General features: G+C 42.3%; 1 protein-coding gene across 1 annotated transcript; it reads right to left on the bottom strand.

Annotated features, from left to right (window-relative positions):
- Positions 1–34,095: 34,095 nt before the first annotated feature.
- Positions 34,096–115,212, bottom strand: col5a3a (collagen, type V, alpha 3a). The gene is made up of 67 exons (XM_058653136.1): positions 114,932–115,212; positions 97,758–97,925; positions 96,838–97,051; positions 95,799–95,961; positions 89,830–89,952; positions 87,815–88,219; positions 86,890–87,003; positions 86,697–86,813; positions 86,546–86,599; positions 86,415–86,456; positions 85,368–85,430; positions 84,493–84,567; positions 84,243–84,326; positions 83,101–83,157; positions 82,245–82,298; positions 82,059–82,112; positions 81,873–81,926; positions 80,153–80,206; positions 79,811–79,864; positions 79,179–79,223; positions 76,418–76,471; positions 75,367–75,411; positions 75,054–75,107; positions 66,703–66,747; positions 66,265–66,318; positions 64,825–64,869; positions 63,871–63,924; positions 63,251–63,295; positions 63,110–63,163; positions 62,913–63,020; positions 61,767–61,820; positions 61,389–61,442; positions 61,262–61,306; positions 60,690–60,743; positions 60,399–60,443; positions 60,200–60,253; positions 59,637–59,690; positions 59,299–59,352; positions 59,084–59,191; positions 58,667–58,756; positions 57,823–57,876; positions 57,515–57,622; positions 57,089–57,196; positions 56,954–57,007; positions 56,422–56,475; positions 56,235–56,342; positions 56,098–56,151; positions 51,735–51,788; positions 46,788–46,841; positions 46,657–46,710; positions 46,452–46,559; positions 46,299–46,352; positions 46,158–46,211; positions 46,008–46,061; positions 45,389–45,442; positions 45,175–45,282; positions 45,042–45,095; positions 44,888–44,941; positions 44,687–44,794; positions 44,540–44,593; positions 43,054–43,089; positions 42,549–42,602; positions 42,143–42,446; positions 41,040–41,152; positions 40,821–40,889; positions 37,302–37,535; positions 34,096–36,367 (listed from the first exon to the last, which is right to left on the bottom strand). The coding sequence occupies exons 1-67, from the start codon at positions 115,197–115,199 to the stop codon at positions 36,221–36,223; spliced, it is 5,793 nt and encodes a 1,930-aa protein (XP_058509119.1). The 5' UTR covers positions 115,200–115,212; the 3' UTR covers positions 34,096–36,220.
- Positions 115,213–115,908: the final 696 nt, after the last annotated feature.

Below are 115,908 nucleotides of genomic sequence, written 5' to 3'. Positions count from 1 at the left end.
TATTATGAAAACGGAAGTGTGTTTATTTTGAATACAAACACATTTCAGTTGCATTCAAACCATTGTCAAAGGTTTATCAGTTCCACACACACACGTTAGCTGTGTCTCAATAGTCAAAGGCTGCGTCCTCCAAGTGTGCATTCGTTGTCCATTTTTGAAGGACACAGCCGTGTACCCTTCAGAATTCTTTGCATGCCAAACTTTCAGCTGTTTCACCAAATAATAACACTATAAAAACCCAAGAAGAAGAGAAAACATGATAAAGTGATCCTTCATTAATAGAACTAATAAAACAAGTAAACTAATCAAATTTGTCCAAAACCAAACTAAAACTGAATAATCTGCAAGTATCAGGACTTCGGTCCGTAGGGGGCAGCATTTAACCACTTGGTTTGCAGCCTGCAGAAATTTATTTGGAGAAGAAGGGGAATTACGTGGTCTGGAGAGTCTCATTTCACACGGCGTCTCATTTCCGTCTCCTTCGGTACACACAGGGTAAACACTTCATGTCCCCGCCGTCCCCGCGCTGCTGCTGTATACACACAAACACTCCCTCCATCCGGTCTGATAGCAAAGCCTGTGTTTCAGATGCAGCATTCAAATATCGCATTATTTTCTTTTGTTCGTCAACACCAAAACTGACGCACAACAACAACAACAACAACAACAACAATAATAATATGTTGCATACTGTAGCTTTAAAATCAAACAAAGATGTCATTCTTCAAACCTAGACCTGCGGCTCCACTCTGCCGTGGCGTTTTAACATCTGAAAACAGTGGCGTTTGCCCGTAATGCATTCGGAAATGATGGCTGTGTCTTCCTTGACATTTTGCACCCTGCTGCTACCTTCACTGACGGGGAGCACACCCTCCTATTTTCCCAGCAGGAGGAGGCCAGATGAGCACTCGAAGGAGGAAAAAGAAAAGGACATGAGGAAAGGAGAAAGTGCTTCCCTGTGCTGTTGTGTTTTTTAACCACAGCTTGTATGTCACTGTACAATCCTTCACAGAGCCTCATACAGTAGAGCAGAGGCTGAGAATAATTGAGGAGCCCACAGCTGCCAGGGCGAGTAAAAATGATGTTGAGTCATTGCACGGGGTCAGAGTGCCAGTGCGTTTAATGGTCACGCTGACGAGATACACTCTCCTAACAGACTCCTCCCTCCTCCTCCTCCTCCCGGCTGCGCGGCTCTCCTCCATCTCTCATCATTGTTTCTGAGGTAAATGCAAACAAAGCGTGACCCATTTGTCAAAGACGACGCATTTTCCCTCTACATCCCCTGAGTCAGAGAGGAGGAAATAGAGCTTGAGGGCGACTGTGCATCCTCGCAGGCTGCCAGACATTATCTCTCCCTCTCTTCTTGTCACCTCACATGTGACTGTGTGGTGCCAGATGTGGCACTAAAACACGTTTTCGTCGTTTTTTTGTTTTTTTAGGCCATTTTCTGCCTCTCTGAAGTCGTCTTCTCCATCTGTGTCTCTGTCGCTCCTCATCTTCTCATGGCCGCCCCAGTGTTTATGTTAGTTATTGACTTGTGTGGCCCGTGTTTGGTCCGTATGTCATGCTCCACGGCTTAATCTAGGATTTTTCTATCTGTCTTTCTCTGTGTTGGTGGTGTGTTGCTCCAATATTTGAGGTGATGCAACATTTGAAGTGGCCCGAGGACTGAATTTAACAACCACCAGCAGTGTGCTTCCCTGCGTGTGTTTGTGTCTGACTGCCTACGGGCACTCTGCTTGTCGAATGAAGGTTTGTAAGTGTAAAAATAAAGTCTGGCAACCCTGTCATTAAATAGATTTCCAGGAGTTGATTTGATTAAAGGGTTTATTGTTACACTTTTCTCCCGTTGGTTTTTAAGGGCAATTTCAATTCCATTTGCACACATACAAAGCGCAAAAAAGGGAAAGAAATACCACAGAGTTCCCTCAGCAGTCTAGGCATATAACAGCATAACTGAGGTATGGTTCAGAGCTCTTCTGGGCCAAATGTAAATTTAATCCTTAGCAAAAAGGAAAGTGGAGTCTTAAATGTGGAGCTGGCGTCTGCTTCACAAACTCAAACTGGGAGCCAGTTCCACGGGGGAGGAGTGATAGCTGAAGGCTCTGCCTTCCCCCCCCATATGACTCTGGAGACTTCACACTGGGTTACTGGCGCATCACATAATAGGGGAATACAGTAAAGTCCTGTCTGGAGGTGTTACATGGACTACAAAAACCCTTCATCCTTGAAGAGGATGTTTCTAATTTTCATAACACAGGTTGCTGAAGAAGGTTGCCGGAGAGACTTGTATTATGTGTGAGTCAGAGGATATGATCTTCCCAAAAATAACTCCAGGGTTCCTTACAATAGGCCTCCAGGCCAAGGTAATGTCAAGTACGATAACTTTTATGACTGGATTTTAAAGTGAATTTCAGCTACTACTTGAAAAACACACTTTTCTTCGACTGGCCACTTTCCAATGTGTGTTCTGGCCTCTGCACTTGCTTTATACCACACTAGATTTGCAAACGTGGACATTGTTGCAGCGTTTTGTCCGAGAGAGTAAACCTTTTAACATATTTGAAGAAAAGCCAAAAAAAACTGGAAAAGCATAATATGGACTCCATTTTAGGACACTTCTGAGGTTTGGCTGCCAGATTAGTTGGATTTGGATTCATGGATGAATTGAGCTGGGTGTCATCTGCATAGCAATGGAACATGACGTGATACTTTATTATAATAATATGTAAAGCAAATGCAGAATTTCTCCTCTTTACACATTATAAATGTGTATTTAATGTTAGAAATTAGACTGATGGATGAAAAACTTAAGTCAAATCTACGTTAACAGTTTTTTGTCAGTGTCAATTTTGCGGTTAGAAACCTAGTTTTAAACACTTTGTGACTTTTTTAATCATTCAGATTTAGCCAGGTTGTTAAGGGGAGACGCAGTCAAGACAAGAAACAGACACACAGGCTTTAAGAAAGCTTACATAAGGTAAACAAGTATCGGTCCTAGTAATCAACCTTGTGGAACTCCAGGACTAAGTTTTCTGTCTGTGGATGAATCATTGTCCACTTGAAAAAGATGGAATCAATCTCATAAATAAAATAGCCTATAGTGTGTGGTTCCTTTAATCAACTAAAGTTAAAAAAAATAAAAAAATATATATATATATATATATATATATGCTAAGACTGGTGGTTTTAAGAAATAAAGGCTCTTTTTTTAAGAGAGTTTAATGACTGTAACTGTGGTACATAGCCTGTTAATTAAGATAAATTGATTAAATCTATGGAAGAGTAGGTTGTTGTAAAGTGGTTTGGTGGGGGGGGGGGGGGGGAGTGTTGACATAAGCACACTCTGTATATAGTTGTGCAATACAGTGGATTACTGCATAAAACTTACACACATACAAGTTTATCTGTATAAATATAGGCATTACAATTGATAGTTTGCAGGAAGAGAGATCTGGCATTACTCATGTATTCTTCTAGATTGGTGATATCTGCTGTAAAGCACGCATACGTGAATTGCACCATGGAGTTTGCCCGCCTCTAATTCACCTCTGTGAGATGACGGACACAGTGAGGCTCAGGAGGATATTTCCAGTGTTGGCACAAAGTGATGCAGTAAATAATAAGTTAGTTCCCCAACTTTGACGACAGCTTTATCAGATTGATACAGTCTGTGATGGAATTCTGCCCCAAACTCTGCGGAGTCCATTACCGTGAATGCAATTGTTACTAAAAAAAATGGTCAGAGCGAAGAGGTTTCTGGGGAAATATTATTACATTTTCAATCCAAGATCGAGGGGCGTGATTGAAACAGTGAGTCGGTTCATTTACATGTCGAGAGAGAGAGAGGCCAGTTGTCAGATTGGTCAGAGGGTGGAAACAGTGTCTGTGGGGTTTTGCACGGTTGACTGCTCTGATAGAAGAAAACTGCAACTCTACCTATCATATTTCTCATAGTTTATGGTCAAGGGACATGTACAATACTTGCTCACGTCTCAGTTTCTGCTTTTTCATCAGCACGTTGTCATGTTGGAAAGTTTCTCTACTGTCAAACATTGAGAAACTAGGAGTCATCTTCTCATTAGGGCCTGGAACACCGACTTGACTCTCAGTTATTTTGTGTTTCCACCAGCAATAGCACCTGGTACCTGGCACTTTGTTTAGTATCTGCTCTGGGGCGATACTATGTGTGATGTTGCCAGTCTGCCGGCCACTGATTGGTCGGAGTGCCGTCACAGGAAGAGACGTCCGACACAAGAATCAAGCCGAACTGTAGATCAGTTAAAAAGACTTAACAATTCTAAAAACGTGGGTTAATCTCCAACAATTACCAGGGAAATGTCTCAAATCTCAGTTTTTAACAGAGGAGTCTGGTGTATTTAGTGACAGCACTGCTGATCGCGAGCGGCATCACAAACCCTGCTGCTGTATTTCAGTCCTGTGACTGTGTGAGTCTGTGCTCCGGTCATGGAGGAAGTACTGAACACATAATTTTAATTAACTCATTCAGTTACACTGAAAACAACTGCTTTACAAGTCACTATTCATAGTGATGACTCCGCCCACGTTGAGGAGGTACTATTTTGTAATGGAAACACAACCTAAACCGTGCCGTGCCGAGGCGAGTCGAGCCGGGACCAGAGGTGGAACAGGGGCTTCACTCTTTCAGTGCACTTTTGAGAACCTTGCCATGCACAAAAATTGACATAGATTTTGCAGCAGTGTCTTCCACAACGTCTCTATTCTGTTTCATCTCATCTTTAGAATCAGAATTTAGCTTTATTGCTCGGGTCAGCGGTGCACATCAAAGGATAGGAGTAGGTCCAGTTGGTCGACGATGATAACCTGCAAAGCCAGTCATTGCACCACCTACTGGCAACTGGAAGTATGCATTTAATAGCAAATATTATTTCATTTACATGAAGCTTTTAGGATACGGTCTACATTTATTTGTTACATATAACTTTAATTCCAGGTCTATGACTGCGTCAGAATCAGACACACTTATACACATTTATGTGCTGCCAGATTCTATCTTCCACTTTTTTCTGTGGCAAAGTTTAATCCTCTGTTCAGTTTCCCTGATCCTCTTCATGGTCGCCATCTGCAGAAACTGCCTTCATGTAATGTTCTCCAAACTGTCAGCGAAACACACATTTCCATAGACGGTGCCTCTGACCTGTGCCAAGGCGGAAACACTTACCGTGTACTCTTTCAATGCAAGGTTGCTTCAATGAAGAACTGTAATATTTCCAAGAAGATTACTGCACCATCAGTTATTGTATTATTATCGTCTTCCTCTGACAACCATGACAGACCTTCTGTTATTGTGCTTTTTCATTCAGTGGTTGTTTGTTTGTTTTTTCCCATGAATTCACTGTAAAACACGCCGGAACTGAAGCTGCAGTGTTCACAGATAGTCTGGAGTTATAGGTAACAGAAGAGGAAGGTGGAGGAAGGAAAGGAAAGAGTAAAAGAGCGGAATTATTGCCGCATAATGGATGCTAAGTGTTGTAAAGCACCAAGCACAGGGTTTGTAAGTCTATAAAAGCGAAAAAGCCGTCGGCCCTCTCATCAAAGCCCCACCCACAAAACACTGAGAAACAAATAAAGAAAAAATACAGATAAGATGAGAGTAGATAAAGTAAATTACAGACCTGAGCTTTTTTTTTCTGCAGGGTGGATTGTCGTGAGCAAATAAATAAAAAAAAGAAAACGCACTGATGAGACCTGAATTTCCAACTTGTCTGCTTTTAAATTATTTAAAAAAAACACAGTTCCTATAAGATGACACCATCTTTCAACCGTGATGTAGCACACGGTGTTTCTTTACACTATAAGCGAGGAGAATTGATATATATGGGGGAGAAAAAAACAACACAGTGATGGAGCAGAGCTGGGAGAGAGGCGAGCTCACCGTTTTCATGGCTACAGTGAATATTAAGCAGGTGCACGGTGAGTGAATGATCATAGATCATCACACAGACAAACCACGGACAGTCTAATTGGATTTCGGGAAGTTGGAGTGAACGAGTTGCTCTATCCGTCTTATCCATCCAGCAAACACCAGAGTCTGTCCTATAGCGGAGCTGGTGGTTTGTTATTGATCGTCATAATGTTGCTCCTGCTGCCGCTGCTGAACTGAAAAGACCATATGCTTCGTGAAATCACCCAGAATGTTGGATCTACATTGGGTCACTCAGAGGGTAAAGCCGCCAGAGCTCGCAGCCTCGGGTTTCAGATGTGATTCTCGCTGATTAATAGACACACAGAAAACCTCTCGCACACTCGAACGCAGTTTACGCCGACATCAACACATCAGCGGGCGCACAGATGGAGACGTGTTAACCCCCCGACACGATGACAAACACAACACAGGCGCCTGAGCCAACACAAACACCTTGTGATACGGCACATGTCTCGCATTTGACAGTCATCCCTCCTAATGAGCGCGTAATCCACTGTTTCTGTGCAAACAAACACATATTTTAGCAGTTTGGTGAAGCGTAATCTCTGCACAGCTACAGCGGATGGCCACAGCTTACATTCCCCCACCTGCTGAGTTTGAGTCTAAAGCCTGTTTCACACCAAAATTAGCAGTTAAACTCCACACGTCATCGTGTTCCACTGGAAATTGCATCGCTAATGAAAAAAAACCCAACAACAACTAAAGAATAAATTAGCATTTTCACGCAGATCATTTGCTTCCACCATTGCCAAACTGAGCCATATCCAATACAAACTCATTGCAGAGTCATTTGACTCAGGAGAACACATGCCCAGTGTTTAAAAAACTCATTTGAAACCTGTTTTAAATTGGTATTTTCACCAGTGGGTGTGGGTTTGGAAGCTGAATGTCACTCATGGAAAAGTGAATTAAGTTTAAACCTGCAGAAATCTTGGACTTTAGGCTAAAAACGTATTGTTCTTGCAGTTAGAATGTCAATTTTTTGGTCAGGTCAGTGTTTAAATGATGAGAGCTCACTGTATTTTCTTAATGTGTCAAAGCCAGTTAGTGTTTCCGTCAGGTCAGACGGTCAAGAGTGCTCTGTTGCCATAGCGATGTATATGCCTAAAAGTCCTCGGCGGGAAACGTGTGAAACCCTTGATGGTCCCCTGACGATGGAATTAAACGTGGCTTTTCACGCCCGCTCTTGTGCCGTCTCACTTTTCTACCTGAGTGTGTAACCACGGCAACTGGGGCAAGGACAGCTCAGGTTTTTTAGTCAGGGTTTCAGAAGAGGAGGCTCCCGCCAGTCGGTGCCTTATCTCCGTGCCTATAGAGCAGTAATTCGGGAAAACATCATCAATCATCATCTGGAATCCTGAATGAAGTGCTCGGGTGTCTGCTCGTTGTTCCTGAATCAAAAGGTGGAGCGGATCGCTGCCCTCCAAAGACTCACAGAGACATAAAGGCTTGTATCGCAAATACGGAGAGACGGCACATCTTGTAAAAGTCCAGTGTGTAGCGTTAAGTAAGTTTATTAGCGGGAATCGTATATGACCCATGAGTATGTCCGTATAAGTGTATGATCACTATAAATTGTTACATTTTGTGGACTTTGGAAGACGTCTTTTACGAGTGCTTGAGACAAGGGGCCTTGGTTTTTATGAAGGACACCGTCTTGTTCTTCTGACATGTTTCTGCAGCAGCCTGTGAACGTATGTGTGTTATACGCTTTGAGGTGGAAGCTCACGTCGCAAATGAAAAAAAAACCTGATACACAGACCAGGGATGAGCTGACTCTATATTGTGGTGGTGCTAGTTCAAAATGAAGGAAGGAAATGAAAAAGTAAAGTCCAATATGATCAGGGTATCCTGGGTATCACATAAGTATATACTTCTATAGGCACAGCCTGTACAGACGGACGTGTCATGTGGTCAAAATGTAAGGGATGCACATGTGACTTCTTTTTATTCATCATAAAAATAGAAATTGGACATGAGGGTTGAAACATGTCAAAAAAAACATAGAATATAGAATACTGTTAAAAAAAGAAAAAAATGTATTTGCTAAATGTGACATAATAATTAAAAATGTGCATTTTATGTGTCAATTATGTGAAAATAAGTCATATTGAAGTGGAAATTCTGTGTAAACTTAATTTTGCTATACAGCTATCAAATTTACTCGAGTCAACTCTACTGGGTTTCTTTTGCTTTTCCATTAGGGATAGTACCTGGTGCTTTTTTTAAAGGTTCCAAATGAGCTGCTTGAGTGCTGAGTAGCCACATGAAGATCCCAGGTTTGTACCAGCATCCCTCACAAAGTTAGTGGTTCGAAAAGTCAAGTTTGAGCTAAAAATGACAAAGTGCGAGTTAGTCAAATCCATCCCGCAGAACCCTGCAACTCTCATCATTAGATGTCACTAATTCTTAGAAAGTGGATCTTTTGAGTGACGCTAGTTTCAGCCGCTTCACCCTCCGTTATTCTTCTCCTTCCTCCCAGAACGTGCAGCACAAAGATCCACCCAGCGCTGAGCTCTGTTTGTGTTTAATTGGATTAAAAGATGATGCATCATTGCACGTGTGTGTGTGGGGGGGACACAAGAGGGAACCAAAGTCTGCGTTGCCTGTGGCGATAGAAACCAGCAGCTATTTGTTGTTGACATTTTTCTCTGCTGTTGTGGTTTTTTTTTGTTGTTTTTTTTTTTGCTCCATTGAAACAGTGACAGCTTCATGTTTTTTCATGCATTCAGGCCTTTTTTTTTTTTACTCTTCCCTGGCATCTTGTCTGTGGTGTAAAGTTCTTGAGCATCACAGGATTTCACTCTCCACTGCCACATTCTCAAGTGTGTGTGTGTGTGTGTGTGGAGTCTAGTCTCTGAAGTGCTGCAGGGAGAGCTTTGATGTGCTGCTCGTCAGTCTAAGGATAGGACCAGGTTGTCTCCATTAGGGACATGCCGGTATATGCTGTCTCCTGCTATATTGTAAACAACCTGCAGCACCACGTATGCATCCTCACTCCCAAAAAAGCTGCGCCAGGACTGCTAAAGGTAAGATTAAAGTGGTCCTGCAGTAATTCAGGAAATGAAGTAAGGAAGGAAAACTACCTCTCTCCATTTGTGTTCCACTGAAGAATAGATGAGAGGCGGCATCCTGTTTGTACCTTTTACTGATGACACGGTCCTGGTACGGGTGTCAAAGTGTCAGTGACCAACTGAAAACATGATTTGCACTTTGACTAAAAGCTGCCGTGTTGCTTTTTCTTTGTTTGTTTTTGTCCATTAAACAGAGAATTAAGCACTTTTACAGTATTTAGGATCATTCAAAGCACTTTACACTACAGTTCTTTCATTCACCCTTTCACACAATGTAATGTAACACTTTTTTTTCCATCACACCAACCTAAACCCCTAAGGTGTCGAAGGTGACTCCTCTACCACTGATCCACATTGATCTTATGAGACTTCTTCATTATACAGTTCTAGTGCTACTCAGCTCAACTCTACTCAGTTCTCTTCTTGGTTTTCCATCAGTGTTAGTACCTCGTACTTGCTCCTTTTATTTTAGTACCTGCTCTGATGAGGTTCCAGAGTCATGAGCGCGACGTCCGACACAAGAATCAAACCCACCATTTTTTAACCCTTAGTGCTCATGCGGCACGGATTTGTGCCGCAGGTGCACCCATGCCAATTTGCAGTGTGAATAACACACACCTCCTTATATGGACATCCGGAGGTCGTGTGTTTATAGGTCTCATATTCAGGCCTTAAAAAATGTTGTAAAAGCTTTTTTTCGTCTTCTTATTTATTGTTGAGTCAAAAGTTATGATTCATTTTATATCACATTTTTGGTAGTGATATAAAGAAGCGATAATTCTGCAGTTTTTTTCTAAATAGAAAACGAGCCAAGTGGACTCCAAATTTCACCAATGCAATCATAATTTAAACCTGTTAAGTACTTTTTGCCCAGGTGTGTTTATATAGTTGGTGAAAATGAAAGAAATTTTCCATCTGGTTGCCTAGGTTGTGCAACCCTTTATTGCACATTCCTGTAGCCTCTGTATATCCTGTACGTTAAAACATAGTAACGTAAAAAAGTAGCAAAAATGACCTGTGTTCTCAGGGTTAAAAACAGGCAAGAGCGTTGCAGCGTTCCTCCATTTGTTTGTGTGTTTGCGTGTTTGCGTGGCGTCTAAAACGACGTCAGGGCCATGCTACGACGACACCGTCGACGCTCAGGAGGCTCTATGAAGTGATGCAGAGTCGAGTAAAGCTGAGTAGTGCTCGCACTATATGATGGAAAAGGCCCACATCCTGTTGAAAAGTGGATGTCGCCTTCAGGTTTGACAATTGAGGCTTCCCTGGAAGTAACAATACATTGAATAGCCACCAGGGGGAGACTCCACTGGTTGTAAAAAGTGAATCGCTACAGCATTTCTCCAAAAGAATATGATGTTAATTTGATGAATTATGTTTCCATTTAGGGGAAAATAGACAATGAAGAGTGGATAGATGATATGAGTGGACATCAGTGTGATTGACAGCCAGTATCGTCCAATAGGAGCCTGGTTGCAGGTGAGGTCTTGGAGGAGGAGCGTGGGATCTTGTAAACAGGCCTGGAAACATGCACCTATCTCTCTGAGGACACAGAATGTGGAAAGTGTGGGGAGGCATTCAAAATTGAGGCTTCAAGAAAGGTACAAAGAAATTACGAAAAGCATAAAGCCTAACATAGCTGCCGCTAATGCAACTCTTTTATTACAACCCACATAAAGCACCTTTTGTTAACACTCAGTTCTGCCAGTACTTTATCTTCCAGCAGCCGTTTGGGCTGAAAATTCCCAGCATAGCTGTCTCAGGTTGATATCTCCCAGCACGTGTGCTTGTTCCGACCGCATTCTTACACTTTTATAGGAGCAGTTTTGTTTTTTTTTTTGCAAAAGATGAGACCGTGATAGAGACAGAGCGGGGAGAGCGGAAGGAGATAAAGCATGGGAGACACTGGTGGGATGAAAAAGAATGCTTTTACATAATTAAGCAGATAGAAGTGATTACAGCAGCTTATCCACAGAGCGCGAACTGTTCACTTTCAGCCTCATTATGAAGTTAAAGACTCCAAACTGTCGCTGATGGCTTAATTACAGTTCCACAGTGGAACAAATGTTTCAGAGCCATTACTGCAGTTCACAAACTTGTTTTTTTTTGCTTCGTGGAAACACATGCAGTCATCATCAGAGAAGGTGCTGCCATTCTTCCTCACTCCCTTCACATTTTTCCTGTTTCCATGCCTTTGTCCTCCTCCAGTGATGATCAGACACCACTTTCTTATTTGCCGCTGAATACCGCAGACTCGTTTTTGTTCTTTCTTCACTGCTCGTCTTCAACCGGCCTCTCTAAATCCTCTCTAAGGCCTCCTCCTGTCCTCTGTGCTGGTAGCTGTGTGGTGTTTGGAGGCTGTGGTTGTCCCTCCAGGCTCCACAGAGGCAGGGCCAGCGGGCAGAAGAGTGTGTACTCAGCATTTTCTCAGGAGTTAGTGTCTGAGGCCAGGCACAGGAGCTTTTATTCTCCACTCTGCTTCTGCATTATTGAATCAGGCGCACCGCCTTAAACCTCCAACTGGACTCAGACGAGGAGACAACATGCAGATTTGATAAAAAACAATAAATTGTATAGTGGAACAGTGGCGGGAAGAAGAGCAAGAGGCAAAATGACACTAGCAGGGGTGGATCCAGCAGAGACACAGCGATGAATATCTTTACCTCAGCCATTTCGCCCACCTGGGCATAGGTGTGTTATACAGATTTCACTTTGGCTGCTTTATTTACAATGCCACAGACTTATATGTATATATATGTATGTATATATATATATATATATATATATGTATATATATATATTTATATACATAAATATATATGTTATATGACTGTAATTTGTCCCAAAGATCAATTCAATTACAAGAGTCCCAAGACTATGCATGCATATAAGTTACATATAATTTAGTTCCATATTAAAAAAAACAGCTTTTCTGACTTGTTTCTAGACATGTATTAGGACCAGGAGAAGACCTGGGACACATACATTTCCTTTCACTCTTATATACGGGACACACACACAGATACCACACACACACAGATACCACACACACACACACACACACACACACACACACACACACACACTCCTTCCCCTGAAGGCCTTCATTAGATAAAAAGGAAAACAGCTCTTTCCAGAACTACAGTGCAATTATTCAGTGTAGTCAAGCATGTCTCTGTGTGACAAAGCAAATTGCTTTTTTTTCGGTTTGCTGTTCCTAATACAGATAGGCCTTTCAAAAATCTGAGGGGAAGCTCCGCGCCACTGCTCCCAACGCTGCAAGAGATACCGCCACTTATTTACCCCCAGTGTGTGAGCTCGTGTTTACAGATGACTCTTTGCATGCCCGTGTGTGCTGTGCATTTGTTTACAGAGAGCAGCGCAGGGCTGTACATTGTGCCGTGTGACAATCAATCTTCTTTTTTTTGTTGTTTTGGTTCCTTAATGCATGGCAGTAAAAAATGCTTTGGCTTGATTGATAGAGGTCCAGCGTGATGCCGCGTGTTTATGGTCCATGTAAAAGAGCTCGACGCCCCTGACTGTGCAGTGCTTGGATAATTGTGCAGGCAGGCACCCAGAGAAACAGCTGAGGAGGCACCATGGACCAGGTCCTCCTCACCTTCAAGGCTCTAAATAATCCAGCACCTACATTCATCTCCACCTTCCTTCATATATATATTCTCCCACCCAGACTCTCTGATCTTCCTCCTTCATCTTCCTCTGTACTCGTCCTGCTTGCTCAACGCCAGTAGGGTCCAGAGCTTGTAGCAGAGAAGCTCCTCATCCCTGGAACCCAACCCTGATCACCAAGATACAATTGATGCAATTACATTGTTGGTTTTATTTGCTATATTTGTAAGGTGACCTTCAGTGTCTTGAAAGGTGTTATTATTAGTAGTAGTTGTTGTTGTTGTTGTTGTTGTTGTTGTAGTAAAGCTGTAAGCAGAAAAACTGGTTGAATCTTATCTGCAGGTCAGGAGGGAGGAGCTCAAGACGGAGATCAGACCACATCAGCAAATGCAATTTAAATTCCATAAATAACCCGAGTCAATCAGCGCATCTTTGACTGCTCCGCCCATATTGATGAGTTCAGTTGCTCCGCCCACAACTGTCTTCTTGGTAAGACAGAAAAATAAGGCTTTTTCTAATTCAATACATGGACATGCTTTAACCACTTCCTGTGGTCTTCCTCGGAAGGTCACGTGATGTTACATGTGAGATCCCTCATCCAGGTCGGTGGTTCTCGGGGCCTGTTTCCAGATCTCGGTCTCCTCCCTGATCCAGCGCTGCTGTTTGTTACTGTCAGAGAGGATGACTTTGACCTTTTGGCCCGGTCCATGATGTGATTTTCTCTTTTTGCAGAGGTCGGATGTGGCTGATTTCACTGCAAAAGGGACCACTTCCTGTGGGTAAGGTAATAAAGTAATCAAAAAAAACCCTATTTTTTATTTCTTAAATTAAGTTCTTAAGTTCAATTGCTGTTGTTGTCCGACTCTCTTTCAGACACATTTCCCTGTTTTGTAGGTGGCTTTGCGGTGTGGGCAGTTGTTACCAAAGCGAGCCTTTCCATTGAAGGCACTTGTACAGAGAGGCGCCCTTTCACTCTGAGCTGCCCTGTGATTGGCTAGGTCTCTCACCACTGGCCTGAAGGCTGGTTCCTGAGGCGCAGGAGTCTTATCATTTTATTTACATCGTCCTGAAAGTTTATGGTGGGGATTATTGGTGGAAAATATGTTGCCTTCTCTTTATGGAAGGAAATTTTATTTACAAAAGCACTTTTCATGTACACACACAAACAGTACAGTGGATCCAAGGTGAAATATTACACAGAGACACAACTGAAAGAAATCAATAAAGTAAAAAAGAAAAAAGGAAAGACAATCCATAACTTAAAGTATTTAAAGAGGTGACTGGAGTAAAAAGAAATGAAAATACTCTTTTTAGTCAGTCCAAAAGGTTTACGTTGAAGAAAGTACCAGCTGTGTTTATTCATAATGTTTTACAGATAGTTTCATATATCAGATTCAAAGATTTTGAAAGTCAAGATAGTTGATCATGTGAGGTGAGGTCATTTGTATAAAAATGGCCACTTTCTCACATCTGGCAGATCATTTTGCCTCCTACATGTGTGAGAGTGAGTGAAGGAGCCGTTCATGGTCACTGACTACCTATTTATCTCGTCCCTGCTTCCTCCAGTTGGGTCCTAATCAATATCCAGGGACTCGGAGACAGAGGACAAGTCATCTGGAGAAGGGAGAGCGAGTCACGCGGGGAACGAGAGCACAAGGACGGAGCGGAGCGCCGAGATTTATTTGTGCCGCCTGTCGCTTTGTGGCCACACATGCGGAGACAAATGCTTATGGGAAGACTCAGGAATCTCCTCTGTGATTTCAGAGCGTCCTCAATTGATTTTGTAATGATTTTCATTTCTGTACAATATTGATTAGCTGTATATTAGTCCGAGGTAATCTTAGTTTATGATGACACATACAGCTTTTCAGAATTGGCAAACAGAGTTATAAATGGCTGGCAGTTATTGGTAAGCATAATGTCGTATTTTCTTCGCCACACATTACTCACTGTGACGTTATCCAGGAAATAACCTGGGGCCCAAAGCAGTGTCATAAAACAGAAGGTCTGAGGTCTGTGTGGCCAGTCGTACTCCATCCTGCACCCACCTTAACAACGTAGCCTCACCACAGAGCTGCAGCTGGATGTGCTTAACAATATCACATAATTCCTAAATATTTAAATTCATAAATCCAAATTTTTAGGTCCAAGCATTTTTTTCCTTTTTTTTTAAAGAGACAGGGAGAACATTTTACCTAAAACTGAGTAACATCCAATGTCTCAAACTAATTTTTCAGTTGAGTTTGAAAAATACATTCACGTTTATTTGTGAATGTATTTTTGTGTGAATATCTTGTTAATTCGGGAAAAACAGCTGAAATTATTATTTTTTGAAAAAACAGATACAGTTCATGCATCATATACTGTACATCTTGTTCATTTAGTTTTTTTAGAGTTTTTTTTAATGAAACAATACAGAAAAATAGAGCAGAAAGTTATTTTTGTAAAAAATTATCTCAATAATACAGAAAAAAAACAGAAGAAAAACAGAAATGTGTTGGTTTCTATGAAACAATATCTTGTTGAGTCAGAAACACATTTTTTTTAAATGTGGTAAATCTGATAAATGCAATATGCATTGTGTACATTATGGCCCATAAATTACAGACTAACACCATGAAATGAAGGTTAAAAGGGAATCGACATAAATCATCAATACATTTTACAATGATAATGACACGTTTAAGCAAAAAAGTACCAGCTTTTTTTATTTATTAGTTTAGTGGGGAGGGCTGCAGCAGGATTAGCTATCAGCTCATTTTCATCATTGTGAACTACGTATTATCGTAAAACTGTCAAGTTGTCAATTGTCAGTGCACTATGGATTTTTGGGGCAGGTCACGTTGGGAAGGTTCCAATCCTTGGAAGCTTCGTTGCTGGGAACTGGAATGTCACATTTGGAGGAGACAGCCGAGTTGTGACCACTAAATTGAGCCACGGCTAAAACTGCCAAAGATGACTGCTGCTCCATGCTCATTGTGGATCATGTCTGAGGGAAGGGGAGAAGGGAGGAGAAGCTTTTAACTCCTCCTGGCTCCGAACACAATATTGATCGTCATCTGCTGTCGTCCCACCATCGAGGGCTCCACAGACGGCTCGAAGCAACACTTCATGTCCTGACACCTATGAATCCGGCTGTTTGCTATGCTGTTGCCATGGCGACGCGTTGTCATGCCGACAAGCTAGTCAATATGTAATGTGAAAACACAGGGGGATAAAACGGGAGGATCAGGCCACAAGTTTGCTGTGGAGGCATGGGTTTGAAAATCAGTCACCTCTCAGGCTGCGGGTCCAGACATGGACGGAAGACACGTTGGTTGGATCAAGATGAAAGGCAGAAAGAGACAGAGGGAGAAAGAGAGAGGGAGAGCGAGAGAGAGACAAAAGTGGGAAATGCTGTAAATGAAGAGGGTGACACTTAATGAGGAAATGTAAGCGAAAGAAAGAGAGAAGAGTGTGATTTCATGCTCTGATTCCACTGAGCATTTTCTGTTTTCTACAACCAGTCTGAAGAACTCTGCATGGCCACTTCAGGAATACTTGTGATTTATGCCCATCAGTGCTGTCCATATGTGTGCAGAATATCTGATCAACTCCACTGATGTAGCCCGACACCTGCTCGGAAAATGATAGCTGGTGGAGGGAGGCAGGGAAAGAGGAATGGAGAGGAGATGATAAAAAAAAAAAAACAAGGCATGGGGAGTATAAATTAGAAAAAAAGAAGAAGCAATGGATGTGATAGAATTAAGATGAATCATGAAGAGGAAGCAGGGGAATAGTATGAATGTAACACTAGCTTGTTCAATGATTACTTACTGTGTCTTGGATCTCACTTAAGTAAACTAATACCACATTCCCACTGGTTTTGGAATGTGTTTAATCGCCATTCACCCTTTAGTCGAACAACTCTTCAACACAGCTTTGGCTGCTATCAGGTTAAGTGGGCGTGTAAGACCATGGATGCCAAATTTAGTGATATAAATATAGCCTAGCAGTTGGGTATTAATGTTTGTAGTGAACTTTGCTTCATAAAACTTGGGACAATTATTTATTTCATCACTTGGATCCTCTGAACGACAAAAGCAAAAGAAGCAAAATGGTAACATTAAGCTCTATGGTGTTGTTGTTGTTTTTCCTATGACTCGTTTTGTTTTATGACTCGTCCGTGACATCACGTCATGCTTGGGTGACGCAGGGGTGAGAGAAAAATACCACAGGGCACAACAACTACCGGCAATCCATCTAGTGCCGGTCACAGGTCTGGATAAATGGAAAGGTTCCGTCAGGAAGAGCATCCAACATAAACAATCTCTGTCAAAATCAAATATGTGGATCATCCGCTGTGGCAACCCCTAAAGAGAGAGAAGCCAAAAGAAAAAACTGAATTTCAGTTGTGTAACTGGAACAGTTGTTCAAGTATGTAAGACATTTAAAAAAAAGTACTGCCAGCAACAGTACTGCTGTTTACAGTACTTGGTTTATATGTCGTCTCCTTGTACTTGAGGATCAAAGACCAGTGAGGAAATTTTGGTGCATGCGCAGAACGCCAAGTCCAACTCCAATCCGCCTAAGCGTATACATGCAGGAAGTAATCAGACTATGAATCGCATTATCCAGGTATGTTAGTCTGACCAAGACTAGCTCGATTTTAGTCGGACTAATGTGTTTACATGACATTAAACAAAACATGTTATTGTATTAGTCCGATTAAATTTGGCTATGTTTTGGTGTCTCGGTTCATTGCACCACCCACAACCACACGTCCATTCACACAGCGCGTAGAACTTGAACCCAGGGGATGCCAAAAGAGGGCAGCTAGATGCTAATGTCAGAAATGCTGAAGCTAAAAAGCCTTGGTTCCCCTCTCAAAATCATCTTGACCAGAGGAGAAGATAAATGAGGCTCTGCAGTGGTGCTATACATTTAAATATAAATGGCAAAGAATGGCAATGCTCCTCCGCATCGAGAGGAGCCAGGTGAGGTGGCTTGGGCATCTGGTTAGGATGCGTCCTGGGTGCCTCCCTGGTGAGGTGTTCTGGGCACCTGCCACCAGTAGGAGGCCCCCAGAAGAGCTTGACAGAGTGGCTGGGGAGAGGGAAGTCTGGGCATCTCTGCTCAAGCTGCTATTCCCATGACCCGATCTCGGATAAGCAGTAGGATGGATGGATGAATGGTAAAAAAGGAAAGGAAGTTGACGCAGGAATGCAACAGAGCTTTCAGTTTGGATACATTTCCTATGGACAGGAAAGTAATGCAGGGGAACTTTAGCCACAGTGAGCTAAGTCCATTATCACTGACTTGTTGTCTTCTTTCATCATGTGATAATATTCCACTGCTGCTCTAAAGCAAAAACACTTTCACTTTCAATCACTGTCCGCTGCTGACTCGCCCAAAACCAACCAAATAACTCGGTTTTCTCACTTCACCAGGAAAAAAGACGAATCCACAAACCTCATTTCAAAGACGATGACAAATAAGAGTCACCCGACATGAACACAGACTGACAACTGAGTAAGAGATGCTCAATAAAAGAAGCCAACAAATGGAGAGTGAGTGAATGAGAGAGTGATAAGGGAAGAGTGCGGGCAAGCTGCATGCGTTGGGCCCAGTGGAAGCTGCTGACCGCTCTAATTATCCTTGATTTTCTTCAAACATGGCTGAGGCATTGTGACTCGGTCGCCGGGGACACAACCCACTCCTCATTTTCTCTGAGATTCAATTCCAGTCCACTCTCACCCCCAATCCGCCCCACTCCGTCTTTTACATATAAAACACTTTCTTCAATTATTTCTCAGACATTCATATCTGTATTATTTGACGCCTTTGCCTATTCAGAGTGACTGCTCATTTCGCCCCACTCGAGTGCGACTAGATCAATCCCAGGATCATTCCGCGATAGGCACTGTGTGTGTGTGTGTGTGTGTGTTTGTGTGTACTTGTTTGTTGAGTAAGATTGAAGACAAGACACAAAGTGAGATTGGAGAGAAAGACATTATAATTTAAAAGGAGTGTGCAAATGAGTGTGTGTGAGCGTAAGTGCAAGAGTAAAGCCACGGAAGTGGATATGCAGGACGGTGTTTGCTGTAATGAAGGTGTCTCCGAGCTTATCTTCCACCCTTCCCCCCCACCCCCCCCCGTGTAGGACAGCACGGTTTATTTGAGATCAAATGAGGCTACAATTACACAGTGGATGCCTTTTTTTCTCCCTCGATCGATTACAAACAAAAGGAGCATTCCATCAGAGGCTTTTAACTAGAAGTGCTGCCGCATGCGGCGTCATCAACAGCTCACAGTTTCATTGTTTCTGGGCTGTTTGAGGAATGAACGTCAGATTTAAGCCGTAGTGTGACAGAGATGATTTTGAGCATTGAAGCATAACTAAACCCTTAAACCACTTTTTTTTCCAGGTGTAAACCAGTGTATATTAATGTCTAGTAATGTTATCTGCTGATCCAGGTGAAAATGTTTTTTGGTACCTGCTCTGGTGAGGTTCCAAGTGAACTTGAGCTACAAGCTGCAATCCTCCAGTTTGTAAAGAGTACACAATGATGCTCACATAGTTTTTTAAAGTGTGTTGTTTACTTAACTCCTCCATTTTGTAATGTAGGGCTTATGTTAGAAGCATGACTAAGCCACTTTGATGCGTGAAAGTACAAACATGGTGTGAAATGTGTTGAGTCACTGTGCTGGTTCCATCTTGAACTTACTTTAATGGCTTTGTCGAGCGAGTTAGTGACAGAAAAAGCTCAATGTTGACTCACAAAAGGAAAATGAAACGCCAGTTTAATTGTTTGTGATTTAACAGTCAGCTTTAACAATGCAATGCCACTTATCATTTTTTTTCTTTTCCATTAGTGATAGTTCCTGGTACCTGGTACTTTTTCAGTACCTGCTCTGGCGAGGTTCCAATACTAAAATGTGACATCAACAGACTGCCGGCCACTGATTGATCAGAGAGTGTCGTCACTGGAAGAGTCATGAGCGCGACGTCCGACACAAGAATCAAAGTGAACAATGTCGAACTGTAGGTCAATTAAAACGACCTAAAAATCCTGAAAACATGCGTTAATCTCCAACATTTAGCAAAGGAAATGTCTAAAATCTCAATATTTAACAGAGGAGTCTGGTGTATTTAGATTGTGAGTCTCACCTTCAGACCACGCCCTTTTCTCCCTTCCTCCCTCGCCTCTCAGCCTGCTTCTTGGCATTTTTCAAACCCCCTAGTTACCCTTAAATGTGACATTAGAATTAGCACTCCTCGGGCAGTGTTCCCTCGCTGTCTGGAGAGAAACTCATTAACTCATCACACTTAGCATTAAAATTCAGCAATGTTTTCTTAACATACAGTATATGGGAATTGTTGTCATCTAAGAGCTGAATTATACACTACTGAATACTGAAGAGCACACGCCTGCACATTTGATTACATGACAAATACATATTTGGAAATCTATCATAGAATCATGTAGCTGATGTTTGTTTGTTGTGGAATTCTCACATGATGAAACTCCCCTTTAATTTAATTTATCATCGCCACATACTATGAGAAAAATAATGTGTCTGGGTCAGGAATAAACCAGCTGTGCGAGCAGCATTTGATCATCATGAAAAAGTGAATTAGCATTAAGACAAACACGCTGTTTGGGCCAGAATAAATTGACTTAAGTTGCCAGATAATCAGAGTTATCTTTGTGCCCCGGGACTTGATTTAAAGACCACGTCAACATGTGTGTGACCTGCAGCTTATCTGTTAATTCCCACTCTCCTGACTCAGCTCCTCCAGCTTGTTAACTTTACCTAACTGCCGCCTGCTGACTTTACAAAAGGTTTGCCACTCTAAATATAAACCTTCCCATTTAACCGCTGAGTCCTTTGTAAGCGTTTGAGTCCAGCATTATGAACTTACTTTAGAAAACAAGCATTATAGGCTGAAAGAGGGCAACCTGGATTTGCCATTGAAATACATTCATCCATCTTCTAACACTTTATCGTCCACATGAGGGTCACAGCTCGCTTGGAACCTCTTAAGAGCAGGTACTGTAAAAAGTACCAGGTACCAGGTACTATCACTAATGGAAAAGACGCAGAGTATAGTGCTAGAACTGTATAGTGAAAAAGCGCCATAAGAGTGAAGATTCTGGCCCAGAATTGTGCCAATGATAAGTGGCATTACATTGTTACAGCTGGCTGTTAAACCACAAGCAAGTAAACAGGAATTTCATTTTCATTTTGTGAGGCAAAATCTAGCTTTTTGTGTCACTAACTCGCTCGACAAAGCCATTAAAGTAAGTTCAAGATGGAACCAGCACAGTGACTCAAAACATTTCACACCATATTTGTACTTTCACGCATCAAGAGGCTTAGTCATGCCTCTAACATAAGCCCTACATCACACAATGGAGGAGTTAAGTAAACAACACACTTTCAAAAACTATGTGAGTGTCATTGTGTACTCTTTACAAACTGGAGGAAGCAAATTTATCCTTTTTTTTTCATGACTGTGTGTGTGTGTGTGTGTGTGCTCTTCCAGTTATGAGTGGTCTTAATTGTAGACAGGAATTTTAGATGCATGAAACAAAGAGAAATGATCATTATTCAGACGCTAAGACTTTGGTTAAATCCCTTCAGACAGTAACACAATTTCCATTCTTGGTTTGTGCAAAACTAACAGAGGCACAACTGTGTCACTTCTCCTGTATGTCTCTTCTTTTTTTTTTTTTTTTTAAATACCAAGCAAGGAGCCTAGATAAAAACAGTAACTTTTACATGCAAAAGCACTGTTTGATTAAAATGTAATTTACATTGTCACAATTATCGTTTTTAAATGTCAATGTAACCACATCGGCAGGAGCGGAAAAAGAAAAGAAAAAAAATAAATTCTGATTGGTCTGTGTAAATTGGAAACTGTCAATGCCAGCAAACAGTTTTGAGGCTTTTTTAAGCCTTTTAAAGGCAAACTCATTCCTCCCAATAATAGCAGAGTCGTTGATGACGAAGTTGAAATCCTCATTGAAATTGAAATAATGCAAACAAACTAACACAATGGAGATGACATACTAAACTATGACTTTTTTGTCACATTTTGAATGACATATAATATACATATAGACGTATAAGTATGACATTTTTGTCAAAATTTGGACGACATAATAAAGTATAACTTTTTTGTCAAAATCTGGACGACATACTATGCTATGACTTTTTGTCAAATTTTGGATGACACACTATACTATGACTTTTTGTCACATTTTGGACGACATACTATACTATGACTTTTTTGTCAAATTTTGGACGACATACTATATTATGATTTTTTGTCAATTTTGGACGACATACTATACTATGACTTTTTTGTCAAATTTTGTACGACATACTATATTATGACTTTTTTGTCAAATTTTGGACGACATACTATACTATGACCTTTTTGGCAATTTTGGACGACATACTATACTATGACTTTGTGTAAAAATTTGGACGACACACTATACTATGACTTTTTGTCAAAATTTGGACGACATACTATACTATGACTTTTTTGTCAATTTTGGACGACATACTATACTATGACTTTTTTGTCAAATTTTGGACGACATACTATATTATGATTTTTTGTCAAATTTTGGAAGACATACTATACTATGACTTTTTTGTCAATTTTGGACGACATACTATACTATGACCTTTTTTTCAATTTTGGACGACATACTATACTATGACTTTTTTGTCAAATTTTGGATGACATACTATACTTTGACTTTTTTCAAAATTTGGAAGACATACTTTACTATGATTTTTTTGTCAATTTTGGACGACATACAATACTATGACTTATTTGTCAAAGTTTGGACGACAAACTAAAGTATGACTTTTTGTCAAAATTTGGACATCATTTGGATAATTGGTATGACATTTTGGAGACTTTTTGGACGACATACCAAACTATGACTTTTTGTCTAATTTTGGACGACATACTAAATTAAAATGTTGTCAAAATTTGAACAACATGCAACTATGACTTTTTGTCACATTTTGGATGACATACTAAACTATGACTTTTTTGGATGACATACTAAACTTTGACTTTTTTCTCTCATTTTGGACGACATACTAAACTATGACTTTTTTGTCAAGTTTTGGACAACATACTAAACTATAAAATTCTGCAGTGAAATTGTTTGATCGTGCCTGCTTGTTGCTGCTGTTTTTGGGTCGATTGAACCTTTAAAACTTGAAGTATTTCGACAAAGTGGTATTTTTGTGGAATGAACCTTTGAAGAGACTGACTCATAAGCCCCTCCCCCTTCCTGAATATTTTAAAACTTGAAGTATTTAGACAAAGTGGTATTTTGGTGTAATGAGAGAGAGAGAGAGACTCACAAGCCCCACACTAATTTTCCTGCTCCCAGTCCTCCCTGAAGCAAGGATTTTAAACATGAACGTCACAAAACATCACATTTGAATTTACCAGTGGAGGCAGCAGTGCGTCGACAACCTCTGTGTGCCGTTATTTTAAATCATTGATTTTCTCTGTGGGCTTTGGTGCAGGAGTGTGAGTTGTATACGAAGTGACAGAAAAGGCAGTCTAATGACGAGAAGAAGAAGCTAAGAATATTCAGTAGACTTTTTTATTTAGTGAGCCTTTTGTTCATTTGCATTATTTGTCTTTAGGGGGCCAAACGTCAGGCTTCCCCAATAGTTTACCAACATTGTGATGGCTATACTGCCTCAGCACTGCCCCTTAGTGTCCATGTAAGTATTGCACCTAACTGCGAACAGTTAACAGGAAGAACACAGGTACAGGAACAGGAAAAAAAGACTATATTGCTGTTGCTATGGCGTCCTCGTTAAGAGCGGTGGCAACTTTGCTGTGAGGCAACAAACAATGCCAACCACTTCAACCATATTTCTAACCTGATTTCAAGGCACATCATTCACAGTCTCACTAAATCGCTGACGTCTTGTTACTAACTCAGTGTGCAATTTATTTTGAAGAAGAACGTGACACCCTGTATGTACAGTTTCTAGGTCACCCAGTTTTTTTTTTGTTTTTTAACTTTCTTATACAAGGTGTCAAAATGAAAGCGAGGCCGTAGACATTTCCCTAACACAGTGGGTTTTTAAAAAAAAAAAAAATCTGCCTCAGCCTTTAGTTTTTTTGTATCTTTTTACTTTGGGCCTCATTGAGAATCTCACACGTGGCAAGTGTTTCCATATTCACAGAGGATGCTGCTCCAGTCACACCGGCACAGTCTCACTGCACTCATGCTGTCAGGGGGGAGAGGTGGAATTGGTCTCTGCTCCGCACAGGGGATCCAGATGAAGGGGAGATGAATTCTATGTGTGTGTTTGTGGGCACATCTGCATGGGCCTGTGCAGATGTGTACGTGTTCTTCCTGTGTTTATGTGTGAAGGGGCAGGGCCGCGGTTCCCCGTCTGCCGGCTGATCGACAGTCTCTTGGTTAATGAGCAGCTGTCGGCCATCACTATTCATGAGTCCCGTCACTCACCTTCCCTCTCAAAGCACCAACACCTGAAACCCTGAAACCCCAAGTCTCTCATTAGTTCTGCAGTGGCATCGGTGGACACACACACACACACACTGGTTTCCATGACTTCAGAGGACATTGCATTGACTTACATTAATTTTCCGGAGACTTACTCCAACCTCAACCATAATTACTAGTGCCCTAACCCTAACCTCAGCCTCACTTTAAAACATGTCTTCACCTTAAGATGTAGTAATTTACGTGAAGTGGACCAGATTTTTGTCCCCATAATGTGACCGTGTAAACAGATTTAGGTCCCCACAACATAAGGAATACCAGGTACACACACACGCACAGGTTAGCGCAGCTATCCTTTTAAGGACTTGCTTTGACTTCCATTCACTTGGACAGCCTAACCAAAGTGTTGTCCCTCATCTAAACCATAACCAGTTAACGCCTAAACCTGACCTTAAAACGCTCTAACACCGAGCGTATCGCAGGCTTTTTTTGAAAGGTGAAAAGTTGCACATCAAAGCCAACGTGTGGTTATTACGGTAATTTCACTCATGCTGTTGATTGTCGCCAGTAAAGGAAAAAGTGGTCAAATTTAAAATTTAACACAATCTGGTGTTCATGTACAACTAGTACATAGTTTTTCTTCATTTTTAAATTGTTAATACACCATTTTAACATGCAGTAAATTGTAAATAACTGCCAGATATTGAAAGTTATTCTTTTATCGTTAAAATAAGCAAAAAAAAAGTCCAGGCAGACAATTTGAGGCTTAGGTGTTAAAGGGATAATCTATTACTAGAATAGAGGTAGTATTTTTGACAAATTGTGCTTCCCAACCTCAGCTTCCCCTGAGTTGAAAAATATCTTAATTCTTTTCCTTGTTACGTGCCCACCAGTGACACTTGGTCCTGTTAGCGTAACTGTTAACAAAGATGACGGACACTGTTTACATTCTGGGAATGAGGTCCTGTCCCCAATTAGCGTTGCAGTTTCAAGGCTTGGACCAAGTGTCACTGGTGAGCACGTAACAAAAAAAGAATGAAGATATTTCTCAACTCAGGGGAAACTGAGGTTGGGAAGCACAATTTGTCAAAAATACTACCCCTATTCTAGTAATACAAAGCTAAATGCACATCGGTGAAGTATTCCTTTAACCAGTTCCTCTGTAATGAGGTTCCGCCTCATTAGGACCAGGTTTTGGCGTCCATGAGGACGACTGGTCCCTGACAAGGTCAGTGTTTATGCCAGAAAAGGTCCCAAAAAGGTAACAAATTCAAGAACACACACACCCACAGTCTCTGTAACCTAAGCCTACGTTCACTCTTCAACACGAGCGTGATGATACTGATACACACATGTAATGATATAACAAATAGCAGAGCGTCAGTGGAGCCTGCATTTTCTATCGAATTGGCACCGAGGCGTTGTGGTTTTCCGGCGGCGAGCGTTGGGATTTATTCAGGCGGCAAAGCAGTCAGTCAGTACATCGCTGCACTTTCATCTGACGCCGAAACGGGCATGCAAATGAGACTCCACGAGAAATGGCTGTTTGATGGACCCGAGAGGAAATGGAACGAAGAAGCGGGGTGCGTTTGAACTAAAAGGCCTTGTGCCGCACAGAGTGGGGCGGTCAAAGGAAGTGGAACAAAGGCACGTTTCCTAATCACTGTGGTTTTTACGTTAACCTCTGTACTGGCCTAATTTTTCTGTCTCTACATGAGAACCCGGGGAATTATTAGTCACAGACACCAATATGTTGGATTTCAATGGTAACTCTGGACCCTGATTGTGAAATGAACATCATTTCAGATTCAAAGAGCCTCTCTGTTGCAGCAATTTTTTCCTTATCCTTATCTGATAAATATTAATTCCACTACGTCAAAGTAGTTTAAGAAGTTGGAACAATTAAGCAACTCAGCGTTACACCCACTCTCACTGTCCTACAGGAAATCTACCTGTTTGGTTTCTGATTTCTTCAGCCTTTTTATGATTTTTGTTGTTGTTGTAATAACTTTTAATGTTTTTTATGATGTCTTGCAACAGGAGAGCCACACAACAAGCCCTCATGGGTTGTTTTGGTGCCTCCTACTCATTTCTTTTTTCTTTTTTTTTAAACCTCGTATTATTCCCTCAAATATCTGTAATATGTGCATACAGTATTTCTTGTTACTTATCCAAGTGTGCATACATGTGCACCTATTGGACTTTACTAGAAGTCAATTACACCGTACAAACTCTACTTTATCTACTTGTGCAGCAACCAACATCAAGACCAATATGCAATTCTCATCTAAACAATTTCAAATTTGGCACGGCACACACCGGTGCCCTTGGTGAGTCACCTGCCAGTTTTGAAGCCTGTGAATTGAATCGTTGGATTTATAACAGATAGATTAATGGAATGTCGTTGCTGGTGCACGACACAGGTTTGGCGCGCCTTAGTAAATGACTTGCCATGTGCCTCGAAAGACCTGAAACTATAAAATCATCAGGTATTTGTTTGCTAAACTCATCAATCAGTTGAGAAGTAGGCTCATTTTCTTACACACTATCATTGGCTTCACTTTCCGAACCCCTGAAACTACATCCATTTTTAATGAAAAATTTGAAATCAAATCATGTCGCAAAAGCAGCGGGGATAATTAATCTATCACACATTTATTTTCAGAACAAGTCTAAACAACTGTGAGTAGTTGTTCTGCATCTGAAAGACATAAAGTGTTTTCAGCTCCACCGCGTGACCATATTATATAACGCTATATGAAGAACGAGGGGGAAACTAGGTTGAAAGAGCAAATCAGTTATCGAGAAAGACGTAGATGGAGGAAAAACTAGTGACTGCAAAAAAAAAAAAAAAATTCCCAACTGCAGATTCAGAATATTGCCTCGTGTTTCAGGTTGGTTGTGAATTATTAAAGAGTAGCCGAGCCCGGGCCTGATTGTGCTCATCAATGTGAAACACACAAAAGCATAATTCAAACGTCGCCAGATTCATTGATAACTGCAGACAGAGGAATGTGCTTTACTCCTTTCAGCAGGCACAGTTATTACTATAGGCCTTATCTAGTTTTGCTGGTGTAAGTACAGAGAGATTTTTTTCCCTGCATTCGCAATTATGTACAAGTGACAGAAAATGCACACTTCCTCCAGACTCTTTATGATTTCCTGCACACTCAACACCCCGAACAAGACAGTTTGCCTGAGCATCTCTCTTAAAATACCAATTTCTACCTGGTCTGACACACAACCGACTCACTGCTACCTCTGCAGTTCAGCTCTGCCCTGCAAGATTTATGAAAAGCGTCCAGCTGTCCATGAAATGCTGCCACGTCTGATTCTTTGTGATGGAATAACAAGCGTGTCAGGAGCTGATACAGGACAGGGCGCATGGATCATTCAGAGAGGGAGAATGGAGGAAATGGAGAGGGAAGGAGCAGGAGAGTGGAAGGAAGGAGAGAGGAGGGGGAGGGAGAGAGCGAGAGAGAGAGGACGAAGATTTCTTTGCATTCAGGACACAGACGAGACGAGAGCAGCCAGACTCATCGGGGTGAGTGGAAACGATTAGTTTCCCTTGCTTCTCGACTGAGGTCTGAGCCAGTGAACTACCACGGCTGAATCACTTGCTCTCTGTGTCTCGCACGCTCTCTGCCTCGCTGCCTCGTCTGATTTATGGGGAAAAATCATCTCTATTGAGCGATGGGGTCATACAGCTACCACTATCTCTCTCTCACACACTCCCTCCTTCACTTACTCTCACTCACTAACAAATCAAATCAAATCATACACAACAAACACACACAGACGCAGAGCCTGTGACTGCGTGTCCAGTTTTCCTGACCGGGGTGAAGTTTCTTCATTATAGCTGTGGATTTATGAACAGCTGTGCCAACCCCCCCCCCACACACACACACACACACACACACACACACTCTGGTAACTGAGACGCCACTACTGACTTGGACTGCCTCCTTTTACATTTCCTTTAGTGTGTAACTTTTAAATGTGAATAAATATCTATTATATCATCACATCAGTGCACACAACGCTGATTAAACCCATGGAGCTCAGGTGGCGGACGTCACGCAATCGCATCATGAACCAAAATGACGCCATTTTGGCAGGAAGCGGCGCTGTGCACATCCACAGTAAATTCCAGGAAATAGGTCCAGGTTTATTCATACGATGACAGAGGTGGATCACCACCATAAAACACACTCAAAGGGAGCATAGAAGACAGCGTGATGGCAACAGATTAGCACAGTGAATCAGCAGTTCAGGATAAACTTACACTGGTTTTCCAGGTTGCGTACACCTTTTGTGTGCGAGAACACTGGACTAAAATACGACACATTACTCTCACTATTTTGAGACACACTATGACATTCAGAAAACCTTTATATCACATAAATATCTTGTTTATTGTACATGTTTTTATTGCTTTGATCGTGTAAAATTGATAGCTGTTTCCATAATATATTTTTTTTTTTACTATTGAAAGGATCCGAGCTTCTCTGATATATATAACTCAGTCTTTGTGGACTTATCTCTTAAATCTTTATATTCTGCACAAAACACTATAGCAAATAGAGATGTTTGTGGACTTTGGTCCCCACTAAAGCCACTATGTAGACCAGTATGTGTGTGTGTGTGTGTGTGTGTGAGAGAGTGTTCAGGTCCTTTAGTGGACACGCCCCACCTCCCCATCGTCTCAGAGCAGAGAATGATGCTGACATTTAGATCATTTGAAACCTAATTTTTCTTTTTCAATCACTCTCATTTACTCAGGCGATTAGTAAGACATTACCCAGTGAAGTCAGATAAGAGAATTGTATCACTTTACAGGGTTACTGTTTGGTTTGGTACAATAGTACCAAAATAACCAGCCCCAAAGTTCCATTCTTTGGCACCCTTCACTTGGGGTAGACCAGGTCTGCCCAGACAGTCGGCTGATTGGGCGACAGAAAAGCGTCACTCTCTTGAGACCGGTGTTTCTTCAACGCCCGCAGTCTATTTCCATAAAAAAGCTTGAAGTCTTTTTGAGACAAACAGCCACAAACCGAGCAGGAAAAAAGAGCTGCTGGACATCCTCCTTTGTTGTCTGTTGTGTTGTCTTCTATGTTGTCCAGTACGGTGTGAAGTATCCGTCTAAGAAGAGCACGATAACACAACGCTAACGAGTTAGTGAGGGGATGCTTAGGTCTGATGGGAGAGAGCTCAGGTGTTTCCTGGAGAGCCAACAAACGTGGCGTCGTTGTCAAATTTGTGATCATGCATCGGAAATGTATGATCCAAAGACAAAAGGATCATGAGAACGTCAGCCTAGGATGTTAAGATCCTCCGGGATTACCAACGTGTGATCAGAGGTTTGGCTTTATATTTTACGGTTACCAAATAGGACAAATAACATGTATGATGAAATTGATGATGTCAAACAGGCTTTAAAAATGTGTGTTGTGGATGCTGTGGTGTGAGGTGTGTATGTGTGTGTGTTTGTCGGATGTGGCGTGGGTGTTTGAGTGCTTGAATCTCGGCTCTCTGTCTGCCAGATTATCATCTGACACTCTGCCAGACACAACGGGGCTTTGAGCTTTGGAACCATCACCAACCTCCACGTCCACCTGCCCGCGGGTTTTCTGTTGCCCTCCCTCGCCTCAAGTCATTCCTTCAAACTGCTTTACTAATGTTAGCTTTGTCGATAAGCGCCTCTGATAGAGGAGGCATCTGCGGAAATGACTCCCTCCACCCTTTTTCCGAGATAAAGGAGCTGTGGATGGGATTTGGCAGGAGAGGTGCTGGCACGCACACTAATGTGCGAGATCAACACAACATTCCAACACAACCTGTGTACAGGCCTGTGAGAATGTACGGCTACATGTCGAACCAAATGATTCCCCCGCCTCCAAACTCGTGCAAGCATCAGTGGTGTGGAAAATAATTTCGTTATCTGTTCCGACACAACATCCAGATTTGGACAGATGTTGCAGAGATCCGGGGAACGTCGATTTTCCTGCTGAATCTCTCTGTCGCTCTTTAATCTGAGCGCCTGTGTTATTTGTCCGTTTCTCACTGTGACTTTGAAGAAGATAGTCCATCACAACACAACACAACATTGAGGGGGGAATTTGCATCTCCAGAGTAACAAAACACAGATAATGGAGGAAAAGTCGGGAAATCTTGTTTCCGACGAGTAAAAAAAATATGTATATATATACTGTATATATATATACGTATATATATATACTTATATATATATATATACATGAGTGACAAATTAATATAAAAATAAAAATACAAAGCGATAAGTTATATAGAGAAATATTACACATGATGGATCTAATCTAAACTAAAACAGAAGAAAAGGGGAAAACGACAAAGGAAAGAATTGTGAATTTATTGTTATATCTTATGACCTTAAAGTCATTGTTACTTATTTGTTTAATGTTCTTAAACATGAATGAACGAGTTATGAAATTTCCACCTAATATCACGAGTTATCAGTATTTAAACTGACCAAGAAATTAACACTAATCTTCAAAGCTAATCTTCCATGTTGTCTTGACTGAACATAAGTTTATAAGTTAATCATTTTAATTTAAACTCAAATGTTGAACGATGTTGCATTATTCTAATAAACTATTCAAACAAATACAAGAAAATCTACTCAGTTTTTTGTTTAAAAGAAAAAAACAAAAACCCAAAAAACACATTACCACCAACCACAAATGTGACAACACGCGTCACGTTTTTCACTTTTACTCGCAAGAGTGAAATATTTAAAACGCTGAAATGAAAACCTAGATTCCTACCAGCAAACGGATAATGGAATATTTTGGGTGAAAACATTAAAACTGTAGCACACAGTTAGAATGTTATTTTTGTCCGTCGTCCTCATTCACAGCACAACAACAGGTAAACCGCGTGCGTCCCAGTTCTCCCTCCAAACAGGAAAAGTGCTGAATATTGTTTACTATATTTAACACACTGAATATGCAGAACCACCACATACAGTAAACTGATAAATGACAGATGTTTGGACATCGACGGACAAAGGTCGCGCTCGCCGTCGATAGCTTGTGTTTCCGCGTATCAGTTTGTTTAAATAATAATTCAGAAAGCAATATTTCCTCTTCAATAAAACTGTCCCTCTGTGCTCTTAATGATCGCGCCCTCGACCTCTTCCGTATCAAATCAAATGGGTTTTATCATCATCATAAAATCATAATATATAACAATAAAAACGGAATCTTTGCAGAGAGCAGTTGATGTAAGCCAAGGGTTCGGGCAAACATTACAGTGATTTAGAAACACGGCGGACAGCAGCCTGTGTGTGTGTGTGTGTGTGTGTGTGCGTTCTTTCTCTTATCTCGAGTTGAATGGAAGGAGATGTCGTTTTTCTGTGTCGTTTTTGTTTTGTTTTTTTTAATTACAGGGTTTTTACACAGGGGGGAAAAAAACAACAACATTTCAAGTCATTTGTTTTTTCCACTCTCTTTCAGCACAGAATACAGAGTTTGTCACAAGCACCGAGATCCACAATCAGCGTCTGTGTCTGTGTGACATTATTTCCCTTTTTCTCCGTTCTTAACTCGGAGAACGGAGAGTGTGTTTTACACCTGTTTAAAGCTCCCCTCTGTAATATGGAGGCAGAAATTTAACACAGTCTCCGTAAGTTTTTTTATATTCATGTGCAATTGCTTTCAAATACACATCTTACAGCTTTGTAGTTAGAACAAGACAATTACATGTCATTTTTGGAGAGGCCTTGCTTTTAGGTTCTACTGAAAGCTGATTTGATGTTTAAAAGAAATTAAGTTTATGAAGAATAGCTCCGCCCACATAAACCAATGTAGAAGCAGGAAGCGTTTCTGTATTGTGAGGGCCACCGTAGTTTTCTGACACCGTCAGTTGTCTCTCACCATTAGATGTCAATTAATAATTCTTACACACTGGACCTAAAATATAATAATAATATTATTATTGTTTTTTGTTTTTTTTTCATTTTCACCAAGTACATAATATCAGATATGCGAAATTTGGAAATATGTCACAGTTTCAAAGTTCGGCTTAAAGTCTCTCTTTTGTGCACAATTATCGCTACTTAATATCACTACTAAATATACAATGTAAAAAATGTTCGTGTTCTTATGTGTTGTCGAGTCAAAGTCAATGATTCATTTTATATCACATTTTTAGTAACGATACAAACTAACAATAATTGTGCAGAAATCACCTATTTCCAAATTTTACAAAGTTAGTCAGATTTTTAAACATTTTGGGTACTTTTTGCTCAGGTGTGTTTGTATAGTTTTTACGTTTGAACATAGAAATGGAAAGAAGCAGCCAAAATGCTCCGTGTTCTAAGGGTTAAACTGAAAAATTAAGATAATTAAGGTAAATCAATTCATTTCCTACCTCCTTTAGACTCTTCTGTGTCCATCTCTGGGGAAAACTTGCCTGTGACAGAGACGTTGGTCAATTAAAAGACAGTTCAGAGAGACGGAGGGGGAGGGAGGGCGCCTCCTGTTGGTTGTTCTCCTCAGCAGCTGCATGTCCACATCCCTTTGGGGAAAAGGTCAAAGGTTTCTAGCTTTGGGAATGACTGCTTTAAGGCCCTGGTTTCAAACCCGACGTGTCCAAGGGAGCTGTAGCATCGTTCTCTTCTTCAGGAATGCGTCATATTTCCCACGTCCAGACTTGTACCACCACCCGATGGTGAAGTGGGATACTACAGGACTCGCGAGTAAACCACTGCCTTTACACTGTAAAAAATCCTAAAGTTTAGAGTCAAACAAAAAAAAGAGAGTCAGACAATGTACATAATAAGTGCACGAGACGCACATGCAGTGTGAACATTGTCATTTGTTCACACTGCATGCGCTCATCTAGTGGGAGGGGCTTAGGCCAGAGAGCTTCCATCACAAAACATTATAATGACCTGAAGATTTACCTACTGCAGCTACTAGTCCAGTCTTGTATCATCAAGATAATCTTCTTCAAAGGTTGAAATCCCACACTGTGTCGCTTTAACAGAGATAACAGTCGTACGTACCTTTGCAGAAATACAGAAATGCTGTTGTTTCACAACGGTGCAGACGCCGTGTCACGGTAATGGGGGGGGGGGGCAGAATACTGTGGAAAAAACCACGTTGACAGTCACACGCACGGCTCTCCCGCTTTATCATTATCATGAGATAGTGGCGACAGATGACCTTTCCTGGTCAAGAGCTTAGTGTGGTTAAAATTCAAATGGTGGAACATAGTAGAAAGGAAGGGGGGGGGGGGGGAGGGGACTAACACGGTAACCTTCATCTATTGATGCTAACCTTGAACAATCGGGCCCCAAAGGGGATGAGTGCCTTGTACTTCAGTATGTATGAGAGAGCAAGCTTTACAGTGTGTGTGTGTGTGTGTGTGTGTGTGTGTGAGCAGAGCAGAGCAGAAAGCAATTACTGTCTGTGTTTGGTAACGACAGAAACGACACAGAGACAGAGTGTATACGGGGATATAATGAAATTATCAGATAAAAAAAAAAAAGAAAGCAAAGAAATTGCCATCGGAGCATTCCGCCATTTCTTTTTGTCTGCCGCGAGCGGATGCGCCGCGCGGCAAACGAGCACCGCTTGCCAAACGGAGCAGCTGCATCTTCTCCCGTCATGCCTCCTCTCTTGTTCTCGCCCTCCATCCATCCTCCCATCCTTCCTTTTCCTCCCCACCTTCCCTCTCGAGGACTGAAACGGGGACTAATTGAAATAAATGAAGTGTGGAGCAAATCAGGGTTGATAACATCAGCTGCGTGGGGGGACGCTGATTGCAGGCTTGTTGAGCGAATGTTGCAGAACTAGTTGGTAATGGGAGATCCTTGTTTGCTCATCACACTCTGGACATCGAGGGAAAAGCACGACGGGACCATTTCTTTTTTCTTTCATTTTTGTTTTATTCGCACAAATACATTTGGGTTTTTTTCCATATTCGGCAACAGGTTATTATTGCTCATAAAGTCCTCAGAATAACTGTACACTATATAAAATTAGTACAACAACAATATACACAGGAGGGGCAGCGCAGGACGGGACAGGAGGAGAAGAGTTTGAATTGCTAATGGAGATCAATGTCAACGTCGTGTTTATGCATCGAGCGAACATTTAACGTCGTCTCTCCATGTTTTACTACAGTTTTACTCATTAAAAACCACATTAAAATTGTTTCTCTAACTTTCACTTTAGAGCGAAGACTTCCGTCTTTACATCGGACCGTTATCGCGATAATTATCTTTTTAAAAAAAACCTCACATTTGAGAAATGTTTGATGGTGGAGTTTGTCATAAGTCGACTTTCTCTCAGGAGCCAAAACATCTATCTTTGTCGGACAATTATCGCAATAATTATCGCCTGGACACAGAAGTATAGATTCATCTGAACATTTTTAACATGATGATTATCGATATTAAATGATTGGATGATTTCTGTTGCGATAACCTTTTCAACAGCTGTCCAACTAGCTATCTAGTGTACGTGTGTATAGCGTATTAGTGGAGATTCTCCTTTACAGGCAGCGATAACATCGCTCTTATGTGCAGAAAAACAAAACACACAGAAGTAAAATGAGGCTCATACTGAAGAAAAAAAGTTGTAATATTACAAGGAAAAGGTTGTAATATTATTTTCTTGCTAAATCTGAGCTTAAGTTACACTTCAGCATATGGATACTTATGGATTAACTCAAGCTGTATGGTGTCAGCGGTGTTTGCCACTAAAGAAAAAAAGGTGTTCATATGACTTTTTTCCTGATATATTATGACTTAAATATGTTTTTACTTCAGTAAGGCCGTAATACTCTTGTCAAACAGAAGACTAGTTTGAAGCTTGTGGCTGTTTTTCATGCTGCTGGAGGAGCAATAACCCTTCTCCCTCTCCTCTCCTCTCCTCTCCTGTCCTGTCATAATTCTGCCCACAGAGACACACACACACAAACACACACAAAAATAACACAATCTTCTTTAGCACCACTGAAGAGCAAATCATGTCAACCGAACAGAGAGTCTGAGCAGGGCAGAAGAGTGGAGAAACCAGGATTTGTCAGCAATTACGAAACGCCTTCTTTTTTTATGTCTCTGTGTAAGTGATGAGCTTGCTCTTAATTCTTGCCCTGAAATGTCCCCAACCTACATGCTGAGGTATGTCACCGCAGGTACGTGCTGCAGTAAAAGAAAAAACACGTGTGAATGTGAAAGTGACACATGGAGAAACTGCAGTGTGTGGAAACACGGAGGACTCGAAAAAAAAGCTTATTATCAAACCCGCGGTGGGAAGCCGTCCAATAAAGGAAACAGCCTTATCCATTCAAGTAAGTGTCGGGTTCAGTAACTAGCTACGCCGATTGAATACTAATCAAGCTAATTCAATGAGAAAACTGCAGTTGAAGGGTAAAAAGGACAATTTATCATTCCTGCACACAGGAAATTAATTACGGCGGGCTTGTGTGGAATTAATATGCCAGACTAGTGCACGACTACTTATGCGATTGTCATTACGGGAGAAATCTGCACATGCAAATGAGCCGATGAGGACGCCTCTGATTCATTCAGTCCAAAGTCTTTGTAAAACATTAGGTAGCAACGAGTTCATCCGTGATCTGAGGAGTCCCACTTTTAACCGACTCGTACCCGCCGGAGGACGGACCGCATCGTGTTCCACGAGCGATCGCCGTCGAGTGGCGCTGGTCCTCGTGAACATTCAAAAAAAGAGTGAGGAAAAAAAAAACAAAAAAAACAAAATAGAGAATTAAATATGTTGAACTGGAACTTTTCCCTTTGGTGAATGTGCTTTGTGGCCACTGCTGCGTGTCCTCCTCCTTCTCCTCGCTGCTGTGAAGCCGATGCCATTGGCTGTCGAAGAGTCTTAAATACCACAAACCCACCACATACATGAACATGAGTGTAATAAATATTGCTCGGGGCGGCAAAAGTGGTCAAAGTCCAGTTTCTTTTCTTTTCTTTCTTTTTTTTTTTTTGATGAAAAACTTGCCGTTCAGGTTCCGCATGAACGTTAACCATTGAAGCAAACTCGTCCGACCTCGAATCCAAACTTCTGCTGGCCGCCGCCAAAGTCGGCCGCGGCCACATCGATGATGGGGAGCAGTTCTGCCGAGGGGGAGTCGATCTGGAGGACGGTCCTTTCCTGACCTTTGCGGAACTAGAGGAGGGGGGAGAGAGAGATTAACGAAAAAAATGTCCGTCATCAACCCTTTTTCACTGACGAAGACGAGATGTTAAGTACATAAAAATAAAGTCGATGTGACAAAGATCTACAGGTGAGGTTAATGTTAAAGTTACGGAAGAAAAAGAAACCACGAGAAACACATACACACATTAACGCTAAGCTAACGCTAGTAACGCTGGATTTAAAATGTAGTTGAAACGGAAACCAACCACTAACGCTGATGATCGTGGATTTGATGTCAAAATGTGATGTTTCACTGTCTCCAAACATGCAATAAAAAAGAAAGGTTGTGTTTTTATTTTATTTAATAATGTTTAATATCTGTGTTGTCAATGCTAGTGTAGGGTTAACTAGTCTAACCCTAAACCTGCCCACAGAGAAATGCACTGACCACAGTAGGTGGGACTTCATTGGTTTTAAAATGTGCGCATTAAAAGGGAAACATAGGTAGTGAGATCTTTGATCTTTCTGTTCTTTTCTTAATCTTCGTCCACGTTCTACATTTATTTTGCACCAACTTGTCGGTCTGTGGACTTTAGCGCCACCTACTGCTTTTTCTTGGTGAACTGACTCCCAATATTCACTTCACATCAGTGGATGGAAGTGGACTTTCTTGCCTCAAAATTGCTGGTTTAGATACAGTTTGCTGTAGATTTTAATAGAAACCTCGCTACTGACTGACTGAACTTTGAATTTATTTAATTAATTAATTAATTAATTAAAATGCTTAAATTTCTGACTGAAATATTAGTTTTCCTTATATATATAAACAAATTAACTTCTAAATACAACAGAAATAACACTATATTCCAGTCAATAATTTGGTAATCAGCCACTACTGAATCACCAAACAAGATAGAGCCATGTCCTGTGTGGCCAGCTCTCGTCTCCATCCCTGGCAACTGACCTGACATCCATCATGCACGGCGGTGATGAACGGGCTCTTGGCGTGCGTCAGCTCCTCGTCGTTGCTGCCCCGGAAGCGGAGGGCGCGCTGATAAGAGCGGGACGTGCTGTCAAACCAACCGGCCGAGTTCTGGCAGGTGTAGGTGAAGCTCTGCGTGGCCGTGGCACTCAGTAGTTTGAGGAAGGTCAGCTGAACTACATGGACAGGGTTTCCATCTCTGTCACTGTAGGAGAACTGGACGACACGGACACACAGAGGCAGACGGAGAATGTTAATGTCCACACAGTGAGGGAGACAATCAACAAATATCTGTCTGTGGAAGAGGAGATGAATCTAGTGATTGAGACATTAACACCGCATATTATCGCAGACAACAATGCAAGTGCACTTTGCATTACCGTAATTACGGGACAGTATGTGCATCGGAAACATTCCAACAGTTTCTGAAAGCCGAGAAGTTGGTTTTTACGGTAATTTTACACGAAAAATACACCGTTTTAACATGGCAGTAAATTGTAAATAACTGCTAGATATTGCAAGTTACTCCGGAAAAATGGGCAAAAGCACTTACTTACAGGACTTTTTCTGGCCCTTTTAAGCTTAAAACTAGGGACAAAAAAAGTCCAGATGGAGATTTTGAGGCTTAGGTGTTAAAGGCTTAACCCTTTAACACCTAACCCAATGTCCAAAATGTCCGTCTGGACATTTTTGGTGCTTATTTTAACGATAAAAGGACCAGAACATGTCCTGTAACTAAGTGATTTAGGCTATTTTTCCAAAATCAGTCATTTACAATTTAAAAATACTGAAAATACTGTTTTAACAATTTAAAATGAAGAAAAACGAAAAGATTTATTTAGAAAAACACTGCAGTTGTACATGCACAACAGATTTTGTATGTTAAATTTGAAATATGAACAGTTTAACACATGGTTAAAATAAAAAGAAATTACTTTTTGTCTCTCTCAGGCCCAAAAATGTAATTATGTACAGAAGCTTTTCCCACTTTTTCCCTTTCTGGTGACAAAGAAGCTGATTCGCCGGCTTCCTGCAACAGCGAGAGTGAAATTACCGTAATAACCACACGTCCGCATTGACGTTGGCAACTTCTCAGCTTTCAGAAATCGTTGGAATTTTTCCGCTAGCACTAACCGTCGCATAATTACGGTCATGCAGAGTGCGCTTGCGCAAACGCGTCATCGGTGTTAAAGGGTTAACTTCTCAGATTAAAGACAAAATACTTCAGTTATTCAAACTGAAGTTAGGAAGTTAAATGAAAACAACTTAGCTTTTAATTAGATAAATTCATTTAGGTGTTACTGAATGTCAGAATTGCATTCAAACAGTCGCCCCCTAGATGTTAGCTGTTACTTCCACCCTACGTTTAATTTTCCCAACTATAGAAGACTACGTCCATTTCTTATTTGCAATTATTCTGATGCTAAAAACAGATTTGGTTAATGGAAGAATGTTTGTAATTATGATTTTTATGATGTGATCAAGCATTACCACATGACATCATCCGGTACATTCTAAACCAAGGCTGCTAACTTACAGAATTGTTTCCATCATGAATGAAAAAAACAACAACAACAGTAACAAAAAAAGGGCCTTAACAATTTTGCCAATTTCATTGTTTGAAATCACAGCTTCATCTCAATTATTCAGCCTCCCCCAGGCAACTTCACAAAACCCAAACTGAATCTAATTACAATTTTGAATAAATATTTGTTGACCCATCAAAGTCTATGAGACACAGACAAAAAAATTTTTATTACTTCACTTTATGTCTGAATATTCAGAAGTTTAATAAAAACTTTTCCGGGATAACATTTAATATGATTTGGAGCCTTTTAGCCTCTTTTTAAAACTACTTATTTAAGACTTTTTTTCAGTGTCTGTATCAGCAAGTGTCTTATTTGCAGGGAGGTCAATAGCAGCACCTAATAAATCAGCGCATTCCTTGTTTCTAATGTATCTATCTAAGTGTTTTAAATCACAAATACCAATCTACCAACGAGTGAGTTTATAGGGGGAATTCTTCTCAGCAGGAATAATACAAAAAGAAAAAAGAAGTCACAGCCACATCTCCGCAGAATCAGAGGGGACAGGGAAAATAAAGTTGACGGCAAGGATATTAGGGGCGAAGAAGAAAAAATCGAAAACATTCTGTGCGAGAAATTCGGTGAATTGTAGTTGTGCTGGCAGCTCTGTGATTATCTGAGAGGGTCGTGAGACCTCTGATCAGGTGCGGCGCTCCGAGCGCTCGCTGCCCTGAATACAAATCGATGCGGCGGAGCTGCCAGTGACTTTGTGAGAGTCGCTCTGACTCCTGAGAGCAACTGCTGACAATATCTGCCTCTCTAATTGCACATTGACTAATGAATTAATACCAAATTACATAGCGAGCAAATCCACAATTAACAATGTTGTCAAGTGCACACACACACACACACAAATGCCTACACATTCTTGTCAATCATGCACACAAACAACACACAGAGGCGTTACGAGGAAGTTTGGGGACCCTGGGTGAAAGAGTGGAAGAGGGGGGGCCTGATACATCAAACTGGAGCAAAGCCACAACACAACAATGTTTATCCTTTAATAGTTTATACAGAGGTTGGTCTAATCACACACTGTTAGCATTTAATATAAGGTGTAGTTTTTCCCTCTTAGGAGTGTTTTTTTTTTTTTTAAATAAAAGTTTGCTTATTTTTCACTTCGTCTCCCGAGTCGTGCAATTGAGTCCATGTTTTTCTTTTTGTGGAATAAAACGTTTTTTTTTCCTTTTATATGAACTTCAGATTCAGTTAATGTTGAGAAAAACCTTTTCCAGTTAAAAAAAATAAGATAGTTGGCAATACCAAAAATGAGTTTAAGTTAGAAAATGGGACCCTTGCGACTTCATGTATACAAATAATACACGTAAAAAGTTACGCAGTCGCTATCTCTTATTTGTTTGTTCTTATAACTTTTATTTTCTTTCCTTAGTCCCCCTGGCTTTGTTCTCTGTTTTTGGTGTATTTGTGTAGTAAACGTGACAGCACCACCTATAGGCCTGGCATACGGACTACAGCGCCTCGTGACATTTCTTGAAACGATGCAACGTTTTTACGGGAAACATTTAAAAAAAAAGACAGATAAAAAGATGGTAAAGGGCCGTTTCTGTTTCCATATGGATAAGGCCTGAATGCAACAGGTGAATGTCTGAAACCATGAAATATAACTTCAGTGCTGAAAAGCCCAGAGCAACTTCTTTTAAACATTTTTTGTGGACATCACATAGTTTCCAGCCCTTTTGGTCAGTTTCAGGAAAATGTCTGGACTTCAGTGCAGATCTGAAAAGAAACTTAAGGTACTCAGGGGGCCCCCGCTCAGTTTGGGGCCCCGGGCATTTGGCAGCTTTGTTTTTGCAAAGTCCCTGTGAAACTGGGTGAATACTTTAGCTGGAAATGATTGCCTGGCATTAGGAGCCATCTAAAATTAATAACAGGAGGTGAGTTGTTTTTTTTGTACCTGTTTGCCTTTCCTGTAGTGGCTGTACCAGCTTCCTGGCTTCTCTTTGTTCCACGCTGCTAATTTCACCTACACACACACACACACACACACAGAGGGAGAGAAGGAGGATGTTGAGTGAAATTTTAGGGCTCAAGGGATTAAGGCAGTTCTGAGCTCTGATGTTGTATGATGAGGTCGGCTTTGTACAGGCTGACAGAAAGACACCGGAGGACTTACTATCTCAATCCTCTTGTCAGGGTACAGACAGGTCTCTCCGTCAGCGGTGAAGTTACAGTAGACCTTGATGGAGTCGCGGTGACAGCCTTGGTTCGGATCTATCCAGTAGTCTCCTACAGAGCGCACAAAAGAGAACACGTGTCAATCCAACACCGGGTGTTAACATGGAACAGCCAGAGACTGTTTATAGAGACGGATGACGACAGGACGGCTTCTTCTTCTTCTCAAACGTGAAACCAGAGCGTCTCAATGGCCCCCTGCTGGCTGCCTGCAGTATGGGTCACAAACTCCGCATCCTTTATGTTTGTGGAAGGCGCTAAGGCTGAATCTACACTATGATGCAGTTTATTGCATTCGTTGCTCGATTATTCTTATTGGCCTCAAGTTTGCAAACAAAAAAACCTTCCAGTCTCATAACTGCTCCTATATTTCACCATTGTTGTTTCTTGTGTGAAAAACGGCACCTAAAGGGTCACGTGACATACGTACAAATGAAAGACGTAGCCTTACAAAAGTCAAAGTCAACACAAAACAAAGCATTTATTTTCCAAAAATGGATTTTGACCTTTTAGCTCATTCTTATATTATCACTGATGTATGTCTAAACTGGCTAAGACTCGGGATTGTTGGCGCAACAACTCAACTTTAAAATCATGTCTCCACAGACACTGATGCACAAAATGGCTGCTGTCATAGCGGGAATATTTTTGGCTTGAAATGCAATGTCTGTCTTTATATACATGTCTGCAATAACATCACTCTGACCAGACCAACATCAGTGATTCCCACAGTCTGTATGACAGCCCCCTGGTGGCCCATGATGGTACTGCACATAGCCTGAGAGGAATTTTTTATGAAAGTTTTGTGATTAGCTTCAAATAAGCATAAAATAATGTATTAAGATGTAATAAAACACATTTAAATTACAGTCTGTGTACTGAATGTAACATTTGTAAATGATGAGGAATCATTAATTGCAGAGTGTGTGTATTAATGATAGTGTTTTGGGAATGTCTGGTGCATATCTGACACAAGTCCAATATTTCCTAGACGAGAGATTTTCTTAGACACAGCTTCTAAAGTGGAATTAGGTGTTCGCTAACCATCTTTGGAGCTGGGCTGAACCATCATGAGCTCCTTGCAGGTGCGAGCGGGGCTCTCGAAGGTCCCCAAAGGCTTCCTCATCAACTCCACGTCATTCTTCATAGACGAGAGAGAAGCAAATACTTCTTCCATTCCCTCTGGGTCCTCGAGAGGCTGATCTCCCTGGAGGAACTCCTCCATGTCCGGATGCACCTCCTCCTCCTGCCCAGATGGGTCTGCTCCTGCTGCCCGCTCGGAGTGCCGTCTTTTCTTTCGCCGGCCGTCCCTGAGAGGCAGTGGCTCAATCATTGTTGCCGGGGGTCCCTGAATGTAGCACAGAGAGTTGAGTGAGAGGTGAGTGAGAGAGGAAGAGGATAAAGTTGGCACATTGAGAAGATCATGATGTGGATCACAAGATGTACTCACCGGGAGTCCTGGGGCTCCAGCAGGGCCTCGATCTCCTTGAGGGCCAACGATACCCTGGAGTACAAAAGAGGACAGAACTTTGTGTGTCAATTTAGCGCTCACCTGGAATCTCCCTCACACCACTTCGTTAAACCCCAGCTTCATCCAGACTGATATGTCTGCTGCTTTATAGGATTATCCAGCTTTGTGCATCAGCACTCTGTGGTCAGAGCCTCAAGACAAACTATAGTGGTTTTCAGTACATCACACACACACACACACACACACACCAGAACCAAATCCTATTAAAAGGACCCAACGGAAAAAAATCACACACACAGGACAAGGAGTGGTTGAACGGCATACTTTTGAGTTCCCAAGACATGTGGCAAACACAATAAAGCATAATGATTAAGCCAACAAACACACTTTTTTTCACTCTTTCACATCAAATGCTCACAAAGCAGAGGCCTGAGTGTAGAAATAGCATAATATATAAAGAACAAAGACATATAACTGGACTCACCATGTCCCCCTTTGATCCTTTCTCACCGATAGACCCCTAAAACGGAAAATAAAATATTTAAACTTGTAAAGTGTGTTATTACACAAGTAAGCAAGTAAAACTCTCAACAGTATGTTTGTTGTTACAACGAATCTTTAATACCAAAATTTGCATTCCCGGTATGAGTGACATTTATATCTGCATAAACAAGATGCAGCAGATAGTAAAATACAATTCAACAAACTAATTTTTTAAACTCTCTTTCAGCATCTTCTTCCAACCTGAATTTCCACAACAACATTGTGAGAAGACAGATGAGTTTCCCTTCCTCTTTATCCAAGATGGCAATCACTTTTCATAATCCCTTATTGCGCTGAACATCAGTCAGCGATAGAGTTTTTCCTCCTGACAGGTTTCTCATTGTACTCATTAAATATTATTGTTTCAATACCACAGTGACCCTGCATTTACGGTTATGGTAATGAATGAATGTGCCGTCGTACGGGTGCTTTTATAGGACAGTAATGGTATATGAATAGATCCGATCATATAGTGGAGGAGTAGAGATGGAAACACTCATCGTATGGCATCTATCGTAGCTGTAAACACTATTATGAATGAGCCAATAAGATATTTAGTAGCAGTATCTCTGAGAAATGATATAGTTCTCAGAGTCAGTATCGATTTGATACTCATTATTGCTATAGATACAATACACAGTATCAGTATTGATATGATACTCAATATCAGAAATGATATAGTTCTCAGAGTCAGTATCGATTTGATACTCATTATTGCTATAGATACAATACTCAGTATCAGTATTGATATGATACTCAATATCAGAAAATCAGTATGGTATCGATACGATACAAGAAGAGTATTGATTCGATACTCAGTATCAGAAACGATATAATTGTCAGAGTCATTATTGATACAATACTCAATATCAGAATCAATATGATACTGATTATCAGAAACAATATTATTCTCAGAATCATTGTCGATACAATACTCAATTTTGGCATCAATGCGATACTCAGTATCAGAAATGTTGATCCTCATCGGTATCGATACGATACTCAGTATCAGAAATGACACTCATCATCGGTATCGATACGATACTCAGTATCAGAAATGACACTCATCATCGGTATCGATACGATACTCAGTACCAGAAACGATATTATTCTCAGAATCATTGTCGATACAATACTCAATATTGGTATTAATATGATATTCAATATCAGAAACAATATAATTGTCAGAGTTATTATTGATACAATACTCAAAATCAGAATCAATACGATACTGATTATCATAATCGATACAATACTTGGTATCAGAAATGATACTCAGTGTCAGTATGAATACCATACACAGCATCAGAAACTATACGATGCTCGGAGTCTGAAAGGTTATGATTCTCAAAATTGATATCAATACAATCCTGGGTATCTGACACCAATAAGTATTAATATTAATCATAGAAGGTTGTGTCACTTACTGACAGTCCAGGTGGTCCTGGTGGACCAGTGGGACCTGCGATTCCTGTCACACCCTACACATGAAAACAAGCAAACCTTATTGGAGAACTAATTTATTTGTAATTGAATGCATGAGATGCGTCATGTTGCTACTACAGTGTAAGTACCACATCTCCTTTAGGCCCATGTCTGCCCTCCATCCCTGGCAGGCCTCTGTCTCCCTTCTCTCCGTGTTCTCCTGGGGGGCCAATTAGACCAATCAAACCACCATGACCCTGCAGACACAGATGTGATTCATCAGCATTGTTTCCAAGGTTTAAAGTATGGCGCAGTAGAATTTTCCTCTGGGCTAAAAGCTAAACACTCACTTTATCTCCCTTCACTCCAGAGTCTCCTTTCAGTCCAAGAAGCCCTGGTGGCCCCTGTTAGCCAACCCAGATGTCTTAGTAAGATAGTCACAATAATGCTGTTTATGAAATACAGATTTATCATCATGAGATGAACTCCAGGTATGAGGCTTACCATTGGTCCTGGTGGTCCAGATTGTCCTGGTGGCCCATTTAACCCTTGTTCACCCTGAAAATAAAGGCAGGAATTGATGACGTTTGTTTTTATTGTACTGTGATCATGTTGAGGGTTCGCAGTGTGCACTAACCGCTGGTCCTGGGATGCCTCGTAGCCCTTCTGGACCATCTCTTCCTGGCTGTCCTTGGGGTCCCACTGGGCCTGTTTTACCTGGAGGACCTTGGCTTCCCATTGTCCCCTGTAGACAAAGAGAGAGAGGGTGATAATGATTAGGAAAAATCTGATCGAAATATTTTGTTTAAAATTCATAAATGTAACCACAGATTGTGAGTCCTCATTCCTACCTTGGCTCCCTTCATGCCTTGCTTCCCTTCTGTTCCCGCAGCACCCACATGACCCTGAGGGTAGGCAAAGAGTGTTGCTGTGATGATAATGGACATTCTCATACACAGGTGCTGCATTTTCCCATTCCCACCAAGCAGTACAATGCACTCCTACAAAATGCCTTAACTAAAAAAGGCTTTGTTTCTCTGAATTAGCAAGATAAATTCCAGTAGATTCCAGAGGAGCCAAACATATTGAAACCGTGTAAACACAGACAAACTGCTGTGTTGTATTTCTTTAAAGTTAAATATGCATGCAATATGCTTCCAAGTAATTGAATGACATGAATCGTGTCACATCATAGCAGTATGACACACTGTTGTCCGCCAATAAATTCAAACAAACATAACACAAATGTGACACAGTAAACACTGGTGTGCGCCGTCATTGCTTCTTAAAAAGGAAACATAAGTGGCCTTAAAGCCTAACAGACGTTTGTTAATCTCCAACCTTTTAGCTACCGCAACAGAAAAGTTATTTGGTATCCTTCACAATTTCAAACAATTACACAATATTATACCAAAGTGAATGAAACTGCACCACTTGGTAGAAATGGGGCTCATAATTCACTACGCTCACCCTTCGTCCAGGAGGTCCTGAAGGACCTGGCTCTCCAGAGGCTCCTGGGGGTCCCTACGAATAAAAAAAGAAAGTAAGAGGTTTGAAGTTAAAACAAAAATACTTTCAATTCAAACTTTCAGAAGATAGCAAAACAAAAACACTGCTTACTGCTTTGCCAAGCTCTCCGCTGTCTCCCTTAGGTCCTGGACCACCATCTATCCCCTGAATAAAGAAATGTCACGAGGCAAACGTTATGCAACATAAATGAATAGTAATTACTCATAAAATAAACATTACAACAATACTCACATTGATGCCAGGCTCTCCAGAGGGTCCTGGGTCTCCTGGGAATCCAATAGGACCCTATGGGCAAAAAAACACCGTACAGTATGTGTGACATTAACAAATTCATCTGACAATCAGAGCGAGAAAATGTCAATAAACCAGAGGGACAGGACTCACGAGATTGCCTTTGGACCCGTCCTCGCCTGGTACTCCTCTGGTTCCCGGAGGCCCGCCCGCACCAGGGGGACCAGAGTCTCCCTTCTCCCCCACGTCACCTTTAGTACCCTGGCACGACAGGAGCGGAGTTCACAAACATTTATAAAGCAAAGAATGGATGATGTTGAGCAGGCTTGGAAAGACGGATGAAGGTTCTGTGACTCACAGGAGGTCCGGTTACTCCCGCTCCTCCAGGGTTACCAGCCTCGCCGTCCTCACCCTGTGGTGGAGAGCTGACATTAGCGAAACACAGCACATGCACACGCGCACGCACAAACTGTTAATGATAATGCTGACCTTCTCTCCGACAAGTCCAGGCTGACCCACTCCACCAGGCGGCCCGGCTGCACCCTGGGGCAGGAGGAGAGACAGAGACAGAGAGAGAGAGACAGAGACAGAGAGAGAGAACAGCTTAAATCAAAATCTCATGAAACAAGAGGGAGTTGAAATATTCATTTGATTCTTGAAAACTCAAGTGCTCTTTATTTTGTTCCTTTGTCTGGGTGTTTCAGCAGTCCTGCAAAGGGAATATCAGTGTTTGGTCTGTGAGTCACACAATAGTCGTGTTCCAGCGCCTGAGGGAGGCACAAACGACTCGTCAAAAATAAAAGACGTTTAAATTAAATCACATGACTGGAAAAAACGACTCCTGCTTTCGCATTTTTGCTCCAATGGGCAACTATTGGATGTGAGGAGGTTTGTGTGGAATGATGAGGAAACCACAACTTTCCTCAATTCACAACAATAGTTGAAAACATCCAATTGGCACTTTTTTTATTGAAATCATCAACGTGTGTTTTCTTTATCCCCTGGAACTACAAAAATACATCTCTATAATCTCTCTATAATCTCTTTTACCAATTTAAAATTTCTTTAAAATAAAAAGTTGTATTGAAATATCACACAAAAGCTTTTACCCTTGAGGGCCATGGTTGGGGCGAGCGAGTGCAATGGAAGTGGTGAATAAAGGATGAGATTTGGAAATCAAGTCACACCAGCTGAAGCTGTAAGCTGTCTTTTTTTTCACATCCTCAAAGATGTGGCTTCTTACTCGTCTTACTCTTCCTCCGTGGAACCACCCGCTGCTGATCTTGATGCGTTTTCTTTTACATTTTCACAAATTCTATTCAAATCTTTCTTGAAATATTGCCTATTCATGTTTTTTAACATTGAAAGAGGTGGAAAAAAAAACGTTTGGATAAGTTGTTAATGCAAATGAGTGCAATGGAATCAGATTAATTAACCCTTCGTAGTCACGCGGCACGGATCTGTGCTGCAGGAGCACCGGTGGTGAATAATACACAACTCCTTATATGGACATCCTGGGTTTTTTTTTTTCGTCTTCTTATGTGTTGTTGAGTCAAAGTTACGATTGCATTTTTAGTAATGATATAAAGTAGCAAAAATTGTGCAGAAGTCACAAAATTAGACAAAGTGAACTTTGAACTGTGACGTATTTCCAAAATTTCACAAATTCAATCAGATTTTAAACATTTTCAGTAGTTTTTTTTTCATCAGAATTCGTAGGTGGTGCTGAAATAAAAGGATATAAGACACTCGGTATTGCACATTCTTATAGCCTCTGTATATACTGTACCTTTTAACATAGTAATGGAAAATAGCAGCCGAAATGCTCTGTGTTCTAAGTGTTAAAAGCTTTTCCATCACTTCTCTTTGTTTAGGCCGTGGAATTGCAGCTTCTTATCATCCTGTGGTGACCCCAAACTTTTGTGCCAACTACTCATTACGTTGGTGAACTAACCGCTCATATTCACTTTACAGCCACAAATGGATTTTTTTCTTTTTACTGGCAATACATTTTAATGGATGAGAGGGATGACATGCACCTCTTCCATCAGTTTCTCCTCTGTGCACGTGTGTCCACCGAGTACACACACACGCCTGTTAGTATGCAGACATGTATGTCAGTATATTGACAAACCCATAATAGAGTTGTTTTTTTTTTAGTCGAATGCAGAAACCCGAGCGCCGAGCACAGTCGCGCACGTCTGCCGAGCCCCAGCTGTCAGCTCCTTCCCTCTCACACGCCAGCCCGCCCCGTTTTCACTCTTTTCTTCTCTTTTATCAGTCCATTAATGGATCCCACCATCTCTGCACCACTGTATGATGAAGCACTGCCGCTTCTGACTCACGTGGCTCTCTGCAACACTGCTGAATAATTGACCGGTGTGAGAGGCTGTGGAGAGGCGGCCATTACCAGAGGTAAATATAACTGCATCTCAGGGATGATAGTCTAATACATCTTAATGATTCATGGTGCAGCAAATATAACTCTCTGTCTCTCTCTCTCTCTGGGATTATATCCTAATACTGTTTAATAATTCAAGTTTCAAACGTGGTGAGAGGAGAGTCTGTGGTGGAGAGCGTTCAAACAAAGACATGGGATTTGTAGAATTGTGTGCACGGATAGATGTGATATAGATTCGCTCTGAACTTCAGGAATTGTCTTGTCTTGCCTTCTTCTTTCCGAGCCCAAGATTCCAAGTTTTGCACACGAGTCGTTATTAAAATACAAAAAGAAAAAAAAAGCCGATATACACGACTTCAGTCTTAATAGCACATTTAAAAACAAACAAACTGCAAACCTAGACTGAAGAATAAGCGCGTAACGAATGTGAGGACATGAGGCTGAATTGTGGGAGACAGACGTTGTGAAAAATTATGCACATTTATTCATTGTGAGTGAGATCATTATAATATTTGGTCATTCTGATTATGCTGATTAGCACATGAAATGGACCGTGCTGGTGCCGTTATTGTTACAACTAATTTAACTCGTATTATTGCAGCCCGCGTGCCTCATTTAAATGTTTCCACGGGATGTAATGTTTCTGTGCAGGTCAGAAAGGAGTATTTACTGCTGCGTAATGAAGATGAATAAATGAGAGAGGTGGTTGATGGGAGTGAGGAAATTCTTTTACTCACTCTACACTAAACGGCATGTTTATGGTGTATTTCCTCATCATTCAGTACATTAGTGCGGCCATGACATTTAAATGTTATGTTATAAAACCTGGGACATCATGAATATTTAGGATGCAGCCGTTATCTTTAATGCGTACAGTATGTTACGCTGGAATGAGAATAGCAGCACTTTGTAATCTCACTTATTATTATTACTGCGACAGTTTATTTTCCACCGGTTTTTGTTTTCATGCCATTTCACTTAATGTCTTATCCACACGGACACAGAACTTTTACTGTGCCACTGTTTGGTTTTCTTTGTTTTTCAGATTCACAGATTTGTAATTTCATGTAGCACCTAAGCCTCCCTTTTTTGCTTATTTTAACCATAAATAAATAAATCAATAAAGCCAGAAAATGCCCTGTGAGTAAGTGCTGTTGCCTATTCTTCCAGAATAACTTTTAATATCTAGCAGTTATTTACTGCAATTTACTGCATGTAAAAATAACTGCTGTTACTGTTTTAACAATTTAAAATGAAGAAAAACTAAAAGTTTTATTCAAAAAACACTGTAGTTGTATGAACACCAGATTTTGTCGTTTTTGTCCCATGTCCAAAAAAAGGCCAAAAAAATTGAAATTATGTACATTTTTCCCAATTTTTCCCTCTCTGGAGGCACTGATTTGCCGGCTTCCTGCAACCGCGTGAGTGAAATTACTGCAATAACCACACGTTGGCTTTGACATGCAACTTCTCAGCTTTCAGCAACTGTTGGAATGTTTCCGAAACGGTCGCGTAATTATGGTAACGCAAAATGTGCTTGCGTGAACTTGTCGTTTTTCGATACGCTCTGTGTTAAAGGGTTAATTAAAAGTTCCTTAAATGTAATCCTGTTTGGTCATGATTTTGGGTGCCAGTCTCTGCCAGTGTGTGCAGTAATTATCAATACTTCTACTAATTCTTAATTATTTTTCTGCTCATATTTGTTATACTGTAAAGGCCTGTACATGCTCCGCAAGAACTGAGAGATGGGTTTGTAACTTCAAAAGTTTCCGCTTTCCCTGCATTAACCACGCCCTCTTCAAATTTCTGACCAATGGCACAAAAGTTGTCGGACACAGGTAGGGCTTATTTTCCTAACCGATTAATCTGTTGGATATATTCTCGATAAATCGAGCAACCGTTTGGTCCATAAAATGTCAGAAAGAAAATAAATGTTTTTTTCAGTTTGAATGATTTCTTTGTTATATGGAGCAAAGAAATTAGACAATATTCACATTTTAGAAGCTGAAAAATCCGAAAACTGAAATGAATCGATTAACAAAATAGTTTTAGTAATCGATTAATAATCAATGAGAAGAAAGAACACATTTCTCTGTTCTTGCAGAGTATGTACAGGCCTTAAGACTATATACTTCTGTCAAAAAAGAGCATTATATTCTGGGCCAGGAGGAAAGAACGACCGAACGATCCTTTGAGGGTGGCTGACACAAGAGCCAGCAGATACAATATAAATTAATGCAATTAACAGTTCCCTTTTTGGAAACTTTGGAAACTCCAGAGTTATGCAGATGTGAGACATAGCTGAAGCAAATTCAGTGTGTTTTACTAAAGGAATGTACGCACATAGCCAAAATATTTCCACATCAAATTGTCTTTTTGATTATTGCAGAAAATCCCGCAGGCAAATGTGACACAGAAACCGCACAAGCCTTCAGCTGTGGGGCATCAGTGGCCAGGGGTGTTTCAAGGGAATGTGGGGACCCAGGGAAACTGGGAAACCATGCCTTTAAAGACAATAACACCTGCTTTTTGTGCATTAAACACATTTTTTTTGGATTATTCAACTGACAAACTAGCTTTTTGTTAACATACAAATGAATAAACCATACAGCAGTGTTTTAGCTGCTCCAAATTAAACCCAGGGTCTTTTATTAAATCCAGTTTTTGCCTCTCATGTGATTCTCTGAAGCATAAATACACTTCATGGTTCAGACGGTGTGTGAGGCACTAAAATTATGAAGCTTTACGTCACAATCTAGTGGCATGGGGCATCATTAGCTGGTTTCACACCATGTTTCTGTTCCAAATCAGAGAGAATTTGACCGGCACAACGCTAAATCACGACATTAATATTCTCAAGGCACAAAGTTGCAATGTGGGGAGTTTCTCAGAAAATCGTTGTCACTGTGGACTAATATAATTAATATAATTAGCCATTCTTGGGGCCGGGGGGGATACCCTACTTTGCAATGACCTTGATTTGTGTTAATAACAAGTTTGAGAGAAACAAAAAAAAAAGGTGTACTGTAGTTTACCTCTGCACCAATGGGCCCTTGAGGGCCTCGTGGACCATGCAGTCCCGGGGGACCCTGTGGAGAAAGAAATGAAAATGTTTTCATTAGCATCTCAGCATCACATAAAAACCACCGCCTCGATAAAACACACACAGCGAAGCAGAGTGAATGTGAGCTAAAGGGTCAGTTGGTGCTTCCTAAATTAAACGAGAGTTGGGAGGCAGTGCACGGTGAATTGCTTATGCAGTGGCCCCAGTATGTATGATCATTATCGCAGGGACATGATGAAGACGTCCAGACAGGTCATTACCCTCGACACGACAGATTCCTCCTCGTTTTCCCTCCCTCCCACTCCGTCTCTTGCTCTTGCTCTTTTTCCCCCAACTTATTAATAAGAAACCTCTCGCCTGTGATGTACAAGACCATTTTCTCTCGACCACGGTGACGCCATGTGATTTGACTCTTCAGCGCAGCTCAAGAGAGCACTGAGCAATTAATCCTAACTGCGCTCGGCTTGAATTCCAGTTGAGTAGATGTTGAGCTGTGCCCTGAATCACTCTGGAGTCTTTGGAGGAGGCCTCGCACTGTAACAACACCGAGAAACAGAAAAGACAGACAATCTGCCCAGAGAGAGAGAGAGAGGGAGAGAGGGAGAGAAGGAGAGAGGATTTTCTGATCCGAGACGCCCACAAATGTATGAAACTTCCCCACCGAGTCCTCAGAATCCCCTCCTCTCTCTCCCTCTTTCACTCTTTCCACCTTTGTTTTGGTTCCATTTTGATGCCTTCCCTCCTCTAATCTGGCGGCGGAGGAGAAGAGGAGCTGTAGAGAATCTTGTTGAGCGCGTGTTCATGGTTGACAGCGCGGCGAGATGACTGTCACAAAGGAGGATGCTCATTAGACAGCCATGGCTGAGGCTAATCTGATTAGCAGCTGTCACACCGTCTTCCTGCTCACAATCAGTGCCCCGCCTCTTCCTTCCACACCACCGCTCCGCTGCCTCCTTTCTGTCACTGTCTTCTTTCTCTTCTCTTTTCTTTTCCTCCACTTCATTCTCGGGTATCGTGTGTCTCGGGTCTTTTTGTGTTACTGATACTTAGCCTCCAAAGATCTGCCACACATTACAAAGATAATTTAATTTGTGTGGCACTTGATGTTGTAGCCGAGGGCCGTTTGTTATCAGGGCAAACGGACATTGCCTTGTGTTCCTGATATTTGGAGCCAATGTGGGAGTGTGTGAAAGTGTATTTTCTTGAAGGGCCATGAGGGGGCAGCACCGAAAAAGTTCAGAGTTCTTTCTATCTATCTATCTGTACATCCATCTATCCATCTGTACATCCATCCATCTATCTATCTGTCTATCTATCTGTACATCCATCCATCCATCCATCTATCCATCTGTACATCTCTCTATCTATCTGTACATCCATCCATCCATCCATCTGTACATCTATATATCTATATATCTATCTATCTATCTATCTATCTATCTATCTATCTATCTATCTATCTATCTATCTATCTATCTATCTATCTATCCATCCATCCATCCATCCATCTATCTATCTATCTATCTATCTATCTATCTATCCATCCATCCGTACATCCATCTATCCATCCATCCATCATCTATCCATCTGTACATCTATCTATCTATCTATCCATACATCTATCTATCTATCTGTATATCCATCTATCTATCTGTCTATCTATCTGTACATCCATCTATCTGTACATCCATCTATCTATCTATCTATCCGTACATCCGTACATCCATCCATCCATCTATCTATCTATCTATCTATCTATCTATCTATCTATCTATCTATCTATCTATCTATCTATCTATCTATCTATCTATCTATCTATCTATCTATCTATCTATCTATCTATCTATCTATCTATCTATCCATCCATCCATCCATCCATCCATCCATCTATCTATCTATCTATCTATCTATCTATCTATCTATCTATCTATCTGTACATCCATCTATCTATCTGTACATCTATCTATCTATCTGTACATCTATCTGTACATCTATCTATCTATCTTTCTATCTATCTGTACATCCATCCATCTATACATCATCCATCTGTACATCCATTTATCTATCTGTACATCTATCTATCTATCCATCCATCCATCCGTACATCCATCCATCCATCTATCTGTACATCTATCTATCTATCTGTACATCCATCTATCTATCTATCTATCTATCCATTTAAAAAAATATCAAAATATAAATCAGACAGAGTTTAAAGCCATGGTTCTCAAACTGTGGTTGCATGGTACTTGAGCTTCCTCTGGTGGTACCACTGTACAGACCAGGGTATGTGATGGGAACGGAGCTGAGGACTTTTGACTATAGGGTGCGTAGAAAATGAGTCAAATAACAAAATTAAATAACAATAATTAGAGTCACCTTATCTCTCGCCCCATCTTAATCTAATTTCACTATATAATGTGAAGTATATGTTAGGAGGAGGATGTTGGTGATAGTGTTGTTACTTGCTCGGTATAAAAAGTTTGAGATCCGCTGATCTGCAGGGAGCAGACTGGCTTAATATCTTCTGTCTAAATGAGTCTGGTCCTGTGCTCTCAGGATCTGTGACCGTCTCTGTACAACTGTGGCATGAACCATACCGATACTAAACCAGGGTCCGGATTAAAGTGACCTCACTCAGCGCCGCTGCCTGCAGTTTGAGGGCAGTAAACATTAATGATTATCGGCAGAGGGAGAAAAATAAAGTTTGGCTCGTGAGTTTGACACAAAGCAGCAGAATCAGCACAGCTGAAGCAGACCGACTGAATAGGTGGCACTAATTAAAAGTTAATGAGCTGTGCTGGGTTGTCTGTGTACCAGCTCCAGTTCATGGGCTGCTGATACTTTGAACCTGCACGATAACGTGATTACAGCAGTTTCTCGAATGAACCTCGACAACATCATTCGTCCTCCTCGTCACTTTTAATTGCAGTCTTTGGATCCCATGATAATATATTCAAGGAATTAATAGTACTCGTCTTCAGATATAATAACTGTGTCTCTAATATGACGACAGTATGAGATCTGTTCTAATGAAATTATGCATTACCTACACACTAATTATGGAATTACATGATTATATGTTATTAGTGAGACATATGCTAATTCTTTAATAGGGGATTCAGGTTAAATTAAAACTTCTTTGACCCTCGCTGTGTTATAATCTAAAACCTGTGCTTCCCAAAATGTGGGCCGTGGCCCACCGGTGGTCCACACAGTTATTACAGGTGGGCCCCATTGACCAAATGTAACGTCTTTGCTGTAATCAAAATAAATTAATTTAATTAATAAATCACAAAAATATTCATTGGTAATTGAGCCAAAAAAAAGACTTAAGTTACTTTAAATCAAGATGTTTGTTTGTTACGTAGTAATTAAGTAATAAAAGAAGACATCTTTTATACTTCTTTTTGCCCACTCGCAGATTTCAGCTCCTACTGCATATTTAAAGGTAATATGTACTTTAAGATGCAATATTTTTTTTAGGCGAGGAAAAAAAAATCCTTTATTTTGATAGCAGGATAATTCACAAAGAGCTTGTAATTGCAGAGATACACTGCATACATACGAGCAGGGTCAAGGAAGAAGAGGTTATAGTCATTATAAAGAATTTGGCGAGGGAGGCACGTGCTTGAGTTTCTTGAGAGGACACTGTTTAATGACTGTTTATTGTGTGTGTGTGTTTGTTGAATTGATTTTTTTTTTTCATTGTTTTCATAATGGATCCATCAATAACGGGCCATCGCCTAACCTCATCAATCTGACTCTCGATGCTGCTGCCGTCACTGTCGACAGGCGGTGAGTCACTGCGACTCACCAGCACCGTAATGGCCGCGCTGCAACAAGAACAAACAAATCGTGCGATTATGTCTGTCAGAATGATCCCGTGCGTTGTCTTCTCTTCTCCAAACGTGTTATTTGGGTTTCACTGACATCCATATCTGAAATGTCCGAAAATACTGCCTCGGTAGTTCTCATAATATAGGTGTACCTTTTTACCCCGCCCCCCCCTTCAAAATCTTTCCATTTAAGAATTTATTTTTTAATCTAATCTAACATGCATTTGGTTCAAGGTCACGGAAGAAGCTGCTTTTAAAACTGGGGCAGGAATGCCAACAAAAAGTGAATGAAGCTGAGAAACCTATTTAAGAAAAAAATAAGTCAATATCCAATATCAGACGAGACCGAGACACGACTGTCATAATAATCACAGAGCAAAAACGCAGGATGTCAGGAAAATGTTGGCCGAAAACAGACTTGGGAGCTGTCACCGCGCCACAGCGGCGCATTCGTGTCGAGTGTCGTATGTGCTGAGATTGCTGAACAGTTCTCACCATCGAGCCAACGTGTCCGCTCTCTCCTTTCTCCCCCGGCGGTCCTGGCATCCCCTGCATATACAGATGTGGTGAGTAAGCACCGTCAGTAATGATTAAATGTGAAATCAAGAGACAAACAACATGCATTTTCTTACCTGAAGTCCAGACGGTCCAGACGCCCCCTTGAAGCCTCTCTGTCCTTCATCACCTTTGGGCCCGATCCTTCCTTGCTCCCCACGAGGGCCGGGCTCGCCGTCTGCACCCTGACACACACACACACACAGGTCAGCACAGCACAAACTGAACCATCTCGTCATACGATGATATGTTTCTATGACATACTGGCAGTCCTGGCTGGCCCACAGGTCCCAGAAGTCCAACAGGTCCTGGAGGTCCCTGGAAACACAAAAGGGCAGGTCATTGTAGGAAAAACATGATTATAAACAGTGAGTTTCCACCTGGTATTAACATCAGTCCTGGCTGATCCAATCAGCTCCCAAGTCCTCCAGTTCAATCACAGGAACCACATTCTGAGGTGGTTTTGAGCCTCAAGGTAAAGAGGACATCCTCTGACAACTGTAGTTTCATGGAGAAGTATTTTTTTAATCTTATTTCCGCTTGTCAGTGGCCAAAACTTAACCCAAGTGCAGCCATCTCACTTTACAAGCGCAATATCCATCTCGACGCGTGAACGAGATCTAGATCTAGTCGCGTGGAGCCAATAAACCTAAATCAGCCTTGTGTGATCTCATTTGACGACAGATTCGAAATCTAGTTACACTCCACTTGGGCTCGGGTCACTCAGGAGGGCCTTTAATGCCAGGAACTGAACGAGATCATTAAGTTGAGCCAAAACAATGACGTAGGGACTCACGCCTTCTCCTTTGTCTCCTTTGCTGCCCTTCTGTCCTGGTCCTCCTATTTCTCCCTGTGGAGACAAATCCAGAAAGGGAGTCAAAAACCATCAGGACACAGTTGACAGTCACATGCTACGTAGTGGTTCATCTACCTTGTCTCCATCCTCTCCTGGAGGCCCAGAAGGCCCTGCAGGTCCCGGCAGTCCTAAAGGTCCAGCATCCCCATCACGACCAGCTGGCCCAGATGGCCCTTTTTCTCCCTGGGGAACAAATGAGGGGAATCACCACTCACACGTTTTACAAAACGCCAAAATCACATGCAGCTGCGCGACATGTTACTGTATCGCACCAGGAAGGAAAGCCACAAAGACAGCAGGCTTGCATCACATCTTCACCCACTCCCTCCTCTTATTCATTCATTTTTTTTAACCTCTCCTCTGCTCCCTGTCTCATAATGAAATCATCTGAAGTGAGAGCACATGTTGTTTATCACTGGATGGTGGGAGGTGATGGTACAGTACGTGTGAGCGGTGCACGGATGCCCGGGATATTAAAGTTAGCAATGTTCCAAATCTTACTGGCTCGCCTTTCTCTCCCGTCGGCCCAGCAGGACCGATGCCGCCCGGCCGCCCCGGCTGCCCGATGGCGCCGGCCGGCCCAGCGGGGCCCCTCTCTCCAGTGGCACCCTGGGAAACAAGAGCAGACAGCGGAGGAGAAGAATTGAGGGCGAGCGTGTCACATGAGTCACTCCTTGATTTAATGTAGTGATCGCGATGGCCGTTCACCATGGAAACAGCCTCCCCGCTCCGCAGGAACTAGACTTTTCTATATCACACAGAAGTGCAGGGGTTGGTGCGGGAGGCAGTTTTCATAAAAACAGACTTACAATAATTCCTGCGATGCCAGGTAGACCCTCTCCTCCCTTCAGGCCTGCAGGTCCCTGCAGATGACACAAGCAGTGACAGGGTTCATCCACGTCCACTGACTTTTCACCTTCTTGACAGTTTTCAGACATAATCATTAAAATAAGGTGACACTCACTGAGGTAATGTACTACAACCATTTTTATGTGATTCAAGGTAGTATTATTAATATATATATTATATATTATATTATTATTTTATTATATTTACAGCAGATTCAAAGTATAATCAGTGCATATTGTTCCACAAATATTGCGGAAAATACCAGAAGTTACAACAACACCTGGAACCTCATTTACAGTACTTTAATTAGGGACACGATCAGGTAGTATTAAAGGTCATTTGAGGAGATTAAAGCAGATTCAAAACTGCAAAATTATCGCAAAAATATCAGATATCGCATTAATACTAGGAATTAGCAATTAGACTAATTTCTTTAGCTAGTATTAAAGGTTTCTTCATGTATCGGTTAGAGTCATTTTAAGAGCAGATTCAAAGCATAATCAATATAGATGTATCGCAAAAAAAAACACCTGTAATCACAATTATATTTCTTTGGTCAGGGTAACCGTCAGGTGGTTAATTTCATATATATGTGTACCTGTCATTTTAACAGATTAAAGCAGATTTAAAGCAAAAAACACCACAATTAATATAAAAAAAATAAATCTGCACATAAATATCTGTCTGATGATGGAGCTCCTGTAAAATCTACACACTTTAAATTCAACATAAGACCTGATTAGAAAATGTGACACAGATGGCGAGGTGAGAATGATGTGAAATATGTGTGGCATCTTGTGTTACCAGGGCACCAGGTGTCCCTCTGCTCCCTCTGAAGCCTTGGTGCCCAGCGGGGCCACTTTTCCCAAGGGCTCCTGGTGGACCTGGGTCTCCCTGGAAACCAAACACACACACACACACACGCTGTGATTAGAAATAAGGCAAGAAGCCAGCAGACAGCAGGCCCTTTAAGCAACCATTAATCACATAAACCAGCAAGTCACACCAAAAAGGAACATTTATCTTTTATGAGCCATAATACACTCAACACCGCAAGGTTTCCTGTGTTATTTATTAGCAAATTAGAGGAGAGGATGAGACCCAGGAGATGAGATATCCAGACAGTGCTGGAAGAGTCCTTGGGCTCTATCTGGGTATAACAGTAATAAGGTGATGCTGAGAAGTGATTATAATCCTGACATTATGAAAAACAATTCTCACCTTGGCGCCCTCCTTCCCAGCAGATCCCGGTAAACCGTGCTCACCAGGTGGTCCTGGTGAACCTGGGTGGCCTCTGTCTCCAGTCGGCCCGGTCTCGCCGGATTTGCCCTGAGGAGAACAACAAATCTCACAGTTTGTCTTGATTTTTAAAAAAACAAACAAACACACTGTTTGCTTTACATTCAAAGGAATCTACCGGGGGCTGAACTGCTTACCTGAGGTCCGACCACTCCTGGGGGGCCGGGGGGCCCGTTCTTGCCTTGGAATCCCTGAAGAAAGAAGACGGGGGGGGTGGGGGGGGGATGAGTGGAGAGGTGAATCAAGGGCATTTGCAGGTAATATCAGAGGAGTGCAGACAGGAGGGGGTGCTTCTCCAGATTTAGTATCGGCCTTTACGCTTGCACTCTGTCTGGAACGGCAGCGATTCAATGCTGAAGTCATAAATTCTGAACGCGGCCGCTTATGTTAACACAGCATGTCGAATTAAGCTTAATGCCGTGGATGATGTGCGCCTAAAGAGTCAAACATGGAGCTGTAAGTAACGGTGACTCACTGGTTCCCCTCTCTGGCCTGGATGACCTGGCAATCCATCCTTTCCAGGTGGACCCTGTGAGGGAGAAAGAGGATGAAAATGTGTGAAATGAATGGTTCCGGTGTAATAAGATAATGAATAGTTAGAAAGAAGCCTTTTCCAGGTACTTTAGGTAACGGCTAAAGTGTAATCCGTGTTTAGAAGCAGAAGCTTAACAGTCAAACTAAGAATGGCTCCACCCACGTAAACTCAATTCCTAAAGTGAAGAAGAAATGGGAGGAAATGGTACAGGAAGCCACCGCAGTTCACCGTCAGATGTCACTTATTCCTACACACTGGACCGTTAAATCACACGGTTCAAGACGTTCAAGTTCCCTTTACTGGCAATTATTAATCATGTACTTCCATGCGTAAAAAACTAAATTGAATTTCCATTAAATGGCATGAAAGAAAAGATTATAGATTATAAGCTGATGCCCCAATAACAAGTTAAATTCATTTAAAATAAGTGCAAACTTCACCTACATTTACACACTGTACCATTACAACATATACGGTATAAACAGATTGGTTTGCTGACTCACATTAGGTCCTCGAGGTCCTGGTTCGCCGTGTCTTCCCTGTGGTCCTTGAGGACCCTGGTAAACAATAACACAGATTGTCAAATCTCTGTCACACACACACACACAAACAAACGGCAAGTTGTATTTTCTGGCGCCTCACTCACACTGAGCGCACAAAATAAGGATGTTTTATATTGGTGCGCTGTAAACAACAGGGTACCTGTTCTCCAGAGGCTCCTGAAGGACCGTCTTGCCCAGCAGAACCCTGTTAGGTAAAAAAAACAAACAAAACATGGTCACAATGTGAAAATATAAACCCTTTTTCTGCCCCAACAACACAATTTGAGCTTTCCCAAGACGGCCTTTGATGATGGGAGTGCAAACTGAAGCCTCTCACTGACTGAACCAGATGGCCTGTCACTGAGAAGTGCTGCTGCAGTGGTTAATATTCAATGAGAAATCCAGGTTTGTGTGTGTGTGTGTGTGTGTGTGTATCAGTGTCTCAGCACACCTTATCTCCAGGCTTTCCAGTCGGTCCCCTTGCTCCTCTTCCTCCTCTGGATCCCTATAGTAAAACAAACAACATAATAAAAACACCCTGAAAATATAACTTTAATGTCCCCACAAAGCAACAAAAAAAATGTAAAAATAATTCACGGAATAAAAAAAATGACAGGATTCCCTGTTGTTTATATTCAGCAAACTCAAAATACGATATGTGAAATGCCGAGTCAGCAATCCAAACTATTGTTTTCCTGTTCCTGGAATGATTTGATTTTTTTGACCGCTAACTTCTCACAGTTCAAATAAAAAAGAAAAAAAATGGCTGAAAAATGAATGGAATATTTCAAAAAGTTTCCAAAAAGTAGTGGAAAAAACTTTAAATGAATGCAGGGATGGTCCTGAACATGAAACCTGAAACTTCAGCATTCCCAAATGCCCTAACAGGTTTCTACCTTCACGTCATGTGGATTTTTTTGAGTCAAAGTGAACTTTTGTGCCAAATTTGAAATTTGAGGAAAACCAAAACCCCTGAATTTCAAGGTCTGACACTTTCACAACTTTCTCTGCAGCTGTACTTACGTTTGAACCTCTTTGACCCCCGGTTCCTGGCTGACCGGCTGGACCCTGCGTTATAGCGATAAACAGTTACAGTGACGTCTGTATAGAAAATGGATTGATACAAAAAACTGTCCGTTTTCGTCCTCACCCTTCGTCCCTTTTCTCCGGCGGCTCCCGCCAATCCAGTGAAGCCCACTGAACCCTGCAGAAACACGTGGAGGTTCATCAGCCCCAAAGTCTCATTACCGTATAATTAACTACTGTATCAAATTAAAGCAAATCTAATCCAGCGGCCCAACACAGCTTTTAAGCGCGCCATTCATCAACACGTAATGAATTGATGTCACAAAATGAACTATTAATAAAATAGCCCCTTCGTCCTGATATAAGACCATTTGTCATCTTTTTTTTATTTTTTAATCAGACGGGAAACGGCTTTACGGTTTAAAGACACACGCGTCCTGCTGGTGAAAAAGAACCACGGGACGCGCTGACTCATCATAACAGCTCATCACTGCGAAATCACCTTAGGACCTTGTCTTCCTGGGTATCCTGGTAATCCTGGCACGCCGAGTTTCCCCTGCAGAGAGAGCAGCAAAATTAGAGAGGAGGAAGAATCCAACCGGGGGAAATATTAAAGCATGAAAAACATTTCATTTTTTTTAATGACATAGTGCTGACTGTGCATGTGGAGGTTCAGCAGGGTATCTCCAAATGAATGCATACAGTGATGACAGAGAGATTAAATGCTTAAACGGGCACTCTGGTTCAGTGGCTTTGCTGCTTCAGGAGTGAGTCGTGTTAAGATGTAATTAATGCGGTTGCCTCCCAATCTATACGTTGAGTGATTTTCATTTCATAAGACAGTTTGTTCCACATCCACACGAGTCAGTTTTCACTTTAAAATGCATCAACTCTGCTCGTGATGCGCCCGAGGTCGACACTACGTCAAGAGTTTCCCAGCACCAAAAACTGAGATGTTCAAAAATGCTGATGGCTCTGTTTTAGGCTAAATTCACACTGTCATGGATCCACATGAGCATTTCAGCGCCGATCCTCATCCACACTACCCGAGCAGCGAGAGCAGCGACCGGTGCGAAGGCTCCTCTTTGTATATGCTCTGATGTTTCTTTTCCATCGTCACCTTTTTCTCCCGCTTGCCTTAAACAGAAACTCACCAAACTTGAAAACTGCGATCTGACCGAGTTTTCGTCGTTAGCATAGTTTCAGAAAGTAGTGGAAGTCCTTTGTTTTCTGTTAAGAGGCTGAGCACAACTACTCAAAGCGATAATTAGGAAATAAATGTAGGAAACTGTGTCACTGTCACTAAAATGCAGTCGGTTTTCAAACAAAAACAGACATTTTCTAGGTTGAAAACACAGGGGTTAGTGTGGACAATAGTCATATCTAGAGAATAATTCATGTTAAGTTCAGTGAATAATCAAATAATACAAAAAAAAAAAACATTGTAGGTGTCGACGCAGATCATTCTTGTTTGAAAACACCATGAGCAAATGAAAATGTGTTTGTGTGGACGCGGCCTAATAATCACAAGTGAAACCCGAGGTGAGGACATTTCTAATGGTTAGAGCAGGATAATGCAGGCGTGGAAAAGATTTCCCCACTCTAGCTCTTACCTCGTCCTTTAATGTAAATGTAACGTGACATTTACCTTCTCTCCAGCTATGCCTGGAGCTCCTAAATCTCCCAGGAGTCCTGCTTGGCCCTTCAGCCCCTCTGGTCCATCCTCTCCACGAGCGCCCGTTACTCCATTATCACCCTAACGTCAACAATGAGAGCAGGAGAGAGGCATTGGTTTTTATTCCTGCTCTAACTAAAGCAGATTTATACCGAGGCGATTGCTCTTACTCTGTCTCCCAGGAGGCCCATGTCACCTTTGGACCCGGGGAAACCGTCTTCTCCCTGAGGAGAGGTGATATCTCGTTATTTGAGTGTAAACTTGCATTTCAGCACCTGTTACCAGGATCCACGGCTTCACTCTGCACTCGCCTTCTCTCCTTTGCTCCCCTTCAGACCCCTCACTCCGTCGGCTCCCTGTGAAATAAAAAAAAAAAAAACTTTAATCCGGCAAACCAACGGGGTGAAGCTTTAACCCATTTCCTGTGATTCCTGACATTCCCGACAACACTAAAATGATTTATAAGTGTGTATTGATTTTCTCTTGACCCAACATTGCTCTGCTATCGAGCAGTTATTGACCTCATATTTATGTCCGACTAACAACAAGGTCAGACCCCCGCCCTCCGCCCCGCCCCCCGAAGGATGCTGAGGCAAAGTATGTGACGAAAACCAAAACACGACGCAGAAATCAAAACCATTTCACAGCTTTTCACTCCTCAGTTTTCAAAAGCACTCTCAGTCAAAGAACGGACTGCCCCGCTCCTGTGCACACAGCGCTACGCCGTCTGACCGACAAATGTTCTTCACGCTGTTGTTAGCACACGCCCCCCCCCCCCCCGCAGAGGACCGTGTTTTGGTTTCACCTGTCAATCATACACAGCAGCTTGTCCATCACAGGTAGACAAAAGCGGCAGAACAAAAACACGAGTGAGGGGAATAAATGTCTGAGTGAACATTACACCTGGGATCGTGATGTGTTTATGGCTTACCTTGACTCCGCGGGTCCCCGGGTACCCGACAGGCCCCTGAGCACCTGGTAAACCCTGCATGAGAAAATGAGAAAACAGCAGGATTCTTCAACACACGAACACACACACACACAAGATGATGCACCAAAACAAACAAGAGTTACTGTGACTCATTTTGTAACATAGTGATTTCAGTCTATGTACAGATTGTGTGATTATGATTATAAATAAAAGGCTTAATGAAACAAAAAGGACAGAAGTTAGTTGCTTTCTTTCTAAACTAACGTCACCATAATGAACATATTTGCATAAGCCAAACATTTTCTTCCACTCCCACATTGATGAGGTCATTCAATTGTTGTAAAAAAATGACACTTTAAGGTGAATTTAGAATGGATAACTGTTGTACTTAAGATGCCGATTTGACCGCTAATAATAAAAATAAAACTAAGGACCTATTTGGACCTAGTGGACGACCCCAGCCATCCATCACACGCTCATATCCACTCATATGTGCAGTGTGTCATTGTCTATTTGGAACCAACTTGTGACGGAGACCTGATGTTACAGTCGCCCCCTGGTGGCTGTTCAATATATATTCTAAGCCCACAGTACATCCACTTTTCACAGACACAGGAAGAGACTGTTGTGCTCGAATCATCACTGGTGATAAAAGAAAATCCTTTAAATGGGAGATTTAAGGTGTGTTGATCTCTTTCCCCTTTGCTTTTATTTAGCGTCATAAAAACACGATTAGAAGACGCATGAGTACGTGCTGTGGACTCTAAAAAAAGAAATAAAAAACGATGGCGATGTAGTGAGACAATGATGGTCATTATGAGGAGAGTTTTTTGTGACCTGGTGTGAGTGACTGCAGAGTTACAAAAAAACAACAACCAAGACACTATACTGTTGCTATTTTAATCGAATTTCTTGCTTTGACACAGAAGAGTCAGAGGCATTCGAGTTACCCACTTGGATTCCTTTCTCTCCCGTGGGGCCTTCTCTTCCTGGGTGACCCTGAAGCAGAAGAAAAACATCAATCAAAAGCCACTTAGCGCGGCTGAATAAGATATAGATCTGGTATCATTCTGTAAGTGAAATAAATGAGTGAACCCAAACAATGAGGAGCTCCCAACAGTCGCTGCTCGTGGCAGACAACAGGAAGGGTGTCGGATGACTGTACGTACATGGAGATTAGCATCTTTATTATAATCTGGCATGTTGACCTCTAGTATTTCAGATGAAACCCTTGATTCCTCACATTTAAGTTGCTTTTGTCAGTTGACATAATGTAAAGTGGACAAATAATATCATTGAGTTTCAATTTAATCATATCAGAGGCAAATTGTGTGATACTGGCACATTTTTCATTTTTGTTTCCCTGCAACACGTCGTGAAAGTGTTTCTTCTTTCATTCTTTGGTGTTTTAATGTAATCTGTAACGCTCAAACTGGTTTTAAAAAAATTAAAAGATATTCAGTTTGCTATCACAGAGCATGTTCACAGGTAATAAGCAGGAATCACTTGTTTTACATGTAAAAGTAACAGAAATTGAAAGAATTACTGTGATAAAACTGTTGATTTACACCATTAAGGAAAAAATTTGTCCACGAAGCAGCTTCTGTAAATAAATGAGAATTAATTAGAATGTAGTGTTAACGTATGTAGACTGATTTAAGGTCGTGTTTCCATCAGCGTGGATTTATCACGACTTTTAGCAACTTCCTGTCTAGAGTTTTTAACGGATCAATCTGATATTTTTGTGACGGGCAGGCGATCAGCCGACTGATGAAGTCACAAAAAATTATCACATTTTGAAGACATCCCTATCTGTTATAATGGGTAAAACATATACAGTGTATTTGTCAGAAAAAACATTGGATTTTAATGAAATTTGGTACGTGTGTGTGCAGGATCAGACACTCGTCTTTCATCTGGATGTGATCCAGATTACAGATGTGTATTGTCATGCTTGTGTAAGACAGTAATTGCTATAAGCTTCTTGAACGCACACGTGACAAAGTGCTGAAGTCTTGGTGTATACTGTACTGTACTGAAAACACCCCCATGAGCACTTTCCTCCTGATAAAATGAATCATAGACTGTATGAAATTAACATGGAAAAAAATCCAATATTCTTATGTTGAAGGTTTTCAACACAGTTTTTCTCATACCTACCATTTCTGACTAGTGTTCTCTGTTTAAGTAATATTACTTGATCAAGCTTATTCTAACATTCCACACTACAAAATAAGTCAATAAAGTATGTATGATTCGTGCTGATATGGTATCGGATCAATATCGGTATCGGCCAATGCTCAAGGCTGCAATATCGGTATCGTATCAGAAGTGATATCCCTAGTACGTTTGCTCTATTGTGTGCGTCCACGTCGTCTTTGTGCGTTTACTTACAGTCGGGCCGTCGATGCCGGGTAGTCCCTGCATGCCTTGCGTCCCTCGAGGACCCTGCAGCAAGACGGGACAGAGAAGAGTGTGAACACGACTGGGGCCACAGAGACGATGGAGGAGATCAACGCCTCTCACTTCTTTAGCAAACATATTCATGTGAGTCCACATTTTTATTTTCTTTGAATCAGCGCAGCCTCGTCCCCAGTGTCTCTTAAACCTGTGTGTGTGTGTGTGTGTGTGTGTGTGTGTGTGTGTCTCGTGCATCGATTTCCCGTCGAGCCTCGTCTCGTCCGAAACAGCAGCCAGAAGTGGCCGGTTTGTACTGTCCCACTCAAACAACCTCACCCCCCCTGTGGGGAGGGTGGGGGATTACACGATGACAGAAGTCACAAGGTCACGGCTTTAATTCTGAAATGAAGTGAGAGCCACGCCGGTGCCTACCTTCTCTCCCGGCAATCCGATGGCACCCTGAGGACCGGGCAAACCCTGGAGCAGAACAAAAGCATCAATCAGATTAAGTGACACAAAGAATAAGAGAGGGTTGACAGTGAGAGAGGGAGTGTGTGTGTGTGTGTGTGTGTGTGTGTGTGTGTGTGTGTGTCCTTGTGTGAGCCGGCCGTGTGTATTATTTCATCGGCATGCGAGGAAACTGGAAACATGATTAAGTACAACGTCGGGACAACGTTTTCAAATTACATTTTTGTTGCAGTGGAGTTAAAACCTTGTACCTCCAAAGGAACATTATTTCCATGAACTCACAATCGGGAGAGCTTCGTGTAGCTCGGTTACATTTTTTGGTGTACGGAGAAAGAGCAAGGCGACCGCGGGTCGTGAGGAACAGATTAGAAGTATCTATACGTTATTTAAAATAAAAAATAAAAAATAAAAATATCATCAATGAGAGCTGGTTTGATGCATCACAGAGTCAAAAAAAAGAAAGTTTGATCTCAGGTCCCTGTTCTGTTATCACTGTGTATTTTAAGACAGTTGAATGGTTAAATGTGGGAAAACTTGTTGAAAAGAAGTCCGTTGCTGCCACCTACTGGCGACTGTGAGAGCTGCCTGAGGATGTGTCGTTCTTTGATGATGTCATCAGTGAGAGCCCTCAGCTGAATCAAGGCATGGTCAGAGCTGCTGCATTTTGTTCTGCTCATGATAAAGTGGGTCTTTAACGGCATTGTCGGTGCGTATTCGCTTGGCAAGTGTTATTATTGTTGTCAGACAGTGTTGCTGAACATTAGACATTTATGTTATTGTTTGAATTATACTGTGAAGTATGTTTAGCATAAGGCTATGCTCACAGCTAATATCCTGTCATGTAATACAGTGTGTTCATTGCTGCTGTTGTCAAGTGCTCATGAGGGCATTGTATTTTACTTTCAGTTTTACCCGACTCCATATGACCTCAATAAAGAGCGTACAAGTTTCAACTCTCTTGTCACGTCGTCTTTTGGAGAGGAGTTTATTCTGACTGTCGACTCTAGCAAGGCGTTAGAGGCAGGGGACAGTACAGTAAAACGACAGCCCTTCTGTGGACCTACAACGTCTGGAAGACTGAGCAGAGCTGCAGGACAGCTATTCTACAGAAGCAAGCCCAACACAGTTGAACAAGTAAGGAAGTATTTCACCTAACGACACAATGTCAGGGAAATCATCATCAGAGAGCTCATTGAGGACACGTTCAAATGCTTCATACTCATCTCGGCATTCTAAATGCTCATCAGCCAGCAGAGTAGCTGCTGCACAAGCACGAGCAGAAGCCGAAGCAGCCAAAGCTGAAGCAGCCTTTGCAGAAAAAGAAAGCCAATTGAAACTACAAAGAGCTGAAGTAGAAGCTACATCACAATTACAGAAAATACGCTTGGAAGCGTCGCTGGATAAGCTGCGTATTGAAAAAAAGGCGGCAGCTGCAACAGCAAAAGCAGAGATTTTGGAGGCAGCAATAATTCAAGATGGTGAACGTGATACTCAGAGCCAATTGAATGTTCCAGCTGATGATGACCCAACAACACGCACAAGGGAATATGTAATGACTCAGTGTACAAACACATCACCTCCTATCGCCTCTCAGCCCGGAATATTCACTGCAGGAAACAACTTACCTCCTCAACAGGATTATATTCCAACACAAAACTCAGTCAATCGAAAGGATATTAAAGAACCTCTCATGTTCCAGGCAAAGTTTATCAGAGACTCAATCCCCAAAATGGAACCAAGTCCTCGTTACACTGAGCAGCAGCCAATATATGATTATAGTGGGTTTGCCCCAAATAGGATGTTTTGTCACACACCACACAGTGCCACCCACAACCAAAATGAGACACGGCAACCCCAGATTGATGAAAATCAAGGTGTTTCTGACCTCGTTAGATTCATCGCTCGTCGAGAACTTGTGTCTACAGGACTCACGCAGTTTAACGACCACCCTGAATGTTATAGAGCCTGGAGAGCATCCTTCATAAATGTGATTAAAGGACTCAACCTCTCGACAAGTGAGGAGCTCGATCTTCTTGTGAAGTGGTTGGGAAAAGAATCATCTGAGCACGCCAAGCGGATAAGAACTGTGCACGTGAATCATCCTGAACGTGGTCTTAAAGCAGTGTGGGACCGGCTAAATGAGTATTACGGGGCACCAGAGGTCGTTGAAAGCTCATTGTTCAGAAGACTGGAAAGTTTTCCCAAAATACAAAGTAAAGAGGTGAAAAAACTAAGAGAACTTGGAGATCTATTGATGGAGATTCAAGCTGCTAAAGAAGATGGAGACTTAGTCGGCCTAAGTTACCTCGACACACCTCGCGGTGTTAATCCTGTGATACAGAAACTGCCATTCTACCTGCAGGAGAGATGGTTAACATTAGGGTTCAAGTACAAAGAAGAGTACGATGTCCCTTATCCACCATTCAGCTTCTTTGTGGACTTTGTGTGTCAACAAGCCAAAATGCGAAATGACCCTGGCTTCACACTCACAGCCCTGAGTAATGAAACTCCTTCCTATCAAAGACAAATGAACAGACATGATGGCCAAAGAGCTGTTGCTGTGCTTAAGACAAGAGTTTCGGCTGAATCATCACCGAGCCCCTACAGTGCGTCACCTATGTTTGTTAAAAGCTCTGGATCATACAAGTCGACTATAACAGAGGATCCAGCCAAACAATGCCCACTGCACAATAAGCCCCACCCTCTACCAAAATGTCGTGGGCTTAGAGAGAAACCAATTGAAGAAAGAAAAGGATTCTTAAAGCAACAAGGGATTTGCTATAAGTGCTGCAAGGCTGTACACCTCGCAAAGAACTGTACAGAGGAAATCCACTGCACAGAGTGTGGAAGCATGACACATGTTTCTCTACTGCATCCCGGCCCTGCACCATGGTCGCACCAACCACAAACCCCTGGTTCAGAGAATGGCGGGGAGAGAGACAGTGATCAAAGGGAGCCTGCAGTTTCAACCACGTGCACCGAGGTCTGTGGAAAGGACACTTCAGGACGCTCCTGCTCTAAAATATCCCTCGTAAAGGTGTATCCAGCTGGTCATCCTGAGGCTGCAGTCAAAATGTACACTATATTGGATGATCAAAGCAACAGATCACTTGCACGTTCAGAGTTCTTCGATCTATTTCACATTTCAAGCTGTCCCACTCCATACTCTCTGAAGACGTGCGCAGGGACAGTGGAAACAGAAGGCAGACAAGTGTGCGGATTTATTGTGGAGTCCATGGACGGCACTGTTGCACTCTCTTTACCAACACTGATTGAATGCAATGAGATACCAGATAACCGCTCAGAAATACCAACGCCCGATGTTGCATTAAATCACGCCCACCTGAGACACATTGCAAAGCATATTCCTTCGCTCGATCCACAAGCACAAATTATGCTCTTATTAGGAAGAGACATCATCAGAGCTCACAAGGTCCGAAGACAGATCAACGGCCCACACGATGCACCCTACGCCCAAAAGTTGGATCTGGGATGGGTGATTGTCGGCAATGTTTGTATGGGAGATGCTCACAAACCAACTTTGGTTAGCTCTTACTACACAAACATACTGAGAAATGGAAGGCCCTCTATCTTCCAGCCATGCCCCAATGGTTTCATCGTGAAAGAGAGATATGGAAAAGAGGAGTCCACACCACGTCCCCTTTCGCACACTCTTTTCAGCGAGGCACGTGATATCATGGACAGTGATGTGTTTCAGACCACAAAAGAAGATGACACAGAGGCCCCTTCGATCGAGGACATGCTGTTCATGAATGTTATGGACAAAGAAGTTTACATGGATGAAGGGAACAGCTGGGTAGCACCTCTCCCCTTCAGAGCTCAGCGGTCACGTCTCCCTGATAACCGCACACAGGCATTCGAACGCCTCTTGTCACTGCAACGGTCCTTCAGGAGGAAACCTGAAATGAAGGAACAATTCATCTCATTTATGAAAAACATCTTTCAGAACGGACATGCTGAGAAGGCTCCGCCACTGCAACCTGATGAAGAGCATTGGTACTTGCCCTGCTTTGGCGTTTATCACCCAAAAAAGCCCTCTCAGATAAGGGTCGTCTTTGACTCTAGCGCGCAGCACAAAGGTGTGTCACTGAACCAAGTATTGTTGACAGGTCCAGACCTCAACAACACTCTGATAGGGGTCCTTCTTCGGTTCCGGAAAGAGCCAATCGCCTTCACTGTGGACATTCAGCAAATGTTTCATTGTTTCCTGGTATGCCCTCAGGATCGGAACTTTCTCAGGTTCCTTTGGTTTCAAGACAATGACCCCGACAAAGAGATTGTGGAGTTCCGAATGAATGTTCATGTCTTCGGTAATAGCCCCTCCCCTGCAGTGGCTATTTACTGCCTCAGGCGTGCAGCAGAGGAAGGCAAGGATGAGTATGGAGAGGATGCAAGGCAGTTTGTGGTCCGTGACTTCTACGTGGATGACGGGCTGAAATCTCTTCCAACACCAGAGGCAGCCATCAGCTTACTCAAGAGGACACAGGACATGTTGGCTTGTTCTAACCTTCGACTACACAAGCTGGCTTCAAACAGTAAGGATGTGATGGATGCTTTTCCATGTGAAGACCGTGCCACTGACTTGAAGGATCTCGACCTTGCCTCTGAAAGTCTGCCCATGCAACGCAGCCTTGGGTTACACTGGGACTTAAACTCAGACAGTTTCACTTATCATGTCCAAAGTGAGAGGAAACCATTTACTCGTAGAGGAGTTCTGTCAACAGTGAACTCTCTCTATGATCCTCTTGGATTTGTGTCTCCTGTGACAATTCAAGGGAAATCACTTCTTCGAGAGCTGACCACAGACACATCAGAATGGGATGCCCCCCTGCCTGTGGAGAAGGAGAAGTTGTGGGACAACTGAAGAGATTCTCTGCATGAGCTACAGAACTTAAACATCCCTCGGCCTTACACGTCTGTATCATTATCTGCAGCAAAGCACACAGAGCTCTGCGTCTTCTCAGATGCTTCAGAGAAAGGAATAGCTGCGGTCGCCTATTTGAGAACCATGGATGAGGAAGGAAAGGTCCATGTTGGTTTGGTCTCAAGCAAAGCCAAGCTCGCGCCACGCCCAGAGCACACCATCCCAAGGTTGGAACTATGTGCAGCAGTTATGGCAGTGAATCTCGCAGAGGGAATCATCTCTGAAATTGACATCACATTTGATGCAGTCAACTACTACACCGACAGCAAGATTGTGCTTGGCTATCTCTACAATGAGAAAAGAAGATTCTACGTCTACGTCAGTAACCGTGTTCAGAGAATCCGACGGAGCACATCACCAAGTCAGTGGCGCTATGTGCATACTGACCACAATCCAGCAGACATCGCAACACGTGCAATTGCAGCAAATCATCTGAGAGAAACAATATGGTTCACTGGACCAAAATTCTTGTCACACCCAGAAGAAATGATGCCGGCTCCAGAAACATTTGAGATGCTGGAGCCAGGACTAGACCCTGAAATCCGTCCTTTCGTGACTACGCTCTTAACCACAGCGCTCGAACACCTTGGGTCTCAGGGTTTCACTTGCTTCTCACGCTGGCGTTCCCTCGTGAGAGCAGTTGGAGCCCTAATTCATGTTGTGCAATGTTTTAAAGACAGGAAGGACAAGGTCAGCAGTTCATGCAAAGGATGGCACCACTGTCACCTCCCACCAACCGTCGAGGTACTTAGACAAAGTACATCAGTCATCATCAAGACTGTGCAACATGAAGCGTATGACAAGGAGTTTAAGTGCCTGGCATCAGAAACCAACATTCCCAAGACCAGTCCACTTTGGTCTCTGGATCCTTTCATCGACACAGATGGATTGTTGAGAGTTGGAGGCCGTCTTTCTGAAGCAGATTTGGGACCCGATGAAAAGAGACCGTTCATCTTACCCGGACGCCACCACGTGGCCTCTCTCTTGGTGCATCACTTTCATGAGCAAACACAGCATCAGGGACGTCACTTCACCGAGGGGGCCATCCGATCAGCTGGATTTTGGATTGTTGGATGGAAGAGATGTGTGAGCAAGTTGATATTCGAATGTGTCACTTGTCGAAAACTCAGAGGAAAGTGTGAGGTTCAAAAGATGTCAAATCTTCCCCAGGACAGACTCAGCATGGAACCACCCTTCACGAACGTTGGCATGGATGTGTTTGGACCCTGGTCCGTGTCAGCACGACGCACAAGAGGAGGCCATGCTGAGAGTAAACGATGGGCAGTCATTTTCACCTGCTTATGCATCAGAGCTATTCACATTGAAGTTATCGAGTCTCTCGACTCCTCAAGCTTCATAAATGCATTCAGAAGATTTCTGGCGATCCGAGGACCTGTGAAGCAGATACGGTCTGACAGGGGGACTAATTTCATCGGAGCCTCCAAAGACTTGGGAATCCCCTCGAATGTGGACGAAAGGCCAGTCGAACAATTCCTTTCCGAACGTGGATGTGTCTGGACTTTCAACACCCCACACTCATCTCACATGGGGGGTGTATGGGAGAGGATGATTGGCATCACACGGCGCATTCTGGATTCTATGCTACTTCAAATGGTGTCTTCCAAGCTGACACATGAAGTGTTGACGACCTTTCTAGCAGAGGTTACTGCTATCGTGAACAACCGCCCTCTGGTACCTGTCTCTACAGATCCTACGGATCCCTTCGTTCTCACGCCTGCTTCACTGCTGAACCAGAAAACAGGCCCTTGCCCCGCTCCTATTGGAGACTTTGGGGACAAAGACTTACTCAAGCAGCAATGGCGCAGAGTCCAAAGTTTGTCCAACACATTCTGGCAAAGATGGCGCCAGCAGTATCTCTCAACGCTGCAGACTCGCAGAAAATGGATATCCGACCAACCAAGTCTGAAGAAAGGAAGTGTGGTGCTTCTCAGAGATGATCAATGCAAGAGGAACGACTGGCCCCTTGGCATTATCACAGATGTGTACCCTAGCAAGGATGGAAGGGTGCGGAAAGTACAAGTGAAAGTCATCAAAAAGAATGGACCGAACTTCTACATTAGACCTGTCAACCAGATGGTTTTGTTGATTCGTCCGGATAACTGAAAATTATGTGTTTTAGTTGTCGTGTCAAGTAGTGAAACCTCCAGGTTTCAGACGGGGAGTGTTCTGTTATCACTGTGTATTTTAAGACAGTTGAATGGTTAAATGTGGGAAAACTTGTTGAAAAGAAGTCCGTTGCTGCCACCTACTGGCGACTGTGAGAGCTGCCTGAGGATGTGTCGTTCTTTGATGATGTCATCAGTGAGAGCCCTCAGCTGAATCAAGGCATGGTCAGAGCTGCTGCATTTTGTTCTGCTCATGATAAAGTGGGTCTTTAACGGCATTGTCGGTGCGTATTCGCTTGGCAAGTGTTATTATTGTTGTCAGACAGTGTTGCTGAACATTAGACATTTATGTTATTGTTTGAATTATACTGTGAAGTATGTTTAGCATAAGGCTATGCTCACAGCTAATATCCTGTCATGTAATACAGTGTGTTCATTGCTGCTGTTGTCAAGTGCTCATGAGGGCATTGTATTTTACTTTCAGTTTTACCCGACTCCATATGACCTCAATAAAGAGCGTACAAGTTTCAACTCTCTTGTCACGTCGTCTTTTGGAGAGGAGTTTATTCTGACTGTCGACTCTAGCAAGGCGTTAGAGGCAGGGGACAGTACAGTCCCTTTTTGCCGGGGGGCAAGTCAAACTGTGGTACGTGTACCACCAGTGGTACACAAGCTTCCTCTGGTGGCACTTGGAGGAGAATCAGAAATACTGTTCTACTGTATATTAAACTAAGGGAATGTGAGTGCGTAGAAAATAATACTAAATAATATTAGGGTCACTTTATCGCTCCATGTTAATCTAATGTCACTATACCAGTGGGTGAAGTACATGTGAGGAAGAGGAGGAGGAGAGAGAAAATGATCTTATTGGGAATCAATCTGCCTCCAAACAGTAAAATAGTGACGTCATACAATAATAAAAAGGGAAAAATCTAGATGGAAGTGTCCTGAAGTGAAGGCCAACGAGGAGGAGTGGGTCTTTTAAGTCATTTTCAAGAGTGGCGGCTCGTTCCAAAGTTAAGAGGCAGCTGCAGAAAAGGCCAGATTGAGTTTTTAAGTCTGGATTTTGGCAACATCTAAAAGCTGTGAGAGCTTAGTATTATCTCAGGTGGCACTTGGCTCCATCTCTATTGAAAGGTTTATTAAAGGAATGACTGATCAATAATAATAATAATAATAATAACAACAAGTCGCCTTTAACAACAAGTCGCCTTTAAACTGTCACAGTGTTTTCGATCCCGTACCTGTTCTCCTGGATTTCCCTGCTGCCCTGGGGGCCCGATCTCTCCAGAGGAGCCCTGAGAAAGAACAAAAAAAAACACACTTAGTCACATGATCGTTGTCATAAACTCATTGTCGCATGACGATGGCGGACAGGTTCATTGTGAGGCCGCACTAAGCTGCCGCTGCTGCTGCTGATGATTCTCCTGCTGCTGCTGCTGCTGCTGATGATGTTACTGTGAGGTTCATCACGTCGTGATAACGTACTCTATATTAGTCACGGGTGTCGTTATATAATGGCATTTATGTGAATGAGATAATGTGTGGATGACTCACCTGGTTGCCCTTTGAACCTTGCACTCCATCAGTTCCAGTAATCCCCTGACAAAAGACGAGCAAACGGGACATTTTAACAACATTTTTTCACCCCTTGTGAAACATTCTTATTCTGGCAATAAGAATGTTTCACTTGCTTCCGCAAATCAAATTTAAAAGCCTTTTAAGAGCTTCTTTTTTTTTAGTACAACTTCGAATAGAATTTAATGCCAAGTGCACTAGCACAGTAGTTTCACACATTAAGACCTGAGGCTCCCTTTAAAAATAAGCTTTTTTTAAACAACGTTCTAAAAACCCGAGGGTTTGTCTGAAAGTGTCTGCAGTCATTTCTCAGTGTGGGAAACAGACTGAGACGAGATTTAAATGAAGCATTTTCAATGACATCAAATCTTTATGCAATAATTATAGAATCATTATGTTACTATTTTAACAGTGTATTAAAATGATTATTTACTATTATTATGTAAATAGATACTTCTAAGGACTTCTGAGGTAAACAGAAGTCAAGTTTAATCTCGACTTCTATTTTCCTCAAAATTCTGATTTAAATTTAAAATTATTTTATCACAACTTCTTTTTTCTTCAAAATTCTGACTTAAATTTATAATTCTTTAATCTCGACTTCTTTTTTCCTCAAAATTCTGACTTAAATTTAGAATTTCTTTAATCTCAACTTCTTTTTTCCTCAAAATTCTGACTTAAATTTAGAATTCTTTAATCTCAACTTCTTTTTTCTTTAGAATTCTTTAATCTCGAATTCTTTTTTCCTCAAAATTCTGACTTTTGACTAATTCTGACTAATTTTTTTAAAAGCCTCTATGTGAATTTCAAGGGCGTTTTGAGATATTTCAGGGGCGTTTTGAGATATTTCAAGGGCGTTTTGAGATATTTCAAGGGCGTTTTGCCCCTCGTCTGCAGTAATCTCACAGCCTCCATCAGTAGCCTCCTTGTTTATCTTCAATGGTACATGCTGTGATTTCACACACCAGACGAGAGGCTCTCTCTGAGACGGAACGGCTCTGATCTCGTAATCGAGGCGATGTTGACTTACGGGTTGTCCAGGTGTACCAGGTGGCCCCCTCGGCCCGACAAGACCCCGAGAACCCTGGAGACAAAACACAGCAAACAGTCAGCGGCTCATGTGGCATCCGCGATGAGACGGAGCGAGTGTGGAATACTAAACCACAAATGTCGAGGAAAAAAAAACAAAGACACAGAGAGTGTGGGAGAGAAACAGGGACACACGCACACACACACATGTGATATGTTACTCTGTGTACATGTGCTTCTGTTACAGCCACAGAGACTGTGCTAGTTTGTGCTTGCGCGCTCTGTTTTTGTCAGCCTCTCTCTTTGTAGGCTGGCCAAGCCACCTGTTCCAACGCCACATCTGTGATCTCCTGGGAAGTGATTGATATGGAAATATAATCATTCGGGCCAGGATTTTTATCTCTTCCCTCTCCGAATCTCTCCGTCTCTCTCTTTCTCTCTCTGTTTCTCCTCAACGCTCTTATCTCGCACGCCGCCGACCACATATCTGTCTGCGTCCCATCGCTTTCCCTCTCTCTCGTCAAAACCGCTCTCTCTCTCTCTCCCTCTCCTTTTTCCTTTCCTTCCCCGTGTTTTTGTCGTCTTACATGTCTTCTCGTACATGACTTCTTCCTGCGGTGGGTGATGCGTTTGCAGGGATGCACCCATGCTGAGCTTCACCCACTGGGAGACGGAGAGAGTGTGAGTCATAACTAATCAACCACTGTGCGCCATAAAGATACATCGCCAAAAAAACAACTGCCTATATATGATCCAAAAGTACACTGTGTGCATAAAAAAGAATGTTAATGTATACAATATAAACACACTCTGCCTACTACTGTATATTTTAGTGTTCCAGCTTTTTTCCCTCTCTCTTCATAATAAACAAGGCGAACATCCGGTGAATTACTGCATTTATAAGTTTATTGAATGCGCATGTGTAATTTTGTCGTTTCTCCTGTTGTGCGTGTACTATATTAGCAGTGGATTCTTGGTGTATTTGCAGAGGCTCTGCTGTAAGAAGCCGGATAAAACTTGTGCTAGAGCTTTAATTCCGGTGATCTCCTACAATCCCCTAAGCATCTGCAGCGAAAAGGAAAAAGAAAAAGAAAAAGAAAAATCACATGTTCCAGTGATTCTGCAGCGACGAAAGGGCATTTCTGTGAAACCAAAGCAAAGACTTTACACATATTATTTTGACTTTAAAGCTATAGAGCGAGGGCACGATTGCTTTTTAAGACACTTTTCATACTTTTTTCGGTTTGACTTGCTCGCGTGTCGTTCACCAATCACCAATCTGCCGCCCTAAGTAAGTAAGTGAGTGAGTTTGTGTATAGTTTAGGTATAGAAATTTAAAACCTTTTTTTTTATACACAAAATCAAGTTCAGGGATCAAAAGCAAATGGAAAGAAAACACAATACACAAGATAAGGAGGTAAACTAGAATAAATGCCTGATGGAATAAATGTGTTATTTTGTTATTTCATAAAATTGCATAAGAAGAGAGCATTCCATCAATCCGTAAAAAAACAGCTTGAAATACTCTGTTATGTATGTGTGCGATTCATAATTCATAATTGAGATACTTTCAAGGTTAGCTCTCGAAGACAAAGCCGCTGTCTTCCAGTAAAAGACGACAATCAGAAACTCAAAAACACAGACAATGATGGAAGAGTTTGTGTCTTCGCTCATTGGACGGATTGTAATACGCGTCATCTGGTCTTCAAAACTGGAGGAGTATATTCAATGATACTATACTTCAACTGAACTCATTACAAACTCCACGAGTTAACCCTTCTGTGACCAGGATTTGGCATGCGTACTTCTCATGACCGCAACTCCTAGAGTGCTTGAAAATTCAAAAACTATGGACTGGAGATCTTCCGCGCAACGACCGTCCAATCACAGACAAAGATTCACCAGCGCGTCACACGTTTGTGACGTCGGCTTCTTCCTGCCGGATATCGAAAGTGAAAGTTTTCTTGGAAAAAGGAGCAGAAGAAGAACTCACTCATTGAACATTTTTTGTGTGTTTAGTGTTTCAGAAACAAATGTACGGGTCCAAGCTTTAAAGCTGCTGTCAGCCATGTTGTCTTTGTTCAGTTTCCCTCACTAATGCTTTCAGTAACGGGGTTAAATTCTCGCAGATTCATGGTTGTTGAAAGATTTACGCCTGCAGTCTACACGACCACATCATTTTAGAACAGTGTTTCCCAAAGACTGGGTCGGGACCCACAGATGGGTCGCAGTCGATTTTTTTGGGGTCCCAAAAACTAATTTGCAGAATTTTCTGGGTGCAGATTTTTTGGATCACATACATAAAACAAACGTCTTGTGGTAATGATTTGTTTACTAATTTAAAATGACATCAGTTGTATAGTGTTATCGTACAGAAAAGGCTGTAAATGAGTCACTTCTCTCTTGTGATTTGGCTCCACGTTCAAAAAGTTGTGGTGAAAGTGATTTAATGTCTCACAAAATGTATAAAAACAGTGTTTAGTTTGAAAAATGAGGACCTACAGTTTGTCAAAGTTACTCACATTCACTCCCCGATTGGTTCCTTTTGCAACAACTCCACAGTTAGATGTGGAAAAATGTCTTCTTTTTTTTTTTTTTTAATTAAAAGCAGTCGTATGGACGTAGCCCGAGAGACTCGGGTCACTGAGCAAACATTCATACATCAGTAATGGCTGCCTGAATAACAATAGACGTGACATATGATTTGAATGGAGTGGTGTGTGTCTGTGTGTGTCTGTGCTCTCTGAGGGAACATTACTCACAGGTTCGCCGGGCTGTCCTCTCGGCCCCACGGGTCCATCGGATCCCTGAAATAAATAAGAAAGAGGGAAAACGCCATGAACACATAAATAAATCTCACACCCGTGCGTCTCTCGGATGTAAACCGCGGGTCGGTTACATTTATATCCCCACAGACATTATCTGCCAAAATAGCTCATTAGGAAAATTCCTCGTCTGACAGATAAGGCTCAGCTCTCATCGAGCAAAGACTAATAGCCCGCGCTCTCAAACTTCACCCGCCCATCTGTGCAGAGTGATAACATCTCGATTGAGCGCCTATCTTTCATATTTTCACTCCTGTGTCAGGGATGCAACGCCCGGCTTTCATGTCTTTCTTTTCTTTCTTTTTTTTGGAAATGTAACCTCGATACCGAGCGAACTCTGGCCAGCGTAGTGGAATTAAAAATTCAGCTGTTTATTCAGCAAAAAAAAAAAAACCCTGCTTTGATCTGCAGTGCTTCAACCATCAAAAGTGTTCCATTTTTGTTGTTGTGGGAAGGATTTTCTCACTTACCTCTGTGAGATTAAAGGACAATTTAGGAGAAACAAAGTACCGTGGTGTGTGTGTGTGTGTGTGTTCTGGGTAAAGTTCTAGACGGTACTGAGCACTCACCTTCTCTCCTGGCTCTCCGGCAGGCCCATACGGACCAGGCTTCCCTCTGTCCCCCTACAAGACAAACGCATTAGCTGCAAGCCTCCAGATATTTGAGTGCAGTGCAGCGTCAGGCAGATGCTGTCTGTCCGTCTGTCTGTCTGTCTGTCTGTCTGTCTGTCTGTGTGTCTGTGTGTCTGTCATCGCAGAAATCCCAGCAATCATCGTGATCATAATATGCAAATAAACATCTGCCCCGGCGAAGGGCGAGGCAAGTCGTCCACAGGCGCCGCTTTAGCGTTGTTGGCGCCCAGAATGGCAGAATAAATGCGGTGACATGTCACATTATCAAATTTGACTTACTCTATGTCCCTTGTTTCCTGGGAGACCTGGCAGGCCGTCAAAACCCCTGTCACCCTGAGAAGTAATAGAGAAGCATTAAACCTTGAAACACACACACACACACACAGTGAGTTAATGTGTAAACATTAGCAGAATTGTCCTGAAAGTCTCCCCTGGCAGAGCCGTCCCATCTGCTCTCAGATTAGCTGTAGGTCTGCTAAAATGCTGTTCTGACTGATAAAGACTGGGCTGTTCTGTCAGAGCGGCATCAGGGGAGCCTGATTTATTTACTAAGCTCTTCCTGCAGCTGTGAGGTATCGAGTTGCCTCATTGTCAATACATATAATAAACCGCGGGGCTGCAGGACGGCTGGAGGCTAACACTCGCGGAGCGGAGACGGTTCGTTATCGCGCAAGACCTCGCCGCGTAAACACGCGTGATGTCGCCGTGTGTGCGCGGCGACGACCGGCATCAGTAATAATGGTGCAAAGTAACTTTCACACAGGAAAAGTCAAACCAAACTAGTCTGGGTGCAGCTTAACACCGGTGTACGGAGTCAAGTTCAAGCAGAAAATGACTCTGGGAGACGTGAAAGTCACTGTTTTAGGGAAAGTCTCGAGTTGATCTATCTGTTGATTATTTTCTCGTTTAATCGAGTTGTTTGGTTCATACAATGTTAGAAAATGTTGATCGTTGTTTCTCAAATGTCTTCTTTTGTCCACAAACCAAAATGATTCAGTTTTGATGATTTCTTTCACACATTTAAGAAGCTGAATAATGTAGAGAACCTTGTATTAATTATTTAAAAAAGTACTGAAGTATTCAAATTAAATGTTTTAGTTCAAGCTGAAGTGCATAACTGTTGGTGGTTTTATTGTCTCTAACTGGTCTTTACGGACAGAAATGATCGTCACATGATTTGTTTGCTGCGTCCTTCGTGTGAAAACAGGCTCTGTCAGGCAAAACTATCAGACCTGACTGAGGGAGAGTTTGTCTCTATGAAGTCTTTTTTCAAGCAGTAGATTTCACTCCTGACACTTTTTGTGGATGCTTCTCTGCGTTTTCATTGAAACGCCGACCTGTTTGAAAGAAAAACCTAAACACAGAATCGAGCTGACCTGGGTTCTCAGCGTGTACCCCCCCCCCCGCCCCCACCAGTTATTACCCAGCAATAACAGAAGACGCTTCGACAAAGAAGTATAAGACAAAAACGACTGTCGTATTTTATGTAAAATAATGTAATACTCTTAAGTTCATCGATGCCAGGAAGATTCATGATTTATGGTGACCGCACAATACCAACAAGCTGAAACAAAGCATATCGCCACCTAGTGTAGCTAAAGCAGAAATACTTCACAATAAATCGAATGACAATAGTTGAATGAGGTTGAAACGATGAACAAATGATCATTATTCATTTAGGAAACAGAGTAAAAGCTGTTGGAAATACAAAAATTAAAGTAAAGAGCTCATTTTTCAGTTATTGTCTCAACTTTTTCCCTCTCTGGCAACAAAGACACTGATTCTCCAGCTTCCTACAACAGCTCAAGTGAAATTACCATAATAACGTCATGTGGGCGTTGACGTGCAACCTCCCATCTTTCAGAAACAGTTTTGCACAAACCGTCGTATAATTACGGTGACGCGAAGTGTGCTTGCGCTAACGTGTCGTCTGCGACACGCTCGGGGTTAAAGGGTTAAAGAGCAGTAACGAGTAATTATTTCATCACTGCTGTTTTACCTTCGAGCCAGTTTCACCCGGAGCTCCACGACCTCCGTCCACTCCTGCTCGACCCTGCGAGAAGTAAAACCCCAGTTACAAATAAAGCCTCACATCAGCAAACATCGGTGTGCTCTCCACACAACATGCAGACACAGAGCTTTTCTTTCCAGCACAGACACCTGCACTGCTCAACACATCCCTCACCCTTTTTCCTGGTTTCCCATCAAATCCAGGAGGGCCTGGAGAACCACGTGGTCCCTGCGAGGGAGGAAGGATAAATGTGGAAAAAACGAGGACAAAAGGAAATCAATTGTATTATAAAAGAGGGGGGGGGGAGAAGGGTGTGATGATGTAAGCCAGTGGTGAGGAGGAAATAATATGTGGTCTTACAGCAGGACCACTGTCTCCACTGTCTCCTTTGAGTCCAGAGGGACCAGGAAGACCCTGGAAAAATGAAAACGAAAAGTGTTTTTCAAGTGCGACAAAGGTGTGCAAAGGATTAAATCACTGTAAAAATGTGGATTAGCGATTTGCACGGTCAATTCCAAATGGATTCATAGAAAATCCTCTTTGCTTTTTTGTCACACTGCACGTTTGAAGTAAATAAAGTGGAGCCCCCTGCCTGACAACGTGAGGACCTGCACCACTTCTATTCTATCTATTAAACCTATTAATATCACTATGTGATTTATCTATCTAAAGCCAAATGTAAATATTTGTAGAAACATAAAATATTCAACATAAAGCACCTGCTGTTAATCCTGTAAATACATGTTAATAATAACTCATGTGACGTAAACTTACCGCCTTAATTCATTTATTAAGTAGCTATTTGTTACATTGTTTTACTATGACTATTATTGGGTTCTTTTTGGTTTTCTTAACGTAGGTACACGTAAAAATATACATGTTCGCACACGTGTAAATATGTGGATGTACGTCTGTAGGTAAAAACATTTTGTATGTTACAGATTTCCAAATATTCCTCTATAAAAAGTTGAAAATGGTGATGAATTATTAAATTATATGGTTTGTGTGTCATTGTTATTGTGACTCCCACAGTGAGAAAAACCGACAGTAATTATTATTCAGAAATAAGATAGGATTCCACAGCTGAGCAGCATATTATATACATATTGAGTCAGAGCTCGTGTCTGGTCGGCCAGAATGTGAAGCATGAGGTCAAAGTTCACACGAGCCCTTGAGCTATGATGCAAATTTGGTCAAGGACGGATGAGTGTCTCACCACTGGGCCCGGTCGTCCTGTGAGACCCATCGGACCTGGAGGTCCCTTCATGGACAGCTGGGGAAAAAAAACACATGCAACACTGGTGTTAAAGATATAATATGTAACATATCTAAAAAAAAATGTATCCAACACTCTTTAAATCCATAGAAATCTGTATTTAGATTGAAGCTAATGGACCATTTCATTGATTTTGTTGCCATCTGCTTTGCAGAGCTGCTGCTATAGTTTCCATAGGGTTTGCCTTTGAAAATGTCCATAAATCATAAACCTTTAACTGCTCAAACGGGTCGCAAACTTGCAGGCTGTGGGCTACATGTGGCCCTCTTAATATCAAGCATGCATTTCTGTATGTTTTAGATTGATTTGGCATGATAAAAACATTTTTAGTGTAAATCATATCAACACAAATACTTTTATTCTACAGAAAGATTGCTGTTATTGCTATATCATGATGGAGAATCGTCATATAATTTGAAGCTCTTTGACTTTTTTTCACTTGACTGACCCCCTCCTGTCCAGACAACGTGGTCATTGGAGTTTGTGACCCCTGCTCTAAATGTACTCAGTAAGTCATCATGACTATTCAGTGTGAAGGTCCCCAGGTCTGCTGGTCCTGCACATATGTTTTAGAATAAAAGCCATTTTTGGGGAAAAACAAACTGAAACAGAAACGTTTCTGAGCGTTTGTGTTTAAAAAAAAAAGCTGATCACTGTGCGGTGTAAGCAACCTTAACACTTGACATTTTAAAAGCTGAAAAACAAAGCGACTTCGGGAAAAAACCACCGAGAGCATGCGTCACATCATCATCCCACGTTACTCCCCGATGTCATCAGACTCGGTCTTTTGTTATTGTTTTCATTGCGAGACAGAGACAGAGACACCTAGAGGCAGTAATTATACACTCTGTAGTTAAAATATGGCTTTTATTTAACCGGTAATCTATTAATTGTATATTATTTAACCGGTAATTAGTAGTTTAAGTAGATTTAATTTACAGAAAAGTAATAATGATGCAAATATTTAGCAGATTAACACAGAGTGACAGCATTACAGATCGCTATTTAGGCGTTGAGGGGGTTAGTATTTAAAAATGTATGTTTCCTGAGCGACTTGCTCATGACAACACAGCGCTGTGTACCTGAGCCTGCTGCAGGATGGCCTGTGCCTGTGCTTCCTGTGGAGACACTGCTGGTCCCTTCTGGGAATCACCTCCATACTGGAACTGGAGGCAGTGGAAGCAAGAAAAAAAAAAAAATCAGTTCCCAGTGTTCCAATGAAGCTCAATCACACAGCCCCCCCTTGTGGTCGTACCGCGACACCACACTGGGGGGAGAAAAAAAAAAAAAGCTATGAGAGTGTTGTGCCCTCAAGTGAGCTTTAAATCTCACCGGCAGCATCAGCAGGGTTCCTGGAGGACCTGGAATCCCATCAGCCCCAGGAATACCAGAACGCCCTGGAGGACCCTGGAAACAGAAGACAGAGGTAAACATAGCATTGATTTTGTCCTGTAACTGTAAGTACAGCACATATACTGTATACACAGAGAGTGTAGATAATATTATACGTTCTTTGACACCTCTGTTTGATCAGTTATGAAATGTAGTCCAATAAATAATAGTTATTCTATAGAACAATAAAAAAGTAAACTCAAAGCTATTATGAAATTGACATGAGTAGAAACAGCAACAGGTACATCACTAAACATGGAGAAGTGAATGTGGACACACGCCACCCTCACCTTCCTCATTGTTCCTTCCTTCCTAAAGCTATATTTAATCAACATATCGGCCCAGATAATACACAGGAGTTACAGACGCCTGAGCCGAAAGGATTATTCAAACTCTAGATAAAGAACTGGACAGAGGAGTGAGAAAGAGGCGGAGTCACAAACCAGCGACCTGCACCTGACTGAAGGTGTGTCCTGTTACACCTATTTTCATTTTTATCTTTAGGAACAAAATGCATCTGGCGAATTTATTGCGTGGGACTAAAAGTATGATGAGCCTGAACGCCACGGAGACCGACAATCATCCCCAACGGAGTGTGTTCCATTGTGATGAATCACACACACACACACAGTATGAGAATCAGTATCAGGTCAAACATGTGTGAGTCAGCTTTGGTCACTGAAGATCAGCAGGTTCAGTTCAGGGAACCAGGACATTGTGTTCACATCACTTAAGAGACATGGGTCAAAAAACTGAAGTCCAACAGAAACCAATGGATGGAAACCAACCAGCTCCTAATCCTAAACAACACTCACCACTTCACCAGGATCTCCCCAGGGTCCTGGAGGTCCTGTTGGTCCAGCTGGGCCATCGAGTCCCTGTGAAGAAGAAGAATGTTTTCAATGACATTCTACATGACATTCTACTTCAGTATCAAGAAAGTCTGAAATCCACAACTGACAATAATCCCTTTGTATTGTCCCTTAATTGTTACAAGCACTTATCCACTGTAGTCTGGACTTAAATCATTCACTGTTGTCACCAAGATTCAGTGTGGACATTGTCTGGTTACCAGACCCCAGATTATCTAATGTAGCAGGAGATCTCGCTCTTAGCCTGCTGTGTCCTAATATGGGCTCACTCGAACATTGTTCAGAACTAGAGCTGCAACTAAAGACTATTTTCATAATCGATTCATCTGTCAATTATTTTCTCGATTAATCGATTAATCGTGTGGGCCATAAAAATATCAGAAAACCTTAAAAAATGTTCGTCAAACTTGGAAATGATGATGTTCTCAAATGTCTTATGTCCACAAACCAAAATGATTCACTTTTTATGATTTCTGTGTTATCCAGAGCAAAGAAATGAAGAAAATATTCACATTTAAGAAGCTTAAACAATCAGAATTCTAATCTCATGAAAAAAGCTTCAAACTGATTATCGATTGATTGTTTCAGCTCTATTCAGAACATATCCAGAGATTTGGTAGCCAGGGAGCCAGGGGTGGTCGCCATCTTGCACCGCCATGTTTCAAACAGACAAACCAGCTAAGTTTCGCCAGGAAGGAAGAACGACGTCTTTTTTATAGATTCCTGCTTCATCTGGGGAAAGGGAGGAGTTTCCTCAAGTGGTTACAATCTGCACTCTCACCAATAGATGTCACTAATTCTAACACACTTGGGCCATGAAGTGTCATTTGTGCGTCATACGCCAGCGTGACCCGGCCCAACTCTCTCAGTTTCCTTGTAAGGAAACACCACGCGATACCACACATGCTCCATTATACTGAATCATGTAAAAATAAGGAATCATTGTTTTCTCTCTCTTTCCCATTATCGACAGGAAGCGTTGACTCTTACCTGTGGCCCTGGTAGACCTGGCGGTCCCTCCACTAACATACCCTGGAGACAAGCAACACACAGAACAGTTAATACCCACAACAAAAGCTACTAGACTATGCATGAAATGTGAAATGCCTCCAGCAACTCACCGGCTCAATAATAGCTGGCTCTCCTTTCTCGCCTTTCTCTCCTCTGGGTCTGGCCTGAGGTGGAGAAACAGATGAGAAGAAGAAGTAAGATTGTGCCTGATATAAATCAACACAGGCAGCTGAAGACGAGGCCACTCAGGATTTACTGTACCTCTCCATCCCAAGTGTCGGCTTCCTCTCGCTCCGCAAAGCCAAATCCGTCTCCGTCCGAGTACGCTTCGTATTCCTCGTAGTCTGACTCGTTCTTGTAATCGTCATATTCAAGAATCTGTGGAATCATCATCACATCAACCTCCCGGCGTTTACACGCCGAGGTGATGACGTTTCCTGTCAAATACACTCACCTCGTAATCTGTCACATTAGGGCCCACGGTTACCATGGAAACTGAGAGGTCATCATACAGAGCATCATCGGTGTACTCCTCCTCCGCCACTGGCTCCTTCGCCGGTTTGTCCACCTGTGAGCCGACACGCGAGCTTCAATAAGTTACGGATGATATGCAACAGGGGACATTAAGTGCTTCTTGGAGCGTTCCGTGATAAATGTTATGTTGGATTTCATGGAAATGTGCTGGTTATCCAGGTCAACAGGTGTGCAGTTAATGACATTGCTGCTGCCGTGTGAGTGCCAGGGCCACAGGAACAGCACGGACGTGGACAATGTTTACTTGGCATATTAGAGAATGACAAACATGAAGGAGAAAACATCCCGTGTTTGTTGACGTGCGAACTTTAGATTGGATTTTTAACGGGTGTGGAATATTAATGGTTTGATTTAAAGGTCCAGTGTGAAAGGTCTATCGAATGAGACGGAACACATCCTCTCCACAAGTACATTTGTACACACACGTGTGAAATAATCACTTTTAATTCAAATTCATTTTGTTTTTTTGTGCGCCAACATAACACCCTCCACTAGATGGTGCACGTGGAGGTGGCGGTAGAGTGGAGAGAGTTGGGATTTTTCCGCCACTGTAGCTCCCTTACACGCTTACACGCAGCGCAATCTGCAGAGTCACCATTAGACGTCACTCATTCTTACACACTGAACCTTTAAATCATTTAGTATACTCTCTGTGGACGGATGCTTTCTCCATGTTTTCTGGGTGGTGGTGATTAGGTTGATGCTGGTTAGTGCTGGTGGTGGAAAGCGACTGGTGAGGGAGAGGAGGTGCTCACTATTGTTAGGAGGTATTAGAAGGGGGGGGGGGGGGGGGATTAGAGCGGTGAGGAGAGGGAGGGAGGGCATCTACAGGCAGGTGTTTCTACCTCCGCAGTTACCACTGATTCGGGCAGCGCACTGAGCGCCACAGTGGGGGCCCCGGTTGTGGTGTCAGGTTGGTGTGTGGGCACCTCCGTGAGCGCCTCTGCGAAGACTTCAGAGGGAAGAGGGACAGATTCTTGGGTGCTCTCGATTTCGGGTACGTCCGTGGGGTGGAAAGGCTCCTGCGACAGAAACTCGGGCAGTGTCGTGGAAACTCGTAGAAATCCATCCTCGAGGACCTCCTCTTCATGCTTCTTCTTCCTGGATCCCTTCTTTTTGCCCTTGCCTTTGCGTTTGCCCTTGTCTCTCTTCTTTTTGTTCTTCTTGCCCTTCCTGTCCTTTTTAGTCCCGTCCTTCGCTTCGCCCGGCTGGGAGCTTTGCATCGAGGCATCAGAACTAAGTGGAGACTTCTTTTTATGCAAATGAGGAGGGGATCATTTGAAGCCACGGGTGTGTGGGGGGGGGAGAGAAAACAGACATGTTGTAAATAAAAGTACAAATTGAGAAAACAGGACGGTGACATTTCTGAAATATTAGGCGTTTGAGAAGCTCAGCAGGAGAGTGTCTGTAAATAATTAAGCTTAATTATTATTGAGCTTCAGCCTTTTCCTTTTTTTTTTGGACATTGATTTTTTTTTTAAATGTATGTTGAACAAAACGAAAATAAACTCATTCATTTACATTCTGCTGAAGAAGACCTGAAACTAGTGGTTTGGGACCATTAACTCCTCGAGGGGAAAATGTTTACTGACGTTATAAATCAAGAGTGAATTAGAAGGTAGTGCTCCCATAAACGTCCATTCAAACAGAGTGAAACAGGGGGCGACCTCTTTCTCCTTATTAACTATTTATAATATACATAGAGAGGTAAACAAATATATATTTAAAACTTTTTGTGTGAATTAGCTAAAGAAACAAACACAGAGTTACTTCCTTTCAGTCAAAGCAGAAAAAGACACGTTTGCTGATAGAGTAAGGAGGTCACACAGTGCACGCTCCTGCACATATTCCCAGTCACATCATCCCCTCGGCCTCCAGAGTGATGACTCTTGTGTCAGAAATGTGAATGTGCGTCCACTTCCCCTGTCTGTGGAAAACATCACTGATGTGATTTAGCTCCACTTGTAAACAAGGTCATGGAGTAAAGGCAGAGTGATGGGAAGTAGGTCAGTGGGGTGACAGATGTCGACGTGTTCTGGAGACGCAGCTCATCGCTCAGCTGTACTTCCCATAAACGCCAGCTGGATGATGATGGAAAACGGCCTCACGCGAACATTAATGGACCGCGCACGGGGGAGCGACGGCAGTGTAGCACCGAACGAGCGCACGATCGGTCAAAGCATCGCAAAATAATTCATACCTGTGATTGATTCCAATATGTCTGTGCATACCTCAGGAGGGGAAGGAGCTCCTTTATCACGTTTGAGTTACGAGTGTGTGTTCGTGTCACGTTTGAAAGAAGACATTCGTGCTCCGACTGCTCTCAGACCTGCAGAGCTACAGTCCCGATAAATTATACGAGCTGGAGTCACTGTGACACTTTATTGATACGCACACTTGTGTTTGGGCTGTGAGTTCATCATTGTGTTTAAAGATGATGAGGAAACAGAGGTAGAGCGACAGATCAGACGAGCGGATTATTCTTTTCAAACATAAAAAGAAAAGATCGCCGCTCAGTGAAACTAATAATATCCCTGTATCCACCACTTTTATTGGAGCTGCTCCAACCTTTGGTCAATTCTTCCTTGTCCAACACCAAACCGAACCATTCAACTAAGAGTGGAGACAATTTGCTCTGTAGTTTTTGAGCAAATCCTGCAAAAACACACACACACACACACAAAAAGACAAACCTACAAACAAAACAGCACAGAAAACATAAACTTCTGAGGTAGCAATAAAAAAATACAACAACACAAGCAATGACTGTGCAGATAATACAGATGACGTATAACACAAATGATCTGTCAGAATGGATTTTTCTTTTGTTGCTGTTGGTCGTCGTCGTCGTCGTACTAACCTCCTGCAGATGGAGTGCTTGGCTGTTGTAGGGCAAAGCAGAGTCACAGTCTGGTATGTAGTTTACACAGTAGTTGGCAGCGTCCTCTGCGTCCCGTGCGATCAGTAGTTGCTGAATTTCCCCCTGGAATAAACCAGACGGAGACAGAGAGACGGATCAAGTGTCAGACACACACACACACACACACACACACACAGGAGGCGCTGAATAATCAACAATGAGGAAGTGACACAAAGATTCAGTAGCAGTGGCGACGAGTAAAAAAAAAACATCGCTTACAAAGGTTCACTGACATCATTGGACTCAAAAATGTCATCACAATCTTTCAGCGAAACGTAAATCGGGGGAAGTGAGCTTTGTTTTCCGCCTCACAACAGAAGTGACGCAACAACACAACTCTGGAAAACTGGAGACCAATTTCTGTGTGACACAGAAACATGAAATAAAAAAAGAAAAAAAGTAGGAAGTTTCTGAAAGAGAAACTGGGAGAATAAATTTAATAATGTCAGTATCGGCAAGGGGTTTAAGAGATTGCCTCGGGTCAGCTGTCGTATATGAAGAAGACCGTGTTTGTCTGCTCATAAAGTGAAAGAAGCTCAGGACACAGAGCTGTCCATCTATCTATCTATCTATCTATCTATCTATCTATCTATCTATCTATCTATCCATCTATCCATCTGAGTAAATAAGCAGCAAATTTGTCTTCAGTGTTATGTAATGTAATAATAATGTAATTAAAAAGCTTTAAATTTAAGGACAATTCATTAAGTCTACCTTCATTGAAATTAAAGCCTTATATTCACCTCCAATTAGGGATTAAAAAGTGGATTTTTGACCCTTTACACTCATTAAAACCTGCCAGTTTCACTCGCCGGGCGTCTCTACTTCATGTCTCCTTACGCTGCTCAACATGAATGAGGGTGAAGTTGGGTGGAGGTTACCTGAAGGTTACATTAAGTGACTTTATACACTTTGTTCTCTATGTTGTGAATAAACTGCCCTGTTTTGTTTTCTTCGGTTAGCCTCGATCAATCCTCTGCCGTTTGACACTGCATTACACAGGTGGTGGGAGGAGATCGGATCCAAAACACTCAAACACTTTTAAATCCAATGCTGTGTGGTTTGAATTTTGAGGGACGCTCGATGTTCCATCTTCGTCCGTTGCCCTGTAGCTGCAGCTGCACAGCGGAGAGACATCTGGCAAGAATATGAACACACCAGCACCAGCAACCGGCAGCCGGCACCGGCGCCATCACTATGACAACAAGGGAAGTTTGCTGCATGCGTGTGCTGCGGATGTAAAGCAAAGTTTCATACAGTGAAACATCAAGACGTCACAGCTGGAACAAGTTTCCTCAGTCGAGGGGAGCTCTGGCTCGGCTGTTTGCACAAAACAGGCAAACAGCTCTTTCTCACATCTTCGTCAGGGCCTTTCCCTTCCCACTGTGCCCTGGAGTCATCGCCGGTGTGTACACACACACACACACAGACAGACAGAGAGTGAGACAGCAGTGCTGCTGAGTCCACAGTCTCTGATCAGTGGCTCCTTCCTTCTGTCCACATTATATTATGACATACTGATCCTCATGGTGCAGAACATCACTTGTTGTTTAAGGGAGAACTGATTAACTGAGGCAAAGATGTAACTTATATACTATAAATACAATAAATATGGATACAATGTGACTATAATCCTGGTCAAAATAGTCACACGCGTGTGTTTATTTGCAGTCCATCTAGGACCTGGACTCAGACTCAGTCTGGATGACTCAGACTTTTAACCTTGAACCCTGTTCTCATGTTTTGTGACCCAGACTCAAGCGAGACTGCGAGACACAGTGATTTCTGTGTGTGATTGAGTCACAATCTTCCTGTGGGGCCGGAAGCAAACGGAAGTTTACAACAAATAAAGTATACAGTTAAACAGAACAGTCCATTGATGCTCCTCATGTGCTTACAGAGAAACACATGCTCACAAGCAAAACCACATGACCGCCGTCAGACACAAATCATGACCACGAAACAAAAATATGACTCCGGCAGAGCCGATGTGTTGAAATGAGTGTCAAAGATATGCTTAATAAGCGCGGTTTCAACATACTTATGACACTGTGCCAAAACCTTTCCTCGATTCACACAGAAAGGTCTGAATTTCCTAACAAATAAACGCTGGGCTGGATCTTATCTGAGCAGCAGCAGCAGCAGCAGCATCATCATCAGCAGCAGCAGCAGCAGCAGCAGCAGCATCATCATCATCAGCAGCAGCAGCAGCAGTCAGCAGCAGCACAATCAGACCACTTGTGGACGGTTTGATGTTTGCTTTGCTGCAGTGCCGAGTTCAAGCACCAAACGTCTGCGGACATTTCGTAGACAATCTGGAAGCAATAAAAGACATTAGTGGCTTGACCACGGTCCCCATGCTCCCACGCTGAGCTCCCACGCTGGGAGAAACTGGGCCGGAACACTGGCCTCCTCCCCGAGAACCAGGGCCTGGGAACAGAGGCCCAGAGGTCAGCCTGCGTGTACTCTCCTCCCCTGGCACCAGCCTCACCCGCTGTATAACCTACACAACTCAACAACGCTAAAATATGCACAGACCGAAATAGAAACCCATGCCTATAAACCAGAGGACGACCACGAGTGAATATTTCATCACTGATTCATCGATGAGTGGTGAAAATGTTGAGAAAGAATGTCCTGTCGGCATTCCCCCAGAAAAAAAACTTGTGTTTTTTGCCCACGCAGCCCCAAAATATTCAGTTTACTGTCATAGTTACTTGTTTATATTTTGAAATAACAAACCAATTTATCCATCATCAAAATAGTTGGCGATGTCAGGGGGGCGACAGACGGATTTAAGGACACAGATGCTTTTCCTTCGAGCTTCTGCTGTGTCCTGCTAAACACTCACACAGTGTGTAGATTTGTGTTCTCTGCAGTGTTTTCACCACAAAATAACACAGTTTGCACTTGTTTGTCCAATCACCATGACACTGCGTCATCACTTTTAACATCATGATGACACTTCAGGTCAAAAACTTGATGCTGATTCACAACTGAATGACTGTTGCACCCCCTGGTATTCATATATATTAAAAGAAACTGCACATTTGAGTGACTGTAAGGAGTACAGCGTGGGGTTAAGTGACCAATTTTCTTGGTAAACCTATTAGTCATCGAAACAACTGCTGAGTCATCGTCATAAGTCTCCACATCGCACGATGGGAGGGATTTTGAAGTGTGGCCAATGAGGCCACAAGAAGACGTGTTTCTTCTCTTAAGTGGAGTGGAGGATAATTTGAAAAATTTAAAAGCTGACCAGTATTTGAGGAGGGGGCGGAGGGCGACGTGGGAGCGGCCACAGATGTTGAGTTAAAGTCAGAACTATACTTTTGCTGCTGTGTTAAAGAATAGTTTCAGTCATCTCCATGGTAACATTACACTATCTCCAGCCAGCTCTAGCTGTATTATCACTTTATCTTACCTTTGTTAATGGACAAAGATGATATCATTTAGGGAGGAAAGGATTTAGAATTGACAGTTTTGTCTCAGTGTGTGAGAAAAAAACCCTGACAATGTCCGTAACACCGCAGGTGTGCAACACGAGAGGAAAGTGTCAAGCAAGTCTTTTATCTGCACTAAAAACATAATTTCACTTGTCAGTCACTTGACACTTTCACTACGGCTAATTGTCACTCGACAGAACTTAACAAGTCGAGAAATGTCTTCAACGTAAGCTGCAGGGAAAAGGTGCAGACGCCTCCGTGTAGCCACGCCCCCTCCAGGAGGCTCTTTCAGGGGCCAAATCCCAGTGCATTGTCCTGATGGATACTGTTGCCTTGTTATTTTCTATTGAAGATATATCAGGGAAAAAAACCAACAACAAAACATGATCCATAAACTGTAAATATGATGCAACCGCTTCAAAGGAGATGTCCACAACCACTGTTGTGTGACTCCTGTTGGATGATACCAGCTGTCAATCACACTGGGGTCCATATCTTTGTCCTCAAAATTTAAAAGAAATTGACCAAAAAGTCTTAATTTCTCAATAAAATGCTTACTGGTGTTGAAATACACCATTTTTGTTCTTTTAGCCAGTGGAGTCGCCCCCTGGTGGAGAGTCAATATATTCTCTCTTTTAACTTTGTGTACACCGTCTTTGATTGGCACAAATGTCCTGTTCGGTTGGTTAATGGTGTAAAAGATTGTATCCTACTGATTTACAGTAGTTATCTGTATTGTATTGGAAATAAAACAGTGCTGTGGAGCCATCCCTAAATGGAAGCAGAGAGAATGGAGTCAGTCAGTGCATCTGTTGGACCAATGGGGGATTGATTGCTCCAGTCTGACAGTTGAAGATCAATCATCTACACGGAGACAGAAAACTACTACACTAACACGTTTGCGCAATCTGACCGCGATCTCAACACGAGGAGAGTCCAGAATACATCACTCCTGAAGTGTCGTGCAATGGAGAACGAATCAGGCTCAAAAGGTCACGGGGAGGAGAAGTTATTGACTAAAATTAGTAGGTGTTCAACTGCGGGGGCCGAGAACATCTGTTTTTCTTCAGGTGAAAGTGGAGCAGGTTGTGGTTTCTGACTATTAGGCAATAGGGAGTGATAACAATCCTCCCTCAGCAGTTTGTCAAAGAATAACTACAGCCTCGTTCCTCCATGTTTCTGCAGACTGTAGAATATTCTTCGGACAGTGAGTGAAAGCAGAATTGGAAAGATCATCTTTTTCCTTAGACCTCTATCTATATTTCATAATCTTTCTTAGCTCCAGTGCTGATGAGGCGCAGAGCCCCCGGGCACAGCACCGAGGACGGGGGCTTGAACTGATCTCCATTTCATGCTGTGGGCGAGAGATTTAGAGTGGAGCCTCATTGGTAATGACAGTGGAGCAGGGGTTGCATACTGTCATGGGAAGCACACAGAATGACTTGTGGCACCAAAAGGTTTCTACACCAAAGCGGGAAAAAAAGAGAAGAATTGGAATGCCTCCCAGAGTTGAGATGAAATCTTACTCCCCCATGTTTTCCCTGGATATTGATACAAGTGTCAACACATTCTCCACAGGCTTTAAAAAGGATCAGAGGATGAAAAGGTTTTCAGGTAGATGCAATTTCATACAGCTAAAACAAGAACTCCATCTGTGTCTCCCGCTACTGTATTCTCTTGAATGAGTTATGACCATCAAGAGACACGGCACTGTCTGACATGTTCTCCCTTTAATAAGCTCACAAAGAAAAGAGAATGTGTCGTACATATATATATATGGACTTAAATGTGAAAGGAAAAGGCGGGGCATGTCCGGACATGCACTTGATTGACAGAGTAGTCCGGTCATCCTCCAGCCTCTTCCACTGAGGTTAAAGTATTTCCCCGAGGAGCCTTCAAAAATTGCAGTTTACATTCTGCTCGTCTCCATGACACGACAGTAAACTCCACAGATCAGATCAGATCACGTGTGTGTTGAGAGTGAGGTGTGAGAACAGAAACCAGCAGAGCGGATTCATTAAAGCGGAATTTAAAGTCAGGACATGAATCGTTCATTCAGATCGATGCGAGTGGTCAAAGTATGACTGGTTTTGTATCCACGACGTTAAAATCAATGACTGATTTGTATCAGATAATTTTTACACTCCTACGGGGAACTGAGTGGAATGAAAAGTGTGACTCTCAACGAAACACTCATTTGTTCCGGATTGAAATCCCAGTTCAGTGAGGCACATGTTCCTCCAGAGTCTGTGTGGGTTTTCTCTGGGTGCTCCAGCTTCCTCCCACAGCTCAAAGACATGAGGGCTGATGTTTGGGTAACTGGAGACTCTGACCCGACCGCAGCTGTGTGTGTGTGTGTGTGTATGCTGCTGCTGTGATGGTCTGCTGACCTGTCCGGGCTCGCCACCCCCCTAGGATCTGGCTTCCGATTTCAAGAGGCACAGATGAAGGAGAACGTCCTACCTCGAACACGTGTTCGTCCAGCAGTCGCGTCCCAAACACCGTGACGCCCTCCGTGCTGACGACAGCATCGTCCCCTCGCAGCAGATCCAGTGTCTCTACCTTGTGACAGTCCAGGTAGAGGGTCACGGACTTGTTCTGCACACTGTAGGCGATCCGGTGCCATCTGAGAGGACACAGTCACAACATACCGTTAGTGAAAGTATACCGTGTCTGAGGGTTAAAATAACAACGCTTCTGACTCGACGTAGACTGATTAATCAAGGCCGATATTTGCCATTATTTCTTTAACTATTAGCATTGGCAAAGTGCTGATAATTTAACGTTGCTTCATTGTATGTGTAAAATGTAGATTTGGGAGACACATCATTGGTGTTGTTCAATCACTGGTTACTGAGTAATACTTTGTGTTGTGGTGGAAAGAAAAGGGCAGAATCTGTCGATTCACTCTTGATGGAGCTCCACTGACTGGAAAGATAAAGTTTTCACAGGTGGTCCAAACACGAACAGCGTCTCACTGATTACTGTGGGAAAGTAGACAACAACCTTCTCCACAAGCCTCTTTATCAGAAGGACATAGAGATCTTCAAGATTTGATGCTAGTACAACGAATTTTACACAACTATAACATGGATGAATGACAATCTAGACAAAGCTGCAACCTAATGTTTGTTGATTTTATTATTTTTGTGTCCTGAGCTTTAGCACAGTTACTTCCTGTGTTTGGGGGTGGGGGTGGGGGGGGCCTGTCCGGCCTGCTTTCCCACACTTACAGACCCCGAGATTAAATATGAAAGTCCTGCCAATCAGGAGGGTCTTTGAAGCCAAGTATCGTGAACTCTCGCTTAACTCCAAAACCATCATATTCCCGCTATGGTCAATCATGTTTGAGTCCTTTGAACTGAACTGCAGAAATGTGAGGCCCAACTTCATTTGCAAAAGTTGCAAAAGTTGCAAAAGCCAAACTTTGGTAGACGTTTCACAGAGCTATTGAATCTCTTCCTGATGTTTGATTGATTAACACTGAGAAGTTAGGACCCACTTTCCGTCGGCGAGATTGATCTTCTTGAAGATGGGGTAAATCTCCGGTGGCGGTTGTCCGTGTTGATCCTCGTAAAGGAAGACCGGCGAGCGGCCCACCTCCAGCCCCAGCTGCTGCACGCCCTGGTCATCGTACACGGAGAGCAGGAAAAACTGGGAGCCCTTTTTAGCTCGAAGCGTGGCCATCAATGAGAAGGTCTCAGGAAATGTGGAATCTGGCAGAGGAGAGGAGAGGAGAGAGGAGAGGAGAGGAGAGGAGAGGAGAGGAGAGGAGAGGAGAGGAGAGGAGAGGTGTTGATAAGTTATACAAGAGAGAGCGCGGCAGGGGGGTTGACATTTTTATAACATGATTGCACCACCTGCTGCCAGGGAGCCCTGAGTGAAGATGATAATGATGAAGGAAAAATATTGCCCGTGAAAGCAGAGAGCGCCCACGAGGCCGAGTTCAAAGTCAGATTTGTAAAAGGTTTCACTGAGAGAAGAAAAGTGACACATTTAAGTGCCGTTTCGGGAAATTCTCACAGCTGGATGTGACGGTAACCAGGTTTTTATTGAAGCCGGTTTGCAAATGTTAACCAAATTCTCTAAAAATGCAGTAAAAGGAAAGGCCCATTCATGGAGTAATAGGCGACGTGAGCAGCAGGTGCTCAAAGGTTGGGTGGATAATGATGACTTGAGTTAAGAGCAGCAATAGCAGTTGATACATGAAGTGATATTTGCATGTGGCACGAGGTGAAGGACTGTCGTGGTTTCTTCGTCAGTCCACACAAACCTTCTCTGGTCCGTTGTTTCCGCCGATTCTTCAGTACAATAAAAAGGCAAAAGCGGTTTCAGTCGCACGATTTTTAAACCTTATCCTTTAGACTCTTATAGATTACAACTTTTCTAACTGAACCAGGGTAAAAATAAAAGTCCTCCTACCAGGGAAGAGCTGCTTGGTGGGAGCACTGAGTTGAATCTTTTTGTCCACCTTATAGGCCAGGTCCGTCTCCTCCGTCCCCTTCCTGCTGGTGCAGAAACCGGCCTCCAAGGACACGCCCTCCATGTTCTCTGACAGCTCCAGCACTCGCAGAACATCAATGGGATCAGCTGACAGGGGAGGGGGGGTTGGGGGGGGAGGGGGGGAACAGAACAAACTATGAACCATCTGCATATGAATGTAGAGCAATTCGATAAAAGAATTGAAGGGTTTTATGCTCAAAAGACGAAACTTTAAACAAGATATTGCTTACATACTTATATATGAATAAAGTCATGTTTCTATTGTAAGGGGTGGGGGGGAAACAGGGGGAGAGACTGTGGCAGATGGTACTTTGAGTCACGTCAGACTCAGTGTGACAGCACTTTGTTGTCTGGCTTGGTTAAGTGCTGGTTGTTAGTGAGCTGAAGAGCAGGGTTTAGTGCGGCTCAAAGCCGGTCTTAAAGTGAGGAGGCTTCTTCTGCTTCCTAGCAGTCGGAAAGAGACAAGCTCCTCGGAGATGTGGCGGCAGGTGGCCAAGCTTCTGTGGCTGTTATTACAGGATGGGGTGGTCCGCAGCCCAACCCCTAATCCGACTGCGGCACACCTGACAGCTGACACCTGCACACTGTTCACCACTGCTCATTTATCACAGTTTCATTTCTTCAAAGATTCCTACGGTCCCACTGAGGATAAAAAAATTCCATCCATAACAATCCAATTTCATACTAAAGCCTCAAAATGCATTTGAAGGTTTCAACGGATAATGTCATTGTATTTGTTTCCCACGCAATTTCTTTTGTTTTTGGCTTTTTTCTAAAAATGCATCTGGAAACAAGCGAGAACAAGCCAAAAAATTTGCCGATAAACAGACAATAAAAAAGATTATCATGACACAAATCAGTTGAAATTGATCATTATCATAATAACGGTGAAATATTTCACTTTGTCTATTAGTTTGTTTTATGTGAAAGTAAATGAGGCCAAACTGTCAGACATTCCATAAATCTGATATTGGGATTTGACGACATGGTCAACAAAGCTATTTCAATAAAAAAGTTAAAATTGGTAATTCGGCTGGCGAATCAGCGTCTTTGTCACCAGAAACAGGAGAAAAGCGGGAGTAACGCCTGTACATAGTTTTCTATTTTTTGGCCTGTTTTTGGACATTGACACAAAAAGTCAAAATTTTTATTTTACAGGACATTTTCTGGCCCTTTAATGGTTAAAATAAGCAATATATTGCTGAATTAATGGGTTAGGACTGGGCTACATGGGCTAAAATGTTATCACGACACCATTATGATACGTGTTGTCCGTGAAGGTTCTCAGTCGAGTCGAGTCGCCAACAGCTGTCCGCTGAAGATCTCATCAACTGTTCACACGGGCGCAGCAATCAAAACACGACAGAGCGCCGCAGCGATGCACACGCCATACGTCTAGATATAAACACAGATGTACTTCTGGCTCCACTTCACTGTGCGATCACGTTTGAACACTTCAAAAAACGCGACGTCTGTTTCCACTTTAAATGTAAGATTTAGGTTTATTTGTAATGAGGGCAGTTACTGTTCCCCGAATAGATATGACGGTTCTTTGATTGGTGGGTTTCTCTCACAGCACTTGTGCGTGCACTTTATTTTGCAGTGAGCTGGTTGTGTTATTAGATATCCTGTTGATAAAGTGCTGCCATAAGCACTGGGCAGGATCAGAGCTTTGTGAGCGGCCGGTCTCTCACCAGCTGCTGAAGAGAGCCTATTTGGAACCACTCCACACTCGGCATTCCAGGAATCTGAAATGGGGATCCTAAACCCAAATTGCCTCCTGTGTTGAGCTCCTACCGCTCGTACACAGCTCGCCTTTTATTCTCCTCGTTAATTAAACATGTGGAGAGAGTTTACCCGTGCCCAGACGTTGATTGCGGAAAAAAAAACACCTTGTTACATTTTATGACCTTATTTGTTTGCATAACAGTATTGAAAGCTGCCCCCCCCCCCCCCCCAGCATCACAATGGGGCTGCAAATAGGTTAATCTGTGAATTAACAGTCAGCCTTTAATAATAGAAAACATCAGGTAGAGATTTTAAAGGTATTTAAGACCTCCGGAGGTTTAAATCTGAGTCATAAATGAACCGTGTGTGTGTGAAGTTCTTGGCACTGCACAAAATGACAACAGTAAATGTTCACCCACATGCATTTAACCAGAATAAATGATTGTAAAAATACATTTTATGTGCTCTAGTCATCATGATAATGAATTCTCTTTGTCATAACCTACATTTAACAGGCACTTTATTAGGTACACCAGTTCACTTGCTTGTGTTGGGCAAAACACGTAATACTATAAAAATAATAATCATACATGGTATTATAGTAATATCATCTTTTTCTGGTGTTATTTCCAGCTTGGAAGTAACAAATCAATAGTGTGGTAATAAGGGGTTAATTTTACACTAATACCACGTAATTTCCAAAAGCAAAACCCAGGTAGTCGCTGGGTAATGAGGATTCAATTGGGCTACCATCAACTAAGTTGCCTTCAAATTATTATATTTGGGAATTATTGGTAATTACCATATCATAATTTGTAATTAATCCTCCCTTATATTGTATATACTTGTAATTGTTATTACCAAGCGAATACTTGGTGATTGCACCAGAAATAAGACGGTATTACCATGATATTACCTTACTGTTAACATATACTGTATTACACTGTATTGCTGTATTGTAAACAGAAATAATCAGTAATCATATGGCAGCATCTCAATGCATTGAGACATGAAGTCATGGTGAAGATGACCTTTAGTTGAGAATGAGGAAGAACGATGATTAAAGTGACTGTCGGTCTGAGTATTTCAAAAACCGCCGATCTACTGGGATTTCCATGCACAAGCAAGCTCGGTTTGTTTGTTTCCCATCTGTCTGGAAAAAGAGTGAGCAGCAGTTCTCTGCCAGATGTCACCGGTGACGGGACAAACTTGTTCAAGATGACAGAGAGACCACAGTGATTTCAAATAAGCACTCGTTACAATCGAGGTATGAAGAAGACCATCTGTGAATGCACAACACGTGAAGCCTCACAACAGATGGGGCGACAGAAGCAGAAAACTACGCCAGGTCACGCTCCTGACACTTTAAAGCATGTCACATACACGTAATCTGTAATTATAAGTATAATCTGCTTGATCAAGGGTTTGGAACATTCTAGATTGAGAGTGTGTAACTCATAGAGAGGCTGTAGAGCCATATTGGTAATAAATCGGTTTATGTATTAGAATATTTGGTGCAAGCACAATTTTAGGGTTGCGTCCTGGCAAGAATATTGTGATAGATGTAGAAACTATAAGCAATATTGGGATTGTTATTATACCCAAATAATAAAAAAAACCTTATAGTATAAATAACAATGTCATATGAATACAAAAAATACATTTATCATTCTCTAGTAAGAAGAGGGGCCACACGGTTGGTGTAGTGGTTAGCATTCTTGCCTTTGCAGCAAGAAGACCCGGGTTTGCGACCCGGTTGGAACAAGGACCTTTCTGCATGGAGTTGGCAAGTTCTCCCCCTGGGTTGAACCCAGGGGGTTGAAACCCCTGGCGTGGGTTTTCACCGGGTTCCTCCCACAGTCCAAAAACATGCAACATGGGGATCAGACAAATTGGACACTCAGAATTGACTGTAGGTGTGAGAGTGCGAGTGAATGGTTGTTTGTCTCCCCTGCGATGGACTGGCGAAGTGTCCATAATGCGGTGGATAGATGGATGGATGGATGGATAGTGAGAAAAGGGTAAGAGAGTCAAACTATCGCAGGTCTGCTGCCAACTACTGGTTGGAGGGAAAAATCCAAAACAGAACAACTGTTGAGAATTATTTCCAAAACATCGATACAATGCTTTAAAGCATCAACACAGTATCACAACTTCAAATATCACAGTGCTTTGGATGATCAATATTTCATATTCATTTTCATTCCTACAGGCCAAAAAAATCCCCTACTTTGCACATCATACAGCAGACTAGTCCTAAAAAACACGTGTGTCGAGAAGATGTTTGGATGAGAGCCTCAAAAGTCAAAACTCAACTCGACATTTAGATGGGAGATGCTTTTGCCTGCTGCACATAACCAGGCAGAAAAAGAAAAGCATCCCATGAAACATGAAAACAGATAACATCTGCACTGGCATCGCCGCATCTGCAAAGACAAAGACTTCAGTCCCCGTTTGAAACACTTCTTGTAACCATGTCGTGGTTTATCACGTTAAGTTATCTTGGAGAGAGATTTATTCTCCGTCTAACATCACACAACATGATGTGTTGACAGTGCCAGTTAAGTTGGCCAATAATGTTGAATTGGTTGCAACATGCTTGATTAGGCTGCCACTTCAGAAGCACAAAACAAACAAGAACGGTCTCAAAAGCATCGTTTTTGTCTGTCAGAGCTCGTCAGTCTTTGCAGAGGAGCTTACTCTTGACTTTCACATCACGTCTGGTTCTTGAGACGTAGATTCTGCATTAAATTGAACTGGTACTCAGACGTGTGTGAGTGTGTGTCTGCCTTTGTCTCATCCCAAGTGAGCTCTCGGTGGCTTAGCCGTGACCTTGTTTGACTTCTAAAATGAAATCGCTGAAAATTAATTTCCGTTGAGATAGCAAAGTTGAAAAGTTTGTGTCCACCAAACTCTATGTGAATCTCCCCCCCCCCCATCTACCTTGCTCATGCGCTAGCTCCCACTTGTACTTGCGCACGAGGAGGAAGGCGGGTCATGAGGCAGTTATGTTTGGAACAGTCTGAGTACAACTCTAAATTGAAGCAGCATGGGTCTAATTATACAGGATTCTTGGATGTCTGTCAACCCACCTGACAAAATGCCCTTAAAACAAACTAAAATAATTAACTTCCAAACTGAACTGTTTCATTTCACGTAATCCAAAGATGACATGCCAGTGCACCCAATGAACCACATAAATGAAACCTCTTGTCTAATCTACCATGACATTTTAAAGTAAACATATTGCAGCTATGGGCTCACAGGAGACTGTTGACCCCTGACTCTCACTCTCACGAAAATTCAGCAAGACTTGTTTCACAATGATCTGTCAGTTAAATGTGTATCCAACACCCAGGTGTGCAACAGAAACTGCTGAGGGATAACGACGGCAAGCGAAGTCCAAAAAATGTCGAAAAGGGAAGAAAAAAAAAACGTGGGAAAAAAAACATGTGTTGGACTTCAGACAACTCAACCCTGATCACTGCTGCAGAAACATGAGACAACTAGTTGGATATGATGAGAATGACCCAAATAAAATACCAAACATAGGTTCCTGTGGAATATCCCCTTCAGTTCAGAACAACCCTGTTAGTGGCGTCAAGAAGAAAACCCCCCCCAGGCTAGAGGCAGCCTGCCATGTGAGTTCTGGATCAATGCAACGTTCGATCAAAGAAAGTTATCTGTTCCCTGCTTTGGATTCATTTATCTCACCTTGAGTCGTGCCAGTTCTCTTTACCTATCCTGCAGCACTGACTGTTGGAGCAGGCTCTGTTTGCATTTCATTAGGCTCTGTGGTAACAGTGTCCTCAACTCACCTGTCAAATTATGTTGCTGCTGATGAAAGGACGAGTATATAAACACTGATCGAGCAGGAGTTTTACCCCTTCCCCTTGGAAATGAGTATAATTGCACAGTTCTAGCACTACTTGGCTCTATTGTACTTGGTTTGTTATCAGGCCATGGTTTTCACTGACTATAGCACCTCCTCAATGCGGGCTAGTCGTCATAGCACGGCTGCACAAAACTGCCGTGACGTCGTTTTACATGCGAGACAAACACAAAAACCAGTGAAGAGCAAGGAAGTTCTTTTTGGTGTACCAAATCATTAGAATCAGTTCATTATTTCAGGATTTTTAGAGTCTATTTAACTGATCTACAGTTCAGCATTGTTCGGTTTGATTCTTGTTCTTTACTCTTGGAACCCCGCCAGAGCAGGTACTAAAAAAAACACCAGGTACCAGGTACGATCACTAATGAAACGAGTAGAACAACAAGTAGTAGAGTCGAGCCGAGTCGTGCTTGAAGTGCAACATTAAAAGGGAAATGGAAAGAAAAATGGGACAACCCTTCAAGAACATGATATCTCGAGATTCAACCTTCAATCCTCACAAAACCTAAAACTCCACATCCAGCTGCTGCTATACTACGCATGATTCTGCACAGACGTGTCAGACAATGTCCTCACCATCTGGGACGGTGTGTTAGTGTCTTTGAATTGCGTTGATCAAATGTGCTACTGAAAGGGCCAGTTTAGCCCCGACAGTCCACCTCACTCCTCTGCACCATCAAGAATCAGGACACGCTATGCCTTACAGTTGAATGTGTCAAATGGAGTGGGAGGGCTAATGGCGTGTTCCAGTTGCATTTCTGAGTTGTTAGTCAGAAAGGTTCGCTTGAGTCGCCCCCTCAAGTCAGTTTTCCAACATGGAAAGTCAGAGCAACCTCACAAACCCCCAGCCTAGGACTCCAAGATGGCTGCCACTCCCATCAGTATTTAACATCAATATTTTGCCTTCCATAGCTCAAGGCTCTAGTGTGTAATAAATTGGGACAGATTGTAATAAATGAAGGACTTATCACTCTGTTTGCCAAACATGTAAGGGAACTATGGTGGCTTTCGCATACGAGAAAGGATGTTGTTCTTTGCTGTTTGTGTAGCAAGCTTCAGCTTCACAATGCAAAATGCACACTGGCTGGTTTGTCTGCTCAGGCTGCTGTAAGACCCTCAACTAAAGTGCATGTACAAAGCTTAATCTAAGGCTATGAAAACTAAACAAACACAGTCGTATTTCTGTCAATAAACCCTCTTATATGTTACACGGTGGACCTTTAAAGACAGGGTTGATGTAGCATTGTTGAATCTCTACAGGCTGATGACTCAGACATGTTTGACGATCACACCAAAAGGTCAAAGTACAGTGATCTCACAGACATCTGGAAAATTCTGGGAGAACACTGGCCACTAAGCCCACACAGTACATTCACATTCTCCGTGTAAGACATTTCCTCCGTTTTCTTTTTCTTGTCCGTGTGTTTTTTTTTCTGTTAGACAACCACTTCTGCCCAGCAACAATGCTGTCCACAGTTCCCCTGCCAAAAAAAAAAAAAAAAAAGAGCTGAGCTGAGCTCTCCACCTCACAGATCATCCTCTATACCCTTGGAAATGCCACCACACAGTCTTCATCTGTGCATTTTCCCTGGCTGTGCGACACTTGACACATCGTGTCCATGCCCTGCGGTTGCACAGCTCAGCACCACTTCAGTCATACATGGACAGAATGTGTTCTTTCCAAACCAAAGATCTGGAAGGACATTGTCGATGAGTCACACCACCTACACTCCCAGCTAAGCCTGAAAATACCACTCACACACACAATACTACACTGTCAAAAAAGCCTGGGAACCGGGGGATTTTAACTGCAAATGAGTCCAAAAATGTATCTGTGATGAGGATTTCCCATGACACGTTGGACCACACCCCGAGATGATATTTACACTACAGTTTGCGTGAGTATGCCTTTGTAACATATTGTAAAGTAAAACCTTCCACAAACTTCCAGTTTTCCTTGCCTCACAGCAAGAAGGTCATTGGTTCGGATCCTGATTAAACCCAGGGTCTTACTGTGTGGAGTTTGCATGTTCTCACCACATGCCAGGTACTCTGCCTTCCTCCCACAGTCCAAAAACATGTGAAATTGGGGATTAGGGTAATTGGACAATGTGAGTGAGAGAGTTTATGGTTGTTCATCTCCCTATGTTGGCTCTGTAGTGGACTAGTGTAGTGTGGACGAGACGTATATATCAGTATCGGTTATTGGCCCAAGTAATCCCAATATCGTCATATCAAATATCAGCAAAAAGTCCAATATCGTGCAGCATCCCTGGATATGAAACATTGTGTCATATGGTCCCCATAACAACCAAACCCACGGCCATAAGGAAAGGAATTGGCCTTGTAAACAGAGGGTCGCCAGTTCAAATCCTGAAACAGGTCAAGGTCTGCGGTGCCCCTGAGCAAGGCACCCAATCCCCATTGTTTCCCAGGAGCAGAAAGTGCTGCCCACTGCTCCTGCACCTGGCTTGTGTGTTCACTACTGGTGTGTAAAAAAAAAAAAGGACGTGTGGGTTGGATGGACTAGCATGACATAGTCTGACTGATTAATTTCCTGTTGTGGTCACTTTTGACCGCTAACACCAAAAGTGTGACTAAGTTGAATAAAGCCCTCAAAACTCACTGGAAGAAGTGATCAGCAGTTTGATTTGTTCAGATGCTTCGTGTGGAGGCTGTCGTGAGGTCTCCAGGCAATAAAATGAAGCACAATATTTGTACTTTAGGAAATGTGCTTTGTAAAATCAGTCAGATTAGACCGGACACTCGAAGAAAGGCTACGAAAATATACGACAGAACAGATTTTCAATGACATAAGCAGTAGAACACAAGGTTATTAAAGAAATAATCATTTTAAAAAATCCAGTAGAAGTGATTAAATGAATCCAGACACTTTTTAAAGGATAGCCTTAATCGAATTAGCAGTGGGCATGACCTTTGGGTCAGTGCTGTTTCTGGCTAAAGACACATTGAGGCAGAACAGAGATAATACACACTGCAAAGAGATCAAACAAGCAGCGAAACATGATTGAAATGCTGACTTTCTATGCAATCACAACAGAATAACCAAACAATTTGTCAACACTTTTTTATCTGTTGCTAAATCAACATTTTGGAAGAGTGCCGTTTTCTGATTCCGCTCTGTGTTATTTCTTTGTCTGTGGAACTCTTCACTCTTTTACTTAGAAGTCTGCAAGTCTGCAAACTAAGAGGCAGCGACGTTTATTGTCATTCATGTGCTTCGCGGTTATGTCTGCTTTCAGTTAGCGCTGAGAGGTTTGGAGCGAGTCAAGTCAGCGGTTGTGCAAATGGCTGTGGGGAACTTTAGTTTTTTCTGTATATTGGTTATGGGTGATTATGAAGTCATGAAGATTATCGGGAGACAATGGAAGTTATGAGGAAAGCAACCAATACTGCGTAGAGCAAGTGTTTGATCCACGTAGCATGTTGCCTTGCAGTAATTTCAGCTTATTTGTAACACCGCATAATGAGGCAGACACACACACAGATGTAAAGGGCGTAGAGATTTGCATGTAGGCCCGCCGTGATCTTGACATCATCAACCATTGGTTTGGGAACTGCTGATTTGATTTGCAGGTTGTCCAGCACCACAGCCACAAAGGGCCATATTGGTGGAGCTAACCAGTGGTGTAGTGTGGTCTACTGCAGCGAGTACACCGTCGACCTCATTTATATCTTTCTGACTTGTCCGAAACTTTCAATTAGCAGTGGTAGTGGTACCGGGCTAACAGCTTGTAGTTGCAGCAGTGTTGTTTCAAAAGTGTCAGTTGATTGAAACTGTTGTTTGCCTCCATTTCATTTTACCTTGAATTTATGCATATGCTTAACTGTAGTGCATTAGCATGCAGTGCTAGTAAAGTGCTACGGTGAAGCGTGTCAAATCCAGCCCACTCTATTCCCATCAAATAAATGTGTTGCCAGACGACCAAACAATTACCTACAAAAACAGAGCGCACATTTTAAATTTCATTTAAATTAATTAGTTTTCAAATTAAAATGATGACATCCCAACCTTGAGTTTTTCAAAAACGAATTTCTCAAGTGCAAAAAAAAGGTGTTGATACATATCAATGCGCAGTTTTAAGTGGTTAGAGCGTTACAGCAAGCATACATGGTGCAAAAATACACCGTGGCCCGTCGACGAGGTGCGAGTATGGCTAGAACTGAAATCGTCTACATTTAAGCAAAGCAAAATCAAAACATGCATAATTCCGAGGAACTTTACTACATAAGGTTGTGAACTCATGTTATCATTGAGAGAAACCCAACAGTTGCTACTATGAGCGAGTACTTGGCAACAGTGGAGTGAGGCAAGAAAAAAAATAAAAGAAAAAAAATTGGTGGAATGTGGTCACACATTTCCTTCCAGTTCACATCAGCACCACATGCTTCAATCTCTACAGTTTGTTCTGCTCATGTTTGCTCACAGCAGGTTGGGTCGACGGGCCAAAAGCTTCTTGGCCCATAGAGAAAACACCTGCCTCTCAAGGCCTCTATAACTAAGCAGCCACTACACACACAAACACACGTGTGGTTCTATTCGCTCAGCAGAAGTGTAACTGCGAGCCTAACACTGGCCGTTATAACCCAGCCTGACCCAATTTTTCCTAATCACCCGTTAAGAGGTGGAGGAGGTTTTAAGGTTTTTGTTTTGTGCTGTCTCAGGATACCACACACTCTACACGACAAATGCAGTTTGCACCTTAGGCACAGAGGATTATCCATCCAGAAACATGCAAGCACACACATGACCAAACCCTTGAAATGTTTCAACCCCAAGCCATCACTTAGTCTCACAGACATCACAACAGCGAGGCAGCTATTATGGAAATGTAACACCAGAGCTGCTATACATCAAATACTACCATCCCTGCTCCCACACACGTAAAAACAACACGTGTAACAAAGGTTTTATACAAGAGCAGAAATACTCATTAATGTATGGGCCTCAGTGGAACCAAGGTTATGTATCTCTATAGATTTTTTCTCCCACTGATTTGAAAAAAAAAACAATAACACCCACTAACATCTGGATCCTCTGTGCAGTGGGAATGGATACAGTCAGTATTAAATACAAGGTCAAATGACTGAGTAATACCTCTTCCACAGTAAAATATGTGGGTAAATGCAGGGTTGTTTTGAACATGATTAAACCTACTTAACAAGGGCAATTGACTCATTTCCCATTGCCAGTAAAGGAGCTGTTTCTCCTGCAGTAAGTCATGTTTAATGTCACAAACAGGCTGTTATCAGCCACCACTGTGGAGCAAAAGTGCAACACATAATAGAACGAAGTACCATTAACATGGGTGACAGTGTTGCCATGGTTGCACTTGCAAACGTATCACTTCAGTCCCCTTTTAATGGCACCAACTGCACAAATATCTGTAGTAATGTCTACCAATACATGTTAAATCAATTGGTGACACATTTCTCGACTAAAATGACCACAGTTTCAGTATTAATTGTTAATTCTTCAACTCAGTTTCAAGTTGCAACTTCAGTTGAGTGATTGTGCTTCAATTCATCAACACAACCGTGTTGTGACTCTCTCAGACTGATATCAGTATTGGTAGATACTCGAGTGATGGGATTTCTTTATCAATATTGCACACAAAAATGTGGTATTGAGCCAAGTGAAGGACGTGTCTCTCAGTGTCTCCACGGCTTCTGCCACATTTGTTGTTAAGGATGCATTTATGATGTTGAATACACTTGTAGACCATATATAGGGAATGGAATTGATCTTCCAATTCTGAGATTTGTGATTTGACGCGGGCCATGACAGTTTTTGAAACTGGAATTTCACAGAGGTCACCTGCAAACAAGCTCCTACTGGACGATACCAGCTGTCAATCACACAATGTCCACTCATATGTGCCTTAAATTATTATTTATTTTCCTTTAAATTGGGCCATAGTTTACAAAATTGACATCATGTGTTACCAAAGATGTGCAAATTATGATTGATTGACTGATTGATTAATTGTTATAAATCAACTGGGGAGAAGAAGCTGAAATTACCATAGACTTCCATTCAAACTGAGCCTGCAGTCGCCCCCTGGTGGCTAACTGCTACTTGGGTCCTACTTCATGTTTGAAAAGTGAAGCCTAAAAGGTAGGACTGAAGTAGCAATGGGCAACTCCTTTTGTTGCAAACAAGAAAACTATATCCATTCTATTTTATAGAGGTGTTAAAAAGGTTTAGTCAAGCAGAAATGTGAGCAAGGGGTCAAGATGTCACCAAGGTTAGCATTAGTGTCTCCACATTGCATCGGTATAGGAAAGCAATCTACCGTGACCTGCTGCTGAGAGGTGCATGAGACGGATGAGTATGATAATGAGGCCCATAAAACAGGGGATAAAGAGCGAGATGACTTATGGGAGGACACGGCGATGAGGTCAGGCCCCTCTGATGTCTGCTCATTACGATTCTACAGGAAGCATCTCCGACTTGTCGCAAAGAAACAGAAAAGCAGCTTGAAGCATTCAGTGATGAGACGCACAGAAGCCTGAGAGGCAGGAAATGACTCCATTTCTTGATGCCAGATGTGTGATGGATACTATAGATTGAGGTTAAGGCACAATGAAGTGTTTAAGCACAATTTGGAGCAGAATTTCGCATCATCAGAAGTTCCCAATCCCATTTTTGCCCCATATCGTTTTACCCCTAAAATCTAGCCCTACGAAATTGGACACCCCCTTCAAGAACATGATACATCATCACGTAAGCATGATATTTTTTTCCCCGAGATTCAACATCAGTGTCATAAAAACAAGTTATATTGCTAGCATGAACTACGGCAATTCTTATGCATTTGTCTGAAGCAAAGTGTAAATATGTCAAAAAAAGTCTTCAACATGTTTATGGTAAGCACAAGAGACTGCAAACACATTTTGCTATGGTTAGCACAGGAGCATAACATGCTAAAGATATGTTAGCTTCATGACGGTACCATTAGTGTCCGTCTTGGATTCTTTTCTTTTTTTTGTGGGACAAATTGTCATAAACCTTGATTTGATCGAGACAACGTCATTGGACCAGTTTATGGAATGTACAAGAGACTTTATTGTTGGGGTTACAGTAGCAGCATAACCTGCTCACCAGCGGTGGCTTCAGTTTCCATGGATTTGTTTGAAGAAAAATGTTCGTTTCAAGGACTTATAAGGCCTTAAAATTCAGCCTAGCCAGCTATCTCATAGAGTCACCCTGTGTCGACACCCGAAGATGGGTAGGGCTAAAGGCATATCGCGAACCCTGGTATACTTGCCCCTCAGGGTCCTGTAGTATCCCACTTCACCGGGTATCGGGTGGCGGTACAAGTCTGGACGCAGGAAATAGGACGCATTCCTACCAAAGAACAAGATAATGATGCTACAGCATCCTCGGACACGTCTGGTTCGAGCGGCTCAAAGCTGAAAGGCCCGTCGGGCAGGGGAGTCGGGGTATCAGCCAGGTTCGAGGCTCGGATGACTATCGTTGGCAACTACTTCTTCTGTTGTCAAAATGTTATTTTCTGCTTAGTGAGCGGAGCTTGTACTCCACCTAGCGGTGGGATGGTCCATATGCACACAACAAGCTCTTTTTGAGTGGTACCAAAATCTGTGGTATCAAAAAGTGTGTTGATGATGCAATTTGTGGAAGTATACCACAGCCTTAAGTGGTTGAGGCCAGGATTGGTATGAGATTGAGCCAAAGTCTGAGAGGCAGTTCCGATGCGTCACTTGCAGCAGCATCAGCATCTCTGGCAAGTCTGATGTTCAATATTTCCATCAGAAAACCTCATGTAACATAGAAAGGCACTGAAGCTTTCACTTTCCCTGGTCTCGCTCCCCTGCTAAATTCAGAGGCCCTTTTTATTTTGCCACTAATTTGTTGCCGGATCAAAGGCGAACAAGGCCTGCCGTCCTCCACTGGGACGTCTGGTGTGGGATTGGCAAGGAAGTCTGATCAAACGGGATGCAGTCGGTGGGCTATATGCACAATTTCCCCTCCGTCATAGAGGCAGTGAAGGATGAAGGCATGAGCAGGCCGAGGGAGATGATCTAAATGAATAGATAAGGCACATAATAGAAAAAACAAACAGTCCCTATTCCCTGACTTTGAATTGAAAAAAAAAAAAAACAAGACGGAAAAGAAAACTGTGTTGAGGCAAAAGAACAGAGGATTCTAAATGTAACTAACTGTGGACGTGTGCAAGAATGTCTCACTTCCTGTCAGCAAACATGACTACAAAGTGCTCTCTCATCTCTCGAACACACACACACACTGAAGGCATATGGGAAAACATTCTTTCACTGTAGCACACACACACATATGCACACCAAATCTCCGAGACCCAGAGGCACAAAGAGCATTATCAGCCACATGCACATATCTGCATGTTTGCCATATCACTGCCACCATGTGTCCCATCCAGTGTGAAGTAATCCCAGCCTCTTACACTACACAAGCCGTCATTAGAGAGCGGAGGACACCGCGACTCGCGGTGCCACTTGAATCCACTCATGTAACTTGGCTCACTTCGCTTTTTATTCCAGCCAATGAATTTTCCTGCCAGACGTAGAGTTGGCGCATGTCGGCGAGCCGCAGGTGAACACGAGATGTTTTCTCAACGCACTTTCTCGGTGACCACCGGGTGAACTCCTGCCGTCGAGGCACGTCAGGAAGACTCCTAAAACTGCAGCACCTGTGAGTAAACGGTCTCCTGCCAGTGGAAGATACTCGCAACGCGGCCTCGGGGCATGGATGACAGAGAGCAGTGTGCCAAACGAAATGAAATACAGCACATTACACAACCTGGTGGTAATGGCCTATTGTGGGAATGAGGAAGTTTTTAAAATGGCTGCAGAACTTGCTGAATGTGGGAAAAATTTGGTTCTTCATCATGAATCCATGGATGTTCTTGGGAATTTCCTTACTCGTAATTGCAAATTTGGCAGTAGAGAACCTGTTTTTACTCATAAGGTTGAATCACAAACAAATCTAGCGCCAAAAAGAGCAATTAAGACAATTGATACCTCTATTTATTTTCATATTTTCATGTAACCCCTGCACATATTCTTCTTCTTGTTATCGTTTTGTTATGTTCCCTATCATTAGGGTTTCATAGCATCATCTTGTAATAATAAATAAAAAAAAAAAAACGTGCAGCAAATGTGGACACTGACACTGTGATGATGCAAAACTGCAAATTGTCCAATAATAAGGCAGAAAATAGACAGTTTTATGACAGATTGCACTAAAAGGCACTCACAATAAGTCAAGTGCTGATACATTTCCATTATTGGTATAATTGTCAAAGGTAAAAATCATTATTATATCATGGTCGCCAACATACAGTCCTGATTTATGTGTATTTTTGGGGCCATTCAGTATTTTTTATTTTTTTTGTTACAATTAAAGAATTTAAATTCTTATTTGATCCCATGCCTGGTTCACACATGTAAGCCTCGGTTTCACAGAAAACACATTTGTCGCATGGATCTTTCATCCCCTCCAGGTCCCGCCCCCTTCAATCAGTTAAGGAAGTTCCCATTCACAAAAAAGTCCATCCTCTGAGGGACTGTGGGTGGAGTCAGACTCGACTAGTGAACAACAGCTAAGGGGATTTACAACAAGGTAGGCAAAGCAGGCGATTTACTTGGGGCCCTGAGCTGAGATTACGACATTTTTCTCCACAAGAGAATGCAATGACATCATAGTAGGAAACTAACTAAGCTAAACTAACCTGGGGGACCCAAGGTGTCTCGAAACGCCCCTGGACACAAATTCTAAAGTGTTTCCTCTGCAGAAAATGCCGGAAAAACATATTATATTATAATATTTCTGCAGGAAAAGACTGTCATTTTATACTGATACACTTGGGTATTTTGTTGGTTTTAAATTGTAGGCAAAGTGGCATTTAATGTTCGAAATGAAAACACAATTTGACAATTTAGGGGGGGGGGGGGGGGGGGATAAAGCTTTCCGCTACACTGAGACAATTTTTATGTCTCTTATATTATTTCATTTATTGTCAAATCTCTGGATATGAGACAGTTACTCTCGCAAACCGAGAGGGAAACGAAAAAGATAAACAAACATAAACCACGGAAAACAGAAGCACAAATAGGACCTCTGCTTCTTCTATTAGACACAAACGAGACCATTATTTGTCTTTTTGCAGGTGGATCATTTGAAAAATGAGCCACTTTTGTCCCAAAAAGGCCCAGTGGTTACAAGAGTCACATACTCAAGTGTGCCGGAATAAAAGCAGCATGGTGAGAGTCAGAGTCAGAGGGAAACACATTAAACAGATCCATGACAGGAATTTTAATCTACTCAAGTTCCACCAGCGTTCTGCCGTTTCACCTCCTTCTCGAGCCAACGTTAAACCTTTTCACAGTAAACCGACGCCGGTCACAAGCAAACTCTAACCTGACATCATCACAGCTCACTGTTGATGAGCTCTCCCTCTCTCTCCCTCTCTCTCTCCCTCTCTGTGAATCCCACAGCTCGAACCACCTGACACTAAGTTCCTCCACAGTGCAGATTATTTGCAAAGTTAGGAAACTTTTCTAAATAGTAGTTTTTGTCCGCTCTTATTTTGTAAAGCAGGATTCAGCAGCAAATTCATTCACACACGCACACTTGTGTGCAGCTATTCTTCCAACTTAGGACTCTGCATTGACCTCTATTCATTTGAATAGCCTAAACAAAGCATTATCCCTATCAAATCTTAGTCTTAAACTTAACTAGTTCCTCAGAAATGAGCTTCGGTCTCATTAGGACCAGGATTTGGTCTCATTGGGACCAAATTGCCATTGGGACTACTTCAGAGGTACAAATCCTAGAAAACACACACACACACACACACACCATGACCCATGATGAACACTGGGTGACAGAGAGAACAGATTCTGTTTCTTTGCAAAGTTTTTCTGAAAGTTATTGGACAGTGCTCTTATTTTGTAAACCAGGATTCAGCAGCAGCAGCATCACATTCACACAGATTCACACAATTACCATGATCTAATTTGAACAATGCATGACATTTATTCAGGCAAAAGATCGAACTTGAATTCAGGCGTTTGTCTTTTTTAAGGTTGGTTTTCCAGGTTATTTTCAAAGTTATGGAACTTTTCTAAACTTCTAAACTAAAGTCTGCTCTTTGTTGGTAAACTCAGACTCAACTACAGACTACATTTTTACATATTTCATGATAGAGTTCATTTGCAAAACTTTTCTTACAGTTCAAAGAGTCTGCTCTTTGTTTGTAAAGCAGGTTTCAGCTGCAGCATTATCTTCACACACAATCATCATAATCTTTCATAAACAGAGGTTGACAGAGAGTGCATGCTTATTTAGTTATTTATTTATTTAACTGTCTGGTGTTTGTAACGCAGCACTTTATAGAAACTTCTCGTGTTATTTCACCTCACTTTTCCCCCCCATGTTCAGATACTTTACCAGCTCGTGTCGCTGTCACATGGAACAGGATGAAAAGAAACTGCGCTATTCTCCTGCGCGCTCTGCTCCTCGTTAAATGCTCCATGTTTCCTCGCGCAGAAAACTCCGCTGCCTTCACTCTGCGCAACTTTGGTGTGCGGGATCTACGCAGCCATATGCGGGAAGAGACGCAGAGCAGCCTGTAGGTCCACGCGCGTGACTGTTGGAGAAGTTGTTTGTGGTGGTGGTGGTGATGGTGGAAGTGGTGGCTCCTCTCTGACCCTCTCATTCAAACTTCTCCCTCTCACCATCACTCCCTCCCTCCCTCCCTCCGTCGGATCTCCACCTCCTCCGCCTCCTCCCCTCCCATAAAGACGGCGACTCCACCATAAATCACCTTTGACCGTTTGACAGGTCCACCATCATGAGCCACAGACCTGGTGTAACCACGCTCTCACCTGTCAGTGCCGTGTTTTTTTCTTTCTTTTTCTTCTCATCTTCAACTTTATTGAACAAGCACCTGAGAGCAGGGGCGTTTCAAGAGACTTTGTGGACTCCAAGTGAAAGGGACCTTGTAGGGTCCTGATGGGACCAGGTTTGGACAAAAATCCAGTAATAATTCTCTGGCTCGGTCGAGTTCGGTCAAGTCACTTAATATGTTTAAAAAGTTATTTTAATAAAAAACATATTGTGCAATAAGATGAATTAAAAATTAAATTTCAGTTAATTGCTTCATTGAGAATATAGTGCAGATATTTATAAATAAATGACGAGGTAAAAAATGAGTTATAATAAGTAGAAATATAAAAGTGATTGACCTGTTTAAAACGGGGGTTTACTTTTTTTACGACAGGACAGTGAACGCACCACCACAACTCAAAATAAAGCACCATGTTTGGATTATGTAAATCAGCAGTTACAGTTCAACAAGAGTTAATAAAGAAGAGCTGATTGTTGTTAAAGTGAGTCTGGCATTTTATTAAACTCATAAGTGTTTG

The sequence above is a fragment of the Solea solea genome, chromosome 16, assembly GCF_958295425.1.
Source record: "Solea solea chromosome 16, fSolSol10.1, whole genome shotgun sequence".
Taxonomy (NCBI): domain Eukaryota; kingdom Metazoa; phylum Chordata; class Actinopteri; order Pleuronectiformes; family Soleidae; genus Solea; species Solea solea.
Note: the sequence above shows the minus strand (reverse complement) of the source record. Positions and strands in the feature narration are given on the sequence as shown.

Coding starts and splice junctions, on each gene's coding strand:
- col5a3a (XM_058653136.1), bottom strand. CDS start 115,199: ATGAGAGGGTCAGAGAGGAGCCACCACTTCCACCATCACCACCACCAC. Junction 60,254..60,398: donor CAGGAGCCTCTGGAGAACAG/GTACCCTGTTGT, acceptor ATTGTTTACCAG/GGTCCTCAAGGACCACAGGG. Junction 46,353..46,451: donor ACGGGTCCAAAGGCAATCTC/GTGAGTCCTGTC, acceptor TTTTGCCCATAG/GGTCCTATTGGATTCCCAGG.